Source organism: Excalfactoria chinensis, chromosome 7 (assembly GCF_039878825.1).
Source record: "Excalfactoria chinensis isolate bCotChi1 chromosome 7, bCotChi1.hap2, whole genome shotgun sequence".
In the NCBI taxonomy this organism is placed as follows: Eukaryota; Metazoa; Chordata; class Aves; order Galliformes; family Phasianidae; genus Excalfactoria; species Excalfactoria chinensis.
Window position 1 is genome coordinate 29,089,133 of NC_092831.1, and position 144,179 is coordinate 29,233,311.

At 38.9% G+C, this 144,179-nt stretch overlaps 3 protein-coding genes and 1 long non-coding RNA gene across 5 annotated transcripts in view; all 4 read left to right on the forward strand.

The window, feature by feature from the left end:
• The first annotated feature begins 15,558 nt into the window (after positions 1 to 15,558).
• On the forward strand, positions 15,559 to 26,663 carry ZC3H15 (zinc finger CCCH-type containing 15). Its single transcript, XM_072342434.1, has 10 exons — positions 15,559 to 15,793; positions 17,121 to 17,222; positions 18,795 to 18,906; positions 20,439 to 20,591; positions 21,923 to 22,014; positions 22,680 to 22,862; positions 23,409 to 23,555; positions 23,703 to 23,807; positions 24,078 to 24,204; positions 24,726 to 26,663. Exons 1-10 carry the CDS (start codon positions 15,716 to 15,718, stop codon positions 24,917 to 24,919), a joined length of 1,293 nt encoding a protein of 430 aa, XP_072198535.1. The 5' UTR covers positions 15,559 to 15,715; the 3' UTR covers positions 24,920 to 26,663.
• Positions 26,664 to 34,778: 8,115 nt separating this feature from the next.
• ITGAV (integrin subunit alpha V) lies at positions 34,779 to 76,542 on the forward strand. 2 transcript variants are annotated; one of them, XM_072341940.1, is made up of 30 exons: positions 34,779 to 35,285; positions 38,228 to 38,355; positions 50,072 to 50,163; positions 50,637 to 50,751; positions 51,997 to 52,058; positions 53,650 to 53,695; positions 55,011 to 55,136; positions 56,987 to 57,031; positions 57,201 to 57,244; positions 57,327 to 57,383; positions 58,071 to 58,123; positions 58,570 to 58,772; positions 61,077 to 61,268; positions 61,390 to 61,435; positions 62,046 to 62,147; positions 62,672 to 62,730; positions 63,269 to 63,423; positions 64,490 to 64,627; positions 65,194 to 65,261; positions 65,629 to 65,776; positions 66,498 to 66,590; positions 67,632 to 67,711; positions 69,976 to 70,056; positions 70,569 to 70,674; positions 71,549 to 71,707; positions 72,992 to 73,105; positions 73,544 to 73,657; positions 73,750 to 73,857; positions 74,863 to 74,985; positions 75,350 to 76,542. In XM_072341940.1, the coding sequence occupies exons 1-30, from the start codon at positions 35,134 to 35,136 to the stop codon at positions 75,443 to 75,445; spliced, it is 3,105 nt and encodes a 1,034-aa protein (XP_072198041.1). In that variant the 5' UTR covers positions 34,779 to 35,133; the 3' UTR covers positions 75,446 to 76,542. The 2 variants fall into 2 exon arrangements, with proteins under 2 accessions (XP_072198041.1, XP_072198042.1); XM_072341941.1 differs by lacking the exons at positions 34,779 to 35,285; positions 38,228 to 38,355 and adding an exon at positions 46,974 to 47,031.
• Positions 76,543 to 83,792: 7,250 nt separating this feature from the next.
• On the forward strand, positions 83,793 to 117,929 carry FAM171B (family with sequence similarity 171 member B). The gene is made up of 8 exons (XM_072342433.1): positions 83,793 to 84,022; positions 103,895 to 104,128; positions 104,819 to 104,911; positions 105,260 to 105,418; positions 107,285 to 107,452; positions 110,398 to 110,514; positions 111,328 to 111,451; positions 111,777 to 117,929. Exons 1-8 carry the CDS (start codon positions 83,875 to 83,877, stop codon positions 113,110 to 113,112), a joined length of 2,379 nt encoding a protein of 792 aa, XP_072198534.1. The 5' UTR covers positions 83,793 to 83,874; the 3' UTR covers positions 113,113 to 117,929.
• A 4,687-nt stretch (positions 117,930 to 122,616) lies between these two features.
• LOC140255070 (uncharacterized) overlaps positions 122,617 to 144,179 on the forward strand; it is a 23,031-nt gene continuing 1,468 nt past the window's right edge. The window contains exons 1-2 of the long non-coding RNA XR_011904375.1: positions 122,617 to 122,785; positions 142,634 to 142,729. This is a non-coding gene — a long non-coding RNA (uncharacterized lncRNA). The remainder of the gene's footprint in view (positions 122,786 to 142,633; positions 142,730 to 144,179) is intronic.

The following is a 144,179-nucleotide window of genomic DNA, read 5'->3' on the forward strand; positions in this document are numbered from 1 at the left end:
ACTAAGGAATGTCATTGCAGCTTCTAAATGTAACAGGCAAGAAATTGTCTATATACAAAAGCAGTAATTCAGAAACATATAAATCTCAAAGCAAACCTAAGACCCATACAAGGTTTTCATCACTTCAGAAACCCCGTTACATGAAAAATACTTGGTACTGTCAATAACTGCATCAGAAAAGGAAAATAAGTTGCTAAGAAATCCAAATTGTTTTGATATATATGAATATATATATCTGTGAATGCTACTGTGAAGGACTCAGTCACCTTTGCACACAAAAGCCAATTTGCAGACCTTTTGTTATTTTCAGCAGTTTGAGACTAGTTATTTTGGGAAACCATCAAATGAAACTGCAAGAACTGCACAGCAATAACTAGAAGTTGCTACAAAACAAGCAAAATCAAGTCCGAATAGATTTCGCTCTGCTTTGGATTTAACAAAACAAAAGCAGCTGTTAACCATTTAAGGCAATAGTATCACTATTCTATGATTGATTACTGAAATTGCTACAGAACTATATTAGTGTCACCCTGAAAACTGTCCTACACAAAAAAAAAAAAACAAACTAAAAGCTACATACAATACTTCTAATTAAAATTGTCAATAAAGTGACTAGCATCTGTACTTCACACATGAAATTTATGGATGACATATTCAGAAATGGTAAGTCTCCTGAAAAATACCCTAATATAACAGACCAGATTTGTGCAAATCAAACATGCAATGAAAGTATGACCTGCGTGTGAATTTACTCCTCACAGCTACATGAATTTCTGCGCTCCATTGGCAGATTAAATGAACTGCTGGCTCAACGCACCAACCAACCAATTTCTCATGAACGCATTTTCACTCTAGAGGGGCTTAGTCAGCATTGTGCCAGTTCAATAACTCGCTCATCTGCATCAAAGACCCTCCAGGATACAGACCACCTAGGATTACTGCTCACTAAGTATGTCCGCTGTTCTGGGACAACCATATTCTGTTTCACGTCCAATGAAACTGCAGTATGGAGCTGAAGTCTCAAACACTTCTCAAATTTATCCACTATTCTAATTTATTCTCATCACATCTTGTTGAGTCTACAGACAAATCAAACACGTACTTACACTTCCAGGACTAACAAGTTAGATTACATGAAATGACTTCTTCCAAAACTTACTCATTGTACTCTAAAGACTAATGCAGAAATATCCCTTATTTTCCTCAGCATTTCTGACAACTAAACATGGTCTAAGCTACGAGGCAGCAAAGCAGAAATCACTGATCTACAGAAGACATCATAAATTTAGTAACCAGCTCAGGTACAATACATTCCATCTGTGGCCCAAATACCTCAAAATCACGGTTATCTCCAAAACAAAACAGAAGCCGTACACTCAAGTATCAAGTCTCCAACATCAAGTCAGTGATCACTGTAAAACAGTCATGGAAAATATCACTGCTGGTACCATTCCTAAAAATTACTTTGAATAGACCGAAAAACAGTCCGCAAATACCTACAACTAGTTATATATATCATTTAAGTGCTACTCAAAACAAAACACATTCAATATCCACAGAACTCAACAGGAAGTTTCCAAGGCAATTCAGGATTTAAGACGCAAACTACAGCTGCGTGTTGGCAGCTTCAACACTAGAGGAGCATTCATGATACATATGATCCTCAAAATTTTGTTAGAGTTCAATTGAAGTTCCTTACAGAGACCTTAGTCACCAAGGCAATACAGTTTATGTTCAGCATTGGTTGGATAAGATAAAGCAGTTTACTTGAAGTAGTGAATGCAAATAGTGTCACTGGATACAAGACATATCAACAATACTCTTAATAGATCAAATCCGTACAATGGTATCTCTAGAAACAGGCCTAAATCTAACGTCCCGTAGCTGTGCTGACTGTCTCTCTAAAGCTAACTTTTGCACTTCAGTAACCACAACACAAAAAACTCATTCCAACTTCTCACAGAACAAGAAATACACACATCTGAAGCATACTATATACTTACTGCTACTCTTACAAATGATTTTTAACAACTTTCAGAGAAGCACAATTAGCTAGGGATAAACACTATCCTGGTTTCTGTAATATTGATACTTACACACACATCCATATACCTACCTTTTAACAGAAACTTAACTATTCCGTTGACCCTTTGCAGACAGACTCATCACAAACCGACTGGCAACAAGTCATCCCACAAATTTCAAGGCTTATTCCTCAGCAGATCATTGAAGCCAAACCATCGTTCATACACAACAGAACATTCTCTTAGGAAGTTAAATAAAAGCTGTCCATTAAAAAGCTAATTATGAATACCCTACATCTGCCTCAAAACATAGCAGCAAGCAACAGAAAAACAACCATGTTTCAAATTGAATTGAGACAGTTTGGAAAAAGTCATTTTGAGCTTAAAAGCAACCTACACAAGAACTGGACAAGTAGGAAACAGCAAGTCTGAGAGTCTTTTGAGTCTGTAAAGCCATGCTGTGATCATGATTTTTATAGGACTGTGACCGTCTCCACAATCTTAACTGTATAATTCAATGCTTCTTGCTTCAAAACCACAATGCTATCTATCAACTAAATAATTTTTACCCCAGGGAGAGAAATAACAAGATTATCACCTCTCACATGTATTAAACACTAAGCACCACAGGAGTGCTAAACAGGATTTAAGAAGCCAAGTGGGTTAATCTTATTGACTTAACAATTAGTGCAACAAAAAACAGAAGGTCTGCTGTGCTAAGCAGGTAAAATAGAGGAAAAAAAAAAAGTTCCCTGCTCAAATGACTTGAACTTACTCTGTGAAAATGCAAATGCTCAAATAACTTGATAAACCTAGAGTGTCTATTTTATTTCCATTTGTACATAACAATTCCACCTTTCTGACCATACTCCAAATTCAATTCAATGGACCTCCAACATTAACAATCAACAACTCTTCATCATAGATAGACTACTAGAAAATTGGAAGCATCTTTTAGTCTCATAATCATGGCATTTAAATATCCTTAGTACCTTTATTTATTTTCAAACTTAATTCAATACTACTCACAAAATTTTAAGTGTTTTTCCTTTCAGGTCTTAAATAACTTTCATGAATTAAAATGACAATCAACTGCTAAATCAGTATGTAATACAAGTCATGTAGCAGCAGCTGTACAGTGTTCTAGCTTATAGGCAAGAAAAAAACAAAAAGGAAACACGCAACAATAAAACAAAAGGTGCTAACACATCATTAAACAAGGAGAGCTTAAGTGCTTTAAAGCCTAACAGTTATTTCTTAAGTAAAGAAAGTGTTCCTTTGCAAAGAACAATAACTATCTAAATGGACCTGAATTATTTGTGCATCTTAAGTTTACCAATGGCAGAGCTAGCTTCAGTATGGAAAACAATCAACAGAAAAGATGACAGCAGTGATAAGTCTGTCACTGGGCATCTGCATGCAAAACTGTGCTTATTCACAGTCCATTCAGGTTCTCTGGACAGAAATATTAAAGTGAAAACCACACAATGGAAGATTCTGCGCTGTATTGGCTACACCGCTACGTCATCATCCCTAACCTATTAAAAGTGAATTTGTAAGTCACCCATAATTTAGTAAGTCATGAAAAACAGCATTAAGACAGAATATATTAGGAAGGCTTATTCCACAAGTGACACATGGTCCTGATTGTCTGCAAACAGCCTTCAAAATGATTCCTATCGCATACGATACTTCTTAATTCAAGTCAAATATAAGAACAAGTACACACAATAAAACCAAACAACTTAATATTTTTTTAATCAAGCTTTAACAGTACAGCCTCAAACAGAAAGGTAACTTGATTGTGATTATCAACTAAAATATCATTACAATGGACTCAAGCTAGCCAAGTCTCACCATTTCTACTACCTACATTGAGTAACACACTTGAAATCTAAGTGACAGAATAAGATTATAAAAATACACAGCATCTAAAAGTTCTACCATTACAGCTTTTAAAAATACTTTATCTGAGGCTGCCTGTGTTCTGTAGCTCTTCTACAAATGAGCTCATGAAACACAAATCACAACAAGCCCTTATCCCAGAAAACACGTTTATCCCAATGGAGAAATGAAACTAAGCAGACAATACTTGTTTATGCTTCTTCACTATCCTCTTCTAACATGTGCAGGAACATACTCATCTTCCAGTTTTATCTGCTATATTATAGAGAGAAAAATAAACCAGGAACCAGAAAGCAATGTTATTAGAAAAGACTAGCTCAGAGTTTACTACTTTATTAACCATCAAAAACTGCCATGATTTACAACCACAAGTTGTCACAGTCTCATACTTTTTCAGTTTTCACTATCATTAAACCTTCCTGCACACCCCCCCTCCACCACTGGCCATCATGAACTTTGTATAGTTTTACTCTATTTAATAAGTACCTACAAGAGGCAACAGCGTATCCAATACTGAGTCCTCAATGAAACCAAAGCACGTAATACAAAAGCATTTGAAGTTATAATTTTTCTGTTGCTATTTCTGCAGAATTCTAATATTATTATTTGTTTCAGTTAGTATTTTAGCAAAAGAGCTTATTTTTCAACATCCTCCCTTTTTGCTCTTAAAATTCACTTGCTTTACAGTTCATTATCCCAGCTATATTAGTACAACAAAACCAAGACATCAAGAATGTGACATAGAGTCACAGAATAACTGGGGTGTAGGGTGACCTACAAATAACTGAGCTCCAACTCCACTGCCAATGGGCAGGGCTACCAAGCACTAGATCAGGCAGCCCTGAGGCAGAACCCAAACTGCCCTTAAATGTCGCCAGAGACAGGACATCCTCAACAGCCTGTTCCAGTGCCTTACCACTCCGTGTATATGGAATCATTCGTAACAACTAATCTAAAGCTTCCCTCTTTCAGATTAAAACTATCCTCCCTTGCCTTACTGCAACCAGACCATGCAAAAAGTCCAGTTTTAAGTACTGGAAATGTACAATGAGATCTCCTAGGAGCTATCACTTCCCCAGGCTGAACAAGGTCAGTTCCCTCAGTCCATCTTCACAGCCCTCCTCTAAACCCACTCCAACAGCTCCACATACCTCCCCTACGAATGGCCCCAGACCTGAATGCAGTACTCCAGATGGGGACCCGCAAGACCAAAGAAGGGACCATCATTTGTCTCTCTTTGCTGCCAGCCTCTGCTGATGCAATGCAGGACACTTACAGCCTTCCAGGCTATAAACTCACACTACTGGCTCACATCCAGCTCGTCCACCATCATGATCCTCAAAAGCCCTGATCTGCAAGGTTACACTGAGAGACTTGAACTTTCCTATTTAAATCTGGTTTGTCCCTTCAATTTGATTATAACAATCAAGACTGTCTCTCAAGGGAAAGGGGCAATGTTACAGGATTTCATGAGACCTTAGTAGACAACCTCCTGCTTCATCAACAACTCTGCATCTAAAAGTATAGAAGTTAAAGACACTGTGAAGAACACAGCTATTGCTACCTCTTAACCTGCTATAGTAAAATTAGTTATTAAGTTGAAAGAAGAACTATCCAATAAGCAGATAATAAGTTTAAGTGACAGTAAGACACTGTACATTACCATTTAGTGGGGAAAAAAATAATTTGGGCTCATAAAAGCCTCATTTTATACTCATTAATACCACCCCATGATTTGGCCACCAGTACATTCACTTATGAGGCAAAAAACCAAAAGTTATCATCACTCCAAAGGACTTGCTGACTACATATTAGAATGACAGTGCTCCTGGGCATCTTTTAGCAGTGTACAAGGAACTAAAACCTCTTATTTCTCCCTTAACCTTTTTACAATTAATACTGGATGAAAGAAAGAGTCGCATATTTTAATAAAATACTCGTTTAATCTAAAAACATGCAGACCCATCAAGACACATAGAATACAAGCCAATTTAGAATGGTCTCATTAAAGATGCAACTATTAACTCAATATGCACTCATTAGCAACTTTTCACCTTTCCATTGATTTTATTTAAGCTCTATGAAGAAGACCGGAAGATTTTAACTGTAAGCATGACGACCTAATAAATGGAATACTCCGTACATCTATTTTTAAACTTCAGATTTAGAGTAAACACAAAACACATTTTTAATACAGCACTTTTGTTGAAAGACACCCTAAGACACCCAGTTACCAAAAAACAATACCACATTTCTAAGATAAACGTTTATCTGGAAAATTACTACCTCAACATTCACTCTGAAGTCTACATTGCACAGAAGTTTGTTACTTCACAGAGAAATATTTTCAGAGGAGGAGGAGACTGTGACACTCTCTGAGAACTGTAAGAAATTTGATTGACAGGTACCAAAAATAGGATACATAACTTATGAATAGTTTAAATTGCTATAAAAGAGGAGGATGTAATAAATCATGCCACTGCAGATTTATAGCCAAATAATTTCACCAGCAAAACAACTGTATAAGGAACAGTACAGAGACTTCCTACAAAATCAGCAATAACAAATAGCTGATCTACAGTCACTATATTGAACACCAGCAGAACTACTTGGCAGAGAAGGTTCTTCACACTCCACCATTTTACCAGGAAAAAGAATAGGCCCTTACATATCTTCATTTTAACTGCCACAAAATCTGACAGTTTCCTTGCACAAAGTTTCAGGATTTGTGGCTGAAATTAGTAGAGCACACCCATGAAGATCAGGAAGAAAGCGCACCCTCGAGAGCAAAGAGAAACTTAAACGGCTACTGGACTTAGCATCAAATTACAGGTTTCACACACAGAGACCTAACAGAGGAGTTACTATACATTAAATCCCAGGGGAAAAAACCCAAACCAAGCACATCCACAATCCAAGGATCGAAAACCATTCATTAAAACAAGACTTCTCCAAACCATGTTTGTTACTTCAGCTTTCCTTCCATTTGATCTTTATGGGAAACAATTTTTAACATCAGATTTCGCTTTAAGAATATTTTAAAAACATAATGCCAGCATTTATTACAGTTAGAATTAGCTGCTCAAACAACCCTTGAGAAGAAAAACCACATGAAAAATAATCATTAAAAAAAACACTAGAGAATTACTGTTGTGCTGGAATATCAAAGCATTCAGGATGCACTGAATATTTATTGTCATATGAAACACCCGAATCTTAAAGACACTAATCACAAATTGGGTGCTCTTCCTCTGATCAGATGCTACACATCAGTCTGACAGTCTTAATGCTTTCTACTTAAAACTGATTGTGTCTATCAGTCTAAGTTACATTAGCCCACATGCCTGCTACTTAGTTCAGATATGAAATCATTTAAAAATAAACTTGAATGTACCATCCCATGTACCGTCCCACATACCGTACACATCGGATCTAGGTTATGTGCTAATGATTTCCCTCCCAACACAAACTAATGACAGAAGTAACTCTCAGTTGAAGACCTCCAAATGTTGTAGTTGAAAGTTATCAGGACACATAATACTCATGGGACCTAACTGATTTCACTAGCAGTATCTGGATCTTCACAGACAGGATTACATACACGCATACTGGCAGACTTGCTGATTGAAAATCACAGTATTTTAGGTCCATGATCAAACCTTATTTCTGAATCCTATTCCTTTAAACTGGTTTCAGAAGCTGTTTTGAGACAGAACACACTTGATGTTTTCCTAAATGGAGATAAACATCTGAATTGGTACCAAGCAGCTGTCTTGAGTAAACAGAAGGACAAATCGTACACCAAAACACCACAAGATCAAGCTGATATTTAAACTATTATTCCTCCTTTAGAAAGGTACTTTATGTGTGCCAACAGTATGAGGCAAACCATTCTTGAACTAAATCAATTATGTATATTATTAATTGGCAGGCAAAAAGAAAAAGGTGTTAAAAAAGCAAAGTCACCTACTACCCTTTTGCCATTAGGCTCTGAAATTCCTACCCAACAGACAAATAAAATGAAAGAAGGACACACAATCCCATACTCAAAGTGGAAACAAAACACAAACAAAAGGGAAACCCAAATTTCAGACTGATAAATTGCATACAGTTCAGTTCCTGGCAAAAAACAAGCTGTTATTCAAGGTTACTGAGGTAAGAAACCTGTGTTAACTTAGTTTCCAGCAGGAACACAGGTGTTTTCCTCAGATTGTTCTTATTAAGGGGCATATTGACTAACATGGAGAAAAGGATAACAATTATGACATAAACGTATACATGCATGTAGCAAGTGATGCACATGGAATGTTTAGTGCTCCCCAGAAGATGCTCAGCTAACTCCACAGCAACAGAAAAGAGCCTGATTAACTGCCACCCCATGAGTAACTCTTTCCATTTGATGCCATACAGCATGTAATGCCCCCTTGTCTGAATTAAATCATCTGCCCTAATTCCATTCCAGCTCCTTGGGCCTTTTGCTGTGAATGGCCTCGACTCCACACAACGCTGCTTAGCAGCAACTTGAAGCACCCGTATGTCATCATTTTAGTTTTTCCTCTCAACACCAGCACACAGCACTGCATCGTACCAGACACTGAAAGAAACAACTCCTTCCCTTCTGAAAAATAACTTGAGTAGAAATTTAGCAAACAGAAGACAAATGAACAGAACACACACCCAACAACAGCTAAAAGAACAAATGATATACATTACATTGATATTAGATAAGAACATGAAAATGCATGTTAGCAAGCACCTGAAAGATCACAGGAGATGTCTTAAGCTTCCATCCATACTACAAACAACATAGACTTGTTTGAGCAGAATGACCAGAGCTGCATTCTAACCCTCCCAGCTGCAGCAAGATAACCAGGAACAAAACTCAAAATGGTACCGCAGGGAAATGACCTGCCAGCTCTGCACTGCTGCCATACAGCCATGTCACAGAACAAGGTGTTTTGATGAGATGCCATCAGAAAAGGACTGCATAGATACACTTCCACTGGAGTGACCGCAAAAGTAATTTGGATCCAGCACAATTATTAAAGAACTCCTAATCGCATTAAACTACTAATAACAGAAGAAATACTAATCACAGCAGAGAAAGGGACATGCAACGCTAAGCAAATGAGAACAAATGCCTAACTTGAATCCTGTCCTGATTCACAGGGGAAAGAAATAAGTACTTTGATTTGCTAATTCTCATAACATTACTGTACTGCTTCACTCTACTAAATACTGAACAGGTAGCCCTCTGATGTTAGTCATGAAATGCAACCCCAGAAAGCCAACTGAGCAGCCTAAATGACTGTGTACGTATAATGCTATAAAAATATCTTAAAGGAAAATATTGGTGCTTTGTGTTCTAAGGAAAAAGGAGGCAAGAATGAACAAACCCTCTCAACACTACATCTTCAGTTAACAAGTTAAAAACCCTGGCCAGGGGGCAAGTGAATAAGCATCGCTCACAGCCCAAGGGGCTTCTCCAACATATCACATTGCTTTCCACAGTTATATTGCTATAGCTGTACCCTTCAGAGTCCGTTCCTATAATCATGCATAATTGATAGCTTTTTCAGCTCACCTGACCTCTTCTGCAGATGGATATAGGTGACTGTGCTCTAACAGAGCTGCTTTAAGAGCTAAGGGATTATGTACATTTATACGCACTATTACCAACAAAATGCCCAATACCTCATCTAACTGGCAAGAACCTAATGTTCTCTTAACTTGTAGACAGCGCAGACACATTTTGCAGTCCATAAGGACACAAAAATAGACCGAAGGGAAACAAGGAGGTTAAACCAGAATAAAGGGCTGTATAATCTCAGCATCATCTGGGGGACAGTGACAGGAAAAGATTGGAACAAAAGCCATAGTGCAAAAGGTACTCAAAGTATACTTCTATTGTCACTTTCTAGAGCAGACAGTTAAGCAGCGAAGCACATATGGGACATGTGTACCTAGCCCAGCTTCAGTTTTGTCACAGATTCAACTTGAAAAACAAGGCACTCAAAATGTATTAACACTGTAACATGTTTAACAGTGATGGATACACAGTCAGCCACATTATTCTCAACAGCTTTAAACAGTTCAATGGTTGCCATATCTCAATTTTAGCTGTTCTACAATTTACCATACACCTGTTCTGTTTTGTATTATCGGTGCAATCTCTGCCCTTCTTCTAAAACAAGATTTGAAAATTTTTCCTTACCCACCAGAACTTTCTTCAAGCAATGTTCCACTTCAGCAGCTAGCTTTAAAAAAAGACAGCGGATTAATCCTCAAGGATCCTGTCTTTGCTCTAAATAAAGTGAAATTTGCTAGAAATCAGTGGTGGGTGGAGGAAACCTGTCCTTTAAACATCCAGTTAGTCACTGGCAAGCGAGGTGCCAAAAGGAGCCGTACTTCGGTACCAGCTACTTCAGAAGCAGCCCGAACCCCCTCATACACAGCTAAGATCTCCTTCTCAGTTGGAGTGCAGCGCTCTTCAGACCCCTTATAGGCTCGACTCCAAAATCCCAGGGGTCGGCCTCAGGTCTCTCCTGAGGCTCTTTGCCACAAACTCCAAGTGGGACCTTTCTCTCCAGTAGCAGTGTAAGGGATGTTCTTTACATCCTGTCCCGTCCGTACTGGCCCCAAGGCCATGGCACGGGCTATCTCATGTTTTATCTGCTCAAAAGCCTGCTGCTGTTCAGGACCCCATGAGAAATTATTCTTCTTCCATGTCACCTGATAGAGGGGGCTCACAATGTGGCTGCAGTTTGGGACACACATTCTCCAAAAGCCCAGACTCCCAGAAGAAGAGTATTTATTTTGGATTGTCCACAGCACCTATCAAAATTCTACTATTACTTTCAGGTTTTCTCTTAAAATAACTACCAAAACTCCCCTTTATGATCTCAGTAGATGGACACTCACTTATGTGATCTCTCCTTATTCAATTCTTAACACATTTAATGCAAGATTGGGTGACAATTGTTGCACATTCCTGAATCAGGAAACCACACACTATTTACACTTTAGGAAAACACATGAAGTAGATTGTTTTTTAACCATTGGTGATATCTAAATTGATTTCCTCAAGTATGTCAAGGGTGATCATTAAAAGGCCATCTTAGTAACATCAAGTGCTGTTAATACCTCTAATGTTCATTATCTTACTAAGGATAGTTCTACACAAAGCTTAAAAACACAAAAACACTGACAATGTACCACCATGAATTTCCAAGCATTTAATCTTCATATCTTCAATGACTATTCACAGAATAGTTACACCTTCAGACATTGGCATACACCACCTACAAAGCAAGAGCCTTAGAGCACAAAAATAGAAAGGGTAGTACCATTCTGTAGACAGTTTGTGACAAAACCCAAGCTACAGTAGAGTCATTCCAGATAGAGATTTAACGCTACCCTTGAGCAAATTCAGAGACAGCAGCACAGAACCAGCCACACACCTCCCCTGTCCTTCCTACCCACATCTTGATGCTCCAGGAACAACACCAAAGTGACTCTCCCCGTACAGCAGGTGGGAGACAGGTAACAACACACAAGGTTGTAACCCTTCAGATAGTTTCTACTAACTAAACCTGCCTCTAAACATTGCGGCTTACAAAATTACTTGGTTTACCTCCCACATCCTGGAATATGTAAAGTAGTTTTTCAGTCCCTCATCCTCGGTATAAAAAGATTAAGAAAGCTCCTTTTAAAATAAATAAATAAATAAATATGAAAGTACATTTTTTGGAGTAGTTATCTGTTTAAAGATAACAACTATAACTTACCACCAAGGCAACCTGCAGCTTGTGAACCCCCCACAACATTTTCATAAGAGGCATTGGAATTCCTGTATAAGACTGGACCAGCTGTGTAGTTTACTAGACGACTGTGTTGGAACACAGAGCAATACTGACACCTTATGGCTGCTGCTGTACGTGATTTATCACTTCCTTATCCCCACAGACCTCAACTCATATGATAGCTGGTTTTGTTCATTGTAACTAGTAGCCTACACACAATAGCAAGAATCAAGCATATAACACCTTCTGCTAATTCGCACCGATGTTAACGCCCTCGTTCCAAATCAAGCCAGCAGGTATAGAAAGTGCATATACAGCATTTGAGAACTAACTACATCTTTACACAAAAAACATGAAATCTCACACTAGTACTTGGAATAATCACTGAGCATATTCCACTTAATTTTCACATTGTTTTCAACATGATACTCAATTTCTGTATCTTCACCATTGCACCCTCACTATATTACCTGAGTCTGGTTAAACAACCCCCACAACTTGTTTCGTAAGTGACACAGAAATAACATTTGTTCATTATAGCACATCCTAACCGGAACCATACTACAAACCAAGGCTAAGTTTGTCTGTAACCATTATCAACCTTCTACTCACCAAAACAGTAAAACAATACTTTTGCCTCACTTCTAAAAGAAAGCTAAAACTTAAGTATTTTAATATACATACACACTACAAGAAAAGGGGCACGACTGACCAAAGTCCTTATTCACTGTATTGTAATATAACAACAGTTTATTTCTCTCCAACTATTCTTCATAGAAACACTCTCCAGTTACCTCACACAGCAACAAAAACAACACTGGCCCAGCAACAAAGGAAGGAGAATAATCCAGCACGCAAAGTTCCATGTAATAGTCCCACACTTCTGTGCAAAGACATAAGAAACACTAAGTTCTTCTAAGCCCGAAGTCCAGTTATGAAGAATTTTGTTGAGGGGAGGGGAAGGTGGGGGAAAAGGCCAGTTCTCTCTTAAGAAGGATTTAAGACTACACCTGTGAAGAGGCTACTATCCAATACTTCCTTGCAGGCCTGTAATTAAAAAATTGTCCACAGCCCCCAAAGCATATCAATATCTATAATAAAAAGATATTTAAATAGAAAATTAAAGCATCACCTAACAATGGACTGAAATAACTTGCCTTGAAAAACATCAGTTGATTGCTATCTTACTCATGGAATTTCCAGTTTTGTTTTGTTTTTAACCTAATACAAGAACTGGTGCAGCAGTAAGCCAAATAACTCACATTACCCAGGAAAAGATTCCACAGTGTTTGCCTCCAACTTAACAACAGATTTCAACCTGAATATCCAGTGACCCTATCATGGAGATAACATAACTTTACTTACCCAACAAGAAATCTAAACTCTCATAACCTAGAGACTAAATATAAAAACACTATTTCTACTCAAGGTGAAAACTGACAGTTAATAACTATGTATTATGAACTATGAATCCTGAACACAACACAAAAAAAAAGACTGAAGTTATTTTTCTGAAGTCTTTGTTAAATTAATTTCATTTGCACTGTACTTTATAACATAACAGACAGCATTTTTTATTAAGTTGAAAACAATAATATCTGCTACTTCGTGCCCCTTTCTCTTGTGAAAAAAAAAAAAAACACAGAACTTACTCAATTTGTTCCTATAATCATGTCTCATTAAAGACCCTCATAAATAGTAACTATAGAAAAAAAACTAAGTTCAACACTAGCTTCTCCAATTAAGTTTTTATAAGTAATACTGTATGACTTCCTATATTATTATGCCTTCCTTCTCTATGAGACCAAAACATACTCAGTAGTTCTCACAAACTCTTTCAAAACAAAAAGACAAAGAAACAACAAATTGATGACACATGATTCGGAAACTAAACAGAAATTGTGTTTTTCTTAAAAAAAAGCTTTTGGAAACTAGTTTTTTTTCCCTTTAAAAAAAAATTCTGTTTCTCAAGAGCTTTCTCACACCCTACAATCAACACGCACTAGAAAGAAACAATAAAACAACACAAATGCTTCAAAAAACCCATTAATATTTCATTTAAGATAACTACTTCCTGGTTACTACAGCCATTAGAATACACAAACTTCAATAATCTTTGACAAGAGTAATATAAATATACACTGTCACTTAATTAACACCAATCAACTACCCTTTACTTAACATTTGGATGCTAGCATACAAAAAAAGTCACAATCCTCAAACAAGAAAAGTAACCCATAAAGCAAAACCAATGGAAGCTTTTCCCAAATCCTTCACCCTTACTCACGTATCACAACAAAAACAACACCAAAAAAAAGTATAGAATACTCACTTTTCTGTAGCACTGTCCAAAAAAATCAAAACAAAAGCAGACAAAAACCACACACCAACCCAACAACCTTACCAACAAAACTTACATTACCACCCCCGCAACACCACCACCTTTATAAACCAATTAGGTAAATTAATTAACCAATTACCTTTCACTTTATCTTATAAAAGCCTCTGTGGGAGATCATTATCTATTAATAGAAAGCATTCTTTGTTTTTTAGGTGTTGGAGATATGCTGTAGTATTGTTTTATGATGATATATTGTAGGAGTTGGATTTAAGAAGGTAATTTAACTTTTGGTATTAGCATAAACGTACAGAGATTTGCATTTAGTTGTGAAAGAACATTATATACTACATGTTAAGAATTAACGTTCTTAAATGGCTTCACAAGAATTCTATTGCAGCTGTCCTAATATCTAAAAAGAGAAAATAATATGGTTTTTAAGCAGGTAGAATTTGTCTATGTCTTTTCTGTTATCTAAGTGTTATGATACTTACTGGAAAAAGTTTCAGTACACCATAATCTGTTGAGGGGACAACATACATTGCAGAACTGTGTGATGTTAACTTCTTGAAGTAGAAAAAGACAGATATTCTGTTTGTTTTTAAGTTTGGTGAATCTAAGATGGTTTTTGGGAATGCAAAGCTCCAAAGCAGCTTTCGTTGTAGTCCTTGTTTGCTCTCAGGCAGCTGTTGGCATGTTAAATCTGACCAATGTCTAGTACTTCAAGTGCATGATATGTTTTTTGCTTGCAGAAAAGTTTGCTTATTTCTCACAGCCAAAATAGAGTTGGTCTATTTCACACAGCTTTACTGTTATCCAAGGCTCACGTGTCTCAGAAAGCTGTGCAGCAGCACGTTCCATCCCTTACTTTTACTGAGTGTGGAAAGTAGTACCTTAGTTGTTTTTTTAGGGCAGTCTTTAAGGAATGGGTGTCTCAGGTGGTGCTGAGTGGGAATGCAGGAACACGCACGTGGTGCTTCTGTTACCGTGACCGTAGGCTGGGAGCTTTCCTTTCTGGTTATGTTGTTTAGCTTACAGGTTTGCATGCGCTCTTGTAATTGGGAAAATGGAAATATGAGGTAAAGGTTCTTTTTCTTTCAGTGATATCTCAGTTATATTTCCTGAAATAGAGCAACAGATGTATACGGCAGCAAAAATTGCAGCTGCAAACATGCACAAACGCGCTTTGTCTGTTTACTTCACGCAGCATTAGCGTGGCGGCAGGTACAACGCACAGGTGTCCCCCGCACGATGAGCGACACCGGACCAGCTGCGTCTCAACTCACAGCTGAACAGGAACGCCCTTATTCACCGTGTCCGTTATTCTACTCTACTGCCTGTGAAGCCACGCCGAAGCGAGTCCCGCAGGACGCAATGGAGGCGGAGGGAAGGAGCCCAGCCCGCCCCCTCACACGAGCTACGCCCCAACATGGCGGCGCCCGGGGCGGGGCCGTTGACGCAGCACGGCCCGCGTGACGCGCGCCCTGCCGGGAGCTGTGCAGCCCCGCGCGTCCCGCGTCGCAGTCCCGGCGTGCCCCGCGCTGCAGCTGCCTTGCGCCTCCCGGCGGCGGCGCGGAGCCGGCCCGGCAGTCCGACCGTCACCGCCAGGCCCCGAGCGGGAGCCCAAGCCGCCCCGCCTCCCCGCGATGCCCCCCAAGAAGCAGCAGCAGCCGGCGGGGGGCAGCAAGAAGGCGGACCAGAAGAAGAAGGAGAAGATCATCGAGGTGAGGCGGGCAGGCCGCGGCCTGCTATTCCACGCGGCTCCGGGCGGCCTTCCTCCGCGCGTTCTTCGGCCTCGGTGCCGGGCCCGCCGGGCGGCGCTCGTGGGGCTGGAAGCGCGGGGCAGTACGGCGGGTCTGCTGCCGAGTGGGAGCCGAGGGACGGGTGTGTGTGTGTGTGTGTGTGTGAGGATGGTGGGACTAATGCGTACGGTGCGACAAAATGAAGGAGGTGAGTAGCAAGTCCGAGGGGAGGGCGCTGCGGGAAGCCGAGCGTTCGCCTGCGGCTCACCTGCGTTAACCCTGCCCGCTGCCGGGATGAGTCTGTCTATGATGCATTGGACCAGGAACCAGCCGTGTGATTTACCTGAGCACCCACGCAGTTCCTCGCACAAAACACACACAGCCCAGCAACAAGTGGCAGAGGCCAACCTGCCCTTCTGTTGTTATGTGACACAGTGTAAATGGTAACAGGGTGACCACGGAGCTGTTCTTCCATCCATCCTCTAGGATGGGTGTTCATTTAATTGCTAGGGTGTCCAGAAGTGTGTTTGAACTGAGTTATGATGGCCAGATGAACATCTGCTATTTGTTCTTGACAGGAGGAAAGAAACCCTGCAATCCCACCCCCTGCACAGATAGCTTTTATTATGTGTGTGTTTCACTTAGAACAGATAAGTTGTTTCAGATGCGCTTGTGGAAGGCAGCCATTTTATTAATTAGCTTTCTAGAAAGGTTTGGAGTATCAGCCTGTATCTAGTAATAACACAGAAGATGTGCAGGGAGGACTGGTTCAGGTAATGCAAACAGAAACTTGTTGTTGTGTGGTTTAGGAAGTATGAACACCTGTCTGGACTTACAGAGCATGCTCAGGGGAAGTGCTGAAGTGTGTAGTGTTGGAAAATGAATTGCTTTTAATACTTAAGAATCAATACAGATGTATTACATGGCAATATTAACCTGCTTAAAGTGAAGGTAAAATGCTTAGATATGAATGTGTGTGAGCTTCGCTTATGTGGGAGGATAATAGCAGTGTTCTGTTCAGTGCATGCAGTTGGACTAGTATTTGAATGTGCTGATCTGGGTGGAAGAGGAATAGCTAGCTGTTGGCGGCTCTATTTAGTAGGGTTTTGTGCAGAGCTCACTTGGAAGTGATGAGAGGGGGTTAAACTGTCTGCCCTATCACTTGTATGGTCGTGTTGCTAGAGGCAAGAGTTCATGTTTAGCTGAAAGCCCCGGAGGAAAGGCAAGTGTTTGGTTTTGTTGTTTCTTTTTTATAGCAACTGGTTCTAATTCTTGGTTGGTTACAAAGAATTTGTTTTTCTATTTTTAGGACAAAACATTTGGACTGAAGAACAAAAAAGGTGCAAAACAACAGAAATTTATCAAAGCTGTGACTCACCAGGTTAAATTTGGCCAGCAAAATCCCCGTCAGGTAAGCTTTCGGTTGAATTATTTTCTCACCGTGTAGTGAAATCCTCTTTCAGTGTGGGGGTAGGATTGTCATGTTGAAGTTTGAAACATACTCAAGTGTTGCTCAGTTGCCAATTGTGAGAAGCAAGTTTTTGGCCTGTTGTCATTAACATGGCGTTTTTGGACAAGGTTTATTATGTACCTTGTGTAGCTGGAAGTGCCTGCATAAAGATAGCACAGTGTGGGTGTTCATTTTTCAACTGAAAAGTACAGTACACAAGTAATGAGAGCATCTGTTTACATGGTTCTGTAATTTCATTTCAAGTATCCCTACAAGTAGTTGAAACAAATCTGTTGTCCCTGACAGTGCAGCTTTGTGTTCTTTATTTTTTTTTCCCCTTTTGATTCCCATCTAATCTAAGAAATGGTGAATTCTGAGTTGTTTCTGTACTGCATTTGGGGATCAAGGAGAAGTCCAGGTGCTCATGTTCTTAATATTTTACCTATGGAAGTACTTATTGCAATTGGAAGCTCAAACAAGTCTAACAGTTGTGTGACTATTGCATACAGAGGTCAGACAAAGTGACATCTGGAGCCACTGTCACTACTATCGTTGCTTTACTTGTGCAGGCTGAATTAGAAAGTGATGTGGCTAAGGTGTAACATTTGATTGTTTAGAAGGCATGATAGATGAGAAATATTATTCTAATGGAAGTGAGCCAGGTCTTATCCCAGTGGTGCTGGAGAGGTTAGCAGCTAGGTATTCATAACATTTCTGCTCTCTGAATAAGCCTGCAGGATAATTGTTTGCATCATTTAACCTCATGATGTTGTAACTTATGCTGGATTCCTTACATAATGAGGATGAGCAAATAAATGTCGAATACGACTTTAAAAACACAGTAGATGTGCGTGTCCTTAAATTATTAACTTGTTGCAGTAATGGGGTCTGCTTTGTGTCACTCATAAACATTGATGTGACTCCCACAGTCCTTCTGAAATTTGTGTGGAGTCCCTGAATTTGAGGCATTTATAGGAATATGGCTGTGTGATACAAAGTATTTTTTTCATGTACTCTTAACCAAAGGAATGCAAAATCTCATTGCAGACCTGATGGTGCTTAACTTATGTGGTAAAAATAGTTTTCAATTAGGGTTGTCCTGGAGATCTGAAGAGCACCTAAAAAGCTAGACTGCATCTGTTGATAAAAATAAGGTCACATTTTCTTTTGATAGTTGCCGTGTTTGGGTCTGCATCCTTTGTAAAACAGAATTGGGTTATTTCTGTACTAAAGCGGACTGTTCTGTAATCAGTTCCAGTTTAGAACCGCTTGGCGTTGCGTTACCAAATCAATTGTAAGAACCGAGCTCCTTTTTAATGTTCCACTGAATGTTGCCAGTAACGTACCCGAATGGCATTTGCCATTTATGCCAGGGTAAGGATTTGGAGAAGCTTAGTAATCATAGGCTCCCAGTTCATGCCCCTCTCCCTGTACTGATTCAGTTTGATGTGATGTTTTAATGTAAGGTTCTTATGAAGTGAGGTGTGTCATGATAATTTTCTGTTATTAATGTGAAATTTGGCATCATTGTAGGTTGCTCAAGCAGAAAGTGAAAAGAAATTAAAAAAAGAAGATAAGAAAAAAGAACTTCAAGAATTAAATGAACTCTTCAAGCCTGTGGTTGCTGCGCAGAAGATTAGCAAAGGTACAAGTAACTGAAAATTCTGCTATGTTCTGCTTTTTATTTATCTGTCTTGAGTAAAACATTAAGAACTGCTTTGCTGCACTGAACTTCATTAACTGGGTGTTTTTGGGTGGGTGGCTTGTTGTTTGTTCCCATACAGATACTTGTTTAATGTGACCTATGGAAGCATGAATATCCAGGTGTTACAAGTAGTAAGTTGTGTTTGTTTAAAGCTGTTACGCGCTTCAGAAGTACCAAACTTTGTCTATTACTTCAGCCATTTTTCATAGGTAACAGTAGAACCTGGTTTCACGAATGTGGTTTGAGCTGAGAGCAGTTACGGAGCAAGCTGGTGTTGTAGTGAGTTGGAAATGGCAAATCAAGTGTCTGGTAGTGCTAGGAAATGCATCAGTTGTCTGCCGTAGGGAGGGACCAAGTACTGCTAATTCAGGAATGGACTACCTGCTAGTTACTCCTTGCTGTATTGTGTTTCTGGCATGAGGCTTAGTTACCAAAGAAGCGTAGTGTTTTGTCTGTCTTTTTTCTCGGTTTTCAAGTGAGCTTAGTTTTATCTTTGTGTCATTTAGCAACATTAAAGGCCAGGATTTATATTTTCATCTGTAGTGGTAGCTATTGAATTAAAAGTATTTCTAAACACTAGCATTATTGTAATTAAAACTTTGACGTTATACTGAGGTTGCCAGCAAATTCAATTATGTTACCTGATGATCTTGTATGGATTCAGTTGCTGATAAACTAAATATTTACTTAAGGTCTTAAACAGTTGCTGCTGAGCATAATTTAAATCCTGGAGACTTGAACCAAGCTTGAAATTAACAAATGAGAAACTGAAGTTTAACATCATATGTTAGTGCTTGAGATCTTAAGTAAATTAGTAGTACTTAATCTGTTATGTCCACTAAATAAATTTAAGCCCTTCTTCACTACTTTTGCCTCTTGATGATTGGTTTATTGCTGTGCTGTTTACTTTAAAACCATAGTTAGTGATTTGGTACTTCCCATCTTAACAGCATTGGTTTATTTTTTTAGTCTAGGAACAACTATCTTTGTATTACTTTAAAAAGGAAGTGGATTGGATGAGTACAGATTAGGTTAATTTAATTTCTACTAACGTTTTTCTGATTATACTGAAGAAAAGTTGATATTGGAAAGACGTTTTACTGCTTATTGGAACCAAAAATGGTTTTCTATATAGGAAAGTGATCTGTTGTGTTACATGAGCACACACTTCTCAGACACGTTGCTACCCATACTTCCTGTAGTCACATCATCATTGTTATACAGCACAAGTATCGTGCTATACAAACTAAATGTGATGCTTTCAGGACACTCTATATCCACTTGAAGTTAAGAAAGGGCTGCTGGAATTAACTTTCCATTCAGTAACTTCTTTATAAAGACTTACTTTGTTCTGTGTGGATCCTAAATACATTAAGATCTTAGACAAGGTTCTCTAAACTTTTCAGACGCTTCTTCTGCTCTCTTGTAATTCTTTGCTTAAAGATGTTATTAAAAACATTTTCTTCTCTCAGGTGCTGATCCCAAATCTGTAGTTTGTGCTTTCTTCAAGCAAGGGCAGTGCACTAAAGGAGACAAGTGCAAGTTTTCTCATGATTTGTCCTTGGAAAGGAAGTGTGAAAAACGTAGTGTCTACATTGATGCGAGAGATGAAGAGCTTGAAAAAGGTACGCTGCTTCTGGAAAGTGCTTGATGAATGATCTCGTGGTTTTGCAATTATATTTTTAAGGTTAAGCAAGTTGTGTTTGTGTGATCCTAAAGAATCTGGTTGGCAGTTGTAGCGACCCATACTGCTCTGTTGAAAATATCGATGAAGTTTGATTGCTGCTCTTAAAAGCTGTCTCCAAAGTGTTCTGTAGACCTTATTTTGAACAAGTTTCACTAAATATTCTTGGATGGGGGTTTTTGAGTTTTGCTATGTGTAAGGTATAGTCATACCTGTAAGAGGTCATATAGAATTTTTTCTTTCTCATCATATCTAGATTCTTATGAGTTCCAGATGCTGTATAAATAGAATCACATTTTTTTATTCTTTACCTGCAACACATTTTATGCATGCACAGATAAAAGCTTCTAAAATGTTTAAGGAAGACACCTTGTTAGCAGTATAGTGAATGATGAACACTGACATTTATCAAAGTGTAGAGTGTTGTACCTGAGGAGTAACTGCAAGTATCAGTACAGGTTGGGGTATGACGTGCTGGAGGGGAGCTTTGTGGAGGTCCAGTGGTCCTGCTGAATGGCAGGTTGTCCATGAGCCAGCAGCGTGCCGTGGTGGCCACAAAGGCCAGTGGGATCCTGGGGTCCGTTAAAAGGAGCGTGGTCAGCAGGTCAAGGAAGGTGATCCTCCTCTCTATTCCACTTTAGTCTGCTTGCACTTGGAGTGCTATATCCAATTCTGTGCTCCCTGGGAGAAAAAAGCCAGGGATCTCCTGGGAAGAGTCCAGCAGGGGTCATTGAAGATGAAAAATGGTCTGGAGCACCTCTTATGAGTTGAGGCTGGGCAACCTGGTTTTGTTCAGCCTTGAGAAAAGAAGGTCAAGGAGGGGTCTTATTATTGTTAATAACTATCAGATCTCTTTTCAGCAGTCTGTGGGGACACGACAAAGAGAAATAGCTGTAAACATGAGCTTAGGAAGTTACCCTCTAATATGCATAAGGACTTCTTCACAGTAAGGGTGACTGAGTGCTGAAACAGGCTGCCCAGGCAGGTTGTAGTCTCCTTCTCTGGAGTTACTCATGACCCAGCTGGACACCTATCTGTTCAGACTACTGTAGCAGGCCTGCTTTGCAGTGGGGTTAGACTTGATGATCTCTAGAGGTCTTTTCAACCCCTACAATTCTCTCATAAGCTACAGAAGCCTGAGCTTATTTTCCATTCTCTAGGTTAACTGAAATGTAATAATTGCTTGTTAATGTTGCTTGCTGGGGAAGAAATGGACCTTGACAGACATATTTAGTGTTTGGAATACTTGTGCAAAGTTGTGTTGTTTTCTAGACACAATGGATAACTGGGATGAGAAGAAGCTAGAAGAGGTGGTGAACAAGAAGCACGGTGAGGCGGAAAAGAAAAAACCCAAAACTCAAATAGTATGTCTGCTCTTTTTTTTGTTAAGCTTTACTGTCTGTTAATTAGCAGTGGTGAGAGGCTGTTGGAGTCAGTTTTACTTCTGGATACCTGACTCCAAGAAGTTTCGTATGCTAAATGCTGTCTTAATCCTTTGTCCTTTATCTTTTGGATTCTTCAGGACTATCTTGTCTTGGTTACAATCCTACTTAGCCTTTTGATACTTGCCATAGTTAATGTTAGGTATGACTGAGTGTTCTGAGTTGCTTGTCAGAAGTTTCATAGTGATATACTTATGTCAGGATTGTGAGCTGGAACATGTAACATCTCAAATGGGTTGCGTTTATTTTGATGAGAAGTACAGTTGATTTTCATGACCAAAAATAAACCATGAGCCTGCTTGTACATGTGCAGCTGGATTTACTGTAGTACAGTCACCAATTTTCAGTTAGCTTATCTTTCTAATTTGGGAATATATGAAGAGCAAAAGCTGTTGAGTATTTGAGGTTTAAGATTGTTAGATGCTCTTTTTATTTCTTTTTTTTTAATAGAAGCTCATGTCACATTTCTTCATTTTTGAGCTCAGCTGGCTTTCTATTACTATGCTATAGGCTTGTAGTAGCTATGCTAGTGTAAATTGCTGAAGATGAAAAGAGAATATGGTACTAACAACTGCTGTTTTGTGCAGGTCTGCAAATATTTTCTTGATGCTATTGAAAACAACAAGTATGGATGGTTTTGGGTCTGTCCAGGTGGCGGAGACAATTGCATGTATCGCCATGCTCTACCTCCAGGTTTTGTACTCAAAAAAGACAAAAAGAAGGAAGAAAAGCAAGATGAAATTTCCTTAGAAGATCTAATAGAAAAAGAGGTAAAATTTCCATTAGGTACCTCTTGGTCGTCTTTATTTTATTTATACTGAAGAGTAAAATTGTGATTAACATCCTCGGGGATTATTGGAAAGAATTGAGTGGTTATAGCTCTATATGGGCTAGAGTGAGGGATGTGTAGTAGTTTGTGTTTTTCTGTTCTGTTTAGCCTGTCTGTTTTCATCTCAATCAGCTTAATGAGTTTGTGAAGTGTAGCTGGATTCTTACTGTTAGGGTGTTAGGGTAATGCTGATAACCCTATTTTAGGAGGCTTTTATTTCTTACTGCTCTTTCTTTTATCTCTTAGAACCATTTTTTTCTCACCTCTGTTTCATCATTGCCTTAGTTCTTGAATAATTCTGTCATTAGTTACTGTACGATGATGTTAAGTTGAAATATGTTTAACAGTGATGAGAATGCAGAAGCAATTGGTAAGAAACATTTCAATTAGTTTCTAGGAAAGAGTATTTATGTATCTTTAATTTGTTATCCCTAGGGTTTGCCTTTGGAAACCATTTCTAGCATTAATCAGTCTTTCTACTTGACAGCGTGCTGCCTTAGGACCAAATGTTACCAAAATCACTTTAGAGTGTTTTATTGCATGGAAGAGAAGGAAAAGACAAGAAAAACTTGATAAGGCAGAACAAGATATGGAAAGGAGGAAAGCAGATTTCAAAGCTGGCAAGGCTTTGGTGGTAAGTTCTACGTTTCTATTCTTATTATGAAAAGAACAATTAAACTGGCTACCATTTTAGAAAGCCTGGAGTTGTTTTTCTCTTCTTCATGTAATAGCCCTGTGAATTCTACTAAATGATCAATTTTGTATCTTCATTTGCTAACAGATTAGTGGCCGTGAGGTGTTTGAGTTCCGACCAGAGCTGGTTGATGCTGATGATGAAGAAGCTGATGACACTCGCTACACTCAAGGAACGGGAGAAGATGATGAGGTATGAAAAAGAAAGCGGAACAATCAGATAACAGTAACTGAAATGTTATCATGAGTTAAATTTAAATATGAAAGCAGTGCTTTTTTGGGAGGTCTATTTGTAGTGTGAGAGCAATAGAAATTTCAAGTTCTTAATTCAACATTAATACAGAATGTTTCATCAGTTATAATGACAAGAAGACGACCAAGTTGTGTTGTTTAAGGTGTTCTACAGCCATTAGTGTCTGAATAGATGAGTGATACATATTCAAGATCTTGGTGCATTTTGCAGGTGGAAGACCCTGTGTGCGTCAATGATGTAGACCTGAGTCTGTATGTACCAAAGGCTGTTGATGAAACTGGCATTACTGTGGCTAGTCCCGAGCGATTCAGCACGTATGCTTCAATAGAAAGAGATGGTAAGTTGATTTGTTTTTAGGCATCACTTTTAAGGGAATGAACTACTAAGTCCTTCAGCAAAAAACAAGCAGAAATCAGTTCTTGATTGACCAAAAAGTATTGTTTGTGTACTTGAAAGAGAATAAGTGAAGTGCCTATCACAATCACTGTACTTACGGAAGCAATGTTGCTAGTAAATGCAATGTGCTCTTCTTAGTTTTCTTGATTATTAATTAAAAGCAGTGTTAAATATTTTTCCAGCTTGTGAAGATGTGCTTTCAATTTCTACAAGCAACACTTAATTTTGCTGCAATTGTGAAAGGCAAACCCTGCTCTTAATGGTTAGTCTGAGTCATTGAAGTGCAGATGCTGAATAAGAGCAAAACATTAAGCCCTACTCTGGTATAGAAATAGGAGTTGAGGTGTTAGGTACTTCTTATATTGGTTTTGGCCTGTTCTAGCAACTAATGATCCAGTAGGATGGTGAATTAGTTTTTAAGGAACCCGTGACACTAAAACATGTAACAAATTGTGTTTTCAGACAATAAACTCAGTGAAGCTTCTGGCGGTGAGATAAACAACAGCGAACAAAACGATTCTGACGGAGATCGTGATGGCGATGAGGAGTTAGAAAATGGAGCCATCGATGCAGTTCCAGTTGATGAAAACCTTTTTACTGGCGAGGACTTGGATGAACTAGAAGAAGAATTGAACACTCTTGATTTAGAAGAATGAATTAAAAAGCTCGAGCGGAAATTAAAATTGATGTGATAAAGTGCAAACTGACTATGCTTTTTTTCCTTTTTGAATAGGATTCTTAAACGGGATGTTTATGGTTACCTGGCTGATTCTGATGGGCATGTCGTATACAAGGATGGCTTTACTTCAGTCTCATCTCCGGTCTTGCTATGATCACACTAAAATACTCAGTATAGTTCATAATAACCTGGCAACTGAATCTACAGCGAATGGTATTATAAATTTCACTTGATATGAGGGAGTGTAACTGCTTAGCCAGTGTGCAAATGTAATGGGAATTTGATACCAGGTACAGTATGAAATAAAAAGTAAACGTTCTTGACCGGAACTGCATTTTCAATAGTGATTGTGTTGATTTAGGCACTGCCTGACTAGCTTTTTGGCTGCGCGCTCTTTAGAGGAGAGCTGATGCAGATCACTTTTCTTTATGTGTTGATTAGCTTTATTTGATCAGCTGGATACCGAGGATACAGACACTGAACTGATACATCATATGATACAATATGGTGCCCTCTGTTTAAAATGGCCTTTTGCCATCAAAACTGTAAATAAAAACTATTTACTTTCAAAGCCCCGTGTGGATTTTTCTATGCTAAATTAGGATACGACAGCAAACAGAAAATGATGTTACTGTTACAGTGATGGATTCTTTCTCTTCAGTCCTCATGAAGTGGTTGATGTTGGCTTCAATTCCGTTAGGGGTAGTGGCTATTTGATGGTTTTCTTTCCTACTCGTCGTGCAGTGTGTCAGATTCAACAGATTACTTCCTTTCCTGCTCTCATCTCCCACCCATCTGTTAACAGTTGTAATCCAAGCTATACGCTTCCAGTTTTGGATCCAGTCTCATACTTTCCCTGCTGTGTGTGTTAGTTAAGACTGACCTCTGTGGAGCAGGGGATGTTAGAGTCTAAAAAATGCCTGTAGGATGTTGGTAATGTGATGTAATACGTTGGGTACTCTTGAAGTTCTGTAGCCTTTAAGTTTGGCTGAAGACAGAGCTGTGGATGTTGCTGTGTGCCCTGCAGGGGGCAGCTGTTGTCAAGTTTCAGCCATGTCAAGGTGCCCTTTAAAACTTATCAAAACCTTACCATAATGATGTCTGCAGAGGTGCTTTTTCAAGGGGGCTGTAAGTTACGCCTCAATGCCGTACTACTAAGTATCTGTAACAGTACTGCTGTACTAAGGGATACCATTTATATGGCCATTTTTCTAAAGTTTTTAGGTTACTACTTCAGGTTTGTTAAGCTTCATGGCGTTGTTAGCGAGCTGAATCAAACCACTGTTGAGTAGGGAATATGAGCTTTAAAGGTTATTTCTGACACTGCTGAATCAACTCTTGTATCGTTAATGCTATTTCTAAAAGAGCTGACCTACACTTCTTTTTTTGTCCTTTTCGGGATCTTTGTGGAGTTTTTTTCTCTTACAGGGACAAGAAAGTATTTGGGGGGGAAGAAAGGATCTACTGCAATGGAGTCCTACATGTAAGTGTTTAAGGACAAGCTGCAATATCAGATAATAAATGTTAATTGCTGCAGATGTTTCTGTTGTGGCCATAAACAAAGCGTGTCGACTGACTGTTGTATTATACTGGCCAGAAATTGGCTGTTTGGATATCAGGTTACTTAAGAATGCAATTAAAATTTGAATGTATTATGCATAATTTTTCAAAGTTGTATATTTTCAATGGGAATAAACTAATTATTAAGGATGGAAATGGCTATATTTTGTCTGGGAGGTTCATATGGAGTGTAATACTTAGTTCTGCCATCTTATCTGGTTTGGCTGATGTCAAAATGTAAGATCTCAATTGCAACTATGTGCTTAAATCAGTTGAGTTCTACGGGTTAACTCATTTCAGTTGAGGATGCATCAAGATCAGTGAGCAGGATTTGCCCTTTTTGAGTATAAAGGGCTCAGTTGCAATGCAGACCCCTGCTATGCATGTTAAAAGTATTAGGATATAGTCACACTGGATACTATTTACGTACACAGAATAACCAGAATTTAATAGCTAAACAAATTACTTTCTATGGGCATTACATTTTGGTCTAACTGCATGTGGTTAGGAGGCTGCTCTGTTATACACTTAGCTTCTCAACTTCTTGCCTTTTCACAGACTCTACTTGCTCTTACATTGGTCTCTTGGCTGTGCTCTTTACAGATCTCTAGCCACAAAAGCAGGATGGCCACTACTAAAGATTCCTTGGGGTAGCACTCCGGCACACTTGCCAGGATTATTAGCTATATGTTGCTGCTTGTTCTTTTTGCTTGAAGATAAGCTCTAGTATTACTAGTTGAAGAAATCCTGATTTAAAACTTAAAGTAGCAGCTAATAGAGTTTCAGTCATACATGGATCAATTAGAAGTGGGTGCACAGTTCTTAATTAAGGTAAATTAAATAAGTGAACAGTTGATGGAAGTTAAGTCCACCTGAATGTTACCTGCCCATGAGCTGTCCCTGTAGGTGCAGCTGTCTTCTAATTCATTTGATGTGAGAAACCTATGCTGTTGATCCACTTAGAGAACAACCAGAAATCCAAAATTAGCTGTGTGTGTTTTCACAGGTAAAAAATAATACAGTCTGGTTAATATTGTGGGAAGTTCCTCTATCCAGAGGGTTCAAGTTAGGTTATGCAGAGGCATAAGCCAGGGAGGAAAGATCTCTGAGCAGCTTCACTCATGGTGTTGAGTTAATGCAGCCTGTTCTACTATTTGCCTTGTTTCTGCCCCCAAACAGAAGTGGGAAAAAAACGTGTGTGAGATCTGTGCTGTAGCTATAGGGCTTAAGTATTTCCTGGGGAAGTAATACTTCTGTGGTACTCTGTGCTCTTGTTTCTGTACAAGGAGCATCCAGGTGGCTGAAACTCATAGAAAAAAAACACCAGAGAGCCCATACCTTTCCAGGGTATTTCCAGTCAGCAGTTCGCTGTTAAAGGAAGTGAAATAACTAGTGTCTTGAAAGCCAGAAAGACAAAGGTCCATTCCAGATGCTTATTTAACACCTTAAATTGATTTAGTGTTTCAAGTTTCTCATGAGACTTGTGAGGGCTGTGTAATTGTTCAAGTAGCTTACCTCTTCTGTGTTACACAGAGCTTCCTGCTTAGGATACGCACAGCTGGTGAATGGCTGTACAAAACAATATGGAGTAAAATAAAGTGTGAAGATAGGCCATAACCACTACATCACAGTGCTTCAACAGCCATCAATTAGACCATGTCTGTCTACTAATGTCTGTGTTTTAGCTAGGGAAGATTTGATTAATACTTGATGGAGCACTGGTGTTTTCCTTGACAATTCTTGTTTCTCATATCCAATGGTGTTTATTTAACAGATGGGTTGTTTAGAAAGAGCTTCCACGTAGGTAATACACTTATTTCTGTATACATTCATAATTTTTAAGTCATATGTGTGAATTAAATGTTGAGCAAAATTGTATCTGATGCTCTGATGGCTGATAGCTATTTATTTTGCCAAGTGAGTGTCCCTTCAATGAGATAAGTTGTCTAAGTTCTGCAGGCGTTTATTTTTTTGCTGGCTTAGTTGTCTTGCAGGCTAATAATGCAGTATGAGCTGCTAATGTTCATGTGCTTCTTTGGGATAACTTGAACAAAGCCAAGGGTATTTTGTTGTTAAAGTCAGACATAATTACGAGGTTATATCTTTCTTTGCCTCCCTTTTTATTGCAGCCATCAGATGAGCCGTCTCATTCTCTAATGTAAGTTTATCTTGTGTGTGTGTGAGACTCTCTTGATGGCTTTATTTTTCCATCCATGTGCCCTACTTCTCTTTATTTTCATTTACGTTTATAGCACCTTTTGGAAGGTAGCAGTTCTGCAGCTTTGTCACGTTTTGTGTGCAATGTGTATCCTAAGTTCTATGTTATGATTTCCAGGTAAGATGCTTAGCAGAAGCACTTAGTTATGTCTTGCTTTGCTTTGATTTATTGCCTAGAATCGAAAGTGACGTTGGGGAAAAAAAGAGAGTAAATGAAAGTAAGTATTTCAGTTTTAAGGACATCATCTACTGCATTTCCATGCTAGAAAAACTTGTGTACCAAATTAGTAACTTCACCTTTCTGGTGGTGCGTGAGGCTCTGCTGAATGGGCATTAATCAGCAAATGCTCTTCGTTCGTGGTGCTGTACAGGATGTACTTCTTCTGGTTGTGATCCCATTAAATGCTTTTTACAGTGATATCTGTAAATCAACTTTCTGTCCCTCCCACCCCTGGTAATATTAGAGGCTTATAAGTGACCTCTGCTTATTTTCTGTCACTTCCAGTTTCTGCCTTTCAATAGCAGTTCTGTCTTTTTTTTTTTTTACAGTGAGTGGCTGTTGCTGCTGTTTGCAACAAGGCCGAGATCTTTTATTCATTTATGATGTTATAGCCCTGATATGCCAACACAATGGGCTCCTTCATAATGCGTTATTGAAATGAATGGCAAAATAATTGGTTCTTTTGATCATATATAGCAGAGTTTCATTAGTGTCAAAGAGACTTCAGACATCTGTGGCTGGGAGTACTCAAGCACAGTGTAATAGATTTCGATGTAAGTTTGCAAGAAGACTGGCATGAAACTGAAGAAATACTTCCGAACTGTACTGAATTGTACTTGAGCAATGTTAGGGTGAACTGCTCCGGTAAGGTGAGATATAATGCAAGATCGAGTATCCAACTTGTAAAACATTTCTACTTTTAAATGTAGAACACGTGGAATGAGACAGAAAGGGAAAACTACTGTGAGAAGTTCACAGTAAAAAATAATACTCTTTGCACAGGAAGGCATTAGGAAAGTGTTTTCTACCATGAATATATCCTTGGACTTGTGTTAGAATGCAACTATACTGTCAGTGTATGATATGCCTGTAGAGCATCTTCTATTTGTCTAAATCCATGTAATTCTCTGACCCATAGTGACATCCAACTGGTTTAGTGTTCCAGAGTGTTTGGTCTGGTTTGTGCTTCACTTCCATTCCTGCCTTATTCTTTGCTTAATGTCCTGACACTGACACTGTCATGTCTGTACTCTAAACATAAAGACTGAATGTAAAACACTACTGTAGTGTATCTACACAGTAATCCAAATTCCCTTCAAGCTCTCAATGAAAGATTACTGCCGACTTTGGAAACACTTAACATTTGAAATAGTTGTGTTGTTGTGGATAGGAAAGAGTAGACCTAATAAATTGGAAAAGAAGGTGAACTGACCTTTGGTGAATCACTTCATGGGTGCAACTGAATGCCTCCTTGAAACCTCAAGCATGGATTGGTTAACAGCCGAATTTCTCAGCAAGGAACCTTTGATCTTCTCTCTTTACCACCTTCTTCTGTTGTCTTCACTCCCTTCCAAGTGTAAACATGTTGTAGTAAAGGCTTTTCTGCCACCCTTTAGCTCTGTGCTGACAGGCTGAGTGGCTGTAGTGTGTTCCAGCTGCCTGCATTCTGTCTTTGGCTGCTCGTTAAGTGTCATGGAGCTCTGTGCTGCCCAGTAGCGTGCTCTAGTGGTGGGGCTCTGAGATTCTGCTTAAGAAATCAAGAGAAGGGTTAGTGAGGTTGGTCGGAAAGAATATGGCAAAGACATGATCTCTTGAGTTTTAAGTCAGATGAGTCAAAATGGGGGGGTTGAGGGGTTTATTTAACCACAGCTGCTTCATCTTTGTGAAGTTTTTCCAGGAATAAAGAGCTAGTGGGTGTCAGAACTATGTATTGTTTCACTGATATCAGCCCTATGTCAGCCTCCAGTCTTTTTCCTGCCCATGCATAAGGTCTCTGTTGTGTGAAGAGCAATTCTGTGTTACATGACCCACATAGTGTCCGCCCCACAGGAAACGTAAAGCTACAGCTTGACAGAATGTGCTATAAATAGCTGGGTGCACATTCTTGATATGTATGGGAGGCAGGAGGAAGTGGAACAAGGACCCATAGATGGTAAAAAGAGAGAAGTTTTTAATTATGCCCTTTATTTAAGGCCAAAAATTGTCTTGATTTTTATTTATTTATTTTTATCACTAGCAACTTGTCAATGTTAACTGGCAAATTTCTTTGGGTAGAAATGGGGGACAGAAGTTACATTCCAGGAATTCTTCAGCTGGTAGCGTCTAACTCGGAGCCTATAGGAAGCAACTCCTGGTCATAGGCTAAGCAAAAGCCAAGGCTGTCTTAAAAGATAACCGTAACAGTTTAAAGGAGGGGTGTAAAAGCAAGAGAGAAAACCGGAACAAACAACTACTGCTACATAGAGAATCACATCTGTCACATTTAATCTGTTTTCCTTAGGTTTTTTTTCTTCCACTTAAATATGTATTTATTTCTAATAAAACATAACTGCTGAGTACAATGTTGTGTAGATGTTGACATCCTTTGGTTTAATATAGGTCTGCATTGCTTTGGTTTAGGGGACCAAAATACAGCGTCTTTGTAAGAGAGGGTGAGCTTGGGTTGTTTTCAGAGATGGGGAGTTTGGTTTTGTGTTTGTTTGTGTGGGGGGTGGAAGGAGGAAATCTGAACCCTGTGAACTATTGGAAGATGTTAAAATACTTCCTGAATTCAAAGTGCTTCTGGATCTTGTCCATAAATGGCAATCCCAGAGACGTGACCCCTATCTTTTGTGCCCGTGGATCCGGGCTGTAGGAAGCACTCCACTTCTCCTTGCTCCAGGCAGAGCTCTATCTCAAGTTTGTTTCTGTCAGGGTGAGTTGCTTTCTAGAAACAGCTGAGTGTGGGTTGAAGTAATGCCGTCTTTGTACACATCGTAACACATTTCAGTACATGTTTTCTCAGCTTCATGTCACTGCCCTGACCTGTTGGCTGCAGGCTGCTGTGGTGGCTTACTGGGCTTTCCCCGTCTCCAAAGGAGATGAGATCATATTTACGTAGATTTATTGTATTTCTTCCTTTTGATCCTTTTCTCCAAAGGATAAATGCTGTTTGAAAAGATATTTGAGTCTTTGGGGGCTGTTACTGAGCAAGGGAAGTTTGTTAGACCTACAGATCTGTGAAACAAAAACTGAGAAGGATGGGATTTGTAACGCTGATTTTGTCAGAGGGGGGATATGAATGCCTTTGTAGGTTGTGTGGAGCTGTCTCTGATTTCAGTGATCTGAAATCCCAACTTAGAAAAACTGCTGTTGAGTAACCAGCGTTCTGCAGCACTCAGCAGGGACCAAGGAGATGCTGACTAACAGTGAGGTAATGCAGCTATCAGAACTGAGCAAACCAGAAAGCAGCCTGGATGCGACTCATTTCCTTTCCAGTCTTAAGCTTTGCACTGAGAGTGGGTCACCAGTTAGAAACCTCCTTTTAAATATGGCTACACTCTGATATTCCTAAAGGAAACCCCATAGTGCTTTTGTGGTTTGCAGTGTCAATGGAATTTCAGGAAAATAAGCATTAATTGATGAGTGTTAGACCAAAATAATACTGAAATAATACATTAAGTCGATCCTTTGTCAAGCTATTCTTGCTTTCTACTGCTCTATTAGAGACTAACTTACTTATTAAAGGTCTGCTCCATGCAGTTGAAGTCTGAATCTGGGTGCTTGGATGGCACAAGAGATGAATATGTACTGAAGTTCTCATGGGGTTGAAGGCAGCCTTCTGCCAGCCAGCAGCAGTATCAACACATGAGTCAGCGGTAATCCATTCTGTGCTCCAGATGTTAGCAGCGCTGCTGTGAAACGTTGGATCTGCTGAGAAGCTGAAGTTTCTCTCTTAGTTTAGGATGTTTTGCAGAGCCTTTTAAGTAGAACCACTGCTGAATGTGTGTTTTTTTACTCTTGGAGTGCAGGACTTCAGCTGTTTCTTGCTGATGGCTGTAATATTATGACAGAGAAAGACAGGATTGCAATTAATATATATGTACATATTCTGAAATACTCTGTTCATTCCACAGGTTGAAGACTAAGGAATGGTTAAAAAGAAAAAGCAACGAGTGCCTGTTCTGCAAATATGCCTGGCATCTTGCAAAGCCTTTTTTGACCGTGTTAATATTAGGTTGTATAAGGAAAAGCTAACAAGGTCACAGCTTGCTGTCACAGTTTTGCCCACTTCCTAGTGGCTACTTTCCACTGCTGTAGGCCTTATCAGACTGCAGACTGAAAAGTAATTGGGAGAGTAAATATAGAAGCACATAATTTATTTGTTTACATTGCGTAACATGGTTCTACTAGCTGTTAATCTATTTGTTAATCATACTGAGAGCTTAACAAGTTAGCAAGGAGAAATGACATGTACACTAGATGGATGTTTCCTGCTTTGAATTGATAGCTATGTTTGTTTGAGGACATCGTTCCTTTGCCTGAGATTCTGTCAGATGTAATAACTCAGTGCCAGTTACGTCCTCGATCGCTGTATTTGTGGCAACAGAAAGTGCTTCCTTTTAATTGATACTGAGATGTGCTTTGAATGGAAGCACCCCCCAGGCCCACATTTCTACTCCCTGTGCTGAGGTGGATGCAGGAGAGCTGTGGCCTGACTGGGCAATGCACAATGCAGCAGCCCAGACAGCGCCGTCCCTGTGAGTGACTCATTACGGTGGGAGCTGAGTCAGGGGAAGAGCAGGCGACATCTCCTGCCCCAGCCCCACTGATGGAGGGCAGATAGATGGGTGTGTGAAGCAATCATCCTCTTGTGGAAAGGAAACGGTCTGATGAAGATATCCTTGGGGATGAGCAACCTCTGATGTATGCCACATCTAAACCACTCCCCTGGCTTTTCACTTACCCAACCCACTGGCACCATGCAGCAGCCACTTCTTAGAAAGCTAAAATGTTCCACTCAGTAGGCAGCCATCGTATCTTACAAATGAGCTGGCTTCCACTGTTTGTGTGGTGTTGTGAAGGTTTGTGATCAGAGATAATAAACCCTCCTTTCACCAGCAGTAAGGACGAGTGGCTGCAACACTCTTTACCTGAGCAGACCCCGTGCTGTCCTTGTCCTGCTACTTGTCAGACTGTCCTACACCCCACAGCAATCAGGCAGGCTGTGAAACTCAGTGATTGATTACTTTAACTTGCAGGTTTTCATTAAATCTGAATGCATCAGTATAAAATGGAATACAAGTTTTTTTTTATTTAGAGCAACTTTCTCTATTAGGTGAGAAACTGAAGTTACCACCCCAAAGTTCAGTTCTTCCCCCTGAAATCCTGCAGATGTTTTTTCTTTCACATGTGTGCCACAATAAAGGGGTAGGCAGCACCAAGAGCAGCGCAGCGCTGTAGATTTGCCCTACCAGATAAACAGGAAGCTGATCCTACTTTTGAAATGTGATTCATTGTGTAGTTGGTGACAAAGCACGCTTCATTTTTAAAGGGGGGTGGGGAAGGTCCTTCGGTTCTTTATGAGGAATAAACCATTAAAAGACAAACAAAACATGCTCAGTGATTGTGAGCCAACGTTTCAATATATCGCTTCAACTGATTCCATTCCATCCAAACTCAGGACGTCTCAGTGGCTGTGAGACAGTGTTTATTTTGTTCAATGAGTTAATGGGCAGCTCCGTGACACCGCTTATGGCCGTATCAGGTTGCCAACAGGTGTTCTGTCTGCTTCCTTATTTTCCCCATCTTTCGAGGAGCGTTGCTGCCAGCGGGGCTCGCTCTGAACCGCCGGCCTCATCAGCCGCACAGCTCCTACAGCAGAGCTGCTAAGAAAGCAGAACGACCTCTAGTCAGACCGAGTCTAACAAGTCAGCAGCGATCTCCGAGCTGTCGTGGAGCTGTCGCAGCCCTTGGGAGTGCTCGAGCTGCCGCCCTCAGGAGCGATCGGCCCCCCAAAGGCCTCGGCACCGCCGTTCCGCCACCCGGCCCGCTCTCCGTGCTTGCTGTGCGCGTGGCTTTCCGCGCGGCTCTCGGCGCTTCCTCTTCCTGCGGCCCCTCGCTCCGATCGGGCCTTCGGCTCGGTTCCGGGGCACCGCACACGTGCCCGGCTCGCCCTTCCACGGCACGGCCGGCGGTGCAGGCCGCGTCCTGCCGCCCGGGACGGGCCACGGAGGGGCCGGGCGGCGGCGAGAGCAGGGCCCGCCCCCGGCACCACATGATGCCGCTCCTCCTTCCTGCCGTCCCGCCGAGAAAAGGGAACTGGGCGCGGGGCAGAGGAAGCGGCCCGTTCCTGCTCCCGATCCCGCTCTCACGCCGGCGCCGCCTTCCTCCCGTTCCATTCGCGCGGGGCCGGGCCGGGAGCGCCGCGGGCCATGGCCGGGCTGCGGGCGCTGTTGCTGCTGGGCTGCGCGCTGACCGCCGCTCGCGCCTTCAACTTGGACGCCGAGCGGCCGGCCGTGTACTCGGGCGCCGAGGGCAGCTACTTCGGCTTCGCCGTGGACTTCTTCGCTCCCGACCCCTCCTCGTAAGTAAGCGGCCCCGCGGTCTCTCGGCCCCGCAGCCTCGGAGCGGGTCTACAGCGCATCTTCGTGAGGCTCCGCTGCCCGGCAGCCGTCCTGCCTGCGCCTGGGCGTGTTGCAACATCTCCGCTGTCTTAATCCCGCCGAGTTTGTTATTAAAAGGAAATATGTTCTATTTGTGTTCCTCTTTTTATTTTAAGGCGGCATCTGCTGCCGAGCGGCCGGCAGCAGCGCGTGGGGTGGGCACGTTCTTTGCTTTCTATACTCGGTCCCGGCCCGGCTCCCGTTGGAATCGCTGCTTTGCCGTTTCACGTTCCTATGATGCTATTTGCTGAGCTCCGGGTGGGTGAGCGTAGTTCAGGGGTTTGTTTGTTTGCAACTTGAAACACGGTCTGTTCTTTAATACCACGAGAGACTTCCTCCGTATTTTTAAGAGGCTCCCCGTAACTTTAGCTGCCAGTAGAAGTTAGTTGCGGCGGTGCCTCGGGTCCCCGAGCTGCAGCAGGGGATGCTCAGGCCATGTTGAACCGGGGTGGCTGTGGTGGCTGTTTGGTGGGGGCTGAGTCCTGCATGGCTGGCAGGAGTGGGTTCTATTCCACACTGCTCTGAACTTGGCACCTTGAACTTGGCAAAGCTTGGCACCTTTTCTTTACGGGACGGAGGTAAAAAGCAGCTGAGTTCAAGTAATTTAAATTCAGTTAAAGCAGTTGGGATTGACTGGTGGCACACCAGAATTAATAGCTCTCAGAAGCTCAAGCTGCTGTTTTGTTAGCTGCTGTAAAACACGTTGAGGAAACCTGTATGTAAAACTCAGTCCGTGAGTCAGCGGTGATGTTTTATCAGCGTTTATCCTGGCTCCTGGCTCAGGGTATAATTGCAGTTCCAAGTGGCTGAAGGTGTGACTTCACAATGTAAAAGGAGCCTTTCATAGACCGAAGCACTGAGTTTGATAATCTGTTGTTCCCACGTATGAGCATATTTCCAAACCCGATTCTCTTTATCAGCACGTGGTTAAGCACTGGGAAGAGATGATTTCTGTAAGCACACCCACGGAACCCTGACTGCTGAGGCTGGGAATGCGTTCCCAGCACTGTGTGCAGTGTTTTGTTGGGATGGCTGGCCTCTTGTATAGGAGATGGGTTGAACTGGAGCACAGCTCATGTATGCTTGTGGAAATAGGGATCTCTCTCAGCTGCCCTCTTTCCTGAAGCACGTGGCTTCTTGGTAGTTAAGTCACTGGTCTTATAAACTGCCAGCAATGTTACAGATTACTCAAGTTTACTAGTTTGGCTTGTGATTATAGAAATGCGTTTTGTTTTTTGCCTTGGGAAAAAAGCTGTCTGTACCTTTATAGGGTTTCATAACAAGTCCTTAGTTGATGATGGTGGTAACTATATGTCATCACAAAGATTATGTTATGAAAGAAAGGTGAAAATGAGTATGGCTTACTTTTAAAGGTATTACTTCGTTTGGTGGGCTTCTCAATACGAGTGAAGTAAGAGTGAGGAGGGAGGCGAGTTACCACTTGTTCCACGTATTGCATTTATAATAACGTATGTCTGTCTTCACTTGGCATTATGAATGTTTATTTTTAGACCTTTCTGATATGCTCAGAGAGAACATTTAAAGTCCATTAAAGCATCTCAAGTAGTTTCTCTCTTTAGCAGGCCTGTGAATGCCATTAGGGGAAACCGATGGACTGTGAGAAGCCTGGCTTTTCTGCCGGGCCCTCACCAGGGTATTGTGAAGGTTATGCTATAAATGTAGTTGAAAAATAACCTTGCTTGTTGGTGTTTGTGAGGTGAGCTTTGGTAAGTTTCTATGTGTTTATACCTGAAATTCATGTATGAAGAAGAAAAACAACGTAGCTCTGAACTACAGTGAAGTCTGGAGGGTAAACATCACAGGCTGTTAAGTTAGGATCCATCATCTAGGGGAATTACTCTCCAACCAGCTTGTTTGGCTATGCCTGTTTGAAAACCAGCTGAGCAATCTGATATTGAGGTAGTAGTGCTTGTGAATGGGAGACTTTTCTCTTTAACAGTTTAAATGAAAGCAGCACAACAGAGCAGGTTCTGATAGAAGGAAGCATTTAGTTACTTATCTTGGTTTCTTCTGGATGTCATTGCCTGTGCTTCAAGAGGACTTCCTCAGAAAAGTGCTGATGAGTCGTGTGTCTGAGAGCTGCGGGAGTTCCTGGAAGAAGTTCACAGCCTTGTTTGGTCTGCCTTTGTGCTCCATCTGTTCCTTAGTTTGCAGCTTCTGCATTTTACCACTTACACGAGCCCGGTAGTGTAGCAGTTCCTGCTCAGTATAGACCTCACTTACATAGGCAGGCATTTACATGGTGAACCATTTTAATAAGTAAATGCTTATCATGTAATGAATTTCTCTAACACGCTGGTGTCTGCCAGTGACTTGGCTGCTTGGCACTTGCTTTTAGCTGAGGCTTGGCTGATGCTGGGCTGAGTCGCTCCTTAACGCCTTCTGAGTGTAGAAGTGCTGCTGGTCTGGATATATGTTACTGAACGCCTTCCAGTAAATTGCTCCTATGTACAATGTTAACTAGAAATGATGCCAGACAATTTCTTGCTTCAACTACAGAAATCCTCTACTTCCTCTTCTGTGGTGTAAATGCAGATTTATTATTATTATTTTGAAAGGGGTGCAAGAGGTGTTCGTTTTATTTAAATATCATCTCAAGTAAGTCAGAATACATCATTATTTGTCTTCTTTTGTGTCTTAAGTCAAAAAGGGTTTACCTGCTTTTGCTTGCAGAAAGGAGGCAGCCAAGCCCAGTATTGATTCCTTTGATACCTCAAGTAGTTTTAGCTTTAAACTTAACACAGGTGCCTTATCCATTCATATCTATGACCTGTTAGAATGTCATTAAGAGCCGTGTCTGTGCCTGAAGTTTTGAATCTTCCATTTCTTCATTTTACTGCAGGGTATTTCTCCTGGTGGGAGCTCCAAAAGCAAACACCTCCCAGCACAACGTGGTAGAAGGGGGCCAGGTACTGCGATGTAACTGGAATTCCAACAGGAACTGCCAGCCCATCATCTTTGACCCCACAGGTAATGTGCCATTTGCTGCAGGAGAAGGGGCTCTGCCACGATCCTGGGGTATTGCAGGAGGGGTTCACGCTCACATGGTGCTTCCTGATGGTGGATTTGGATGCAACAGTTTTTGGACTGACAAGAAGTCAAGACTTGGTCTCTCTATGTCGTTGTTGTTGTTTTTCCTCTTCCTTGGGAAGCGCTGTTATATTTGGTATGTGTTGAAACCCAAATTGAGTGTACCTGCTTCTGCTTTTCAACCTGATGCTTTATTATGTTTTTTGTCTGTACTTACTAGCAGTCCTAAAGTGTTTAACAATATAATTTCGGATAAACACGGAGGGACTTTAGATGCCTATTAAGAACATAGCATGTGGGGATTGGTATGATCCTTATTTCATAGCAGAGTAGGTGGTGTATGAGGAAATATTCAGAAGTTTAATATGAAACTGGGAATATAAGCTTTAAACAGTGGGGAAAGAACAATGCCTTTCCTTTCTTTTCTTCTTGGATGTACCTTTGTAATGTATGACATTCCTGGTAGGAGTTCTCAGGATGCCTCAGGTCAGAGTCTCTGTCTCTGAAGTGTATCAGAGCTGAGCAGCAGCAATGCCAACATAAAACATCACACTCAGCCTTCATGCTCCAGTACACACAGTGATTTCCACAGGCTGTGGCAGGTCATGTGAGAATGCACAACGAGTGCTTTTCTGCTTGTGCCAGTCAGTGCTGTACCCTCATTTCCACAGCATTTTGCAGGCTAGTGGAAAAACCTGTGTGTGTCCCGGGAATGCCTTAGCAAGACCTGCGTGGTATGAAGGAGGAAACACCTGTGCTTTCAAGTTTGGTAGGGTACAATTCATTTTGGCCTCTGCTGCTGTGACTTGTCAGTCTGCAAGTCCTCTGTAAATCAGGTATAAATATACTTAGGAGACTTTTCACTCAGTTCTGGAGTCAAGGTATGACACAGAATGCTGCTGGTGTTGAGTTCCTAGGTATTTTTATTTATATTTCTGGTAACTGGCATGTTATAAATTTAATGCTTGTTTAATAAATACAACCACAACTGATGCACATCATGATGGACACAAGACTTGTGTTGCTATCTGTCCGCAGCAGCCTACAGAAGTCTTTCTTTCAGACTACTTAAGAATCTAAATGTCTGTAGGTAATATTTTACAGTTACATGACAGCTGAAGAACATCTCACAAGGGAAGGTGAGTCTCCCTGTTAGGTTCCAGATGCGTCTTCAAATGAGAACTGCTGTGGACTCATCCGTAAGCCAGGCGCAGTAAATAGATACAAAGGCCTCACTGCTTTGTTTGGTGTCTGTGCTAAAGATATGTGCTATTGAATAAACAAGCAGCGTTTTGCTTGTGATCTACCATTTAAGTAATGGATGTGTTAATCATTTGAGTTTTAGCAGTAGGACTAGCAGGTCGTAGTGGCGTAAGAGGATTTATGTCAGGCGTGTTTTAACTCATTCCAGCTTTGTGTCAGTGAAGTGGGAAATAATGCATTTGTCGATTATTCTCTGGGTGAAAAGGGCCATTGTGTTTCAGTGTAATAAAATAATCAATGCTCTGAAACAAAATAAATTGTCCTTTGCTTTGTCTGTAACACAATGGTTGATTCCCTAAGTTAGAATGACCAAATCTTATGCCAGAGCAGTGCAGTTCCCCGCTCCTGCTTGCCCCTACCTCACTGCATAGCACCAGGAATCGGAGGCTTACGATGCTCCCTCCTCACAGGATAGAAGTAGTTGATGATGTGACCGTTGATGTGCAGTGCTAATGGGAAGGGTGTTTTTTATAGATAGCTAAATGCAGCCTCTGCAAGAATTTAAGCTCATCAATCACTCCTTCAACATTTGTGTGTTGTGGTTTGTAATTGCGGAGGCACTGCCTAGCTCTGGAAAGACAAAGCAGATCTATTTCAGAATATTTAGCTGTTTTGTTAATAGGGAAAGTAGCACGCCTTCTGTATAATTCATTAGCTGGGTTTCTTCAGAGTTCTCTAATTGCCTACAGTTGGTGACAAACCCACCCTTTGGAAACTATATGTCCATTTGTATACATGGCTTTCGCTGCGTCTCTGTTCTCTTGTCTGTGGCTGACAAGGTCTGCACAAGGTCTGGCATGATCAGAATTGTCTGCTTTAATGCCTGGCCCTGCTTGTGCCTCCTGGCTCTTGTGCCAGATGGCGCAGGCAGAGTGGCCGAGTCACTGCATCACACGCACAGCACAAGTGAAGAGGCTGTGTTCCTGTGCTGTGAATGCAGCACAGCAATGAGCAAGTCTTATTCCGAGTGAGGTTTACTATGCCCACTGACCTTCTGGTTGTATCACAGGAAGGGTAAGACAGAGGTAATGCAGGGGACGCACCTCTTATTATTTTTCCCCACTCATTTTCTTTTCCTCGTAAACTCGTACCTTAGTTTTATTTGTACTTTATTAATGTTTTTCTCAAGCTGTGATTCCTTATCTGCATTTGTACAAAGGCCACACTGAACTCAGTTGTATGTCAGTGCCTTAATAGAAATGGGTATTATTTTCTATCACTTGCTTTTAGCTTAAATATAGTTATTAGCACAGCAGTTCAGTCATTTACAGTTGTTACATTTGTCCCATTGTATGTAGCTGTAGCAAGAAGGTACTGCCTCATCAATATTGATTTTTGAAGGAGTTATTCAAGTGCTTTCTTCCTACTAGCCTTAGTGGTCGCTCACCCTCAGCTCCTCTGGAGAAGTGATGTAAGTAACTGAGCTGATGCTTAAGTCCCTGCTCCTACAGCCTTGCTTGTTTTCTTCCCTCCTGTTCTTAACTCCCACTCTGAGTAACTGGGTGCCTCACAAGATGAGCCCATTCACAGAGCTCTCCTATTTCTCATGCTGAAGATGAGTGAATATACATATATTCATATGTATATGAATGTTTTAATCTGAATATGTTACATAAAATTCATTGTTAAAATATATGTTACGATTTTTAAGCTGCTAGTCAGAAAATGTTCTTCTTTTGCTGTTCATATACAAGCTGTTTTCTCACTTAAAGAAGCAATAGAATTGCAAGTGGGAGGGAGGTTCTCCCTTTGCCTAGATGTCCTAAGACTCCCTGCATGGTGGGAGAGTGTTGTACACGAGTGCCTGTGTGCGTGCATGTCTGTGTGCACATTGCACTAATTGCTTTTGACATTCTGGTATACATGGTGGCTTTGGAAGGCAAAATGTTTACATCGCACATTAACACTTCCCAAATGTAAAGATGCTTCTCTGTGGGGCTTCTGAGAGTTTTAGCGCTGACATCAGTTGGCTTTGATTTAACGTCGTTATGACTATGTGAAAATTGCATGACAAATGTGTAGTAGAACGTGCCCCCAGATTCGAGGTACATATGGCTGTGCTGCATGTGTTTTTGTGCATGTAGCCACAATGATAGAATACCTTTTTAATCCCTTCAGAAGGGCTTTAAAATGTCATTGGGCAAGCATTTCAGGCAGGCTTTTTTTAAAGCTTTGAAGTAAAATTAAGAAGAGACCAACCACTCAGGCAAGCTTCCCTGCATGCACGACTTCGTTCTTCTGCTGCATAAGTGACATTGATCAGTGCCCATGTCTGTTACCAGTTATCCTGCTGCTAGAAACAGACCTTGCTTAAAGTGTCCAACAAGAACTGAACTTCATTGTGTTCCCGTTTATCTTGCTGATTCAGTGACTAAAGACGCCACTGTCACAAAACTGAAGTTCTATTGTGTTCTTCTGTATTTTGACTTCTTACTGCATTTGCCACAGCTTCACCACAAATTGAATTGAATTGTTATGTAAAATAATTGGGATTTGTTTTCCTTCTGTTTCAGTAGACTTTCAAGAGCTTCAATGTGTAGGCAGGTATATTTTTTCAGGTTTAGAAGCTGGTAGAAACTTACATTAAGATAGCACATAATTCCAAGTTGCCACAGTACTGTCCAACAAATGATGTTATCAAATCATTTTCTTTGCAAGGTGTTACATATTTTGCTTATAAATTACAAAGTATCTCAAACTTTTAGGACTCATTGAGAAAATGCTTGTCTTCATTTGTACCTGACTTAAAATGGGAAACCTACTCCTATAGTTTGCCTGTAAAAGATTGTGTGTGTATGTTTTATGTATACATATTATTTCTGTTTAACTGAGGCTTTCTTGGTATGATTAAATTAATTTTGTAGTGTCTGTTTCTCCACAGAACTGACTGGAGAAGTAGTTCCTCTGTTTTAAATTTGGCTTTGTTTGTCTTTTTATTTAGCAGCTCTTTCCAGGAAAACGCATATCCCTTGTGAGTCCACTGTAAAAGGAATGCGCTTAGTGTTCTACTGCAGATCAGTTCTGAGAGGTCCAAAAGCACTTGTTTTAAAGATGCACCTCTTTGCCCTCCTACAGTCTTGGGTGGAGCTTTCTGCAAGCTGGTCTGGCGGGAGGTGTCTGTGCTTGTGGTAGGGTATTGGAACTGGGGTCTTTAGTATCCCATTCTACCCACACCACTCTGGGATTATATCTGAAAGGGATTTAGACAGTGGGTGCACTCTGAATTTTTGTTTTGACAAACCATGAAGTTTTCCAGTGACCCATTTAACCAGTTGGAGTTAATCAAACTGTACATGTGTGAGCAATATGCAGCAAATTAATGTAAACCAAATGAGTTTCTTAAGTAATTGTTATCCAAAACGAAACGGTCTTCCTCATGACTTGATTTTAGTTTCCATCTTTGGGCCATAGCTCTATATCAATCAAGAATACTGGGAACTGAGTTGGTATAAGTAGGACCTGTTCATACTCCCATGACTTTGAATCAACTCCTAATGAAATATTTGTATGCTGTTAAGTTTTGAGTCAGAGCTGTAACTGGCAGATGCACTGGCTCTAGAGTGCTTGGAAGTGCAGCTTGTTAAGGCAGCATTAAAAAGAAAAGCAGTGTTCAGACAGTTTCAAGAGTTTCAATGCATAGAATAATCTGATGAGATGCAGAATGCAGACAGTTATACACAGTGTTACAAGGTAAAATATGCTCATCAAGCAACTTTGAACTTCTATGCTAATGAGGTGTAGATTTCTTGAACAGATTGTCTTTTTAGCACAGACAGCACTGGCTGCTCGGATAAGTGGTTTGTTGTGCTCTTCTGATATGCTTGGCGTAACAGATTGATGCAAGGCGAAATTATCATTCATTCTTTTGGTGAAAAGCTTTTCTAATTGTTGTGATAGATCTCAACACTCAAGCTTAGGGTGTCTCACAGAAATGACTAAGTGCTAAAAATGAAGAGCATCTCCAGTGCTCGAGTCCTATTCAGCTCTGTGTGTTATGCTCTTGCTCCTTTGGGGAAGTAATGGGAAGTAGCCACTGCCTGCATACAGGTTTGCCATTTGGACAGTTGTTTTGTTCATCTTTTCCCCACCTTCCCATGTTTTTCACGTACCAGAATTGTTTCAAATGAATGATGGAGTCTTAATTGTTTTTGGATTAAATTCTCTGAAGTGTGTTTGTTTTGATCAATGGTGAAAGGTGGGGAAAAAGCTTTTGAAAAGGAAAATACTAATAAAAATTCCCTCTATTCTTCTTTATGTTCCCAACTTGTGGTTTTTTGTTTTTTGTTTTTTTTTTTTTTTAATTCTTGTTTTGTTTCTTTCTGTTCCCAAGTGGGTGATTGTAGACAATAGGAGTCTTTGTGCAGAAGCTTAAACCACCAGTTTGGCATAGCTGTATCTATCTGTGACCTATTTAGTTTGAAGTGGATATTTTAACTCACTTGTGCAGCTTTATCCTGTAGCACAGCAGAGTGTAAGATCTGCTGATGTTGGGAAGTTATGACTTGCGTGGGTGTCGTGAGCTTGTATTTTGAGGCTCTGACAATCTGCACAATTGAGTGAGTTATTCATAACAACTTCTTTTCCACCTGTGGAATGAGTGGGCAAGAATAAAGAACTGGGGGATAGGTCAGTATTTTGTGGAAATAGCATGCCTTTGTGATTACTTTTCATCTGTAGGAGATTGGTTTATTAGGATTGAGGTGCACTTTGTGCGGGGTTTTCACTATTGATTTAGTCAACGGCGAACAAATAAATCTTGTGAAGACTTCATTCATTTGTTGTAGAATTAACACGACTTTATCTCATTGAATCTATGATTACCTCATTATCATTGAAGTTCGGTTGTTATCCTTATCATGTGCTGGGATGACTAAAGTCAGCCTTGGGCTTTGGGTACCCTTCTGAATACAAAAGAGGGAGGTAGAATGTATAAAACCTCCTCCACTTGTTATTACAGCTGAGGGTGGAAAAATGCTCGTGCTTTCATGATTAGGTAGGCTCCTGAAGGAATGTTTTTGGCTCTGTTTGGGTAGCTGGATCCCAACTGCATGACAAGCTGGAAAAAAAAGGCTCTTAGTTATATTAGGCAAAGGAAAAGATCCAGTTGTTCCAGCTCCACCCAGAGGGAGACAGGATTCGTAGGAGAGAGGAGAGTAGTGGGAATCTTTGTTCCTCTCTATCCTGAGCCAATATCAAAGCAATGTTGCTAAACAGTGGTGAGTCACCAGCTGCCTCACTGCACCGGGACTTTCAGGTGAAGGTAAACTTGGACTTGCTCCTTCTTGCCTGTAACTGAGGTTGAAATCTCTGAGGTTTTAGATGTCAGCTAGTTTTCTGCTATGTCAAATTCTGGCTTATGATAACAGTGCTCTGGTATATTTCATAAGGTTGTTTTGCTTCTGCCTGGCTTCATTGTGTTTCCCTTTACCTAGAAGTGGCTACATGATTGACTTTGGCTTTGTTACAGAGAGGTTTATTTTGACAGAAATATGGTGAATTGGGTGGCCATCTAAGATTTACAACTTAGTGTTTATAGCATACTGATACTGAGCCAGGCTTCTTCAGTTCACTGCCTCTTGTCTCACGGTTGTCTCAGTTCAGTCTGGTGCTCCAAAGCAAGGCTAAATGGATGAGTGCAGTTCTCTTATTATCATACAAAAACCAGACAGGTTAGAGACAGCTCCCATCATTTCATATATTTCTATAACGGATTACATTTGCACTGGGAAAAAGAAGGCAGCAGCTTCCCAAAGCTGATAGCCAAAAGAAAATCAGCGCTGAAGAACCTTTTGCTCTCCACTTTGGTTTTGTTCCTCCACTTTGGTTTTCACAAATCATAATTCGATGTGATGAAGTGGAATATTTTTTTTTATCTTATGTAGTCTAGTGAGGTGATGATCCTCTGGTCCAGGAGCAACTATGTGGGGAGTTTTCACATGCTTGTGGCCTTAACAACTGCATCACCCCCCCATAACAAAGAATGTTGTGAGACCAAGCACTGTTGGTTTGCCACGCCAGCCTTTTTTTCCATAATGAAAAAGATATGTGAAATTGTCATATGATGTTTACTACAATGGGAAGGAGCAAAGGGGAAAACCACAGCATAAGTTGTCTTCTCAGATACGACCCTACAGTCCAGTGACGCAATCCTGGATGTAATGACCCATCTAGAAGTTCCTGAAATGGCTCTTTTTAATCTGTAAAATAGCATTTGTAGCAAATAGCATTTGTAAAATAGCATAAACTCTGATTTATATATATATATATATATATATATATATAGTCAAAATCCAATTTGTATTAGTTGGCATATTTGCTTGAATGCCTGTTTACACTGTACAGCACTGGTACAAAGGCACTTAAAAGACATTCTTCAGACCCTCCAGAGGAAATTAGAAATAGGAGTAAAATATCAGTGTCTATGACAACTGTCACAGCAGTAAAGGCAACTATGTTATGTAAATATACTCGTTTGGGTTTATAAATCCCTGTATCTCTAAATCCAGTCTATATTAGTTTGCTTTGTTTAAAGTAGCTGCTGTTTTTAACAGTTAGAGGGGGAGTTTTTTTCCTTACTCTTATCTATCCCCTCTCTCCTCCCTGCTGAAAACTTATGCAATGATAAAACAATAATAAAACCAGGCCCTTGAATTCTACTAAAACTCAAACATCAAAGTCAGGCTCAATGCCAGTTCGCTTCACACAAAGTTAATATACCTTATTTAACTTTGATTTGCTCCAATGAAGGCTCACGTGTTTGTTTGGTTTTCCCAGTCAAGAACAGAAACACAAATGGCTTCCTATTTAAAGCAAGGGGATTTTTGATGGTTAAGTGTTTTCCAGGTTTCCTCATAAGATCATTATTTCCTTGGGAAAACTAAAGCTGAGGGAAAGAATCATAACCTATTTCTGTGTGTTTTCGTCCTATGGGGACTTCTGAAGGGAGGTGGGTGGACAAATAAAACCAACTTTTCCTGTGGAATGGAGAGTTAAGAGTAGGGCCTGAATTTTAATGTTTACAATGCATGTGATAAGTCTATGCTTCCAAAATATTTTTCACTTGATTTAGTTTTTTGTGTTGTAACAAACTTTGCTGAGTGTATGTGAAACTGTGGATCACAGCCTGAACCTCTGATTAACCATCTGAGGCAAGAAACGGGGTCAGCTGAGGGAGCACAGGTGAAGGTAACACAGATGTGATCCATGAAGGGGTGGAGTTTGACTTCACCTCTCCTAGATCCCACTTAAGGGCTGACCACCACTAAGGTAGCATCTCTTTTTGGAGGTAGCTCCTTCTTGGGGTTTTTGTGGCGAGTCTCAACATTCCGAGCATGACTGTGAGCCTCAACATTGGTGAGTCTTTCCTTATATACCCTCTGGCTGTACATTCACTTTGTATCACTGCAAGTATACATTTGTATCACTACAAGTATACATTTGTATCACTACAAGTATACACTGTGTCACAGCCAATCCCCAGCTGAATAGCTGCCTCTCTTTGCAAAGAACACCTTTACCTAGAGAAGCTCCCAATGCAGGATAAACTCATTTTGAGACAGATCCTTGAGGCAGACTTTTTATCTCATGTGCATGGGCATTGGCTTTAGCTTAGGTGTCTAGTAGAGCAGCATTTACTGTATGTGCTGTGGTTTTTTCTTGTTGTTAAGTATATGAATGTCCAGTTTTTTCTTTAGGCTTTCAGACAATATGCTGATGGGTTCTGGAGTCGTGACACGTGAAAGGTAATTAACCTGGGGTTGTGCCAGATTCTGGCTATATCTCAAAACCTTGTTGCTTACCTTTCAGTTTTATTTTGATAGCAGTTTTCTAATGTTATTTAATGTTGAGCAAAAGTATTGAGCTTCTTCAATATCGTGGAGAAAAATAATGTTGTCCCTGAAAGCCTGAGGAGGAAGAATTGTTTATTGCTGCTGTCCCAGATGTTGACTTTTCCTTGGTGTGGGCAGCGTTGGAGCTTCTGTAGCTCAGGAGTACAATAGGAAAAGGCAGAGAACTGTTGTTCTGTCAGCATGTGCTGGGTGAACAATTGTTTCCCCTCTTTCCAGTGCAATCACTTGAGTCTGTGGACAGCTGGCACCGCTAAGAAATAATCTGCCTTTTTTTATCTCCTCATTCTGTCTCAGCTGATGCATCTAACTGAAATTTGAGGCAAATTATTTCCTTTATGCCTACAATAAAATCAGCTTGCTGATAATGCTCTATGGCTGCTTACCCGCTATGCTGACAAGATCATTCCTTCTACTTATTGTCTAGTGGTTGAAGCTAACATTGATGGTCTCCAGATCCTCCATATGTTCTATAAGAATTAGGATAGAGTTTTGATTTACAGTTTAAAATTGTTATATTACTTTCCATTGTAGTCATAAATAGGTAGTGGTGTATGAATACCCAAGAGCAGAGTAAGACCTAAAACTCCACATGGTGACTGTTCCCAACAAGGTTTATCTTCGTTAAAGCTTACTGCTTTGTTTGACAAGTAAAGCTGAGAGGTGGCTTTGTATTTGAGAGTAGCTGGACAAACAGAGGGTAGAAACCAAATCTCTCTTTAGAATGCATAACCTTGGGTGTGGTGTTAGAATGAGAATAAATTGAGTTTAAACCTATAGTGCTGCCAGAAAGGATTTAGGTCCCAGCCCTGGCCCTGTATCTTTGCCTTCTCTCTGGGAGGTCAGCACTCCCTCCTTCTCCGTGGAGTTAGCAGGGTTGGGCCCTGATCTAACTGTTCGTGGGTGTTTTTTTTCCCCCTATAGGGTTGCTGCTGTTTTTGTGACCATTGGGGAATAGGGCTATGACAAAAGCTGGCAGCATGAATGTATGGATAGCATCACATGGAACTTTCTACTCCTCTGGAGTCCATCTGCATCTGAAACTGTCTCAAACACGCAACTGCATCCTTTAGCAAAACTACTTGTATTTTTTTCATGAGTTAAAGGCAAGCAAAGGGAAATATATAGCAAAAAAGGGACTTTCTGTGTGTCTTCAAGACATTCCCTATTTGAAATTAATTTGTGCAGTCTTTATTTAGGTGTTATTTTTTTTCTGTGAGGAGGTGGCATGCTGACCTTCAAACTATGTTTCTTCCTCAGCGTTGTGTGACACTATGCAGTGTACATGAATTTATGCAGATATGGTTAATCATCCGGTCCTCCCTGTCTAAAACACCTATTCAGTAAGAAAGTGAAGAAGTGTATGACAGAAGGAAGCGTTTTCTCTTTTTTTCCTTCGTTTTCTCTTTAACTTTGAAATTAGGAGAAAAAGATCAAAACAGATCACAATAGTTCTCTGTGATGTTGTGAGCTTGGCCTTCTGCATAGTTCTTTTACTAGAGAAAAGTCAGAGTAGTCCAGGTCTTTGCTTGTTTTGGCTGATCGAAGATAAGAGCTGCTTTTACTGTACTTTTCATGGGATTTTCCTAATGGAAGTGACACAGCCTCTCGAGACAAAGCATGCCTTTGGAGATGTCTGACTTGAAAGGAAGTTGTGATTCACGTGGTCACAGGTCTTGAGCGCTAGAACTACTGACTCATAACAAGGTTGGGTTTGGGGTTTCCCTCCAGTCTGTGGAGGTGATGTAGGGCTGCTGAACTCTTGGACTCGTTGGTTTTAGGCACTGCAAACCAGCAATTTAAGCAACATTTAATAAAATAATCATAATTCAGAGTGTTACATTCATTTTCTCACGAGGCTGGTCAAGTTTCTACTTCTCCATTAAAAGCGTGTGAGAAATATGAAATGTTTTGAGGAATTTTCATTCTCAGAACAGCATAAAATACCACTCATTATGTTGCGTTTACCAGACTTCATCACCTAACAGGGCAAACTGAAATTATTCCTCTGTATGAGTAAGTTCTTAGCCTTTTTTTATTACTGTCTGCTCTCAAAACTTGTAAGCATGCTGATTGCTGTGATTGGCATGGTGCATTCACAGAATAGAGATGTTAATGCTCACTAGAATAGTAGATGAATTTCTGTCTTGACTCCAGGCAATGGCAAAATTTGCCTAACTTGATCAGGGTAATTATTCTTCTAGAAGCACTTTCTTAACTTAGCTTTGGCACTGATTCTTGACCAGTGCTGTAATCTGACTCAAAAATGAAATATCTGAAGTATGAGATATTTACTGTGTTCCTGTCAAAGATGCTGTAAACGTTGTGTGCTTATTACACTAAAAATAGATGAATTTTGCCTGGAATGTAAAAATAAATATCATTAAATCACTTTTAAAGCTTATTTCACTGTAAGGGTGACGTCTTCCAGTGTTACTGCTTTCTGCTTTTCTCTGGGTGTGGCCTCACAATTGACTCGGGTTGCTTTTAGTTTTTATTGTAACAGTTTATCATGAAATCATGCTTCTTTCTCATTTTCTTTGCAGGCAACAGAGATTTTGCTCCTGATGATCCATTGGAATTTAAGTCTCATCAGTGGTTTGGAGCGTCTGTGAGATCCAAAAATGATAAAATTCTGGTAAGGTGGTGTTGCTTTTCAGATGCTTCAGTACTGCTGGATTGTAGTAGAAAAGATATAGAAAGATCTGGATAATTCTGAATCAGCTAATCGGCTTGGTTTGTCTTTTCCACAATTAGCTTTTTATGAATTTTAAAGTGGTCATAAACTAAGGTTGTGGCAATTGCGTCTGGCTTTGAGAAATGTACTAGAATTCGTTTTCTGAAGTTAAAATATGTTTTAAATTCTTAGCCTATTGCAAATACTCCTTTAAGAAAATATTTCTAAACATTTTGCTGTAGGTCAGCTATTTCTAATAATAGGAATATTTCCACCCAGATGAAATCTCTGGCAACCCATGGTGCATCTGTCACAACTTCCTCAGTTTCTCATCTGTAGAAAGCTGTAATTCTGTGGTATTAGTCCTCCTAGTCCACACCTCCCAGTGTTTCCAGGAGGAGTTCATTTTATCACTGTAGTATCTTCTTCCTTAGGCTTGTGCCCCATTGTATCACTGGAGAACTGAAACAAAACAAGAGCGAGAGCCTGTGGGGACTTGTTACCTGCTTGATGGATCTAAATCTGTGGAATATGCACCCTGCAGGTCTAGTAAGTGTAGAGCAATTTGTTGCATCTGCGTTAGAAATTGTTCCTCTTACATTCTTTGTAAATCTGAAGCAAGAGCTTTTAGAATTATTTCCCCATTTCATGTCCACCATTATAGCAGTTTAAAACAAATTAATCTAGATCCAGACACCTGTATTCTCCTCCAACTGATGTTCAGAGTCCAGACAATTTTCTCTACTGCAGGCCAGCGGGAAATCTTTGATCCAAATATAATTCGAACTTGAAGATGTCAGACTTTTTATTGTCCACTTCAGTTGTAATGGCTCTTGTACTGAAAAGAAGTCCTTCTTTAGCCCTCTCTTGAGATGTGAGTGTTGCTCTGTAGCCAGTGCAGTAAGCAGAAGTATTAATATTTGAGTTTATGCTTTTCATAGCTGTCTGAATAGCATAACATTGGAATGACACATCTGGCACTTGAAGACCAACTCGAGACATCTCTGAAGGTTAATTATTTGTGTATCACAAAGAAAAAGCTCATTTGCACAACACTGTGCAGAGGAAGCTTCTGATTTCCATGAACGCATATAGACTTGATGATGTATTTTTAATTACATTTGTTGTTCAGTTCTGAGCCTTACCCTCCAAATGCTTTGAACCCATACCATGTAGTTGAATTGGTATACAGTTTCAAAGCTTATAAGCCCTTTTTCCTGTATTTTTTGAATACGCAGGCTGAACACTTGCATAAAGTTTTGTTGCAGTTTTAATTTTTTTCCATGTTATTGGTGAGCAGCAGGATAGAAATCCATTGTGGTCCAACAGAAAAAGAAGTTAAATAAGAATGTATTGAAGTGAGTTAGTCACACTTCTAGGTACATGTCTCCCCGTGTTTCTGTTCTGGAGCCATATGGTCATAAGATTAAGCTAGCTGTAGATGAGTCTCAGTATGTGGGGATTTTTTCAGCCAGGGATGTGTTTTTTCTTTTAAGACCATACTTCAAATATCCTATGGTTATTTATGTTTCAGATTATTTTTCCTTAAAAGAAGCAAACCTTATTCCATATTTTCCATGATTTGTTGAGTAAAACTAGGACTGTTTCTTCCAAATAATTGAAGATTAACTAAGTTAAATTATGTTAAGCTAATTTAAGCTTAGTTAAATTAAGACTAAACTAAGATTAATTAGCTAGAAAAATAAACCGGAGAGAATACACAAAACAACCTGATTTACTACTCATTATTTTTACTATTAATTTTTCTTTTTTCCTTTTGTGTCTATTCCTTAGCCACCATTGATGCAGATGGGCAAGGATTTTGTCAAGGTGGATTTAGTATTGACTTTACAAAGGTATGTGATTGTTACTTAGTTCCTGTTAGTCAGCAGACGCTTCCAATTTAACAACTGCTGTGGTTAAGTACGCATGCAAGCACAGACATTATGAAACTTCACGTTAACCACCATTCCTGGTCAGGAGGGGGAGAGAAAGAAAACAATGAACTCCTTGTAAACTAAGAACAATCCCTTTAAACAATTCCAGCAGCACTAACATGTTTCTCCCTATGCCTTCCTGTACACTTAACACTTCTAGGAGTCATGTCAGAAATAAACAACCCAATTTTCCAGTTTAAGGCCCTGCTGCAGCTAGTATTCAGGTAAAATGCAGTTATACACAATTTTACTGCAAGGACTAGTGCATGGCTAATGCTACTTGTTGAGAAAAAGTAAATTACTGCTGAAGGGAACTGGTAGACAGTGCTCTTAGAGTGGAGCTTTGTTTGTCTCAGTGACTAGGAGAAATGGGCTTCTTTTTGTTGCCTTTTTTCTTATATTTTTTTCTATGGCGTAATATATCTATATTTTAATTAGCAATAACTTTTCAAGTCCACTCACAATAACACTGTGCATGAATCTCAGAACTAACTATAGCTGTATTTTTATCGTCTTGGTTTTATCAGTCAAGTTGTTTAGTATTACTTGGGCTTTGTAAGACCCATTTGTGATGTGGTGATCTTCTGGGTTTTTCACACCTTACAGCTGCATAGTATCCCTTTGTACTTTGCCTGAGCACACCCTTATTATTCTTCCACAGACTGTAGAAAGAGTAACATTGGCACAGGAGTGTTTCAGTTATTTGGCCTGTACCCTTCAGGACTACTGTGCAGACTCTAGCCATTGTTAAAACAAATGCTGGGCTCCGGTCCACCTCCCTAGCTGAGTTGGCAAGACTGGTATCTCCAAATCTCTGACCTATTTTGTACTGAGTGGTGAATATGGGAGTTTTTTGAGTAAAATGAGAATAAGTGGCTTAGTTATGCAGCGAAGCAAACTGCTCAATTAAGAGAAGTACTTAGGGAGCTAATTCTGGGGTAGCTAACAAGGTTCAAGTTGCATGAAATGGTTTGTGGATTGCAGTTCTCCAAAGGATTATGGAGTAGGGCAATTACATCATAGCTTTTCTGAATTGCCTTTTGCTAACAAGAAGTTGTAGAAAGAGGAGGGGTAGAAGATGAGTCTAGTTTTGTGTAGTGGCCAGAAAATATATTATTGGTTTATAGCAGTCTTTATACTCTCTCCTACGTGTATTTCTGTTCCCTTATGTGCATATGAAGTTTTACTACAGCAAAAAGCTAAGTTATGCTGTTAATTTTAGATGGATGATATAAAGAAGCAAGTAACTGAAGTGACATTGTGGTTTATCTTAGTCTTCTACAGTACATGCATTTTAAATTAGGGTTAATCAGTCACTCCTTCAAAAAATATAAGGGGAGGGGCCAGTCAATCTACTGTTTATTTACACATGGTTTACTTACAGTTTATTTGCATGTGGTTATTTGGTTTCCATGAATACAGGATATGTTCATGCAGTCTTAAGAAATGATTAATTTGAATATTATCCTCCCCCCACTTCCCTTTCTCTTTCCCCCCCCCCCCCCCCAAGGGAGACAGAGTCTTGCTCGGAGGACCTGGCAGTTTTTACTGGCAAGGTAAGATACATTATTGAAGTTATGGAATAGGATGACCTTTTTTATTTTCTCTGTATCTTTTTATTCCTCTGTATCCACCCTCCTGCAACTGCTGTCCAAGTCTTTGTCATTAAGAAAGCTAACAGAAACAGTTTAATGGAATCTTTCTGAATATTTCCTGAGTTATCAAGGCAACAGATTAAAGCTGAAATAATAATTGAGTAGATGAGTTTTGTTTTTTAAATAGCCGTGTGATAACTTCAAATGCTTTTTCATAGGAACATGTCAATAGTGTTCCCAGGAGGAGGAGTTTTCTTTGGTATTTTGCTGCTTCTTTCAAAATTTACATACATATTTTTTTTATCTCACACAAACATCAAGCATGCATTTTCCACGAGTAATGTACTTAACAAAGAACTATCATTATTTTCTCTTGAGGGCAAAGATATAATGTATTTATTTGCAGTAGTCTGTTTGTACTGTGGTACAAGTTGTAACTGTGGTGTTATGTTTCCAGGGAACGCCTCATATTTATTTTGTTAATGTGGGCTTCAGTGAGTACTTGTTTGCAGGATCATGCGGCATTTACCTATAGCCCTCAGTTCAGAAGATGGTTGTTAGAATCAGAACAGAGTTACCTACATCTGTTTCCTTTATTTTAATGTACATAACAGCATTTATTAAAAACTTTCTATGTAATGCCAGGCTATGTGTAGACTAGGCATCATAGGAGGCTTCCTTCTAGATCTGTGTTCAAAAGTCTAAACAAAATGAGATGATTGGCATTCAGCTGTGGACAGAATACAGTATAGATTATGTACCAATATTCACCTTATTGCTTTCTGGTAAAGCTGCTAATTCATCTGTTAAAACTATTTAACCTCTTCTGTTACTACCAAATAAAAATCTCAGCTCTGAATAGGATAGCAATAGCATACTTGAATAAAATGTTTTTTTTTTTTCCTCAGTATTCTGAGTTGCAAGAAGAGGAGTTGTCCATACTCTGTATGCACACCTGGGGGATGTGTATGTGAAGTCAGTGCTGTCCTGGAATAAAATGTTTTGCAATATAGTGTATTTTTTCACTCAAAGAAAGCAACGTGATCAAGTCACCATCTAGTGGCTAGTGGAATGAGAACAGGAAGAAGGCAGTAAAGCACTAGCTTGTTAGTAGCTTGTTTACTGCTATGCTAAGCTCTCCTTTCTAGTGATGCTGTTGGCTGTACTATGATTAGTATTGAGGAAGAACTGTTGCTTCATAAGCAAGTTTCTCATAAATCTGTCTTGTTTCCTGATGGTATGCACTTGTGTTTTAAGTTGTTTTCTTTGTCTTTAGGCCAGCTCATTTCTGATCGAGTGACTGAGATTGTGGCTAAATATGACTCCAAAGTCTACAGTACAAAATATGATGACCAGTTAGCAACCCGACCTGCTAGCGCTGCTTTTGATGACAGCTACTTGGGTATGTAGCTGGAATGGGAAGTAAACCTTGTTGTACTTAAACCAACACAAAACCTCTTTTGCTATTTGTATTCTTTCTATTCCAGTATAGACCATGCTATTAATTTAAAGTTTGGCAGATAGAAAAAGAGTTGAAAATGCTGTCATTCATATATGAAAGAAGCTTGGTTACCTTGCCACTATCTTGACTCAGAAACCAGCAGATGACAAAATGAATGGGTCTATTTCCATATATTTTGGTGCATTCAAACTTAGGCCTAAGATAACCTATCAGGGATGATCGTCACCTGACAAGTTACTCACATAACTGTTTATTTTAGAAAAGCAGTTGTTTCTAAATAACATATCAAAACAAAACTAAAATGGGACAGAATCGTGTGTGGTAAGAAAGCTAAGTGAAAGATGGCCTTCGACAAGTAAAAAAATATATTTTAGCTTTACCTTTGTCTAACTGGATTCAGAAAAATAGTAACGGTGCATGTGGACAGTGTCTAGGAACTGGTTCTAAATTCCCCAGTTACTTTTAGAATGCTCATCTTCATTGAATGTAATTTCTTTCGATAACTATTTAAGGTATGTAGATTAAGATTTCCAAGAATAGGACTAACCATATGGAAAACTGCAGTATCTAGGGTTCGTGCATTTTCTTGCTCATTAAGTTTTAAGCTTGTTTGAGCTTTCAGCTAACTGTTGCTTGTGACTGCATCTGGTATGGGTTTAGTGATGAGCAAGCCCTCACCTTTTTTTGATTCCTTCAAAAAATCTCTATAAATACATTTGTATTTGTGATACATTTGCAGAGAGAAAGGGATTAAAACTGATATTCTTGTTTCTGCATGCAGAAGTGAATATGATTTACATTGTGGTTAGAAAGTAGGAAAGATATTGAAATGGAGAATACTTCATTATGCTTCTAATGAAGATCTGCATGGACGTATGTAGATGGGTGTGTTGTCGCACAATTTCCAGTTGCAAATGGCCAGTTGTTTGTGTAATCTCTAGGTTACCTGTTACAAAATCTCTTAGTTGGAGAGGAGATCAGTATTGGCAAATACACTGTTTTTCTGTGAGTAACATTGCTAGTACTTTGAATCTGAACCGAACCAGCAACTCAGAGTGTGGTAGGTGGAGAATAAGGAATGTGACATTCTAAGAGAAGCTTTGTGTTAATCAGAGTGGTATTTAAAGTCTCTCAAGGTTCTTTCCATTTAAAGTAAAACGGCATAGTCATGTGGCTGAAGTCTTTGGCTAAAGGGCCAAAAGACCCTTGCTTCAAATCCTGTCCTTTATATTGTTACTATTGTAAACTGACCACAGTTTTTATTCTTTCCTACACTAAGTCAGTGCCACAATTGGCACTGTTTTACAAATGAACATTTGACAAGATGTCTAGCAAATATTTGCTGAGCTTCAGAGATACCAAGTAGTATGTTTGTGAAGTCTTTGAGGATTTTAGTTTGAAAACTACTGTTGTGATGACAGATTATACATTGCTGGGTTTTTTGTTGTTGGTTTGTTTGTCAGTTAGTGACAAATCAAACTGAAACATTATTGTTCTGAACCATCTTTAAGTCTGTCTGAAACAGGCTTCTGATCATAAATGACCCGGGATGCTCAGTTTCTTAAATTATCCCAGTGAATTTATCTAGTCACTGTACTTAACAGAAGCTGAAGAATTACGGTCTACTTGTGTAGCTGTTCATTGTCTAATCTACTCTGAGGCAAAAAATTGTTTCATTGTATTTTATCATGAAGCAAGAGGGTTGTGCACCGAGACTTGTGAAGAGTTTAGAGAAGTGAGAGGCTTAAAAAGGTTCCTCAAGTGATTTACTAATTTTGTCTCTTAATCAGGTTATTCTGTGGCTGTTGGAGACTTCAGTGGTGATGGCATAGAAGGTAAGATTCTTCTTTCTGTTAAAGAAAAATATAGCGATACACCGGGCAGAACTTGAAAAAAGTGGTGTAGAACAAATTCTAAAGTGCAAAGGAATGAGCTTCCCCGTTGAAGCGAAGGCATTCTGCTTTGGAACTGAATGTTATATGGGTGTCTTGTTTTGTGTTTCAGACTTTGTGTCAGGAGTCCCAAGAGCAGCAAGAACCCTAGGCATGGTAGGCTATTTTAAACATTTACGTAGCAAATGAGGAGATTATACTTGTTGCTTTGCCATAATGTGTATTTTCTTATATGCAGGTGTCTATCTACAATGGAAAAAACATGTCTTCCATGTACAACTTCACTGGAGAGCAGGTATGCGTGGAAGATGACGAGGAGGCTGTTTTTAATATGAAGTGTTGATAAACTATTTTGAGTACTGGATAATGTAAAACTTGCTGTGTTATTAGCTTCAGTGCCAAAAAACATGTTTATAAAGCCTGTAGGAATCCTAAGTTCTGCCTCTTACTGTTTCATGGTACCGTTCTTGTTGTTTCATGGAATGGGCTCCCAAGGGGAGTGGTGGAGTAACTGTCTCTGGAGTTTTTCAAGGAAAGGGTACATGTGACACTTAGGCACGTGGTTTAATAGGCATGATGGTGACAGGCTGACGGTTGGATTAGATGATCTTAGCCTTTTCTAGACTTAATTGTTCCACGTTTATTAGACACTTAGTGATACTTAGAGCAAATGCTGTGTACTGTGGTAACTGAGAAAGAGTACTGGGTCATGAAAGGCAGAATGGAGAAGGTAACTGCTAAGTTTACCTTCTAACAGAGTCCAAAAGAGAAATAAATAATGAGAAGTGGTGTGGTTTGTTTTTTTGTTTTTTGTTTTTTTGTTTGTTTTTTTTTTGTTTGTTTGTTTGTTTTTTTGTTTTGGTTTTTTTTTTCAGTTTATATCATAATCTCCCTAATATCGCTACTAAAAACCTTTGCACTAACTTTCTTGTGTGTTTATATCATAACAGCTCAGAAATTCATTCGAATTTTGTTTTTCTAGATGGCTGCCTATTTTGGCTATTCAGTGGCTGCCACAGATATCAATGGGGATGAGTAAGTGGGCTCTTTCTCTTCTACCCCTTGCACCCAATGTGTTTCTGGACAGACCAAAAAAGCTTTTCTTTAATAAACAAAAAAGAACAGAAAAATCTACCTACACTATACATTTTTGTCTTGTTAAACTGTATCCATACAGTAGACTTTTTCACTAGACTTAAACGTTTTATCAAATGTAGATTGATTTTTATATTCTCAAAAAAAAACCAAAAACCAAAAAACCAACCATGTGTATTCAAATGCTTTAAATGGATTAAATAGTTTTGTTAGTTGTATGGCTTTCTTTGCCATAAATATTTGCCTTCTGTTGCAATTGAAAAGATAAGAAACTTTCATGTTAACATTGGCTTGAGTGCTGTACTATTCCTGCTAATAGATGCTTGAGACAATAAAACTGGATTTTCATGCCGTTATTAAAATAACCTTATCCTTCTTTGGTCCAGTTACACAGATTTGTTTATTGGAGCCCCCCTTTTTATGGATCGGGGTTCTGATGGTAAACTTCAAGAAGTTGGCCAGGTTTCCATTTGTCTGCAAAGAGCCTCTGGAGGGTTTCAGATCACAAAACTGAACGGCTTTGAGATATTTGCAAGATTTGGCAGTGCTATTGCACCTCTGGGTGACCTAGACCAGGATGGATTTAATGGTAGGATATGATTTTTATTTTTTTTTATCAGAATTTTAAAGTTATAGATTAAATATAGACAACATAAATTTTGATTCTGCAAACATTAAGTATTTTAACCATGAGTGAATGTTGGACGCTAAGGTCTAGACTCCTTTCGATGCTTGTATGCTACTCCCAAGAATGCTAACAGGAGTTACATGTATGCATCGAGCAGAGACTATACCATTTAAACTACAGCATGGATTATTTTAGTTGTTATTCTGGTAGCATAATTCTTTCTTGGTGATAAGTATGGTAGGCAGTTCGGTTAATTATCTTATTCTCCTCTATAATTTGTTAGGACATCCTCAACACAATTGACCTGTTTCCATTGCTTAAAGCCAACCTTTCTCTCCAGAAACATGCAGATGACCAGGAAATTTGTTTCCAAGGGTTGGTTAAAAGTATTTTAATAGAAAAGTTTTTCCTGAGAAAAGTCTAGGTTTAAAAAAATGTATAATAATAATAATAAAAAACTTTAATTGAAAACCCTGCTGAAAATGTTTACTGTGAATTACAGCCAACTATACCAAGAGCTGGGTTTCCTGAGTAAGTATTTGGATGCAAACTTATGCAGCCACAAATGTGGAATCCCAAGCCTTGGGCCAGTAGTTCTTGTAGCTTTCACTTGAGAATGGACAACAAACAAACAGCTCATAGACACAATTTTGGGTCAGAGACTCTCACAAATCGTAGGAGAGCACGTTACACAAATAAATATTCATGTTTTAGCATTTTACTTTCTGCTGGCAATTATTTTCTCAAAGACCGTAATGACATTGGACTCTTATTTTTAATTCCCTGGCAGCTCCAGTTTTTTTAATGAAATCAGTGGCATTTTATCTTAATCTTTACTTTTCTTTTGTTATCTTAGAAACATCTCTTAACTGTTAAATACACTCTGAAACCTTGTAAGAAATGCAGATGAGTGATATCTATAAAGCGATATAATCTATTTCAGTGACTTATCTATGGAATGATAAGTGGGTAATTAACTTAGCCACTAATTAATAAAAGTTTGATTTTTGGGACAACTACGAATATGCTTTTTGCTTTGTGCCAGTTAGGTACCACATGTACGGCTGCTCAAAATACTTTATGCCATTTAATACAATGAAGTTAATACTTAGATTTCTTTTAGTCATTGGTAGTATAAAGAGGTAGTGTCAAGTTGTAACATGGCTGCATCTATTCATGGAAGGCATTAGAAAGGTTACAGCTGAGAGCCAAAAATCTGTTGACTTGATTAGATGATCCAGACAGTGTTTTCATTCCATCGTATTTCAGTCTGAAATACGTATAGGTGAGAAATCGTAGCAAACATCTTCCTTAAGTGTAATTATTAAGGCATTAATAGATCTGTTTTATTTATTTATTGTCCTGTTTAATTTCGGGAGTGCTAATTACAGTATTTTTGATCCCAGTATGGTTCCAGATTGAGATTTTTTTGTGTGAAGTTTGTGAATGTGAGTTTTAAAATACAAAATGGTACATTTGAGTGTTTGTTCCTTTATTAAACGTTTACAAAATCAAGATTAGGTTGGTAAATCATGTAATGACTTGCTTTGTATCTTGTTATGTATTTAAACACTTGCGTGTTAAGCAAGTCTTTGAACCTACTGGGGAAACATGGATGGTAGATCATCAGTACACTTCCAACTTCAACAGCTTCTAGAGGTATTATTTCCTGTAGAGTCTGATTAGAGTCTGATTATTATTTAATACTGTTTATTGTTCACCGTTAAGTGTTCAGTTAATGAGATAATGTAATTGCTGTAACTGAATTTTCTCCATAAAGTACATTGCCAAGCCCTGATCACGGTAGACTGGAATTCAATATTTAACATTTGTTTAGGCTGATTTCAGAATCTTCCGCAGCTCTTAAAATGTCACACCCTTTGGAGGAACATGAGTGTGTTAATGAAATGGACAAACAGTTCCACTCAAGTTTTTGATTTGTTTCCAGCGGTGACTAATTCTGGGTGTTAAACAGACTCAAAACTATCCCGATTCCATACGATCCATCTGTGAGTTAGTGAAGTGCTTAAGTAATTGCAGAACTGTTCCTTTCTCTCTCCACGCCCAAATACAAGGTCGTTATATGTTCTTGCTGAGTTTCTAGGATATCCTAGTGTACAGTTAAAAAAAAAAGAGTATGATTTTTTTTCAACACTTGTTACATTTTGTTTCTGTTGACATAGATGAAAATTAAAACGTGAGTTATTTTAGATCAACATCAGCACAAATATTGAAGATGTTCATGATTGTTCTTCTGGTTTACAGATATTGCTGTAGCTGCACCGTACGGTGGAGAGGACAAGAGAGGACTTGTCTATATCTACAATGGAAGAGCAACTGGTTTGAACGCAGTCCCATCTCAAATTCTGGAAGGGCAGTGGGCTGCTCGTACTATGCCACCCAGCTTTGGGTACTCGCTGAAAGGAGCCACAGATGTGGACAGAAATGGATATCCAGGTCCTTGGCTCTAAATGTCACTTTAGATTAATAGCAGCCCTACCTCTAACAAACAGCCTTTTTAAAAAAAAATGAAACAATTTATAATGTGTGTTATTTTCTCTTTCTTTTTTTTTCTCAGACTTGATTGTTGGAGCTTTTGGTGTTGACACAGCTGTATTGTATAGGTATGTGTTACTCTATGCTTTTACAAAAGTAAATGAAGAAGAAAAGCTCACTGGCATTTGTTAGTTACAAAAGAAAGCAAAATTATTCAAGTATGAAATTCTGCCTTTCTGTCTTAGAGACTTCTGGAGGTAAGAGAGGAGGAAAAGGTTATACTGCTGTTTTTACTGGAGAAATTTGCAATCTGCAGTTTATTATTTAACCTTTTTCAGTATATCTGTTGCTAAGAAAAAAATCTGTTATTGTCTTTAATACTCTCTTATTAACAGTTTTCTGGATTCTGGTACACAGGTTGCTGCTAGCTGTTATGCTGTGCAGTTCCACTATTCTCAACAAGATTAGTTCTTTTGGGGAAGCTTTTGGTGAAGTTACCTTATTTATTTACATTGTAAATAGGAAGAACTTTTCTTTAACACAACTGTTCCTGTCACAACTCTGATGGTAGTAAAAGAATGCAGAGAAGCTTTCTCATTTTCCTAAATCAACTCCAAGATTATATGTTATTCTTGCAGTTTCGTTAATCATTTTTCAAGTGTGTATTTTGCAGTGTAGTGGGAAGGGCATTGTATACCATGGTGCTGAATGATGTTTAAAAGGATGTCTTCATTGTAGGGCCAGACCAGTTATTAGAGTGAATGCTGCCCTGGAAGTTAATCCAACCATTCTAAACCCAGAAAACAAAGCCTGTTCACTGTCGGATGTTAAAGTTTCGTGGTAAGTAGGATATCTCTATTTTCCTTTGAATAGAAGAAACTTTTTTATTTGTATTTTCATAAACCTGAAGTTTTGAAAGGATTCACCTAGTTTAATCAGGCAGTTGAACAAAAATAAATAAATCACAGATTTTTCTCAAAGAACAGGCAATACCAACTAAGAGTCTTTGAAAACAGTGGAGTGAGACAGACTGCCTTCAATAGATTCTATGCTGCCTGCTCATATAAACTGTTCTTGTGGATATTGTGAATTGTATGTGTTGAGTAGATTGAGATCTTTCCAACATGGTAATGGATTAAAGGGTTTATGAAAGAAATGGTCTGTTGTGTTAACTGTTTTTGGTTCAACTGCAGTATCTTGTTTTTATATTATCTGAACCAACTTTGTATTTCTAGTGCTAACTTCCTTACAAACTCGGAGCATCAGTTCCCTTAAGATTTTAGGATGAAGAACCCACCTTGTTTTTCAGTAATAAACACTACGCTACTCAGATAATAACAATTCATTCTTTTCTTCCAAAACAGCTTCAAAGTGAAGTTCTGCTTAAAAGCAGATGGCAAAGGAAAGCTCCCTAATTCACTCAGTAAGTTTTATTATGTGTTTTTGTTCTGTCTTTTTTTATCCTGCTTGCAGACACAAATACTAGTCATAACTCTTTTTCATTATAACTTAATTTTGCCAGTTGAGTATCTTTATAGATCTATGAGATCTTCATTAGGGTTTAGTGTTGTTTTTTCTTCTTCATTTATTTTCTTTAACTTGTGTCAGTTAAGATCAGTGTGGTTATTAGAACGATTGGGACTTGAAGCATGTGTGTCACCATTTTGTGGGTTTATCATTGTTCAAACAGTAATATAGTTTCTGTTTTGAAAGAACAGAGCTCTATTTTGGATAATTGTGGCACTTCTTACTTGTTGTACTGACAATGATGTACTAACAGATTTTATACGTAGATAAATCGAAGTTTTACAAGTTCCAAGTATTAAGTATCTATTACTGTATTTATAACATTACATATTATTTAAAAGGTAAAATCAACTTTTAAACTCACTTCTGATGTAAATCTACTTTGTGTTTAATTAGGTAAAGTATTGCTAATCCAATTGATTTGTATTGGACAGATTTCCAAGTGGAGCTGCTGTTGGATAAACTGAAGCAAAAAGGAGCTATAAGGAGAGCTCTCTTTCTCCACAGCAAACAGCCTAGCCACTCCAAGAACATGACTATTACAAAAGGAGGCAAAATGAATTGCGAAGAACTTGATGCTTTCCTGAGGGTGAGCATCTATTTATGTTTTAGGGAAATCAATATTGGGGTCATGTAACGCCTAATGGAGAATTCTAGTACTATTAAACTGGTCTATCTTTCCTGGGTTAATGTTGCTGCCAGCGGATGAAGATGAGTAGTATTTCTATTAAGATCCTGGTCACTAAATGGGCTGGAGATTGCATTATAAATCCATGAATGCACCACTTGGACAAGTCACCTAGTCCCAAAATTAGTCATATTTTACAACTTACTTTAAACTCAATAAGAAGGGGTAGTGTTTCTGCATTGGAGGTAAGAGACATAAATAACAGATTTTCAACCAAAAAGCCCAAATAATCAAATTGGAGGAGACAGAAATAGCTGAGATGCTCCATTTGCTTTTTATCAGTCTATCAATCCCTACAAATGTATACAAGTGTCCACAAATACAATGTCTGACTGAGGAAAAGAAACTAAGGCTGGAAAAACATTATCATATTGTAGTTAACAATTATGATCTGTATGAGATGATGTGAAAGTGAACACAAAAATAGTTGAAAACTGTCGGGGGAAGAGCTTTTAATAGGTTTCTGTCCATAGAAGATAGCTTCTGAAGTAAGGTCCTGTAATGAACTCGACAATGATTTGAAATGAATTGTGTGAAAGCCAGTACATCCATTGTAATTTAATGTTTTCAGCAAGTCTGAAAATGAGTATCTATGAGAGATGTTAGAAGCATTCAGAATTTATTATTATAGTAAGGAGTTGTTCAGACTCGAAGGCTTCTTGATACTTAAGTTCTATGACTTAATCCTTCTGTATTCACTTACTTTACATTTGTAAATCATACTTTATAAAACCAAAATTGTGTTTAGTGGAAGTTGACAATGCACTCTCTTTGAGAAGAGGCTTTTTTGTTTGAAAAGAGCTCAGATAATTGAATGCTCTTTTGGCCTCCAAGTTCCTACTACCATTTGATTAATTAATAAAAACACAGCTCAGTGTTGCTGTAGGGTTGGCTGTTAACTAGAGAAATTTAGGTTTTATTTATGTGTTCTAATTGTAATTATTTTTTTGTTTGTTTGTTTCCTTAGGATGAATCTGAATTTAGAGACAAATTAACTCCCATTACAATTTTTATGGAATATCGTCTTGATTACAAAACAGCTGCAGATGCAACAGGGTTGCATCCTATCCTCAACCAGTTCACTCCTGCTAATATGAGCAGACAGGTATATTTCTTAGAAAATCTGATGACAGAACATAGAACATATTTTAAGCTTTCAACACATATGTTCATCTAATCACTTCTGAAAAGCTGCAATACAAATACATGTATCTAGGCCTTAGCCTTTGAGTTATGGAACTCTGGATTGGACCTGAATGCTTTTTTTTATGCGACTTTTATTCTGTCTCTCTGTGACATATTCACATAATTATGTATTTCACTAGTACTGGACTACTTTTTAATTGTACAGTGTAACATTTTTCTGGAGAAAAGAAGGTATTAGTACTGAAGATGTTATTCTTGAACAATTGGAGTGTCTCTACAGATTTCATAACGGTTTCTCTGTTACTGCTCTGTTGTATACAGTTGCCTGTTTACAATTTAGAGCAGAAAGTTTTAACTTGCTAGCAAAAAAACCCTTAAAGTAAGGCAAGAGGATCAAGGCCATGTAGGCATTAGTCCCAGAGCTGAAAAGTGTGGCAGGTACTTTGATTCACTGATGCAACAGTGTTATAGGAAATGCAGAAATGTAGAAATCATGATATTGGTATGCTTTTGATTTTTGCATAGGCACACATTCTTCTGGATTGTGGCGAGGATAATATCTGCAAACCAAAGCTGGAGGTTTCAGTGAGGAGGTAATTATATGACAAAAATGTCTTAAGAAATGGTAACATCCCTACTTGAATTCAAGAGCTTTGTAATACTTTTTGTTAACTTTTGGTTAGTAACATGAAAATACTAAAAATAGATTTCTTTTCTTAAGAAAGATATCCTATTTGTATTTGGAACAGACATATTAGTGAGGTGTTAGCTGTGTTCTGTAGTTGAGCTTTCCTTCCATCAGCTTTTGTTATATGTGTGCTTGTACTTCTGTAAAGTAGGCACGTAACGCACATGTGCGCAGGGATTTAGTTGTTAAGAATCATTTGCTCTGTTAAAAAGTAAGTGTTGGGCTTTGTGATTTATTTTTATATTAATTGTTTTACCCTTGTTTTACTTCAGTGATCAGAAGAAGATCTACATTGGTGACGACAACCCCTTAACGCTAATTGTCAGTGCTGAAAATCAAGGGGAAGGAGCTTATGAAGCAGAACTCTTTGTCGTTGTTCCACCTCAAGCAGATTTCATTGGCGTTGTTCGGAATAATGAGGTAAGAGCTGCAAATACTGTTCTTCTTTGAGTACTTGTTGCTATTGAAGCTTGCAGGAGAGAGTTCATCAGTGATACTGTTTAAAGTAAAGCCTTATAGAAAAGCAACAAAGAAATGCAGTAAGATTCTTCCGAGTCCTGTGTGCTTACTTGGTACCTTGGCAAATGTTTCCAGTTTGAGTCTGCTGGTAGTAGCAGGCAAAGCAAGGTCTATGTGATGGGTTCTTGACACACAGATTGTATCTGCTTCAGTCTTTGTATAAATGGTAGTCACTTTAATTTAAATATTTCCAAAATCTGCTTGCTCCTTGAACACCTCTCATTGATTAAGCTAGTGAGTATTCTTTTTATTTTGCCTTTTAATCTGTATTTTCTGCTGTGGGTTTTAATGTTTCCCTGATTGTATAAGTTTATTCACACAGATTTTAAAGAACCTTAAGGAAAAACGGTTTAGATAGTGGAAATCATCAGGTATATCCAAAGTAAAAGTAATGAGTTTATCCTTTGATAACCTTGAAAAGAAGATCTTTCTCACTTCAGTAATATTCATTTCCTTGCCAACTTGAATATTCTGATTTCATTCAATTTATAGTGCTTGATTATGTTATGACTGAGAAATCATGTTAAAATTCATGCAGCATAACTAGCACTCCTCTGGTCATTTAAAGAGATGTCAAGAGGTAAAGAATGATGTTCCTTAATTTTTTTCTGTTTTATTGTAGGCTCTAGCAAGATTGTCATGTGCTTTTAAAACTGAGAATCAAACACGCATGGTGGTTTGTGATCTGGGAAATCCCATGAAAGCGGGAACTAAGGTGAGGTTTGGTCCCACAGGTGTTTGGTAGTTTAGGCAGGAGGGCAGCCAGTGCTTTTTTTAATATCATGTAGTGTCTGAACAGGATGTTTAATGACAGATAGTTGAGATTATATCTAGCTGATATCTGGCTACCCATGTTTGGTTAGTTCAGTGGAAACTGTTTTTCGTGTCATAAGTAAATTCAAGTCTACAAGGGCTGTCTGTGTTTGTGAGTTCTATGTTGCAATAAAGAATGTGTAGCTCAGCGGACAGAGGATTTAATTCATTTTGGTCCCTTATGAGTTTTGTCTTTATATTTATCATATGCTAACTATTTATGTAATTCATAGCTAGCTCGTAATGCGTTTTTCTCTTTGTTATGGAAAATGAATATTGCTTCTGTATTGTTTTGTGAAGTCTGAGATAGTATTTTTTCCAAGCTGAGAACTGTACACTTCAATCAAATGTAGCCAAAACTATGAAAATTCACTAACTACTAGTGATACCTGGCAGATTTTAAAAAACTGACTTAGGAGGTCCTAGTTTTCTGAGGAAATAAAGTGAAAATCAGTTTCAATTATAAACACTTCTACAGTGTTTTTTTCCAAGAGACATTTTGTACAGATGAATAAATGTTATTTCCAAAGTATTCCATGTATACCAGCCTGAACTGCACAGGTACTGAAGCAACTGTTATGCACTGATCTTGTGAACGGTGAGTTTGGAACTGTCAAAACTGTGCCCTGCTCTTCAGATGAGAGCTATTTTTGTAACACTTAAATGGATACTCAGTTTTGTGCAAAAATAGCTGAAGCAAGGTGGGTGAGCATAATGCACTCCACATATATCTGTTTTAAGGGATTGATGTGTTGACAGAGATCTACAGAGACAAGGGTGTGTTTAATGCTGTGATGAACTGGACAAGTTTAATTTGCTGATTCGCTGTGTTCTCCTTATGAGCCCGTGCTCAAGCACTTTCATTATAATATGATAGTATTAAGAAACTTTTGTGTTTTATTCTGCTGAACCACAGTGATTTATTTTTTTTTCTTTTCTAAAGCTATTAGCTGGCTTGCGTTTCAGTGTGCACCAGCAGTCTGAAATGGATACCTCTGTGAAGTTTGACTTGCAAATACGAAGGTATGGAGATCTGTGAATATGCATGTTACTTAGTAGATAATGTGCTGTCTACCCAGGTAATGAACTGATTGATTGTAGTTTCATGATGGGACAGTGCTCTGGTGTTTGCTTGGTAGTATTTTTAAAATGACTCATTCTTCTATGAGTTAAGGTTTTTAAATAACAGGAAAGATACAGTTTTCTATTTGAATGTAGCTTCTTTCCCTTACAACTTTTACACAGGCCAAGGCACGATTTGCCACTTAAATACTGCTGTTTTAATAATAGGACTAAAACTAATTCAAGTCTTTCAAGACCAACTGCATCTTTTGTACTTGCCCTGATCTCCTGATGCTTTTGTAGTGCCATGGTATAATTTTTGTCTTTGGGTTTGTAAACGTGTTTTAAAACTGGAGTTTGAATGTGTAATTGATTCTGATCTAAAGCCACTATTTCACGTTATGCATTTTGAGGATGTCTTTTTGAAGAGGGGTAATGCGTATGAAGGCTTAAGCAGATGCAATGTGCAGTGAAACCATTTTATGTGCTATAGAGTAATCAGTATGAAAGAATAGAAGAATTAATTTGAAGAAGTATTTAGCGCTATTGTTAATCACAGGATATGCACAGCACTTGAATATGTGATATACAAGCATGTATTTGTATCTACTGATAATATTCAGTATTTGGTTATGTGATTAATGGGAATCTTTATACTCAAACAGTTTTCTATTGCTTAACTGACCACACAAATGCATAGAATTAGTTTTTCCCTAGAGTGGAGCAGACCCCTTTTCTTCCTCTCTCACTTAAGTGTTTCATTTTTCATACGCTGTAAATAAATAATTCTCTCATATGTTCATTTTTCAGCTGCAAGACTTAAGTAGCTTTCAGCCTGGAATTCTGTTTTAATGATACAGTGGTTTGCCATACTGATCAAAGTTCGTGGCAGCATTAATCATGTCTTTGATCTCACATTGCTGTCTATTCAATTTTCTCCTTCTTTTCCAGCAGATAGTAAGCTGTGACACTGAAACCTGACTTTTTCTTTGCATAAAGCAATCTTGTTTGGGGCATCTGTCGTCTCCTTTACACTACCAGCTGTCGCTATGTACCTTTCTCTAGCAGAGTAAAAAGTCAGTAAAGAATCTCTGTGTGAGATTGCTCAAGTCATGCTCCTCTTCTGATTGAGAAGAAAGAAGGTTCTTATCACGTTTTCTACCTTTTCTGGAAGCAGTTTCCTTAAATAACCTCTGACTACCACTGACTATCATCCCTCCATACATAGCAATGAGATCTGACCCATTCCCACTCTAACTGTAATGTATTAACTAAGGAACTTTTGGGAAAAGTGGCAGTCTTAATATCATAAAGTTGTAGAACAATGCATGTAACAAGATGTCGTGGAAGAGAAATACCCTCTTATCCTTTATAAAATTTATGTCTTTGAGTACACCTGACTGGATGAATTCCTGTTTTGTTTAGTTTTTTGTTTTTTTTTTTAATATTTAATTGAAATTACAGCAGAAGTACAAAGTAATACTGAGGACTTCAGATCTTTTTAAAGGAAGTATTTTGCTTTCACAGACAGAAGAATAAGAAGTTTCTAAGGAGACCAGGATTATATTCTCAGCCCCACTTTAAGGGGAACTGGAGTGTTCTTTCTACTTGTCTTTCTCTGTTTATAAACTAAGTCCAAAGGAACTCTGTGTTACAATGACTCTGCGTGTTGTAATATGTTGCAATTTATGTAGATCTGAGGTGTGGGAATCAGATGTTGATTACTCTGATCTGCTTTTTCAAATAGCCATGGAGATGGCAGGTGAAAGTAGCCCTAGCATAATTTTCTGCCTTGTGACTAGTTCAAGGGCAAGTCTGCAGGCAAAACAGATGTTTTGAAGGGGACTTTTGGTCCTTATCGGTTGTACAGTTAATGTTATTCAGCAGTTTTGTAGATGCAGCAGCTGAGGAGCAGAGTCAGCACTAGTTTTGTTCCCTCAATTCACTTCTCTTTACAGAGAGAACTCAAGCTGCATGGAAGGCGGATGCACTTAAATAAGAACTTCGTGGACAGTGCTTTTAGTTTAACCTATCTACTGTTCTACAGTGGCTCAGGGATCGTGCTCGGATGTTACATCCAATTACTTGAAGCTTTTTTTTTTTTTTTTTTTTCATTTTTATTTGTCATTTAAATACAAATTTTTACAATATTTTTACAGTATTTTTATATTTTATTTCATTTTTATATTTGTCATTTAACATATTCACTTTAATTTTCTTTGCAGTTCCAATCTGTTCGACAACCTAAGTCCTGTAGCATCCTATCAGGTTGACCTCGCCATTTCAGCAGCTGTTGAAATTAGAGGGTAAGGGTTGATACTATTACTATGTATACAAATATTTTCCCTTCAAGTGAGCATTTTTTGTTAATAATTCTTTCAGGTCTGTGCTATTTTTCATAAAGTCATAAGGAGTTTTTATTCTTAAAGAATGTATCATTGTCCAGCCACAAACCATTCCTAAATTTCAAAGTCTCATTAGATTTGCTGTGGTTACACCATATTCAATATTAAGGATGGTATTAGTATTATCATGACTCCATTAATGTTTTTTGCTTCTACTTACCAAACATACTCTAAAGCTAAAAGCTGTAAAATCCTGTTGCTTAGTTAACTCCAATTCCCAACTTGTCCTGCTAATAGATTTCTATTACTCTCTATTTCCTATCTTAATTTAAGAGTCTTTGGTAGATAAGCAGTACAGTTTATTAACTTAGAGGCTGAAAAAATTGCAGATTGTATATTTTTTGAGATGTTCTAGAGAACTGCTTTTTATGTTTCATAACTGATTATAACTAACTGTTTGCTCCACTGTTTAGCGTGTCATCTCCTGATCACATATTCCTTCCCATTGCAAATTGGCAGCCCAAGGAGAATCCAGAAACAGAAGATGATATAGGGCCTTTAGTTCAGCATATCTATGAGGTAAGCAGTTACTACTAATTTCAATTACATAGTTATCTGATAAGAACAAGAAATAAATTGTAGCTTTCTGCTAAAGTGGATTATCTTATTCTTCTGTAGAAACAAAGACTTCATTATACTGAGTCAATAACTAGTATCTCGAAGAAGGGTTGGAATGCCTGAAGTTACTGTAATGGAAGTGACCAAATATAAGAGAATATATATATATTTAATTACTTCATTGCACATAATTTATTGTTTGTGAGATGTTTCTAGCCCTTTGAAGTCTAGTTAAAATATTTGAAGAGTTGAAGTACTTTGAACTCAGAAAATAACTCATGCTTGCAAATTATGTAGTATTCTCATTAGTTTTTCAGCTGTTCTGACTCATTCTTTTAAGAGTCTTGAACAATTTTAAGTATTTAAAATTTCCTTAAAAGAGTCATCACAGCCTTAATCTAGACTGTTTAATTAATGAAAACTGAGAGAGCTGTGTGAATATGAATAGTTCCAAGTTCTTTAGATAGACTATATCTAGTATAAGTTAAAGAAACATAGGGGCGTATGTTATCTGTGCTCAGAGCATCGTGGCTTTGGTTCATCATGACTCTACAAGAACTTGAATACCTGAAGGCTAAAAAATTAATGCTATAAAGCTTTTCTTGGAAGTCTTTTTTTCCCATAGTATTACAGAAATAATTTCAAGCTTAGAGTTCTGTGGGACTCTACTTCAATTAGCATTTTTAAGTGAAGTTGTTTATGTCATTGCCTTAACTTGCTGGGGGTAGCCAACTTTAAGTCAGTATCATTTGTGGCTGAAATATAAGCTAACCGTTTTATGTGCATTAACAGAAAAGGATTTTTTTACATCTGTTGTTCTTATTTTCATGATCAGCTGAGAAACAACGGCCCGAGTGCTTTCAGCAAGGTGATGATGACTCTGCAGTGGCCATACAAATACAAGAACTATACACTGTTGTATATTGTTCAGTATGACATTGATGGTCCCATGAACTGCACTTCTGATATGGAGATCAATCCATTGAAAATTAAGGTATATGGTACTATGCTTTTTCTTTGAGTGAAGTTAGATATGTTTGTTTATTTGGAAAGATAGTAAGAAAATAGGAATCCCTCAAAGTATTTAACACAATGAGGTGTGCTTTCCTCTATTGTTGAAGAGCAAAACCACAGCATTTGATGGTACCTGTTTATGTACACAGCAGGTGAAATAAAAGGTAGATAACAGATTACCAAACAGAAGTTAAGTTTGTGTCTGACTATTTTTTGCTTTTTTCTTGAAAGCTGTACTATCTGACTTGAAAGTCTAAAGCAATTGAGTTATGTTGAATGCAGCTTTAAAAATATTCCAAGTAATTCAGGGCAATTCATTTAAAATTTCTAGGTTTTATTTATTGATAGAATTGCTTTAATTTTATTACTAGTAGCTCTTGCTTAGCCTCTCCCAAAGATACCACCTTGGTCGATAACTGTGTTTAATAGGGCTTAAGTAAATATTATTTTCTCCAGCAAAACAAGTGGCTTGTAAAGAACAGAACAGAAGAAACTACTTGTTCCTAAGACTGAAGTGACAAAGAAATGTCAGACTAAAAAGCAGTAAATTCAGATTGAAAGTACAGTTGAATCTTTAACTCACTTAGAAGTAGTAGTAGAAATAAGGTTTAGAAGAATTTAAGCCAGTGTATGTATAAAAAGATTTAGGGAAGGTATTCATTGTGTAGAAATACTTGGGTATCCTTAATAATCAGAAGATAATCCTATCAGATTCTTTCTTAGTAGACTATTACCATGGCTCTGCTTTGTCCCATACACATATTTCAATTCTACATTTGGAATTCATAAGAAAATAGGGAAATAATTACTGAAACTTATTGTACACTTTGTAAGTTCTCTGTTGTATGTCTGTGTACACAAGTACAGTGATGTGGTAAATCAATATCACACTAGTGCTGTCCTTTCTGCAATAAGAAATCTTAAATGAGGGAAAATACTTATTAGAACTTAACGAAATGAGGTTTGGACTGCAATATAAGTATTTTTTGTGTTTATTTAGCACTTTAAAATGCTTTGAGTTGAAGAATTAAGTTATTCAAGGCTTTTTGTTAGATCTTAGTAAAAATTTAGCAGTGGCGTAGAAATGGCATGACTAATGTTTTAATCACAGCTGTAGCTGAAAGCAGACTCTGAAGTAATGCAAAGGTTCCGTAAGACAAAAAGAGGAGGAAAACTGATGAGTTCTATTGTTTTCATGAACTTTGAACTGAACTTTCACACTTACAATTTTCTAACAGTAGGAATTATTTAATGTGTGTCCTAGATTTCTGCTTCCAAAGAGGATGAAAAGAATGAAACATTTAGCAGGGAAGATAATCGCAATCATCGTATCAGTCGGAGAGATTTAACTGCTATTGAAGGAGACGTGCAAACCTTGGTAAGCTTTCAACATTGATATATCCTCAGTATGTTGATTTTTAATGGAGAAATGAAAGCTCTATGTGACGAAGTACTGACCTGAGTTTTCCTACCAAAACAAATGTGGAGGATGGTAATGTAAAAAGATGAGAAATGCCTTCCAGCCTGTAGAAATTTTTTCATGGGTAGGTAGATAAAGAAAATGCCTTAAACCTACTGTCAGAAGTTTCAGCTTTGGGATCCAAAAATGCAGAATCGGCTTCAGTAGCATTTTTGTAGATGCGATTTTATTGAGTGCTGTCGGTAATCATTTAAAATTGGCCTTTATTTAATGTACTTAAATGGCTAACGGTGCACTGCTTAGAAAATAGAATAAAACATTATGTATAAAAAACGTCATGAACAAGTTTTCGAATGATTCCATCTTTCTTGTATCATTACTATTTTACACATGCAGGGCTGTGGAAATGCTGATTGTTTAAAGATAGTCTGCCAAGTTGGCCACCTGGAGAGGGGAAAGAGTGCAATATTGTATTTAAAGTCACGACTCTGGACCCAAACTTTCATGAATGTAAGTAAACAGGTACACTATGTCCATTCTTCTGAAACACAGTAAGTTGTTTTATATACATATAAATTACTAATATTGTTTTTCTTGGACAGAAAGAAAATCAGAATCACTCCTATTCCCTCAAGTCATCTGCTTCATTCAGTGTTATAGAGTTCCCTTATAAGAACCTTTCTTTTGAAGATATTCACAATTCTACAGTGGTAAGTGAATGAATCCATCCAGAGTTAACAAAAAGAATCCTTTCAGAAATGATACGAAAAGAATGATTGTTCAGTAGCTGTTTGTGGCTTGGTTTAATTAATTTTATCAAATACTTGATCTATACATAAATTTCAGTGGCATACAGTTGAGAATGACAAAAACATTTTGCGCTTAAAATACAGTTGACGCTATTTGTAGCTTAAAAGAATTAATTGGAAAATGTAAACTAGAAAGTGGTGGTGAACAGTTCTAAGTATTCTTATTCACATCAATTCTGCTAATGAATTATTTGGTTTTGAATATTGCTTTGCTGTAGTATCACTTTGAAGTCTGAGTATTGGGCTTTGATTATATTATAATGTGTGAAACTGAAGACCATCTGTGCCCTAGAGGGGTCTAAAGAAAAAGGACACAAGGTGCTAACAGGAAGAAAGATATGGGTCACTCAATTTTGCTGCCAGAATAAGGTTTTGGTTGGCATTATAGTGCTCAAGATCTAAAAAGGGTCTGAAAAAGGATCCTGATGGTTTATTTTGGAGTGTATTTGCTAATGACTTAGATTAACTGCTTTTGTAGCTCCTAGAACTTCTAGAGTTGAATCCCCCCCTGCCAAGGAATTTTAAGGCATTTTACCTTGGAAGGGGAAGAAAAGCACTGAAGAATTTTTCTTTAATTTTCCAAGTATTTCCAAAACCCTGCAGTTGTGCTGAGAATTGCCAAGCTTTATGGAACACACGTTGCCATGGTATCACTGACTGAAGGGGGAAAAAAAAAAACAAAAAACAACCCAAACGGTTCTTGAAAATCCTATTTAATTTGGGTCACAGAAGCCTTTTTGTGACAATTCTATGGCTGCTTACTCACATCGGATTGAAAAGTTAACTTGTGCTGGATTAAGATTACTTTAATTACAATAGAAACCAGATAAACAGTACTTAAAATGCTTGAATGAATTCACAATTCAACTGTTGTGCAAAATGTCTTTTATTGTGTTTTTCTATTAGGTTACTACTAATATTACATGGGGCATTCAACCACAGCCTATGCCCGTGCCAGTGTGGGTTATCATTTTAGCTGTCCTAGCAGGATTATTGCTCTTGGCTGTTCTAGTGCTTGTTATGTACAGGGTAAGTACAGTATTGTTTATTTGGGGTTGTTTTCAGTGCTAGTGGTGTATTACTTAAAATAGTAGCAGCAACTTTCAGAAATAGTTTGCTTTCCAGTGGCCTCAGTGTGTTAATTTGTTAGTTAGCCATGAAGTCTGCTTTGTCAAGAAGTTGAATAATAAAAAGATAATGTCTGTGGTTGAGCATAAGTGATCAGTTTGATGTCTGTATCTGGTATTTATTGGCCTCAAAAAATCAAGTGAAAGTGAGTGGTGGGAAATAACTATAATTGATTAGCTAAAATCTGTTAAAGAAGCAGAATGAAAAAAGTCTGTGTATTTGAAAATCACACCATCCAATTTCTTGATTGTTTTCTGAATTACAGATGGGCTTTTTCAAACGTGTTAGACCACCTCAAGAAGAACAAGAAAGAGAACAGCTGCAACCACATGAGAATGGGGAAGGAACATCAGAAGCTTAAGCAGAGTTTTATCTGTAAGACTTTATGAAACTTTAAAATGCCTACATCTTAGTTTCAAATACAAGTTTCCCCCCTAAGGAGAAAAACACTCGTGACTGCAAGGATGACGGTGTAAGGAGATATCAGCACACACAAAAATAAGAGCAATATATTTAAATTCTTCTTGTTCTATTAATCATGCTCATACATGTGACTAACGTTGCTGCACTGATTTGCGTGTGAAAACCCTTAAGTAAAATACAGTGCTATGAGATTGCTTATTGGGATGTAGGAGACATGTTTTTAGCAGACCGACTGGGTATGAACTACTACACAGACTCCTCTTATACAGCTGAAGCCTTCTGTAGATACTTGAAAGTATCTACTTGTAGATACTTCTGAAGGCTTCTGTAGATACTTGAAAGATTACATTTCATTTCAATAGATACTTGTTTTTGTACACTACAGTTGATTTACCAGCTCTTGAAAGCTAGTTGCACAAAAATGACCACGGCTTGTTTCACAAAAACTCAACAATATTCGTTGACTCATTAACTCTGCTGGGGACTCCCCTCTTGCTCAAAAAGTATGAAAAAGATTATTCAGAGTAATCACATGCGTGTGATACCTGCTGTACACTCTGGTCTGTTCTCCTGTCTCAAGTCTTCGCTCTAGATATTAAAGATTCTGTTCTCCAGGTCCAAGGTCCCTTAAGAAAGAGGTTGAGCCTTCATAACGGGAGGGGCAGAGGGCTGGAGATGATGAACTTCCTATCTGGGACCTAGCAAAAATATTCAGGGCAAGATCCAAAGACTTTGTTATGAATTTCTATGCAGCGAGGTCCATGTGTCCCATAGTGTCGTGGCAGTATGGTGTGTTTTAATAATGACAAGGGACAAGATCTTGGACCATGCCTACCCACAGACATGTCTGATGAGAAAACCTTTCTGCAAAGATCAAACCTCTGCGGGGTTTGAAGTCTGCATCTGTACGGTACTTGGGCTGAGTTATAGTTTCTGGCAAAGCAATGGAGAGTGGTTACCTGTTTAACAGTTTAACTGATGTGCCCCAGAGAAGATGTTATTAATTCTCACATTCCATTGTTGTCTACATATATATATGTATATATATATATATATATATATAGTGATAACAGGGATGGCTTATACTATACTATGTGCCATGCAAATATATTTAGATTACATCAGTACTTTAGCCTCACTTTAACCTACCCTAAGAGAGTAGTGAGCTTGTCAGACAAAGCACAGTATAGCTGGCAAAGTGAATGGTTTTTAAAAGAGAACGTTGAGTTGGCTTGTTCCAATTCATTTGTTCATCGTACAGTTGATTGTACAAGAGATTTTTCTCTTAAGTTTGATACTTTTCATTGCTAGAAGATAGACTATTTCATATCACTACTGGTTTATACGCATACAAAAATGAGTGGGTTCAAGCTGCTGTTCACTGTTTTTCTTAGCTCAGTTCTCTCATTATTGGTCCAGTAAAGTGATGCCTCACATACTTATAAGAGCACGCAAAACATCTGTATGCATTTTATTAAGTACAAATTAAGCAGGAATTTGGCTCACGTATGTAGCCGTGTTGCCCAAATCTTAGAGTAGACGTACTTAGACTGGTATAAAGATGCCTTATGAGATTTGTTTTTTCTTTGCTCTGAAAAAGAATGCAGCCACATAAAGAAAGAAACATTCCTACTCTAGTTACTCTGATGTCATTTCTGTGTGAAAAGTTCTTAGAGAGACAAAAACTCGTGTTGTAATTTGTGGTTTTCATTCACCTCTGCATCTCACCAATAAAAGCAGCAATGCCCAGTAAACGCAGAAATACCTGAAATGTCAGGTTTGAATTGACTCTCATGTCTGCCTCCTTTCTGAGATATGAAATCCACAAAGGACTTTCATTGTTAAGTCCATTTGTAGTCTGTAGATCGTGATGGCATTTGAGTCATTAAGAAAGATGGCAAAAAGGTTGTGAGGGCCAGCTTGTGTATCATGTCTTGTGTAATTTTCCATGTATGTGTTTTCATTTTTAAACTAGTTATTTAGATCTAATTAGGTTTTTTTGAGTGAATATAGGGTGAAATCCTGTTTTTGCTGAATTTTCAAGGTCTTTCTTGTGAACAAGGTCTTTGTTTTGCATTTGTTTCTAGTATTGTTACTAGTAATATAGTAAGGTATTAGGAGTCAGGCTTGATTCTGGCCTCAAAATGTGACTTTTATAAAACACGACTGTAGTAATTTAGAGGCTTGTATTTCTCACACCTCATCAATTTATTATCTACATGCAACAAGATTGTCGTTCCCAGTCTTAATGTTAGTAGGTTAAGAAGTCTGTAGGACTGCCAGACAGATCAATAGCTCTAATTCTTGTGTATTTCTTTCTTACATATACATATCAGGTTGACTTGAAATTTATTAGACCACTTGCATGTCTAGGCACTATTAACAGATAAGGATTAAAAAAAAAAAATGCCAACAACACAAAAGAAAACCTGGTCTCTGCAGCTTACATGGAAGGGATTTTGTAGCCCTGTTAACATCAGTGCTTAAGTATGTCTTCATTATACTGTGGCAACTGGAAGATTTGCTGTTCTTCAAGATAATGAGGTACATTGTGTTGGTACATCTACTGTATGGAGTTTCTTCCATGTACTGAAGTTACGTAGAATTATTTATGTGATTTTTATTTCCTGACATTCTGTTTGAGAGTAAATGCGTTTAGTTACTTTTCCCACATCCTCTTAATTCCAGTATGATTGGTTAAAGAAAGAAAAACAGCATACATGAATAGAGCATACATGTAACTTGTTGAACATAAGTAGGGATAGGTATAACATCCTGAAATCACTTCCAAGTGATGTCATTCTTTCAGGAGGGTTCTGAACAGATCACTTTTCTGAAGGATTGTACAAGCGGTCTTTGATTTTTGCATTTTAGTTTTGGTAGCGTAATTAAAGAAAATACAGATGCACTTGCGTTGCTTAAAGCTTAACAGTGGTGTACAGGCATCAATGCATTCTTATAGCACATAATTTTGAGAGATGATTAAAACTTGAAATAAACTTATAAACTGTATTTTGGAATGAAATGAATGCCCCCTAGTCAAAACCAATGCAAATAAGATGCGGATACACGCATTTAAAAACAAGAAAGCCAACACAAAGACAACATCAGGTAACTGACTTAGCCTTTTGGCAGAGTTACATTTTATAAGCATCATTTTTATGTATGTATTATCAGCAATTATGTAATTATTTCACCAATGAGAACATTTTCAAGTGCTCTATCTGTCACAATGAAAGAAGAATATCTGTAACTGCTCCAGTTTACAATTAGTGCAGCATCTCATGATGCTTAACGGAAGGTGACTTAGATTTAAAAATGCATATTGTCTGGTATAAGATTTGACTATGTTTAGAAAATGGTAAGAAAAGATGGTAACTCATAGGTCGTTTCTTTCAAGAAATGCTACCAAGTGGAGGTAGCTTCTGTTTAAGCATGACTGCAAAGGTAGACATTTATTAACCGAAGATGAAATATTTGAGAGATGCTGACAGGTGTTAGTACCAAGTTTATCATTTCACTTGTCCCATTGTTCCAAATTGATTGACATACGGATCTCAGATTCATATAACACTCACCAAACTTTAACACGTTTATTCCAAGCAAAGGCTTGTTTATTTGTTTTTAAATGTGTGTCTATGCTTGAGTAGTAATTTAGCTAGAGTCTGATGGGTATTTAAAAAACATTTTAGCTGTAATCAGCGTGTTCTTGGTCCTCCTAAGGATTCCTGTTGCACTTAAATTTTCTGCGACACTGAACTTTGCTGATGGTTATCCATAGGCCCTGCAGTATTTATCCCATACCGTCCCAGTCAACAATGGAGCAACGTCACACTGGTGAAAATCCAGTTAGGTTTTTTTATTTAGGTAAGGCCTGACATTGACTGCAACTGCCTTTTGATTACACTCATTGTGTTCCATGCTGTTGACAGTTAATGAGGAAGAAAAAATAAAGGAATTTTTGAAATGAAAATGGAAGTTCAGAATAAAAAGTAATTGGCAGACCACAGATGAGCATTATGGCATAGGGAGAGTTTTTTTGCTTACTTGAGGGATGGGATGAACCCTTAAGTAGTGAGAGTGGCCTCCTATTAAAACAAATGGCACATATGGGAGCATGATTCCATGCTGACCTTTAGTGATTTGCAGTGATGTGAGTGGGATCTGAGCTCTTGGGTACCAAATCTCTAGCTTCTAATTCCTAAGTGCAATATACCATGATCAGAACTCTGCCAAGTTGTTGGGTTTTATTTGTCTAGGATGGGATGTAGCATTGGATGGCTTGCAGTGGTCAGTATTTGTAGAAACTTCAACAAAACTAGTGTGATGAAATGACATGGTTAATGAGTGGTGCAAAAAGATGTTGATCACCCACATTGGGTGAAACGCAATCTATATTGTAATATGTATCTATTGCTGATTGTTGAATTATTGCAAATTGGTACAATATTATCTAAATCCACTGTTGAAAACATGACTAGAGACTGTACAATAATGGATTTGAGTCTGTAGCGCTACTGCTGTTTCATAGAACGTTGGTCTCTTTATTTCCATTGTGTAAAAGTTTGGAGTAATAACCCAAGGAACTTAGCATTACATGCAGTGACCTCTCCAGATACGCTTCATTAAGATTGAGTAACTTTGACCCTTGGCTTTTTTAAATTAAAAGAAGAACTGATGTAGCATTTCAGAAGCTTCAAAAACATCTTCAAAAGATGTTTTCATGTTTAGGTGGCCCTTTCTAGTCCAGGAAGGCAACTGGTATTTGCTATGATATAAATATGTTGAAAATGTAACGTTATATTTCTTGGTAATAGAATTTGTGCGTTGAGTTTTTGCTCGTGCAGTAAATCATTATAGCATTGTTTGCACAGGCAGAAAATTAACATACTAATGAGACTGCTGCGTTTTGGGTTTCTTACTTTTGTAGTAAATGTTTGTAACGAATGGGAATATTTTCAGTAACTATGAACTTGTTTCCAAGGTGTTCGGTACATTTAAAGAGAGCAATAAACATTTGAAGTCACCTTATTTTTATTAAATTATGAACCTTGCAAAAAACGTGGGTATTATGGCACAGTAATTTTGTACTGATAACAAAAATAGCTATTAAGCTATGGTTTACTTTTCAATGCATTCTTTTCATCTTAATTGAAATTTGATTTTATTGGGTTGTATTTTTCTATACGTGTACTCAATGTCAAAATATTGTTGGATAACCTGTTTGAAAAAATGTATTTTTAATTGATTTTGATGTTAAGAATTTTTGGAATAAAATACCTCTCAAATAACACTGCTTCCTTCATTTGTCTTTCCTAGATTTCAAAAAATAATCTAATTTACCTTGAATTATTTAATAGTATATGTATTAGTATATAGTATACTGTATTGTATAGTATACAAACACAGTTATGTACTAACCATGAAATGGTCATTCTTACACAATGTCTCTGTTTTCAGCTAAAACAGTGTAGATTAACCTCTAGTTAAAAGAATTCATCACCGCAACCAAAAAGGAGGATCTGTTCAGGAAGAATTTTCTCATCACAATAAAAAACCCCAACTTTCTCAAAGGCATTTCTGTGTACTGAAAGCAACTTAGATTTTGTAGCCATCGCATCCTTATAGAAAAGAGGAAAAATCTCTTAAGTATTGTTTTTTGTTGTCGCTGTTGTTGTGTTCTTATGTTAATCTTATTTTAGGATTGCAGTCTAATAAACAATCCTCCTTGTGAGTGGGGAGATGGTAAATGCTTTGTGTCACGATAAAGATATGCACTTTGATTTTTCCATTGATTGCACGTTTGTTTTTTAGAAACAAACATTGAAATTTGCCAATACTTGAGGAAAACATCCAAATCTGTGTTATCTGGGTTGTTAGTAAAAAATTTGTGAGTGTAAGAGAGCACTGAAATAATGAAGAACTAGTAGTTATGTTTTAATTAACAGCATTCTGGCCATTTACAGTAGCTACACTTGAAGCTTGTACTAAACATTATGACAATAATCAAAACATGCTTCTGAATGTTCTTTCAATACAAGGTGCAGTCGATGCAGGCCTAGTTTTGGATAGCTTCAGTTATCAGCACAGTGACTGCTGTCAGAAGGCCATAGTCAGTCAAGGTATTTCAGAAACCACTTGTTTTATTGTATCTTTCAGATAAACCATCTATATGTTGGTTGCTGAGCCATTATCTCATTTCTTAGGCATGTAGGACTATCCAAGACCAACGTCATAGGGCCCAAATGTCTAACATAAACTTTAAAATGTAAGAAGCTAAAAAGACACACCTAGTTTTTACAATTTCACATGCAGTCCATGCCTACTTGTTATTTCCATTACATATCCACATTCACACTTTGTGTTCCTTTGTACCGGCTTATCAGTCTCTGACAAAATATTACCAGATGCCACTTTACATCCCTTCGGTGGTCAATGATGTGTTTATATTTTCTCATCTATTCCTATTTTGTTAAGTAGATCAACCTTAGCAGAGTGCAGAAGTTTCTGCAGGACATATTACCTCAAATAAATACTCAGGAAGGTGAGTGAAAGACATGACTTACCAGTTTTTAACTTGGTTTCTTAGCCGCATTTTCTTTAATAAAAAGTAAACTTGATTGTGTTTTTTCCCATATTCTAAACTTCTTGTTGTTTGCACTCTCCAGGGTGTGCAAGTGCCTTTTCAGCATTTTATCTAAGAGCAGTAACAATGCCAAATTTCGCCATGATACTTGCTTTTGTGAACTGTTTTTCAACTATATCATCTCTTAACATGTGCTGAATGGATTTGTTTGAGAACTTCGTAAGGATTAATTATGCATATTCACACCATCAACATCATTTCAAAATGCTGCAGCTGCAAATAGGTTAAACCATCCATCATAAACTAAACATGATCTATCTTTTTCTAAGAGCCCGGACACTTAGAAATGAACAATTACTCAGTCCATGCTCACCTAATAACACACCCTTCATCAGATGTTAATTAACAAAGGAAACAAACTGCTTACAGCATTTACAGAATCACAGAATTTAGTTAGCTTTCTGTTCATCACCTTCCTCTCTCTGAACATAGAGTGGAATTTATCTATAACAAAGGCTGTGCGGAATCAGGCCCCTTTTCTTTGGCCGGATAGGAAGTTGAATAGGAAGCTTGCCAGAGGATTTTACCTAGGCAAATGGGCACTAAGCAAGTGAAAATCTCTCCTCCTTGTGAGCTGCTATAGGAGAGCTCCAAACCAGCGAATGATGGCTGCATTCTATGCCCTTCTGCCAAGTTCAAGTTAGGATCCCTTCAGAAGGGTTTCCTTTCAATGTATTTTTCCTTGTTGATGAAGAGAAAGACCAACATGCTTTAATATAAAGAAAATACGATTCTTACCTAATGAGGCGGCTGTAAGCTTCCCATCGCAGCACAGTTTGCCTGTAAAGCACGAGTGGCTGAAGTCATATTTTCCAGCAAACACTCAGCAACTGAAACAAAATTGAATTTTTAGTGACATGACAGGAATCTGTATGACGTCTTTGTTAATGCTAATTAAACAGCCATGTTGTACTGTACAGTGTGACAATAAATTAAAGAAAAACGTATTACTTTTCGTTAGAGTTACTAAAAAATCCCCAGAAAACACACACCTATGGGAAAAGTTATATATTCTTCCACAGCTTCTAATTCTGTTGTATTCCTTTTCCTCTACATAGGAGAAATCTTCTGAGGTCTGAACACTGCAGTTTGGCTTGGCATCTCACCATCCTTAAAATAAAAACCACTGCTTGTCTATTTGTTAATTTAATTAAAAGGAAGTTAATTTCCAAGCAGTTTTGTACCTTTTGAAGAAACTTGTTTACTACTGAAGCAACACATGGAAAAACTTCTGCACCTGCCTCTCTGAAATCAAGGCACAGCCACGTTGGAGCTGGCATGAAATTGACTTTGGATGTTCTCAGCACTTAATGCAGCAGATGACTGACACTGCTCGCCCAGAGGGCGGCGAGGCCCTGGCGATGCTGCTCGGAAAGGTATTTCATCTCGTTCTCACTGCGGGCTCTACAGCCGGGCAACATCGATGGGACAGTGGAACGGCCTCGAGTTGGACCGAATGAGGCTGGGGTCGGATGTTAGCAAAACCTCTGAAAGAGCCCAAGGAGGTACCGAACTCACCGTCCCGCGCAGCCGGCACAGAGCTACAGAGCGCTGACAGAGCTACAGAGCGCTGACAGAACCCCGCAGCCCCATCACCGCCCCTCCGGGCGGCCCCGCCCCGACACGTAGCGGAGGGGGCGGGCTCAGAGGCCGCTCGTTGCCGGTGCTCCCGGTGCGGTGTTCGCCCGCGATGCTCCTCCGCTGCCCGCGGGCTGCCCGCCATGCCGGGGACCCGCGGGCCGCTCTCCTTTCTGCCCCTGGCGTTGTTGATGCTGCTGCTAAGGGGTCGGCCGACGACCGCCGCCGCCACCCGCCCGCAACCGGAGCGAGCGGCGCTACCAGGGGGAGCCCCCGCCGCGGCGGCCTCAGGTAACGGCCTCGGACCTGTCGTCGCTTCCCGCCCTCTTCCTCCGCGGGGGACGCGACCCCGAGGAGCCCCGTTTTTACGAGAGGTTAAAATGAAGGCGGGGAGGGAAGCGGCTGTGGCGCAGGGTCGGGCGGAGCGGGGTTGTGTCGGTGCGGCTCTACCGTACCTGCGCGGAGGATGCGAGAACGGAGCGGAGCGGGATCCATCTTTGATAACGCGGCTGCCCCGCGGCGTGAAGGGAGGAGAGGGAGGTCCGCGGGGCGCCGTCCTCAGCCGGTGCCGGGTCCCGTTTCACCGTCGGCTGCCGCCGTATCCGCGCGCAGAGCCGCACTACGGCGAGGCGTTCATCGTCGCGGTTATGGGTACGTTCTGAAGCCATAACGGCTCGAGTTAGGAGGAGGCTAAGGTTTGTCGGGCCATATTGCTTTTCGGCGGAGGATTCCCGAGTGGTTTCAAGCATTAATTATTGAAGCTCTTTTAGCACCCGGGCTCCGTTTGGGGGTTTTAGTGAAGCATATGCTTGGCTCTGCCATGTGTGCGTTTCTATTTCCAGCTGACTCTGAGAAAGAAGGTGGAGAGTGTGCTTAGCTTCGGGCATGTGGTTGGTTAGCATTCCTGCTGAACTGCAGCGCATACATACCAAAGTATGCGTGTTAATTGGGAAACACGCGAAAAGGAAGGGTGGGAAAAGGATCCCAAATCATGGTCTTGTAACTTCTAAAGTGTGGGAAGCAAGAAGCTACATTGGGTAAAATCTGAACGCACGCTTGAATGTTCATGATACGTGCTTAAAAATGCCTTCGTTTGATTTGGTGGTTTCTTTTTGTTTCCTTAATCGCTTTAAGTCTAAAGACCTGACCCGTAGGACTGTGAGGAAGGCTGTGCTGGGCAGCGTGGTTCTGCCTTCTCCCTTTTAACCAATTCTTTTCTCGTTATTTGGGCGCTCTCCTTGTTCTCAGAGAAATCTAATGTGCCTCAGCCCTGTAGAAAGGCACCGTCAGCACTCCTACCTTGTGCAGCCAACGTTTTGCTTATCAAAACTAGCAAAAAAGACTGTTTTTTTTGAAAATTTCTGCCTCTCTCTGCTCTTGTGTATTGATTTTGCTTTGAAAAGCTCTAGGACCTTACTGCTGTCGGTCCTGTCAAAATCCCCTTGGAACCCAGGCTGACCCTAGAGCCGTTTGTTCACAGTGGTGGGCGTTACGGGGCTGTGTGCCCGGTGGGATGGCTGTTGCTTTCCTTTATTCCCGTGTCTCGTGGTTTTGCAAGTCCTGAAATAGTGGTCACGGATGGAGCTTTCATAAGGAATCCCACCTTACAAGTGTTAGAAGCAATCGTCTATGCTGTCCCTTGGCAGTCGGCATGTGGCATTCCCTCTCGGTCAAGAACTAAAGGTAATCTATGTGATCTCCATGCATCTGAAATTTTAAAAAGCAGTGGCTTGGCTCTGGACCTGGTTTTATCCGATATTCTTGTTCCTCCCCTACTCAAATGAGCTCTCCTTGTGACGGGTTACTGCTGAAAAGCAGGAAGGATAAATGGCTGTTGCTCTGCCTGCAGGAGCCTGGCAGCAGAGAGTTCCCTAAGGGCAGTGCTCTGAAAGGCCGCTCCTGCAGCAGCTGCAGGCAGGCGGAAGAGGAGAAGCCTGAGTTTAAGTCGATGCTGGTTGTTTGTGATAGCAGTGTTGAAAGGGAAAAGGAGAAATAACCTCCTAGAACAGAGAAGGCATAGAACTGAGGTTGGAGTTCACAACCTTTTCTCGTTTGATGCTCCGGTATCCATGTCCCTGCTCAGTTCGGGCTAATTATGCCTTTTTACAGATCAATGCCTTCCTGGCTTAACAAACTTCTGCTAGTGTAATTAACATGTTGCATGGGAAGGAATGCTCACATCTGCACAGCTGTGTATGAAGGTGATGGTGTGCACGCTGTACTGCTAACATGGAGGTGGAGCAACAAGGAGACTGCTGCACGTGATTGAATAGTTGTTCTGTTCTCCTCCTCTTTCTTCGCCCTTAAAAACAACAACAAACCCACTGCTGCCAGAAGAAATAATGAAGTACTAAAGGCCAGGCATTGAAAACATGCAGAAGAGAGGTTTGGTTCAAGAAGTTAGTCCGACTTGTGCTATGTAATGAATGTAGCTATTCTTCTAAAATATAGAAGAAAGTATTCTGGCAGAGAAAGCCAGCCTTTGTGGTGAAGTTGCTGATTGCCAAAGTGGAGAGACTGTCTTAATTCCTTGTTATTCATAGGGAGTTTTTCCATTTTCTGTGTGTCAGTTCAGACATCTGGGCTCTGGCGCGCAGCGGTGATCAAAGCGAAGTCAGTGCAAGCTTCAGATACCGAGCACTGGGGTCTGTGGGTTTGAGTGCAGGATTCAGGAGGCGGTAAATTGTAGTGGTGGCTTTGATCCTGGCAAATGTTATTTATTTTTCTTTGTTCATGTTTTTCTATGCACATCCTTTGCAGGTGCTGTGGGGTTGCAGTTGTCAGTGTTTAAGAAGCATGGATATTCTGGATGTGGTGTGTTTTTATTCTCTTTATAATGCAGATTCTATGCAATGAACTGAGCGGAGACCCCCTAATTGCCTTCACTGCCTCGGTTCTGTGGCATATCTGGTGTGCACTGAATGAACAATGCCAGGGAAAAAGCAGAAGCAGCTGTTGTGCAAGTAGGGCTTATCACATTGTGTGTAAATAAATACACCATATTAAGGTCTAAAACAAAACAACAACAACAAAAAACAAATCCAGCATTAAGTTAGATTTGAGCTGTGTTGAAGAATAATAATTATCATGTCTGTCAGTATATGTCATATCAATGCATGTTCTGCTCTGTGGGTATTTGCCATGCTCTTTGAGATCCCAGTATTCACAAGGAAAGATTTGCCTTGCCTTCTGTCTTCATATAAATCATCTACATTATGTTACATAATTCAGGGAAAAGGAATGTATTTATTCTGCTGTTCCTTTGTTGGTTTTAGTTTTTAATGGTATGTGGCCTTGAAAGTGACAGAAGATCAGCTTGGTTTTTTGCCCCCCTGGATGGTGGATACTATGTCTGCATGCTGCCTGTGCAATTGGGTTCACGGTATTGCCCATTTCTCAAGTATTATCTATTTGGCTCTGATAAGTCACTATCTAATTTGAAGCCATGTTTTAGATGTGGGATTTCTCACTAAAATTTTTCTGAAGTTCTTTGTCTTACTTGTTCTGATATTCCAAGGAGGAGGAAGCTTGTTTGTGTGTCCTTTCTTTCAGGTTGCCATAACAGAGATATTTCTGATGTTGCCTAGTGCGACTGGCTGCTTTTCTTATGTTTGCTTTGGGTATTTGCTGTCAGTTGTGAAATATTTTTCCTTTTGATGTGTCGCTGTATGGATGGTAGTGAGGAATTCAGAACAGCGTTTGGTTTTGACAGCTTGTTCTGTCAGTCTGGTTTGAGTTAGTGATAATAAATTGTCATCCATGTTTGTTTTTTTGTTGATAATACAGTGCTTTGTGAATGGTTGGTTTGTTGCTTGGTGGAGTAAAGCTGGGGTGTCTTGCCCCTCTCGGCACTGGACAGGGGATTAATAGGAATAAATGCAGCTCTGCTAAAGGGCTTTTTTTGCAGGCAGAGACCCTGAGAACGTGAGCGAGGGGCTAAAAACTGTATAGGAAATGGTGTAGTGTTCTTAATAAGAAGAAAATTGAGCAGTTTTAACATGTAGCTTAACAAGAGAGTTTGTGCTCTGAAAGTCAGGGCTCTGTAATTAGAGAGCTCTGATCAGCTCTGGGGTTAATGGTTTTAGACAACCAGGATAATGTTTTTCTTACCCAGTCTGTCTTGGCATGCAACTGGTGTCAGGGGAGATATATATATATTAAGTTATCGGAGCTTATGATTTAAGTTATACTCATTGTTTTTTATTTGGATGTGGAGGACATGGTTGAGGATTTTGGACATAGGAGATTTTTTTTTAGTCGTTTATATTATTTCAGATGTAAATGTTTGTTGGGAATCCATATGTTCCTTATACCAAGTACCTCCCTGCAACGTAGGAGAGAGTAAGTTCCGAAATGGTGCAAAGTAATTATGCACAAGTACTATAGGCACACACCAACAAAATGGCTTTGTGCAAACAGCAATAAGAATTCAATCAACCGACGGCACCTCCTTGATAGAAGCTTGGAGAAGGGCTTTTTAGTTGCTGCTGAGTTTTCATAGCCTTTAAAATGTGTGCTGAAAGGAGAGAACGTGCAGGAAGAGTGCAAGACTTAAACTTGTTCTGATTTATTAGGCCTGATGGTCTTAATTGACTTAGCTTTCTGTGCTGCTCTAAAGCTTAGTAATAGGACAGAACACAAGGAAGGGCATTAGGACACAGAGAGGTGATAAAGCATCTGTAGTTTGGGTCAGAAGGGAGTCATGAAAAAAAAAAAGGTAATTTCATTTATTTGTCCGTGTGTTTTGCAGTTTGAGCCATTCGGTCCATAACAGAGGGAAGAGTTTGCAGCTTTCTCTGGTTGAGCACAAAGGAGGAAAATGGTGCTTTGCTAACTTAGGGGAAATGTGTAGGTAAAAATGGGAAAGCACTGGAGAGTTGTGAACAGGTAGGTAGCTCTTCTGTGTTTTTAGTGAAACCTGTTATATATTACACAGCATCACGTTCTGGAGCTCAGAAAATTTGCTTTCAAGGCTCTTGAGTTGATTAAGAAAAAAATAAAAAAGACGCAGGAGAAGGAAGGGCAGGACTGAGCATTCATGGAAATGGATCCGTGGTTCCACCTGACAGACATGGCAGGAAATGGGAGCCATCAGTGATGGCAGGAAGTTACGGATTGCAAGTGGCAGTTTTTGCAGTTCTTTGTTTTGTTTAAGTTTCTTTGCTTCTCTTAGTCTATTGGCAGGACACGCACCATCGAAGACCGATTGATATGTAAAAAGCATTCACCCGGTTGCTGTCTGCTGAAAATAAGGCAGTTAAAGGATTTGGAATACAACCCCTATGTGTGTCACTGGGGATCTGTCCTACGTTTCATCTGTGGGCTAGCTCAGTGGATGAAGCCTCTGAAGGCAGAGGCAACGATCTGAGAGGAAAGCTTATTCAAGGAGAACCTCATTTTTGGCATTTAAAGAGGGAATTACTATGTTGTCTAGAAAGCTGCAGGTTTTTTATCGTCACTGAACCTTGCTGTAATGATTGAGGATTTGAGGTGTGATGAGATAGAACAAGTGAGTCCTCTGAATTACTGCTGGTTTAATTCCAGATTAAGAGGTCGAGAGCAATCCCGTGTGTCATCAGAGCACCCAGATCCATTGGTTAGGAATGACCTTTGCACTGTAGAGGTTAGTGAACTTTTGAGTTATCCTACTGTGTTCTGTTGGATGAAACCATCACCAGTTCTAGCTTGTTCTATGTAATGTGGTTTGACAGGGCATAGCCAGCAGTATTTCAGCACACCTTATGCGTGCTTCTAAACAACGTCTTCCACGCATCTGCAGGTAACCTTGTCTATCAGGCTGCAGAAGGGTTATTGCTCTTCCTGCTTTGCACTTGTTACTGGAGAGGAAACATGAGGCTTGAAATTCTGGTGATAGCATGTTTGAAGTGAGCAAATGAATGTGCACAGCTACACAATCAGCAACATGGTAGAGACCTTAGGGGTGAAAATCTCAAGGGAATGAATTAATTTTAGCCATACCTTCTGTCTGTAAGTCAAGTGTTTAGTAAGGGAGACTTCACTCAGTCTGTGCCTCATCATTTTGGTTGCATGCTGAGTCTGCTCTGGATCTCTGGCCAAATGCAGTTCATCAAAGCTGTATCGGAGACTGTGGCACAATTGAAGGTAATGCCTGTATGGGCATCACCACATTCACTTCACCTATGAAGAACAGATGATCTGACTGATGCTGCCCTGTTTGGGAGAGAGGTTGATTGAGATGTGATACTGTTCCCCTGTGAGAGGGCACCCTCCAACTTTTACACGAGCCTGCTCTTGTGACCAGGAGTGGGTAGCAGCAGACAGCCTGTTCTGTGAAAGACTCTCCTATTGCCTTAAACACCACTTCCTTGATAGAACCCAGGATTCTGTGCCACACCAGTGGTTCTGTCAAGCAACGAACTAACACATGCTATGAAATGCATAAGCAGTTGTCATACCTGGAGATGATATGACAAGACTTTCCTTCTTCCTGCTCAGTTCGACCAGCTGCTCAGACTGGTAGTTTCCAAATGATTCTGCTGTCCTTTGGTTGGTAGCACATACTGTATTCATATAAACAGATTACTTGCAGCTCTGCAGGTTACTTTGTTCATGCATGCCATGACCACAGTAATGTGTGTTCCTGTCTGATGTTAACCCTGGGGCCATCCTGCATTGCCTGCTATGGCTGGCAGGGCTAGGGAGTCAATTTCCTTACTGTCTGTGCATGCCTATGCCCCCCTAAGGCACACCAAGTGCAGACCTGAATCCTGTCAGGTCCCCTGTCTGTTCTTACTCCTTCCCCTTCAGTGTCTGGTGTTTCTTTCTTTTTCTTCCAGGCGATAATTAAGCTTTACAGTGTGGGCCTAGGCATTCTCCCTTGCCTGAAAGGCAGAAATGGTCAGAATACAGGGCACAATTCTTACCCTTAACAATGTGAGAATGAGACCTTAGGATATAGGGTCAGATCCCCCTGCTGGGCCTTCCACGGGATCCTCCTCACTTAAGCATTCTACATCTACTCTTGATAGTGCTGGCTAAGAAGGTGCTGTCAAACCAGTGTGAGAGGCTAGAGCTAGCCTTTACTGAAATGACATGGGAATACATTGTAGCTCTGGGTAGGTTAGAAAGCAGGAAAAACGTTTTAGACCCTCTGTCTTCAGATTTTTCCCATTTTGACAGATTTAGATGCTTTGATATGAGTCTCGTGTGAACTCCTGCCTGCCGTGGTAGATTTCCCTGCAAATGGTGGATTAATAGCTGTGGTGCCTTTTATATTGAACGTGGTGAGTGTGAGGCAGATATTGAGCCATGTCCATTAGGATGTGGAACAGTGTACTCAAATTGAAGTGCGCTATCGACACGAGCAGTGCGCCCCAAAAGAGCTATGAGGTCTGTACAGTGTGGTCTGATTAGTGTGTGCTTCAGCTCATGGGTCTGAGCGTTTGCTTGAGTGCTTTGGCTGAGAGCAGTGGAGTCGTAGCCAGATAAATTGGTGCGCTGACCTGTAGGCACACAGCCTGTTCTACAGGCAAGAATTAGATCTAGCTTTTTAATCTTCAGCATGGTCAGTCTGCTGTGCGGTTTGTCTGCTTCTTTTGTGGTCAACCTGTCTTTCATATCTATTTGTCACCAGTTTTGTGTTGGCTTCTTTTAACCTACATTCTGTTGTTGAGCTTTCCCAATGGAGTGTGCATGCAGCTGCATGTTACTTTGTCTGTAGGTCCAATCAGTCCTTACGCTAGTCACGCTGAAGGCTTTTCCTTTCTAAATCTCCAGTGTCTGTTTTCACTGACAGCGAGTTACAGTAAGATCATGCAAAGCATATTTTATCTTTTCGTCCCATTTCCTTGTTTGTACAACTTGCATCAAGCTCTGAGCTGACAAACTAAAACAAGCAGTCAGGCCTGGTAAGTGTTTTTAAATAGCAGCTGAACCACCTTAGCTCTTTGTTGGAGTTTCTTTGTTTTTCCCTTTGCAGTGTTTTCTGTGATTTCTGAAGTATCTAACTGTGAGGACTTGCAGGCATGAAGTGTTCGGGTAAAGCACAAGGAGCTCTTCTGTGTCCAGCCTCCTGCTTAAAGCAGGGTTGTTGCTGAGTTCAGAGCAGGGGTTCGGGGCATTTTCCTGTCTGGCCTTGCAATAGTAGGGATTCTGAAACCTCTAAGGAAAAGTTATTGCAAAGATTTCTTATTCTCAGAGAGCCGAAGAGTTGCCTCATATCCAGTGAGATCCTTTCCTTTGGCCTCTGACTGTTTGCGTCTCATAATCCTGCCACACACCGCAACCATAATATGGCTGTCATCTTGGTAAATCCTTAGCTATAGGGAGGCTTGTTTAGGTGCCCTCAAGCCTTTTCTTTGTGAGGGTCAAGCCAGATTCCCATAATCTCTCCTTGCTGACCCGTGCTCCTGCCTCCTGACCATCTTGGTTTTGCTTCTCCTAAACTGAATAGCTTTTTTAGGTTTGTTTGTTTGTTAGACATTTGGGGGTTGCTTTAACAAACGCTGTTTTTAGGTGCAGTAGAAGGACTTAACTACTTCGCTTGCTATGCTGCTGTTGATGCAGTGCAGTATGCCTTGAGTGTTCTTCCATATATTTCACTTTTGGTGTAGATTTTTCTAATGTGATTAAATTCAAAGGTGGGTTTACATCCTTGGCTGCAGGAATTGGGGCTTTTTTCTTGCATGCAGTTGGCTATTGAAATCCATAGCAGAGCACAGTATGGCCTTCCTACCTCCTCAGAAGTGTTTTTTGGGATGTGAAGTGTGGCGAGGCACTGAATTTATTTATTATTAATTATTATTATAGCCTTATATGGGCAGTGTTCACAAATGCAGCTAAATGGAATGTTCTCCTGTAAGTAATTTTTGATGATGTTGTAAAGCTGGTTGAGAATTTGCCTTTGATTCTTTGCCTGCAGTAATGTGAGCTGAGCTGGGAAAAACGTCAGAGGCGTTAAGGCATCGGAAGACCCAGGGCACTGTGCTGTAATGAATGAGGTGATGCTTGCTCCTTTGAACTGTTATAGGCGTTAATGGAATTAAGAAAAGCTGTTTAAATGCATTCTGGAAAATATTTTTTCTTTTCTGACATCTTTCATGAAGTGGCTGGCCAGGAGTAATGAGTATTTTTATGTTGGGTGAATGCAGAACATCATTTGAGCGCGTTAGGAACAGTAGAAGCTGTTAATAACCAATTACGCTCTGTAATAAATATAGCAGGAGCTTAATTCATTGTTTGTGGAAGTAAGGGAGAAAATGTATACTCTCACTGGAGAGATTTTCTTTGGATTATATACCACAAACACTGAGAACATTCTGTAATTACTTTTTGTGAAATAGAGACCCAGACAGAATATTGGTGAGAATATCACATGTTTTTTTGTAGTTGGGCAAAAGATCATTGTGTGTGTTTGCTTTTCGTTAGTTGTCAGATTCTTTCTCATTTCTTTTTTTTCTAAGCACAACATGGGTAATGTATCCTTGTGCTGTAGTGACTCTGATTCATTGATCATGGGACAGATAGTCTCAGAAAGGACTAAGTGGATCCATTTCTCCCCGTGAAGTTGGAGCTTTATCAGCCTTGCAAAAGCTGGCCCTGTGTCACAGATGCTGGATGGATCTGAGTGTTTGGGGGAGAACGCGGTACTTGATGTCCCATTTTTAGTGTAGGTGTCGACAAAACCCTTTTCATCATCTTGGAGCGGTTTCCATGGTGCTAAGTTGTTTTCCAGTTACTCCCTACAGGAATTCGGCTGCTTGCTGTGCAGGGAAAGCTTGTTTGTCTCTGGGTGTTTGTGCTGGGGACTCAGCTGGGGGGCAGATAATTGCATGTCCATCTCAAACAGCTGTCCCTAAGCTGGACCCTGGAGCGCTTTATCCTGTGCTGAGCTGCGGTGAGGCAATAATGATTCCAAGTAGTGATGGTGGCATTGTTCGTGCACTCAGGATCACCCCTTAGCTGAGTGGCATCACTGTGTGTGGATGCAATGTGTTATTGTGGGGACTTGTTTATAGCTTTCCAGATATATTGTGAAGGCTGTTGCGGCTTTATAGGTGGTCTGATTTTGGAGCTATTGCATCTTGAAAGTTCACTTCATGAAAGTAATAATAATAAACCATTAATCATCGGCATCATTAGCAATTGTATTTCTGTAAGTATCATATTTATTGCTGTGGTACTTAATAATTCAGTTTGTGAATTATTATTATTCAGCTTTATTAGAACTTGTGTTTGAAGAGAGAGTAGGTTATTGGGTGCTTGTTTTGTTGCTGCCATATATATATTTTCTATCTACTGCCTTAAACTCGTCTCCTGTGTGGACTGGTCTTCAGCAAGGAAACATTGGCTTGTGAAGCTGGTGCTTTCTCCTTATGCATCTCTGCAGTGGGGCATTCTGCTTACTGAGGGGCTAGGAGACCTGTTCCCCTAAGAAAAGATGAACAGTACAAATATCTTTCTCCAAGGAGATGAAGATCTCTGTGTGAATTTGCAGCTTTCAGGGAAGAGCAGTGTTTTGAGCCAAGGGAGGTGACTGGTGCGTTATTGAATGCTGTCATTAAAAGCATCAGTAATTTTCCCTTGCAATTTCTGAGTGAAATGGTGTTTGAGTTAGTGGCTTGTAGGCTATGCTGTTCCGCTGTGAGTTTGTACAGACATATCTGTCTTAAGTTCAAACCTTTAGGGCATTAAATGTCATGTTTGAAGAGGGTATTGCTTTGTTTTTCTGTGCATTTTTTTTTCAATTCTCTGTCCAATTAAGGGGATGCTTGAACTTGTACAGGTCTTTTACCAGCTAGTTCTTACTAGCCACAGCTAATAAATACTTGAGATAAATCTGGCCCCTAACTTACAAGGTTCAAATAAGGCGATGCCTTGAGGATACCAGAATATCCTCTGTCTGTCCATGTATGTGGACCATTAAGGGGCAGGATGAACCAATGACTGGAATTTTTCTGTAGGAAATGATATTATTTCATCAAAGAGATGGTGCTGAATGAATTTTTATCTAACAGTGGTTTGATTGTCCATCTCAGGAGTGGGAAATACATGGTGTTCGCTTATCACCCAGTAGCCATCTGCTGGTGGATTTTAGTTTTTTTTATTTCTGGGTATAAAATGTAGCGTGGGCATTTTAGGCATCATAGTTGAAAGAAGCTTTTATGTGGTATTTCATGTTTTCTTCTGTGGTTTCTGCTCAATACCATGAAAGGAATTGCAACTGTAATATTCTGTCTTTGTCATTCCCTTAATTCTGATGCAAGATAAATGGTACAGGCAGCCATTCAAGAAATAAGAGAAGAGCATTGCAGATTTACTGTCAGCAACTGAGTTAACTGAGAGTGGAAACCCAACAGTAGCTTCTGATCTGTATGTGATGCTGCGCTCTGTTCCAAAGGTGTTGGGAGTTATTACTGGCATTTGCTCGTTCATTTAAATCTCTTCCATTCACGGTCTTTTCTTTATTTGATGTGTGTTTGAAGATTTTTAAGTTGCATATTCATCATATATCTTCCCTAGGTAAGATTACAGAATGAGTTACTTAAAATGAAGAAATTAATCCTAAGCAAGTGAAGCTCTGCAGACCGCAGCAATTTGTCGCGTCTGCCCATCTGCTTTGCTCCAGGAGGTGAATTCCCAGCTTCCATAGTAACCATCCTCCTGACGGCCAGACTGGCTGATGCAACTAAATAGCAGCCAATAAAAATGCTAAGTTGCTATGGTAATTGTGATCGTGGCAGCATCACTAGTGTGCGTTTATTTTGAATGTTACTGAAATTATTAGTTGTGCAAGTATACCAATGCAGCAGATTGGATGAAGTACAATTTGATATGAGAATTCTGCCTTATTCCTGTGAGCTAACATGTTAAGTCTTGAGTGGTGAAACATCCTGATTACAGTATGTAGGTTGAATGGAGAAGGCATCTGGCAGCAGGGAGGAAGGAACATTCAGCTACTTTGCAAATGAGTGCAGTGCATTTTTTTTATTGAGCTCCCCGTGCAGTAGAAGTGTTAAAATCATACACAGATCAACCAATTGCATACAAATTGTGTAGATGTTTTTATTGCTGAATTTCTTAGCTCAGATAGCCAGTAAAAATATTTGAAGTGCTTGTTTTCTTTTACTTTTTGTTCATTAATATTTGTGATTGGAAGTGTTTGGGGATATACTCCCATTAGATAGATCAGTGATTTGTTAGCAGCTTTATGGATTAGCCTGATGACATTCTTGCATGGTTTTAACAACTGTGATCATTCCTGGAAGGTGTTTATTGATTGTGCATTAGTAATTGTGGAAGATGCAGCCTGTAATAATCTGGTTTACATTATAGATCTTTGGGGGGCTTAGTTTCGTCAATATTTGGTTCTTGTCAACAACTATGGAATGTGTATTGTGCTCTTGATCAGTATAGTGATGTGTTTGGTCTGAGATCTTGGTTGGAAGTGTAACCACTTACAGTGGTATTACTCATATCAACCCTCACAACTGGTATCTACTTCTTCAAGTAATTAATAAGGCCTCTCTTGTGTACAACAGATGAAAATGGAAGCAGACAACATGTTAATTTACCTATGCAGTAGCACAGATTTCTCACTCTGTGTCCAGATGATGGCATTGAAGTAGATAACCTTTATTAACGCTTAAAGTTTTTTGATAGGTCTGCTTTGGTGTTAGTCCTGTAAGCCATATTTTTGTATCTACAAGTTGCTGCTTGCCTTCTCTTGGGTGCTGAAATACATACAGTAAAATGCCATATTGCATAACATGTAATATATTTCATGTGTTACTAAGTTTTATATAAACTACCAAATCGTATGTAAAATCCAGTGCAGTGATAACAAGCACCAAAAGCCTTTGTGTTTGATACGTGGTAGATTTTCTTTTGATGTGAACTCGAGGTAAGCCTGCAATCTATGTTTGTTTAGGTGCGTATCATGCAAGAAAATAGCTGGATTGATGCAGCATGTCTGTGTGATAAATACTGGGGTTTCTCAAAAGTCTTTAAATTCTCTGCAGGTTCCCCACATTAGGCAGTTATATTGTCTATCAAAATATGATAGCTCGAGTGTGCCAGTGTAGGATGTTGGCTCTACTTAGTGCTGGATAAATGACATTTTCTTTCAAGTTCCTTCTGAATTTGGAGTCACCAGTTCCAGAAGCTGTAGGGAGAGGAGTTCACTGATTGATGCTGACCTAATGACTGCTCAGTATTTTGGGAACTGCATCAGGGTCTGAGCACTGACGAGGCATAATTTGAAATCCATTTGAGGGCAACATTTCCATTCAGGAAGCCATGTCATCCTCTTGACCTCCTGCTTGAATAACAAAGCATGCAAGCAGAAGCGCACACACAGGATCTCTGCCCCAAGCTGCAATAAATGCTCCTTTCATCTTTTTGGCTGAAGATTTCTGTTTGTGTATGCACATGCTTACCATAAAATACTAAAACAAAAAATAATAAAAAGATGTTGGTGTAAAGGGAGAATAAAGGATTATTCTGTTTTTAAGTGAAACCAAATTTGTTGTTGGTAAATTCTTCCACTGGAGAACGTTTTTTTTTTTTTGTGTAAAAGCATCAGTAGGTATTCAGTGCTCATTGATATGTGAAGATATGGTGCTAACTCTTCAAGTAACTCTGCTGTAAAGAAGTTAGGATGTATGACTGAGAACCAGGTCTATTCCTTAAGTGGTGCAATGACTTTATTCTTTTCAGCTAAAATCTCTTTTAGAAGCAAAGTAGACCCTATTTCTATCTGTAAAATACCTTGCTTTAAAAAAGAATCTTTTTTATTTCAGTAGATCATCAGATTTTCCATCCTATCTGGTATAGTTTTATTCTAAGTTAAAACTGAGTTTTGGGTCAGTTTTGAGCCAAATGACTAATTAGTCTCTGACCTACCAGTTCACCTTGGACCTTGATGCTTGTTTTGGACGTGTGCTAATTTGCCATGGGCAACACCATGTAGCTGTTCAGTCTGCTAGATTTGTGCTCTCCATTTAAAGTGCACATTGTGGCAGGCTTCAATCAATGCATGTGATGTTCTTTAATTGTCACTTCTTTTAAAGCTGATGGAACTTGTACAGAGCCATCTTAGAAGAAGTAATGGTCTTTCTCCATAGTCTCACAGACTGAAATACGATGCGGAGTCATCCCACAAACAGCCCAGGATGGAATGAAGGAGACTGACCAGATGTCCTCAAAGAAAAGTGGGCAGCATTGCAAGCGGAGAATTAATAAGTCTAATTTTCAGAGTAATGAATGAGCAGGCAGAGATGAGATGTTGTTGTTAGAGATAACAGTAGGTACATTCATCACTATCCCACATTGCTGCTTTGTTCAGCTCTTCAAGGCAAACATGCAGTTGTTTCAAAAGGTGTCATCTGGTCTTCATGTGGGAAATCAAGGTGATGAGAAAAACGCTTCCTGAGCTTCTGTTTGTGTTTTGCCCAGTTAAGGTAGAAAAAAGGGCTGCGTAAACCCTGCATCTTGTGATGGAAGAATGCACTTGTCGACATGAATGAACTTGCAGTAAATAACTGCCGGTTTCTTTGTAGGAATTTGCAGATGCTTAAAGACTCCAGCACTGTGGTCTGTACGTGCTTAGCATAGCATGTTACAGAAGCAGGGAAATGTATCTATCTGAAATCATGCTGCCTTTGAAGTCACTGTAAAATTCAGCGTTTGAAAGTCTTAAGGACGACAGCAGCAATCACGTTTTTCAGACTAGTAATAGCTCACTAAAGTAGTGGAAGGGATTTCAAATCCATGCTTAAGCAACAGTGAGTTGAGTTTTTTTCCTATTTTAACTGCCTCAGTTTTTCTTGAATGTGAAGTGTATGTCAGAGATAAGTAGATCTGACTAGAATGGGTTAAAGTACATCTGCCATAAAAATGAATGCGAATGCCTTTCTGCGTGAAAGGCACCGCTGTTCCCCTCAGGATCTGGCCTTAGCTCCTTCATAATTAGGATTTTGTTGATGGCTTCTGTGGAAATTGGTTGACCAGAAATAGGGCAATGTGAATACTGCTGTGTCCTACTTTTCCCCTGCGCTCCCCTGCTTTGTCCTTGGAAGTCGGTAATGTGTTCTGCTCCACTGCATACATTTTTTGCTCTTTTCATTGTGCACCTTCATGTCCAATTTTGCATTAAAATATATTTTTATGGTAGCGCTACACTATGGAACTGCACCGTATTATGGTCCTGCCTTCATGGAATTAGCTGTTTGCGCTCAAGTGGAGCAGATGTTGATTAGCTCTGGGCTCTGATTTACTTTGCACTTCATTTTTAATAAGGCCTTTACATTGCCTGAAAGCAGTTCTCTGTATGTCTCTATTTATAGTTGAATGCCGCTGAGCAGCACCACTGATAAATAAAACTGAAATGCCAATAGGTTCTTTTTCCAAGCAGTGTTTCAAGGAGCAGTCCACGCTTGCTTTAAAATTAGAGTAACCACGCTGCTGCTTTGCTTGAAGATCAGATTAAGCATGGGCAGCTCTTAGCTGTGGCTGTAACCCAGATCTATCCTTATGGTTATGCTTCTTTTCCCACCTGCCCCCTGGTCGTTCCCAGCCCGTCTGCTGGCTGGAGGTTGTAATGCTTGGAGTGGTCCTGCAGAGACATGCTCCAGCCTGTGTTCTAGGGCTAGAATGAAACCCTGTCAGCTAGTTGTCAATTGTTGGTCCTTCCCGGTCAGGTAGAATGTCTGTTTGTTTTGAGTATCTAAATGCACAAAAGCAAAGCCAAGTGGTTATATTTATTTTGTGCTAGAAACAGAGGAGTACCGTGTAATTATCTGACACAGATCTTTTATAAAGAACCCCATAATTAGTTTCTGATTGTGATGTTCTGTTACCAGTTGGGATGAGGTAGAATTGCTCGTGAAGAGTTAGGAATGCCTTTTTATGTGTACAGAGCCATCTGTATACTGAGTCTATAGAAGGCTGTGTGGGAGCAGGAAAGCCCTGACAGCAGAAGTAGTCTATGTTAGAATGCAGCGGTTATTAATCAGACATGCAGGTTACTTGATAGCTGTGAAGCATAATAGCATGAGTCATAATGGGTCTGACAGTAATCAGCGGAATATTACCATGAAATAGTTAGGAGAGGTTAGGGGCCACTAGTAAGCTCATGGTAATGCACTGTGCAGGGTGCTAACATTTGCACTCGCAGTGCATTGCACCATAGTGCAGAACAAAAGGTTTCTGCATAACCTTTTTACTTAAGCTGGGTATGTCTGGGTTGCATTTCCTTAACTTTTTTTCTCTGGTGCTATGCATGAAGTGTTCCAATGGGTAGCACAGGCTGATTGTCTTAGAACATGGGATTGCTTCTTCACAGGCCAGTGCACCTTTCATATCCTTAATTATCTTTAGCCAAAAAATATGGTGGTAGACGAATATAAGAGAGAGGAGAAATAACTGTTCAATAAGTTAAGGTCAAGCAAATTGCACGCCAAGTGTTTTATCTCTCTCGTTAGCTGAGAGCCAGGGAGTGCTGGCAGTTTCGATAAAACACATTTAAGTCCATGAGTTCTTAGGACTTTTCTGGCATTGGATTAAACATTTTCTAGGCAAGGAGAAAAGTCACTCCTTAAGAAAGGAACTGATCAATAATTTAACAGTAATTCCCGTTCCTTCCACTCTATTAAGTAATTTCTTGATTACATAGTTGACAGTGTGCTTGAGAAGGGTGACAGCCAGGCAAGAGGCCTGGAACCTTTCTCACTGTGGGAAATGGGTGAGATATAGGGAAGGGGAATGGGGCTGGGACTCACAATGTGTAGGGGTTCTTTCCGGGTAGTTCTCTGTCCCAGGGTGTGGGAGCATTTTAGTTCCAGCATTTTTGGCTTTGGGCATCGGAACTAGGGCTGTGATGGGACAGCCAGACCCACAGGTAAATACAGCAACCAGGTAACACGTTTATCTGCAGGTGAAGGATTAACTTATTACATGAGGCTATTGCAAAGACAGATTTTTCTTTACGTTGTTATGCTTGGAATTGGTAGCTGCGTACTAAGTATTCCTTGGGCTTAACACTGTGATATGATTTATGGATTAGGATTGTGAAGGGAAGCCAAATCTCAGGCACTAAGTGCTGTTGCTCAGTGTGAGGTGTCACTTATTGACTGTGGCGCTTCTGAAGCGTACTAAATGTGGTAGAAGGCATTGTTTCCCTTTTTCTAATTAACTCCTACATTTGTATGAACATTTATCAGCAAATGTTTAAATGTCTTAAAGCTGGCATTTTTCACTGGGCTTGCCAAGAGACAAATCTCTATTCCTCAGAGGCAGCGCAAATCAAATTAGCGCAGACTGAGTTCTTTTTTCTAACTGTGGGAGTTCTGTCAAATCTATTTAATACTGAAACAAAGCTGACCCACTTGTGTTTGGCAAGCGGTAGTGACCAGAAGACTGCAGGAGTTCAGGAAGTTCTTAGACGTATGAGCTTTGGTTGTGTGAAATAGTTAACCAGCATTCTCTTTTGTTGTCCACAGTACTTTGTTCAGTATGCATTATGGTGATGCTAAAAAATAGAAAAATCCTACCATATTCTCCATTGTATTTGAGACCTGAGCATTCTTGAGGACTTGGACATTAAGATCTGTGATAGTGGAGAAGGTCCTCAAAACTGAGTTATTGAGAATGGTAAAATAATGTAGTTAATAACTCAGTGCTGTTAAATACGCTGATAAATTTGCACACTAAATGTATGTGAGGCATTTGAAAAGGCTGATTTTAGAAGAGTTGGGCCAGGGATGAATGTCAGGTTTGGGAAGGAATGGATCACTTAGGGACGCTGCAGCACTGATGCACACACAGTCTGAGCTCTGAGAACCAAAGCACTGTTTTGCTTGTAACTAGGCTGCTTTTAAGTAGGTTGTTCTTGCTGCCCTGCTGCAGGATGCTCTGGTAGGGCCAACTGCATCAGTGCAACAGTGAAACGTGGCAGAGGGAGCAAGAAACATCTAGTTTTTCCTGAGGGATTCTGCAGTCTGTTGTTTCAGTCAAAGCTTTCTAGAGAACTAGCTTTGAGCATGGCTGCAACTGAAGGCAACGAGAGCAAGACCTATTCCTGCATAATTGTATGTTTGAGTGTATGAATTGCTGGTGGAGGGATGTAGTGATTCCCTTTAGTTTAATTGGATTTATTTGTAGGAAATGAGAGCGCACACACAAAAACTGTGATACAATTAGATAATGTCATAAGTTTGAACATTGTGGGTTTCGATTTTTTTGGCTGCATCGAGCTGTTAATGGTGGGATCCTTTCTCTAATGGCGGGATCCTTTCTCTAATGGCTTGATTCCAGCTGTTAAAATGCTGTTTTGTTCCTGGTAAACAAAATTCATTTCTACTGGCACAAGCCTCAGTCCTATGCTAGTGATTTTATTTTATTTCTCGATACTGTTTAGCCAAAGTTTCTGGCAACAGGTTCAGAATGTTTGGCGCGACCCGTTTGCCCTGTTTTAGTGGCTGCTTCAACAGTCATTGCTCAGGGCAAACTGCCTGTTTTCCAAGTTTCAGGAGCCTGAAATGAAGCTGGGTTGTTTGGACCAGTGTTGAGGGATCTGCTGAGTTGTCATAATTTGGTTAGTTGACACGAGTGTGTCTAATAGTTAGAGGATTTAGAAATCCTTTCTCAACAACAAGTGTAATGCAATTATATTTGAGAAAAGCTTTGAATAAGAAATGACAGCAACATTCTAAGTTAATTGCTTTTTAATTCTGTGTGTTTGAGTACCATTTTGTCTTTCCTTTAAGTAGTTACTAATTTTATGAGGACGATGTGGATAACTCTGTCCTGTTGGATCAGTCTGACAAAACTCTTAAGGTTTTTGCTACATGTGATAGTAGTAAACTGAGTAATCAAGTATAGCTTCTGTGCATGGATATGTAGTGTGCTCCATGCATAAAATAGACACTAGCCTATGTTTATTTCACAGAGACCTCAGTTACATATTTTCTGTGCATACTCTCTTGTCGCATAGATAGCAGTTGGCCTCCCGAGGCCTTTTGATTTAAATCAAGGTCAGTGATAGTAATCTTGTGGTGCTGCGTCAATCTTGATTACAGGGGAGCTAACGTAATGAAATTGAGTCTATTTTTGTGTAGAGAAATTTCCAGGAAACTTAGCTTGACAAATGACTTGAGCAGGAATGCATATTTATAATTAATCTATTTGGTAATACTTGTGTAGTGGGAGTGCCCTGTTGTTGAATAGTAATAATTCTGTAATGAAAATATTAGGAAGTGGATGTCTTTTGGTGGCACAACCTGCTTTACCAGTGGTTTGTTGGCACTTAGATTTATGCTGAGCACTGCATTTCATTCTGGAAGTAACATGAATTTCTTTCTTCTGGTTCACTTTCACGTACCAGTTGTCTGTGGGAAGGTTCTCTGGTAGCTTTGTTACAGCCAAGGTGGCAGATTAAATAGAGTGTAATTCAAGTGGACTTAAGTGTTTTTAGTATATTGCTTAGTCATTATGATCATCATCTTTGCATGACACCGGGTATCCTGGTATGAGTGCTGGACTGAGTAATGAGCACTAGACAAATGCCATTTAGTAAGCGTGATGCTGAAAGGTGAAAGCCAGACCAGGAGGGTAAGTCTAATGAGAGAGATTAATCAGTTGAAATGCGTTTGTTTACTGGTCAAGAAATTCATACATGTATGGAAAAATGTTGGCCCACAGTATGTAGGTTTTAATTTCTCTGTTTTAAAAAAATATATGTTAACTGCATCTCTAGAAGTGAGAGCCAAGTTGATGGTTACACCAGGCTAACAAGAGCAGCTACAACTGTCAGTGTGATATCACAGGGTTCTTACAGGGCACGCTGAGTCTCGTTGTCCCTGCATTGGTCAAGCATAAGAGAGAGCAGGAATAATTTCTTCTTAATTTGGGTAAGTGTTGTTGTTCTTTGTTGGTAAATGATGGTCCTTTTTAATTTTGGTAACCTCTAGGAGCTCTATCTCATTCCCTAGGTTTTTTGCTCACTCGGGGAATGTCTTTTCCTCCTTTCTGCAGTACTTTAGCTGTGGTGGGACAGGAATGGACCATACACTGCATAAATATGTTAGGCATGAACTGTAGGACCTATTGAAATGCTTAAGTTAGAGTCTTCAGCTACATTATTATCTGCCAGTATTATCATCTCTTTTGTTTTTCTCTTTATAGGATCGGTGTTTATGCTAAAGGTTCAAGTAAATGACATCATCAGTCATCAGTACCTGGCACAAGCAGTAGTGGAAGTGTTCGTTAACTACAGCAAGACAAATTCTACTCTCACTGGAAGCAACGGCGCAGTATTAATAAAAGTTCCCTATAAATTAGGATTAAGCTTAACTATTGTGTCATACAAAGATGGCTACATGTTAACACCTTTGCCTTGGAAGACTGGGAGAATGCCAAGTATGTAAGCCTCTTACTGTCCTATTATTAAACTGCGTCTATTGGTAATTAAAGTACCTTTTCTCAGCTGTCGATGTAGTTACTGTCAAGTGTAAATGACTGCAGTCAGTTGAGGGAGGTGGTGCCTGTCGGTGCTGATGTTAAGGGTGAATGGCCTGTTAGATCTGTCACACATTCTAATTACTGTAAAAGTGAAAAGAGCTCTTGTTAACATAAAGTAGGTTGTACTTCGATATGGAGTGTGCTCAGAAATCATTCACTTAAGCGTAGCAAAGGACTTTTTATGTGTTCTGTATTTTTGATAAAAATCACACTTTCTCTGGTGTTTCCTGTTGTGCCATTGCTTCGAGTGTAGTATAACAGGTGTAGCCTTTTGTTACACCTTCTTTACAGCAGTATTTCTTCCTAAGTAGTCCTTTTCTTAAAGAGGCAAGGAAGAAGTTACTATTTAAGGAACATCAATAACAGGATGCTTCTAATATCCCTAGACCTTTTTATACTATAGTAAACATAGAACAGTAGGACACATATAGCGTGTATCATTCTGTGTAACCAACGTAATTCCTCTTCTGTCCTTGATTTATCTAGTCTTCGTATGCTCCTTTTTCAACTCCTCTATGCTTTCAGAGATCTTGTGAGATGGTTATTTTTTCAGTTGTGTAATATAACAGATGTTATCACTTTCTGCAGTATACTCGTCAGTGACGCTCTCGTTATTCCCACAAAGTCAAGCCAATGTATGGCTGTTTGAAGATAGTCTTCTAATCACTGGAAAACTGTCTGGTAAGTTCTCTGTGTATGTACTACAGGCTAAACTTTTTGTGATCCGTTGAAAAAAGAATTAAGTTCATGCTCATTTAGCAATATGTGCTGATCTTCTGTGGAAATAGAAGCCACTTAAGCAGGAGCTACGTAAGCACTGCTTTTCACAAGAAGAGATAGCTATTACCTATACCAAGGCTAGAGATCTGGTTAATTGTTTAACCATTTGTGACAGATACAAGTCTAGAAATATACAAGCCTTGGAGAGAGTAGTTAAAAAAAGACAGTTGTGCTGAGAGGATTTCTGAGCAGTAATGACAAGAAATGTTTTTTTTGCCATTGCTAAGACAAAATTGTACTCTTTTACAGATGCCAAATCTCAACCAAGCGTCCAGTTTCAGAAATCTTTAATAAAACTTCCAACAGATCAGCACATTACAAATGTTACAGCTTATTTGACGGTGCCAGAGCAATTCTTGAAAGTGGACAGTTTTCTTTATACGACAGGAATTCTTCTAAATAAATCAGGTATGGTAGAGATGTATTATTGATGTTTTTAAAGAGGGATTTTTCAAATGTAATGCTTTTGAGCAGACACTGTTTAATAAAAATACACTTAAATTAAAAGTGCCTGAACCTGCTTCCAATGCTTTAAATTGGGTTTACTCTTGTTCCTATGGAGAAATGCTATGAACACGGCTGGTAAGTAATGTTGCTCTCGGATTTGTTCGGTTTATGTTCATTGTAGCGAGCCAGAGCTCATAACAGTGAATTTGTCCTTATAGATATGTAAAGATAGTTCTTCATGCTGAAGCACAGTTGTAGGGTTCTAATGCACAGTAAGTAACCTTTTAAATGACTTTCAATTGTAGATATGTGAGATACCATGAGGCTGGAGAGCTAGTCAAATAAACACCTTAAGATGCAGTTGTGGACAGTGTGAATTCTGGGAATCAAAAGCAGCCAGTGGGATTGCAGCAGTTAATTCTAACGACAGGCTTGTTTGCTTTTTCACTAGATTTCAGTGGCCTGTTTGTAAGAGCTTTACACTTATCATCAAGGTTTTGTGCAAGGTATAATTTGGATCACTGTTAATTCATGTGAGCTTGTTTGTGACCAAGTAGTCTGTAATGTATACAGAGCACAGTTGTAATGTTTTCTTTTATTCTGTTTCGCTGGAGTAGCACTAAATGATTTCAGTAGGCATTAGATCCTACTGCATATTGGCATAAGTACTTGAGGGTTTGTCATCATATCAGAGATTTATTTTTACATTTATTTCTGGCAGATTGTGCAGTTCCATCTCTTTTGTTCTTTTCTTTCAATTCCCAGGGAGCTCGAAGCCTTGTGACTCCTAACTTGATTACAGTGCACGTGGTGGCTACTAGCTGTTTTCTTTCCATGAACTGTTCTTTAATTTTCATTGAATATCACATGTAATTGATATATTGACTGATGTATTTTACTATTTTAGTTCTCATCTGTGTCGCACCTTGTTAAATTTAAAGCATAAGAGAATAAACAGTGTTTCTCCCCTTAGTTTGTTTTTTTTTTTTTCCAATCTTTCTGGCATGTGTTTTAAATTATTCATATGCTCCTGTAGGAATAAGCTTCCCTTTAGGGTGGGTGGAAGCTAATTGATATCTGATGCACCAGGAGTTTTGTCACAGCCGGCTTTTAAAAGCCTGCGTGGATTTAATATTATTCCAGTACTTCTTAATTCTGTTTCATTATTTTCCAGTAGCCTGTCATATCGTGGACTCTGAAGCATTTGCTAATTAGTGCGAAGGAAAACAAAGGAAACAAAATGACAAGCTGCACTGTAAAAATTTTGTATGTGGTGTTTGCTTTGAATGCCTTGATGTGCTTCAAGCTGAACTATTCAGTTAATTGTCCATGCCAAATTAGAAAATAAATTGGTACAGAAAAGTTTATTTAGAGGGTTTGACTACAAGGAGATTTGTGGCAGTTGTATATTTGCATTAAGTCTTCAGTTGGTTGCAAAGTTGTGTATATTGCAGAATTAAAGAAATTTCATCTAGTGGCTTATTCTTTGGGAATCAAATTGTATGTTGATGAAGGGTTTCTCCATCTCCAACCCATCTTTTGCTTAGTCATTGATTCTACAGCCAGTGATGGATCTTTATGTCAAGAGTATGTTTCTCTTTTTCTGGTCTGATATACCAATGACTGCTTTGGGGTTAGAACACAAAGTTTACAAGTCTGGAAATGTTTGTTTTATTTGACCAAGTTAGCAATGTATTACTGTGTAGCTGAATGCAGATAAGGGTTTAACTTTGTTTGCAAGGATACATTGTTAATTCTAAATATTTATTTTTTTCAACGTGTTCTATGAGTGAAGAATTACAGACACGGTATTTCTCTATAATTCAGGTTTCAAAAGCATTGAATTGACTCCTCTTGCCGCAATATGTGTGAATGTTCTTTTGGCTGGGAAAGAGCTGAAAGTAAACGGCCCTATTCAGATTACGCTTCCTCTTCCTATAAGTACTGTGAAATCTGGAGATGCTGTACCTGCGTGGACATTTGATATGAAATCTGGTAAGCAGGCTAATTTGTTTATCACCATTTTAACACATTTTTACAGTTCTGAGTATGTGCCATTTCATCATCAAGTTGTAATAGTACTGATAAACTGTTGTTAAACAGCCATTGGTTTGGCTAGAGGTTTTGTGTTGGTTTTTGGTTGACTGGTGTGAATTGTTCCGAGTCATTTCTTTGCTTTCTCTAGTAACAACATAAAAACAACATAATTGATTTAAACTAAGAGTGTGCTAATTAAAAATTGGCGTATAGAAAAATTTATGATGTCAAGTTTAAATGTGTCTGCGTACCTAGGAGGCTTTCAGAAAGTAAAGTGGTGAAGCATTTTTCATCTACTTAAGAGTCTTCACCTGTGATGGCAAAATAGTGTGAGGGGGTTTAATTTTTTGTTGCCATAGCCATCTTTGTCATCTCCTGTGCTCATCTGTACCTATGCTGAGCTGTTTTGACTTGGTAAATGAACAAAACTAGGTCAGCAGTGCTGTAAAAACGATGAACTGACAGAAATAGAGCAGATCAGCATAGGGGCAACTTAGAAAGAAACCAGTGTAAGATGCGTATCTGGGTGCTGAGGAGCCTACCCAACATGCCTGAGAAGGTGTGTTTGTCTTGAGTGTAGAATAAGAACACGATGTGCTAACCTAACAACTGCAGCAACGAACGAGTAGTTGATTTTTTGCCTCTGGGGTTGTTTGCTATTAGAGGATCTGTCGAGGTAAATTGTTTGTGATGATCATCATTGAAGTGCAGTACTGAGGTGTAGCCTGGAGCGTGGTGAGGGAAGAATAAGGAGAACGGGAAACAAGGAGAAAGTTTTTTTTCAGGTGTAACATTAAGTAACATTTTTTTGAATTCTTCTTCTTCAGCTGTCCTGTAGAATAGATACTTGCAAGTTTATTTACAGTTCTGTATGTTTGTTCTTATATACCTTTCTTTATTTTACTTTTACTCTGAGCTTTGGAAATTGTGACTCATTTCTAAGGTAACTGAGGAATAGCGAAGTAATAAAAGTGCTGGTGAGTGAGACCGGGTCTCAGCTCTAGCACACATTCAAGAGTATCCATAGGTAGCAGCACGACTCCCCCACAGGGGCTGAGCAGAGAGCTATCACCACATTGTGTTAGGCTGTGTTGTGATAAGTCTCCTGTGCAGCATGGCCCAAAAAAGATGTTGAAGTGTACTTTTATATTCTCAAGTCCTTTGGTAGTTTGTCACATATAATCAGCACTTCCATGTTAGTGCTGATAGAGGTAAGTGAAAAGCCTGTATTGTTGTGTGAACGGATCCACAGGCACCAGAAATGAAAATACAGAAACTGTTATTGTGTCCGCTCATGAAGTGCTCCTTGGGATTGCTCAGTGTACTGGTACTGACATTTCATGAAGTTAAGTTGCTGTTCTTCCAGCTGTTGTAAATGCATAGTCTGTTCACATATGCTGAGTGTGACCTTACTGTTGCTAAGTGCTTTGTTTCAACTGACAGCAGAATCATAGAATCCTTAGAGTTGGAAGGGAACTGTGGTGTCTATCGAGTCCAACTCCCCTACGATGAACAGGAGTACTACAGCTAGATCAGGCTCCACATGCAGTGTGCACTCAGAAATATTCTCATTTTTTTCTTAATGTGTGATTTTTATTCTATGGAGTATATTGTAGGCAAGGTGAAACTATAGTGGTTAGTAGAGATTATACTGCTTCTTATAGATAACTTAATTCAAATAGAGCTTTTGGAGACTTAGAATCTTTTAAGTGTGGTGTTGTGTTAATAATTTATTTCTTTAAAAGCCTGTAAGCAGCTCACCCTCTACAAGGTAAAACTGTAGTTTTGCAGCATAGGGACATCTGTTCTTTAAGCTGAAAACAAATAGAATTTGAGGTTCTGTTGTTGCCTCTGTGTGAGAATTAGGTGTGGAAGACACCTATAGGTGCTGCTGCTTCTGGGTCTGGACAAGAGGTTCTCGAGGTAATTAAGAAACCACATCTTTTACAGTTCTAGGCTGTGGCTGTTTGCTCTCTGCTAGCCACCATAAGTACCAAAAATAAACTTGTACATTTTAGTGCCAAATTATTTGGAGAGGTGAAGGAGCGTTGTGGACACTTGTGGCACAGGAGATCAGATTATGTGACAGGCTTTATGTAAATCGCAGTTTTTATGTAATTTGGTTCTTACTTTTGTGTGTGTGTGTGTTAACATTTTTCTTTCTTGGTATTTGTCATTTGAAAATGTAAGGTTGTTTATAGGAGACAGTTTTTGTTTTTCAGGATTTCCCAGATGGTATGCAATTAATGTATTCAAATAACGTGCTGTTTAATTCCATCTCTTCTACTGCATGCTTTATTAGCTGTAGAAATTGGCATACCATGAAACTCATCCTTTGGATTGTCTACCAGATGGTGTGGAGTCTGTGTCCTAACATGTGACCTTCCTCGGTCTAATTCAGCTGTTAATGTCTTGGAGGAGAGAACAAGAAAGGAACGTTCCTGACAAGCATGTTTATCCTATTGTATCTTATTAGATTATGTTGCTTTCCCACTGAGTGGTGTGAGCTGATGGAAAACTTCCATTCATAGCCTTAAATTACCCGCTCCTTGATTTTTTTTCAGTTTCATACCTGTTTAAGTTCATAAAATGAGGTGGGTTTTCTTTTAGTTGAAGTAACTTGCAGAGTGTATCCATTTAAGATACCTAATAGTCAGAAATGAATGCTGAAAATAATTCAAGTAATGACTGATGATATTTTATTTCAAAGTCTATGTACACAAGGATGTTTGTATTGTAATTGTCAAGTGAAAACTTGCATTTGTAACTCAAAATGGGTATACCCTCATATAGGGTATAGGACAGAAGTTCCGTTTTTCTTATATTTTTGGTAGTGTTTCAGTGATAGTGCTTTATATGGAGAGGAACGTGGCATGGTATTTGCACTATCTTATCTTTTTCAGGTGCTTGGGTAAGCCGTGGCCTAGGAATGGTAAAGGAAGCAAATGGTCAATTAGTGTGGACGTACACTGCTCAACACTTAGGTTACTGGATGGTAGCTCCACTGCCTGGAACGAGAGGTATTGCAACTGTGGTAAAAGGAAGTAGTGAATAACTCAAGTACAAATTTGTCATCGGGCTTAGTTTGATTGTTTTGAATAACAAAAGGAAGGGAAAACAATATGAGTTTTCAACAGTTAGATCACTTCTGCTTGTTTGAGTTCTGATAACACGTGCCTTTCTGCATGTGGTTGTTTCCTACAACTTGCAATGCAGCCTGGATTTCCCTCCAGCAGCATTGAAAGTGATACGTTTATATTATTGCCATCTTCTGGAAGGACCCTGCAAGGAAACTGTAGGTTTGGAGATTTAAACTCAGCAATACTGTGTCCCTTATAGCTCAGGATAGTCTAAAACAGGAAGAAAAGCAAGGAGAGGCTAGGCTTAGGTGTATGGTCTCAGTGGATCCTTTTGTATGTACATGTGTTGCGCACTTGGATTTTGCAGATTCACATTTGGGGATTTTTCCAGGAGAAATGTGATGTCTAACTGTAAGTGTTATAAAAGCACTTTTTGACGGAAGCACTAACCTGTATATAGATTATGTTTCTAACTCCATTTGGATACCCTAGACAAATGTCATTTGGCTGGAGCTGAGTAGATGTCACGGTCTTGCTGTAGTATCTAAGGTGAACTTTGAGAATTCCATTATACTGTGATCGCTGCACATCTTCTCATCTGCTGAAATAGCAAAGTGATAAGGGATAGATAACCGCAGGTACACAATTATGGGACAAGTTCAGTGTGCTGTATTAGCTACAGATCTGCGTATCAAGGACAGTTACTTGATTGTGAAATCTAATTCTTGCCTGCTTTTGTGTTTGAAAATCTAGAATCGATAATTAGTGCAGTTTCCAAGGACATAACGACCTATCACACGGTGTTCCTTACAGCCATATTGGGAGGTACTGTTATCATTATAATTGGATTTTTCGCTGTTCTTCTTTGTTATTGCAGGTAAGCAAAAAGAGGGGCTGTAATGAGCTCAGCATTAATGTAATTTAAGATTGATAGATGTTCACTTGGACTTGTCAGGTTTCTGAACCCTATTGAAAAGTCATTAAGATATTAAGACTTTAAAACATTTGGTTTGCTTTGTACGCCTGACTCCAGTATCTAAAGATTTCTTTAATTTTGGTGCTTATGGACGTTCCTTTTAAAGTTTTTGTCGTTCTATTATACTAGTAACTTACTAAACAACATATGATTTTCAGCTATGGCAATGAGCAGTTGTTGTATTTCCTAGCATGCTCTGCAGTCATTCTTCATTTCTTTTCCTCAGGGACAGATGTGGTCGGACGCAAAAGAAGGAAAAAAATACAACTAAGCTGGATGTCATAAAGAAGGACCAGACAACATCAACAACTCACATAAATCACATCAATGCTGTCAAGGGATCTTTAAAGTTAGAGGATAAGTCGCAGTTATATACACCCAAGATGTCTTCATACAGTCCTCAAAGAAGGGTGTCCACAGACACAGAAGATGGAAAATCACGAGACAATTTTAAAATCTACTCGGAAGATGCTTCTTATCAGTCATCCTATCGGACTGGTCAGTCAATAAATTCACCTCATTCGTTGGAGCCCAGTTCTGGACTCAGACACTTACAGCCACCAAAGCATACTAACAGTGCTACTTCGCAGGCTCCTAGGGAGATTCAAGAGCAAAACAGATACCTTACACTGCAAGAGGAGATATATGGGCTTTCCCATATCCCAGAACATCTAATGCATATTTATAATCAACCTATTGCTATTCTTCAAACGTCAGATCTGTTCCATTCCCCAGAACAATTGCACGCCGCTAAATCAGCAACTCTGCCAAGGAAAGGACAGTTAGTGTATAGCCCCATGATGGAGCCTGTGAATCGAGATGGTTACATACAAACGCTACCTAAAATGCCAGCGCACTCTCATCCGCAGCCTTCTGTCTGCAGAGATGAAAAAAGCACGTTGGATGGCGAACAAGGCTTGCCTTCTCAGACATCAAACTGGGGTCGGTACACTAACAGCTTACTGGAATCCGTCTCTGTCCCTGGAACGTTGAATGAGGCAGTTGTAATGACTCCATTTTCATCTGAGCTTCAAGGCATTTCAGAACAAACGTTATTGGAACTCTCGAAGGGAAAGCCATCTCCACATCCCCGAGCGTGGTTCGTGTCCCTGGATGGAAAGCCAATAGCTCAAGTGAGGCATTCTTTTATAGATATAAAAAAGGGCAGGAAAACAGAGAGTAATGATACCAGTCTGGACTCTGGCGTGGACATGAATGAGCATCACCCTGGTAGGAAACTGGAGCGAGAGAAAACCTTCATAAAAAATATGCCGCATTCAAAGATCCTTTACTTGGAAGATCTGGATCTGAGTAGTAGCGAAAGCGGGACCACTGTGTGTACTCCAGAGGACCAGGCTGTGAGGCACATTCTGGACGGAGGGAATGGGCCAGCCATAGAACAGCGTGACGAAGAGGGTCTAAGAAGAAAAACTGTGTCAGGAAATCAGGAATCCGGTATCCCTTCTCCTAAAAAAAGGGATAGGCCGTCTCTCACAAAGAGAGATAGCAAAAGTAATATCTGGAAGAAAAGAGAGGAGAGGCCGCTTATTCCTATAAATTAAAACACAGTGTGCTTTGTGCTGTTGCTCTCCCTGCTGGTTGTTGACCTCTTGGCTGCTTGTGTAATTCTGCAGTGTAGGGTTTACAAGGAAAATATTGTTTTCTAGTATCAAGAAAAATTAACGTTTTTTAATGTACAGATTGAGTTACGATAACTTCAACTGGGCAATTGATATTCAATATGAATTGATAACGGGAATATGCAAATATAAGTTTTCTGATTCCTAATTTTGCTGGCAGTGTAGAGAGATGGTCCACATTTTAATCAGCCAGTCATTTCTTTTCTTGACGCAACTCTTGAAATGCACAGTGAGAAATGTAGGCACATCTTTCATTTGTTGAATCTTTTATTAATTTTTGTTAGAAGTGTCGCTGTAGTGGCTCAAGCCGTTTCTCAGTCTTGGTCCTACTAAATGTGATTATTTGTACAGTATTTTATATGTGAATTTTTATGGAGATTTGTTGCTACCACTTTGTATAATTCCTCTTCATTTAGTCCTGTGGCACCAGAAGAAGAGCTCTATTGGGTTTATCAGAAGGGTCCTGAAGCGCTGCTGTCCTCTCCATGTCCATTGATGTGAAAGAGGTAACTGTTTTGTATAGCAGCGGCAGCAGGGGGACCTGTGACCATGCTTTGTGGTTACTGGAGTTCTAAGATGATCTAAGATGATCTCTGCTGTCGTAAGATGTCACCCATCTTTTGTAGTCCGCTTTCTTCTGATCTGAGGATGTTGATGACTGGCATCAGCTTGGAAGCATCCATCTCCTTCAGAAAAAGACTGGTTCTGGTCACATTTAAAGCTGCCGTTACTAAGCCTCAGTGGCTTCTTCTAGGCTTTGTTACTAGTTAAAATCTTCTTTTCTGCATACTGTTGAAACAGTTGTGCTCCAAAATGTTGTCTTGAATTCCTGCGGATTTATAAGTTTGACTTTGGCCTGTGATGAAGAAGTATGCAAGTTTAGACGAGTTACGTTGTAGTATGTAATAGTGCCCTTTGATGGGGAAGCTGTTGCTTTTTATTTTATGATTTGGAGTTTTATGTGCCTACATTTTACTAATCCAAGCTACTTTTATTCCAGATTGTGCATCGCAGCGGGGTTAAGCAGGCTTTAAAAAGTGGGGTTTTTTATAAGCATGAGAGCAGATTGCAAAATTTGGTCTGTAATGCAATATAAATACTACTTATGACTCAACTCAGAGTTAAACTTAACCAAAAGTCATGGATGCATGAAATGTAACTAAGATATGTATAGAGGAAAGGAAAGGCCATCAAAATGTTCTTTATTTTTAATGTTCATCTTGTTAAAGTGATAGATTTAACTTTGGCTAACAGAAAAATAATCGTACCCCATGAATGTGCTTTGTACCGTATATATAATGTCTCACTGTGGCTTTGAAGATGCTTCCCCGATTAAGTAAGTTCCAGCATCTTGGCCTTGGCAGTTTGATTACAAATCAACCTAAAAAGATATTGTAAATATGTCCCTTAGTCTGTAGTAGTTTCGGTTCAACACTGAGGCCCAAGCATGAAATGCACGCAGGTAACCTGTGTGATACACTTAGTTGTCTGTCTTATTCTGCCATCCTGCTGCATTTTTGCCGCCGTTTTTGAAGAAGCACACCTTCCTGCCTTCAGGAATTCTTTCTTTTGAGGAACTGGAGGGGGGGGGAGAGTAAAGTATGGTGGTGGTGTTCATTAATGTCTGTCCCACATGTGCACTCAGAGCTGGGAAATACTTTATATGACGGCCTTCTGGGAGTGTTCGCTCAGGAAATGGTTCTGTGAAGTGTGTTTGTTCTGCTGGGGTTGTCAAGTGTCTGACATATTCTAGGAGAATTACCTAATATTCTAGGAGAATACATGACATAATTGGGATGGTTCTAGCAGTCCATTAGTCCAAGTTTTTCTTATGTCTCTAATTGTCTTTCACTGAAAGACTCTGATTTAATTATGCAGTTCATTTGTTTTAGAGATTAAGATGGCTTTCCAAATTAGCATCGCTTTGATGCTTTTTCTTGGTAACTAATTTAACTTCTGTGTATGAAATACAGTACCTATCTTCCTGTCTTCGATCCATAGCCCAAAGTGGTGATGTTTTCATCTTTTCCTTAATTTCCTTTATTACTTACCCATTGTATATTTTGAAGTTTATATTCATATGAACACACAATTCATTTGAAAGTTACTTATGAGGTTCAGCATTGTCCTGCTTAGAGTCGCATCAGTTGCGGTGAGTCCCTTTTTGAAAAGAGATTTTCATATATTCTGTTGAAAACAGTAGTAAATCCCTGACAGTGGATTCATCTAAATCTCGTTTTGTTTACCTACAGTCACTTAAATACACAGCAGATTGTTTATCTTGTTTAAAGCATATTTTAATTTCTAGGTACCGAGACCACCTAATTCCTTAAACTCTGTTTTATCATGGAAAGGTGAAGCAAATGGCTTAATTCACGTGAGATCAGGTGAATGAAGTTTTGCACCTTGGTGTTCCTGTTCTGCACCAGAGTAGGTATCTGGTGGTCAGCAAAGAGAAAGGATTAGAAATTTTGAGAAGATCTGTTTAGTATTTCAGAAAAACAGTTGGCAAAGATGCACTGAGTTTGTTGTGATCCTTTTTTGCTATCCTGGTGATTCACAAGCAAGGAGTGGAGATATTTTCTGAGCCTTCAGTCTAAATGAGCTTTTGGTGGCCTGGATTAAGTTGCTGTTTTGCCCTGGTAGTTCAAAATGGCATCTTGGGAGGCCATGTGTAAGTGCATCAGCTCCTAGGCAGCCAAGGAAGTTGGAGGGCTTAGTATTTTTGTTAATTTCTTGCTGCTGAGTTTCTCGGTGGTAGAAATGAAAATGAATTTCTTTCTGAAAATGTTCTTTAGGTTTTCATTATTGTTAGGGGTGATTTATCTGTGTGTTAAGTACATGTCCTTAGTAGCCCTGATTAGCTGTAGCTGAGGAAGGACATCTCCTATCTGCACCATCTTTGTGAACAGGTGTTTTTACCTCGGTTCTCTCTTGCCTAGTGAGGATGTGAGCATTTGTTATTGTGGAGTATTTCAGTTCTGCTCTAGAGTGCACAAGCAGCAGTAAAGGTGTGATACAGGTTCCAAGGCTGTCTTTAACTGCTGGTTCCACCCATGCTTTGCTTGCTGTGTAGGTCCCCTATGCCAACTTGTCTGATTTTGACTTGCTGGCATTTATCACGTTGTCATATGCTGCTGGTAACACTTAAGTAGAAGTCTTTTTCCCACATGCAGCTAGAGAAATAGATGTATGAAAGAAAACAGGAGATGCCCCTAAGTGCAGTGAGAGGGTATTCTTCCCTGACCCTATCGTAAGCATTATATGTTGGATTTAAAAATCTGCATGCAGCTCTAAAATAATGAAAATCCTTGACATCCATATGCATTCTTTACAGGATCTATTTTGTAAATACAGTCATTGTTTTCCATTCATGTGCTGGAACTTGGTGCACTAGAAACCCATATTACTTCTTAGTGACTGCAATTCTTTATTTTGCTCATTACTTCCAGAGAAGAAGTAATGCTAAGTAGAGTTCTTTTATTTTAATTGCTTTGTGCTGTGTGTATGTAGATGGAGAAGATAAAAAGTTATCATGGTGCTGAGTTTCTTGCGGCTGGGTTTATCTTTTCTAGGTGTTAGCAAGATTCAATGAGGTGGTTGATGGAGTTAGCTGAGGCCTTGCTTCTGCACATGAATCTGTGTGGCTCACATCGATCCTTAGATGCACTGTAATCATTTTCAGGATCTAAAGGGGGGCTGTAAGAAGGGAATAGGTTCTTTTAGCAGGGTCTGTTGTGACAGTACAAGGGGAAATCATTTCAAAATAAAAGAGGGAAGACTGGGTGTAAGCCCGAGGTCAGGCTGGACGGGGCTCTGAGCACCTGATGGAGCTGTAGATATCCCTGTTCATTGCAGGGGAGTTGGACTAGATGATCTTTAGGAGTCCCTGCAAATTCAAATGATCTTATGATAATATAAATGATCAGGTTAAATACTACTTAGCTGTATGTACCTTAATATGTGTATGTTAACCAGAATACAGATGAGGTAATAAAAATTAATTTTCTGGTGATTATAAAAAGCCAGGTACTTCAGAAATTTAAAAAAGGAAATTATACATATACATATACATATACAAATATGACAATTATATTGAATTAGCAAGAAAACATTTTCTAATACTCTCAGAATTAGGAGAACTTGGCTATCTTATAAACCAGAATGCACAGCTGATTTGATAATTAGGGACATTATTTACCACTGCAGAGCTGGAGATGATGCACAGGAGGTAATCCGGAATGTAGGACTGCACTTTTTTTTTAGTTCTCTGCAATTTCTGTGCAGTCATTTGTACCAAAGAGGGTGTGATGATTGGACAGCACTTCAAATTCTTCTTGTAAGCTAAAATAAGAAGCATATGAACAATATTACTGTTGTAATGGGGTACAAATGAAAATGCAGTGAGCTGCAACCATTGTCCACTACTGCACGTGAAACATGGCATACTAGGAATACCCCAAGACCTGAATTAGCCTGCTGAAGTGCCTTTCTCTTTCATCAGAGTTATCAGTGAGACTCCTGACTAAGTGAGAAGCACAGGTATGTGGGGTTTTTTTCTGTTAGCCAAAAGCCCCGATTCAAACTTTGAGTTGTGTAGCTTTTGTAATGTTTTCAGAGGCAGATCTAGTGTTTTTATGTTGGAATACTGACTTCTGCATGTTGATAATGATGACTGTTGTACACCCTGTCTTTTTTGTATTTTATGTTTGAAAAGAAATTAAAGGAGTATATCTTTAGCAATCTGAACAGTAGTATCTTTTACAAGCCGTGTACGTAATCCATTTGACCTTAGTAAGTCAGAATGAAGCATCTTGGAAGTCAGTGGGCTTACGGGTCTGAAACTGGGATTTTTTAACTTCTGGACTGAAATCATTTTGTTTTTAACACACAAGTTGTGATGATCATAAAAAGCCATTGCCAGTTGCTAATTCTTATCGACAGCAGGTGTATTGAGTTAGGTGTGTTGAGCATTTCTTGTGCTATAAAACCTGTTTGTATCTCATTTTGAGGCCTAACCTGCATTGTTTACAGTTCTAACAGAGGATGGGTACATTTCTCTGACAGAACTCATACTAGAAGTGGGTTAAGAGATTTTAATCCAAACTTCATTTTCTTTTAAAAGCAGTATTCAGTGTGTTCTGCTGATTAAAAGGCTAAAAGTGCTTAAGATAGTTTTCCAGCCTGGCAGAAGAAATCTGTTTTGAGTCTTTACTATTGACTTTCAGCCTGATGATTATTTTACAGAATGATGCCACAGAACGGTGTTGAAGTACCAAGACAAGGCAAGCTGATTGTTGTTGTCATCACTTCGCATGTTGGAGCTTAACACTCAGCAGGCACTTCGTTACCTTGGCAATCGTTGTCAGAAACGTTCAAGAACAGATGAGGTGTTCATTTACAATATGGCTCATGTTCAGCATCCAGGTTTTAAGTGTTTTTACCTTTCTGTATTTTAACAGAGGTGACTTTTAATCTCTATTTATTACAGTATCGGTGAATATGTTGTTCCAAATGTAACTAAGACTTGTAAGATGTTAGAGCTTATGCAATATAATAAAAGAGTTACAAGTCGCCGGTGCCATACCTTTAATTTTTGTTCTTTCTGAAATCGTATGTTGTCCAGGGACATGTCTCACTTCACACTTTTTGCTTTGTTAAATAATGGTTAAAAAAAATCTGTATTTGTTCCATGGCCATAATTCCAGTGTTTGGACGATGTTATCCACCTTCAAAGTTTACCGGTTTTAATTCAGTCATATTCTGTTCCATTCCTAGTGAGGAAAGCCTTTTATCTCCCCATCGCATCTCATTCTTGTTTGCTGGTGCAGCTGAGAGTATTACTTGTGTAAATGGTTTTCGTTGAATTGAAATGGAAGACCCAGAGAACAAGAATACTATTTCAGGTTTTGTTCATGCTCATAATCGTTTTCCTCCATTCTTTCATTTGGATACTTTCTGTGACTCCAAGAACATATAAGATATCTGCATATTGGGATGCACAGGCATGCAGAAACATCTGTTCCATCTGTCGATCATCTCAAAATATCAATAAGAACAGAATACTTCTCTGATCTAGGAAAGCTTGAACTGAACTTTGGGGTATGAAGGATTGATTTAATGACATACAGTGCAATATTCCTCGAGCCTTTTTCTCTTTTTACAGAAGCCATTTGTCAATTATTTCATGTTTGTTCAGAAACACTGCAAGACTACAGGCAAGCACACAAAAAGGTTCTCTTATCATAGCGGACATTTGCATGTGCTCTGTAATCTAATGTCATCTTCCAGGAAAGTACTGTAATTGCAAATAATTATGTGGCAAATGAGCTGAAGTTAAACTTGAGCTATAAATTCCCCCACCCTAAAACTTAAACTCTGTGTATTACTTACTTCAATAATAATTTAAGTCTGTGAGTAGATGACCCTGATGAGTTTGTTCTAAAGAAACTGCTACAAAATTGGTTTTCTATTAAAACATAAGGAAAGACGAATGGGAAGAGTTATATCTGGAATTTGGCCAAGCTTGTGGTAAGAAATGAACTATTGTAGGCATTTGGATTTCAATTTTCATTATCGTTATTAGGAACCTAGATATATACTGTATTCTGTGTCAAGGTTTAGTTCTTCTTCTGAGCTTAAGTTATCAGTGAACTATAGCAGACCTTACGGAAACTAACCTGACACTATAAATACGTTCTTGTCCATCTCCTTTTCATTATTGTGCACTGTAAATAGCTGGCTTGTTTTTGTTTGTTTGTTTGTTTTTTCCAGTAACTGTTAAAATCAGTCTAGTTTTATTTATTACAGCTGTGGATAAGAACTTTGCTGTAATTGGTCTTCCAAGAGCTGTACTCACGTTACATTTCTTGGAACAATACTGCTGTGTTGTGTAAAACAAGAAAATCATGAGCTGGTATGCAGAGGAAATCCTTGCAGTAATAAATCTATTTTGGTTGGTTTAAATTTGAGATGATTCAGGAGTCCATCGTCTCAAGAGCCTCTGCTGATGGCTGGTCTTTCCCACTTGTTTTCTGTCCGTTTATGAAGAATGGCTTGCTACACAGATGGATGTGAAACATCAGCACTCTTGGGATATCTTCAAATTGAGGAATTGCACTGAGGAATTGTCTCAGACACCTGCTTTAAAAACAAATGCTTTCTTTGTACGTTTATCTGTCAAAATGTTGTGGGCTTCTCCAAGCTTTATTAATGTCATCCTTTTGGAACGCTATCGGAGTTCTGAGAAAATGCTGCCTCAGAAGAGTTTAGAGAAGTATCCTCATCACTCAGAGTTCTGCTGTTGCAGTCAGAATCTCCTCCTAGATAGTAGTCAATAGAACTTCAATATTAAATCCTTTCATATATACAACATTCAGCAATAGGACATGACTTTTTTGGTGCGCTTGCCAACTGTCAGTAGGTTCCCTGTGAAGCTTAGAAGACGTAGGTCAGTTGTTAGCATATTTCTTAGTTGAGTATGGGCTAATCAATTGTTTTACCATATAGCAGTAATACAGTTTTGTCCAATATTCTGAGTACAAATTGAGAGTAACTTCACTGAGCACAGCGGGGCTATGCTGCTGATGTATGGAGTGAATACATCTCAGGTTATGGGCACTGTCAGGCTATAAAAAAAAGAACAAGTACTGCTGCAAAGGTAAGCTAGATTGAGTTACATTTGGAAAGCAGCTACATGATAGGGATGTGCTTCAGGGTGCTTGCACAAACAAAGGTGATCTTAACTGGTTGCCTAGTTAATATGTATTTCCATGTACTTAATCAGTTGAAAGGTCTGAGGTGGTGCAAGTTAACAGGTTTTGTGAAGATTTGGCTCTTTTGTATAGGAATCTTAGTGTTGACCAAGATGCAAGGTGTTCAAACAGAATCTACACAGAATACCTAGGGCAAATAAGTTAGCTTGCTACCTAAAATTCTAGGTACAGAGTTGGAAATGCTCTCTGGTGTACAACTAGTCCTACAACTAAACAAACAAAAGAGAGTGCATTAAGTGGAACAGAAACTGAAGCTGGATGCTTGAATGAGAATGAGAAGTTGGCCTTGAACAGAAATGTTATATTTGATAGATGAGCCAGTGTGCTGAACCAGAGCTGTTGTGCGAGTTGTTTCTGTGCTGTTGATCTTGGAAACCCTTACACCTTCTAGAAAACAAACTAATGTGTTTTTTTAGCCTCAACAATTGCATAATGGGAGCTATTGAGTTTTTTGCGGTAGTCTGAGTTTTTCTGATCTCCGTTAAGATGACTTGTTGCTTTACTAGAAATATTGCTTTATGTTCTTACTAAGATGCCTATCCTTTTTGTACAGTATTTACTATTTCTTCAAGTGGTGTTATAGGAAGTGTTGTGAGAACATTTCATGTTGGTTGTAGTAGATGGTGCAGAAAAAGAACTCTTTTTTTTCTCTTGAAGATGTAATAATTCTTAGGAATGGTTTGCTAGGTTAAAGCTGTTCTGTGTTCCTCTTTGATGGTTCTGAAATAGTTTAGGTAAATGCAACCCAAGATTAAGTGTCCTTGTAAATGATTAACTCCCCCCTGCAATACGAAGCTGCCTCTGCTTTGGTTTTCCTCCTTCTCATCCACTCAGTGTAACTCGGATTCAACAAGACCAAACTTAGAAGCATCTCATAGAAGTCAACACAAACAATTTGGGCACAGCTCTGCATGTATCTCATTGACAGTAACTCCGTATCTCTGACTGCAGAAGGAACCATCTTTGTCAAATATTGTTATGTATGTTATGTGATGAGGAAGCAGCGTTGGACTGGTGCTTTTGAGGGACATTAAAGTTACTGGTGTTCATGAAATTTTAGGAAAGAAAGACAAAGAGGAGAAGAGAATCAAACTAGTGGTAGCCTTATAACCTGACTGAATCAGTCATGCTATGAATTGGAAAGCGTTGTGGTTTTGGTGGCATAAGGTCACAAATGTCACAACCCGGAGTTGGAGTTCATCATGGCTTCCTCACACGCCTGTAGGGTAGAGGGGAAATCCTCGTGATGTTGGCAGTGTTCATGCGATACTATGGTTTAGGTGCTGCAGAACTCATAATGGGATGCTGAGTTAGTGCATGCAGTTGATCATTTGAGCTCAACTTCAGCATGGAAGCAGCGTGGCCCTGTCAGAATCTTCTGGCCCCTCCCAGCAGGCGCTGCGCTGAGAGAAGCCGAGTTACCTTGCAGCGTTACCGCTTCTCTTCAAAAGCCTATATAGAAACAACAGAGCTGATCCAAATGAGTTTTTAAAACGAGTTTAAATACAAGACTCTGGTCCCCCTCCTGCCACATTTCTCCCTATCCAGCCGCTTTAGGCCGCGGGATCAGCGGGCTGTTATGGGCCGCAGCGCCACCTGCCGGCACCACCTCGTCCCCGCAGCGACCGCTCCGGCTCCTCAGGCAGAGCTCGTCCGCCGGAGCGTTTGTGCCTTTGGGCTCCAGAGGAATCTCTGCAGATAACGGAAGGTCGTCGCCCCATCTTAGGTTCTCGCTGCTGCTTTTCTTCAACCGCTCCTGTTTTGCGTTGTTCTGCTGATTGCGGCCCTGCAGTCGTTCGGAGCTATTCGTGTGGAAGAAGGTAGTGGACGGGGCGGGGGTGGGCCGCTGCTGCCAGGTAACGGCAATAGGATCAGAGGGAAGGGTCTCAGGAGAGATGATGCACCGGAACGAGCTGCCTGGGGATGAGCAGGGGGCTGTTTTCTGTCTCTGGGGGTGGTCAAGGGGTTTTAATGAGGGATACAATTTAATGGGTAAATAGACTTCTGCTTTCACCTGTAGTTCCTGCTGGCGCTTTTGCCTGTGTGGGGTGTGTTGGTCCCTGCGACTCACTTATAGGTCTGTGTGAGTTTATAGCTATGACCCCGTGTCAGGGTTGTGTGAACTTGTTTAATGAGCAGGCTTCAGGAAGAATCCGCTTCAGTGCATGTTGTGGATCAGCAGCCTTCTTGCACATAGTTTAAACACACATCTTTCACAAGTCACGATATGGAGAGTACTTGTAGCCAAATGACGAGCGTTATAATTGGTTATTACGTATCCCATATAACAGACCCTTCCCTTCTGCAGATATGAGCCAGTCCATTAAGAGACATACTGAATATCATTTGGCTCTTACGAGGTGATGGTTCACTTTTCTACAGCTCCTGTCCCACAGCCAGTCTAATACTGATTTGCCTTTTGGTTTGCACAAGTGCTTTCAGTTCTCCTCCTCTGTTAACAAAGGGCAAAGTGTATCTGTTTTCAAGGTGTTTACAGTTGCTTTGTCCCAGGAGCCTTTAAATACTGTGAGTAACATGAATTTTTATTTTGAAGAAGATCCTTTAAAAAAATAAAAGAAAACCTGACTGAAAAATAGGATCAAAGATTCTCAGAATCAAAGAGAATTATTGGATCTAGGAAAATCTCCTGCAAATCCTGCAAGCTGAAGATGTTTCCTCTCAGAGATGCTGAATTAGAGGTAAGAAATCTGTTGTAAGGCTTAAAAAGCAAGGTGACCTTGCGGTGCAGTGATGGACTTCTAGAGATTCTAATAATCCTGGCTTTTCTAAAAACTTCCTGAGTGGCCTTGAGCACAATTGCTCAGAGCCTCAGTTTTCTAACAATAGTATTTCCTTTCTCCTCTTCCCTGCCTCATCTGTTTAGACTGACTCTGCCCCTAAGGAGGGGGATTTCAGTTATATCACTGTATACTAAAATATCTCGCTAAATAATGGCAATGACAGATTTCTTCAGTTCTGTCAGTATGTTTTGATAGTGACTCAGGGTTTGCTATCCTGTATCTGTTTATAATTTGGTCCAGCTTTGCCATAATTACTAGTTGACTGGTGGTTGATTTCTTCCAATGATCATATAAGAATTAATCACAGGGCAAAGAAGTCCCTTGTGCTGCTGGGTTTGGATTATCTTTGGGGATGGAGATCCCACAGTCTCTCTGGAAAGCATCTTTTACTGCTCTCAGAGTAAAATAATATATATACATATATATATAAAAATATATATATGTGTGTGTGTATATATATATGTGTGTGTATATATATATATATATATGTCTAATTATTAGAGAGAATTTCCTATATTTCAGTCTGTGCCTATTGCCTTTTGTTATTTCATTGTGCACCACCGAGGGATGTCTGGCACTGTTTTATTTACTCACCCTCCATGAGATATTTATAGAAATGAGTAGGTGAAGCTAGTCATTTCCGGCTTTTTTAGCCTCTCCTTGTGTGACATGTGCTCTAATCCACTGATTATCATTGTGGTACTTTTCTGGACCGACATGAGCATGTTTGTGTCTGGAAAGCCCAAAACTGAACACAGCACTCCAGCTGTATTTAGTCAGGTTTAAGGTGTGGCAAATACTTTTAACTTGCTTGATCTGTTGGTAGTGCTCATCCTAAAGCAGCAGAGGACGCTGTTGATCACCTTTGCTGCAAGGCCCACCCGCTGTCCCGTGTTCTGCCTGTTCACCAGGACACTCGGTGTTTCACACAGTCAGCATCTTCTGGTGGTTCGTGCGATTGTTCTTCCTCAGCTGCAGGAGTCTGCATTTCCCTTTGTTCAACTTGACATTCCTGTCTGCCTTTCTTCAGCCATCAGCAGTACAACCAGCTGATCCATCAACCACCCCTTCTGGTTTTGTATCATATGCTACTGTGCTGAGGTTGTGTTTTTGTCCTGCCTCTTGTGTTATTCATGATCACCTTCACTGGGATTTCCAGTATTAGTTTGATAAATTAGGTGTGGTGTTTGGAATGTTTTCTTCCGGTCTTATTTTCTTCTGATGTATTTCTGTCATTTAGTTTATGATGTGACCTGTAATATTTCCCAACTTGTGATCATTACTTCTATTCTATGGTTAATAGTTATGCTCTTGGCATCCTTAGATAGAAGCATTCTCATTTTTCATGACTTTAATTTCAAGTACTTGATGACCTATTGTGCTTGTACAAGGGCTTTTTTTTCATCTTGAAGGGAAGCAAATTTCAATCTATAGTTCAACCAAAGTGATTAAAGTTCTTACATTGAAATAACACATAATGAAATCTATTAACTTATGCTGAGTTTCTTTGGTATTATACAAGTGCAACAGCGAGCTTGAAGGTAGATGATTTCCAAAGGGGTTCATTTCATCCTGTTAGTCACCACAAGGATTTTCATAGTTTACTTGTAGACAGTTCTCAGGAGTCTCAGTTCTTTTATTTGATAATTGTGCCGAAGCCACAAAACAGCAAATCTTTCCTTTGTTTAATTTCCATGTGTTTGTTACCATGATTAAATTATTCCTGTGTATGATGCAGGCAGGTGAGCGTTGAGACGAACCAGTACAGTAATTCGCACATGTGCTATAAGACTACCTTCTGTCAAGTCTGAGGCTGTCAGCATGGTAGCAACCTGTCTGCAAACTCAAGTGGTTAATCATATGTACTTTTTTGATTTAATTACAGAAACAGGACAATCTGCTCTGTTTCAGCAAATGATATTTTGCGAAGACGTGGTTATTCTCCTCTGACTCTTAATATCGTTTGTATTTACACTATAAGAACATACTCATCACAGGGCAATGTGTCTCTTTTTGCGTTATTGGTATGAGAATATCTTAAAAAGCAGATGTATGCCATCAAGTATGCTTTTTGCTAACATCTAAACTGTTGGACTGCAGTGTCATTCTGTCCACTTGGCCTTGGTGTAGAATATCGATACAATCTTAGCAGCTCTAACATTGCAAATCAAAGAAATCACTTTGCTGGTCAGATGATGTTGCTTGCTACGTGTATAGAAGGATATTACAGTAAGGATAAGGAGCTCTAATCGCAGTAAAACCTTGTTCAGGTGTCTTGGCTGTTTGTATTGTACAATAGGCTGTGTATTGTTGAGAGCATTTGCTAGAAAAATGCACAATTGCATACATGATAACATCCTTTCCAAGACATCAAAAGTAATAAATCTTTCCCATCAGAGGCCTTATAATATTCTACAGATCTGAAGATTTATCAGCTTATCCTTTCAATTTAACTATGCATTTAATGCAGAATAGCATGAAGTAATACTTGAATCTAAGGAATTTCATTCTGAGCTATAATCTTTCTAAGGAAAGTTCTTTGGACTGAAGTGCTGCTCAATCTGAAGCAACTTCCATCGTGAAGCTGTTTTCTGACCATCTGTCACAGGAGGGAGCTCAAGTTCTTTTCGGTTTTAAAAGCTGATATTCCAGTTTTGGGAGGGGAGGGATTTTGTATACGCGTGTGTGACGACAAAAGAAGTCCTCCTTTGGGGCTTCTTATTTGATTGTGTTGTTTTTAAGTAAGTCTACAAAAATATTGGAATATTTGGATCAAAACGCTGGGCAGTTACTCAGAAAACTATTTTCGTATCGTTTCTTGTTCTGTGCTTTGATGGCACATACGTAATTGTAAAAGCCATGATGTTAAACTTTGTATAGGTAGATAGATTCTTGGATATGGTCAAGTTGTTAAGCACTGAAATTCCTAGAATATGAGACAGGTTTCTGCAGGAGACATTTTGTATCTTTTAGAGAACCACGGGAAAGTGAATCTAAGGCATCAACTAACCAGGCTAAAGTAAATGAAACGCTGCTATTAAAAGCTGAGGCATTAACCCTACTTGCAACTTGTATTTTTAGGTTGTCAGCGTTCTGTATAAATGCTGTTCTCTAAATTTGTGGTGGAGAGACAAATATCACTGCCCTTTTTCAGAATACTCATTTGGAAAAAGCCTTGGGAAACGGTAGTAGTACAACAATAGGGGCATTTTTTCTCAATAATCTCTAAGAACTTGACAGGTTCGGGGATTCTGTACATTCTTGGCTCATTTATTCACTTCTGAGCGCACAGATCCAGGATGAGGAGTGCATTTTTGGCAATGCTTGTGGAAAAAAAAGCCACCACAGACAGGGTTACTGAAATGGCTAAGCCTCCCCTTCTTATGGCAGAAGAGGATGTGACTAAAAAGATTATGTGTTTCATGTTTGGTGATAAAATAGATTCAGGAAGGCCTTTCCAGATTTAGAGAGGTTCATAAATGTTAGATGACTGGAAAGGCTTTGTTTCAATTACTGGTAAGTTATTGTGATGCAAGAAAGATAATAGAAATACCTGCATTCAATTTCTCACAGAAACCTCAACCACCTTGCTCCTTCTTATTCTGGGAGAACTGTTTTTAAGGTATTTGTTTGTAAACCATTAACTCTTAAAAAATACACACCCTTTCATGCATGTTTGCATTAACATTCTGTACTTTTAGTGTGTTATATGGTCAATGTTATCTGTCTGTAGGCATCCATGAGTCTCGGATCTTCTTGAAAATCTCATCATGCAGCAATAAGTGGATTTGAAATCTTGAACACTTAAAAATGCAGCATATTTTGAGGAAGAATTGATTTTGAAGGCAGCAGCCTTCAATGTGTACACTGAGAAATACGGCTTCAATTAATGCAACCACAGGAAAAAAATATGGACACATTGCTGATATGTGTACAAATATCAGAAAACTATATGCAGTCCTTATGATGAACAATATTATGGCAGCCCAGTTTCTCCGTTTCCCTGAAAAAGAATACAGCTTTTTTTCTCTCAGGTTTGTTTCCTTCATTCTTACATTTAAAATCCTGACCAAAAGAAAGGGAAAAGACAGAGAAGGAGAGAAAATCAATGACAGAAATAACCTCTCACTGCACTGCTGGAATAAAATGCCTTACACATAAGTAGGTTTTGTTTTGTAGTTACTGAATATTTAAGGAAAGATTGTACCCTTTGTTTTTTAATGTTGTTACTGAGTACAACAGAGTTCACACATCACATGTGGAGTATCATAACAACTTGACACAATGTAAGCTATAGTTCACTTTGTATTTACTCTTGGGATGTTTGAATAAAGGTCAGCACAAGCTTCATTATACCTCCCCTTGGGTTTTCCCACACTTCTCTTTTTCCCACACTTCAATGAATCAACCTAGTACTTGCTGATGACAGTCATAGTGTTTTATATTTAAGATATTACATGTTTTTCTTTTAACCTAAATGCGATGCAGACCCATAGCTGGTATTCTACAAGATACTGTAGTTAATTAGGCCCTATTTCTCTCAATGAACTGAGGATTTGTTCTCTCTTTCCTCCTCTCGTTTGGAAATACTTTTCCTTACATTTGTACTTTGTTTGCCACTGAGAAATGTCTCAACAGTGGTTTTTCTTAAGATAGCAGCCCAAATGTGCAGTTTAATCAGAACATCTTTCTTGTGTCCAAGACTCTCAAAATATGAGAACAGGCACAACCTTTTCCCTGTGAACTGTAAACTGCAGCCTCATTTACTTCCACTTAACTTAATTGTTCTGGTCTCGGTCCCTAGCTGAAAGATATGACTACAAAACCTTATTTTGACAGGGGTTACAAACAGGACTCAGACAGAAGGAAACATTTCTGATTTTAAACTTTTGTTTACAGCATCGAGCATGATATTTTGTATCTTTTGCTTTACCAAGCAGGGAAATCCTAGTCCATTATTGCATGTGTGAGAATTTAGAATTGTCTGTCATATTTATACAGATCTTAAAAACAGATGGTAGTAATAAAAACTTCTTCTAGGTCACAGTCTTCATGTTGTGAACTCTGCACTGTTCTTCAGCTGTCCCAGTGACGGACCTTTTCCTGCTGAGGAGTTAGTTCATAAGCTCAGAGGAGCAGGTGTCATAATACACTGGGTAGCCTGAGCAGAAAATAATTATCTTAGGAACATCTTTTAAATGTATCTGCTAGTTTTACTTACCGTCTTACATACTTCATCTGTTAAGAGATGAACAACTCTGAAAGTTAACTAGGAATTTACTTTGTATACCTTTTAAGGTGAATGTGTGTTTCAGTTGGAAGTGGGCCTAAATGACATCTGCAAGTCTTGAAGAATGACTTAGTCGCTCTCTGTTGGAGACTGTTACCCTGTGATATGAACAGTGCATTTATCCTAGACAGGTAGGTCTGGTAAGAGACCAGATGGAGGCCATCAGCTGTTGCTTTTCTTTTGTAGCTATTGTTTTCTAGTTGCCTTTTGGTGGTTTGTGTACAGGCAGAGTTTGTCTTGCATCATGGAGTCTTGTTAATCTCAGGCGAGATATGTTTGCGATATAATTTGACCAATGAACAAAATAGCCTGATACTATCACAATTAAATATCTACCTTGGAATACAGGTACCCATTGATTTTGTATCGCTATGAAAGCCGTGTTATCCTCTGGTTAAATCAACCAAAACTGGTTTAGAATATATTATTAATAAAACCGATTAAAAGTATAAAAGTAAAACAGGCTATTTCTACTGCTATTATTGTAAGTAAAAATGTATAACAGTGAATGCACATCGTTCTCTTGAGGCCAGAAATGCTGGTTTAGTTCTTTTTAGAGAAGGTTGCTGCTGAAGACGTTGCACTTTCCCTATGTTCTAGCTGCTGTGCTTTTGAAGAGTTTATCTTCATTGCTCAGGTGAAACAGTTCAATTTTTGGTAAATTTTTCTGAGTTGAGAGTTAACTCCCCATCTCACTTTTAAGTGGGTTCTCATGAGAGGTAGATCCTGCAGGACGTAGCTGACACTGAGTAATACCTGGTCAGCTTTGTACAACTTCAACATTCTCTTTTCTGAACTGTGACCAATACTACCTTTTTCTTAGTTGTAGCCTTATTCTATAGAACTCATTTTATATTTGTAAACATTTTCTGAACGCATTTGTGGCTTTTGTGTAAAAGATAAAGCACAAAAGAATGCAAGCAAATGGAAAGTAAAAGAATTCTATAGGTTGTCTTTGCCAAGAAAGGCCCAAGAGAGTCTGTGTTTGTACTTAAGACTTGTTTTGCTTTAGCCTCTCAAATCATATGTTTCAGAACCATTCCTCAGCTGCATTCCTTAGACCAGATGCTAAAGGATAGAAACTGTTTTACTTCATCATCTGTTCATTCTAGCTGGTCTTTCCCAGCTATGGCTTGTTGTGTGTGTAATAATATACCTTGACTCCTTGCTACTGAAATACGCCAGTTTGTTTTTTCCTCTAAAGCTTTCTGATCTCACAATTAATCTTTCTGTTAGGTCTTCACAAGACCTTTGATAACTTAGACTTAGTAATCATTTTTGAATTCTTTATTTCCTCCTCTGTGTTCTTGTCTTGAGGATTTCCCCTCATCTTGAGCAAACATTTAGGTTCAAAATATCTTCATAAGGTATTATAAAAAATCATTAAGATTTAAGATCCTGCCTATCTTAGTGTAGATATGATTCACCTTTGCCAGATTATGACAGATACTTAGAAACAAAGGTACTTCCCAATGTGATTTATTTGATGAACTTTTTGTTGCTAACCCAATCTGGTGTGGTGCACAGATTTTTTGAAGAGATAGCGTCCAATGAGGTACAGTTCAGTGTGCCAGTAAATACACAATGCTTTAATTTCTTTCCTAGGGAACATTAACAGTAGCTGGGGTGTTATGGAATAAGCTGGGTTCAGAACGCACTGAGTTTACTGAGGGTATATCTGACCTGAAGGTCTACTGTTTTCAAGTATTTAGGTGTATATATATATAAATATACATATATATATATGCCTGTATGTGTATATATGTATATATATATATACACACACACATATATATGCCTGTGTGTGTATATGTGTATATATATATATATAGGTATACACACATATATATATAATATATAATTAGGTTTAATTTTGTTGTAGGCTGAAATACTTTATAACAATAGACAGTTGAGCATGCAGGATATCCCCTTTCAAAAAGATGTTTGTAAGACAGTGTTAGAAAAATTAACAACTGCTAATAGTTACTGTAAATCAGAAATTTCATATAGTAATAGAACAGCTTGGGTTGGATGGAGCATTCAAGCCCATAGAGTTCTACCCCGCCTGAAGTGGGCAGGGTTGCCACCCACCAGCTCAGGCTGCCCAGAGCACCATCCAACCTGGCCTCAAACACCTCCAGGGATGGAGCATCCACAGTTTCTATGGGCAGCAGTGCCAGTGCCTTACCACCCCTAAGTTAAACAGTTTCTTTTTAGTCCCTAATTTAAATCTCCCTTCATTTAGGTTAAAACAGCTCCTCCTTGTCTTATCACTATCAGACTGTGAAACAAGTCAGTGCCTCTTCTGTTTATAAGCTTCTTTTAAACACTTCCTGAGGCCTTCTCTTCTCTAAGCTGGACAAACCCAACTCCCCCAGCCTTTCTCAGTAGGAGAGACACTTCAGCTGTCTGTTTATTAAATATCATTGCAATTATTTGTAACTAAAATTTACAAGTGAATAAAGCACAGCCTGACTCAAATGAAATCTATGCAACATTTGAAAAACTCCATTTGAAAAGTGCACAAAAGCTTTTGGAGATGTGCAGACTTAGATGCCTCTATGTACAGCTGAACTCATTGTTGAGAACTTAGTCAAAAATGGGTCTCAACATATTATACAAAACATAGGACAAAACAAGTTTTGCTGTAGCCTGGCGTGTCATGTTCAGTACAGCTCAGGCAGCAATACAGTAGCTGCAGTACGATAGTTTTGGTAGAATGATTTTTTACATTTAAACTGGGGAAAAAAAACACCAAACAGCACACTATTGTTAGGCCAGAAATTTTGAATCAAGTATCACCATCTGTGCTTCTATCTGACACAGATACAGATAAGCAAGGTAAAGTTGTGTTAACACCTGTGTGAGTTTAGAGTTCAGATGTTAGATACACAAGCCTAAGCCGGATCTTCCTTTCTAGCATAGAATTTGAGTGAGAAAAGGACTAGAGCTGCTGCTTCTGTTTCTTGTTTCTGTTCACTGTAAAGGTGCACTGTTCAAATGTGGGAAGTGAGTGTTTTCCTTGTGAAAGCAGGCTTGAATGCTGTGATGACCTTAATTTTGCCCGTAGAACAGTTTAATTTTTAATTGATTTTTTTTGCAGATGTTTGCTACACGAACGCTGTAGGCCATAGTGAAAATGGAGTTAAAATCTCCAAGAGGAACCTTTGGTACTTGCATGATTCCGTTTTGTTGGCTGCTGAGCTTTGGCCGGTGCCATAAATCAAGTAGCTACGCAAAGAAAAATCCCTACACAATTCAGAGGGAAGTGGGATATGATAAGCTCCTGTTTACAGTCAGAACGATTTCCTTTCAATCCTCCTTCTTTTGCTAACAGAAATGTTATCCTAAGGTATTTGACAAATTAGTGAGTATTGAATGTATTTTATATATATTAGTTCCTTTTGTGATGAAGCATAGGCACTTTTACTGGAGACTGGGGCGCTTGTTGTGCTAGGCAGAATTCAAAACAAGTTGAAAAAGCTGGGCTGGCTTTGAAGACTCAGTTTTAATTACCAGACAGAGAAAGGAAAGAGCTTTTCCTTCCTGTCTAAAGCTCCAATTGTGAGATACTTCATGCTAGTCTGTAAATCTGCCTAAAGGATGCAAATGAAAGAACTGCTTGTTTATGAGGAACAACGAAATATGATACAGATACTAAGTGTGAAAATAGATTTTCAGAAAAAGTAAAGCTGCTGTAGGGTTGTATGTAGTTATTTTGCTACATTAAAACATGGAACTCATTACAGCTTTTATATCAAAGCTCAAAGTATTAAACTGGAGAGAAAGGATATCTGGCATATGAACTGATAAGGAAGGAATTAAGTGGCTAAGATGGCAAATTAAAGAACGCTGTACATGTACAAAGGAGGAAGCCTCTTTATCCTTAGATTGCCAGTTAGCCCATTTGTTCCAGGAACAGAATACAGAAGATTTTTAAGCTTTTGCACTGTGTAGAAACTAACGTCTTCCTTTAAAATCTAACCACTTCAGATTTGGTCATTGCCAGCTATAGGTAAGCTCAGCGACTTTGCTGGGTCTCTTACCATTTTAGTGTTCTCTGTTTAAACGCAAGTTTGGGAAATGAAAGGAACGGGCAGAGTTAATAGGCTTGCTGCTTAGTCTTCAAAGCACAAAGTCAGAGCCCTGCATAAAGGCACGAAAAGTTGCGAGAAGCTTCTGTACACTTTCTGCAGAGCTTTCATTGTTTTTCAGCCCACCAAAACTGCCCGCCTTTGTAATTTATGTGATTCTGACTAACACGAGCACATCAAATTTTCCTTCAAATTACCATTGCCCAGTGTTAGATGCAATCATAAAATAGATGTCTTCATTTGTAGCCTGGATTTTAGAAATCCCCACAGACCAATTGAGGAAGTGTAAAGAGACAAACCCGAAATGTCCTGGGAGAATTTCCAAAAAAAGCAAAGAAGCAATAAATGGAAATCAAAATAAGATCTTTAAAAGTCTCTGCCCTCAATTCTTACAACAGAACTTCCTTTTCAACTATCTCACAAAAACATACCGTTGTCATTTTGGTAGTTTGCAGCTACTGTAGATTGAAAAGCATTTACGACCATAGAGACTCAGTCCAGCCCTTCTTCCAACTCTTTTGTTGCTTATTATTGTTAAGTGCCTATGTTCAGCTTCCCTAGTGAACATAGGACTTACACAAGAGAAAGAAAGTTAAGCATTTAGTGGGAGTAGTCAAGCTATTTGCATTTAGCTATTCTTCTAACTGGTTTAACTAAGTAGTAGTCTATATATTCTATAATTGCTCTTAATGTGTCTCTCTTGTAGTGCTGTTGCAGGCGAATGTTTGCATATACAGAATTAGAGTGCTGCAGCGTGACTACTTAGAAGATCGACCTCAGTAATTTCACTCTTTAACAACAAACTTGAGAACATTAAGTCCTTTCCTATTCTTAAACACTATTTTTACCTTATGATGCATATTAGCACTAAGGACACAGTGCTACATTTTGGCCTGATGGTGATGGTCCCCAACTTTTTGGCCTGATGGCTCAACAGTATTGGAGAATACCTTCCTACAGCTGTTGTTTACACTGTTTTAATTTACTGATATTTGGATACAAGGCTAGTGAATATTAATTGTATCATGATAAGTACGGTTACGCTTTCTGTTTTTAAAGCCCTCACTTGCATACAGTGGAAATTCAAGCAGATTGGTAATAACTCTGTAAACAGAAAGCATAGTGTAAATTTCTGATGGATTTATATAGCAGATGAGACCCATATGAATCTTCTTTTATTAGATTTAGATTAGTCTTAGTCCTGCAAATCTGAAATAAAGAGTATTATGGAATCATTTTCAGAAATCATTTTCAGAAATTGGCGCACTTATTAGTTCTCATTTTTCTGCAAGGTTGCAATGCCTGTCACAATGTATGACACAAAATTGGAATCTCAATTACAGCCATGAGAGACACTTCAGTGAGTTCTTTTCAGACTCAACATGGATATGATTAAGCCCCAAAACCATTTAAATGAAGATGATTGAATCTCACACACTGAATGGTTAACCTAGATATTGCTTCCATCCCCCTGGCTCAGGGACACATTTTGTTTCCCTCTATGCATCCTTCTGAAGAAGGAATCAATGTTACAGTTATATCAACACCTGCTTCTCTCAGTGACTTTGTCTTCTTTCTTCTTCCCCACTCTAATACAGCTGCCAACAACTGTTTGTGTCAGGACAGAATAGAGATGAGGAGGCTTTTTTCTGTTGGAAGCTTTTGGCTGTCGGTAGAGCTTTCATTGCTTGAGCAGCTGTTCTTTATAATCCCTGGGGTAAAGACAGAAATATGGAAGGAAGCCAGCTGGACTGCATGAATTTGGGTGTCTTTCACTTAAACTTATTGCATTATACTTCATAAGAGGTCAAAGCAGTTTTTAAGAATAAGCTATTGATTGCCAACACATGACCAGAATGTAATTTCTAAACTGCCAATTTTCATTATTTCTTCACATATATCTTTTTTTCCCAAATGAGGTTTTAAACACAACTGCAAGTAGTACGTTTTAATATTTATTTTGCTTTTTCTCTACCAACGTAAAGTTCATATGTTAGTATCACTAAGTATCTTAAAGTGTCCCTTTAATTTCCCGATGGTGTCCAATTAAAATGTGCTTCTGGATTACTGTGAAGGAGAGAATGTCTGTACCATTTAGTGAATTTAAGGTTGTACCCCTTCTCCCTCTTTACTCCTTTTTCTTAAGCTATGGAGCAAATAAGAACCTCGTGCCTTTTCCAGCAAACTAATAACAACTGATATCAAGATACTGTTTACTTTATATGATAAGCATTAACTATCAACTACAGCTATTTTAAGATAAGACATAGGGAATAATTTATGTCTTTATTCTAATGTATGAGATTGATGAATAGAATGAAAATATAGTTTTCCTTATGGGTTGCTTTATCTGCTAAAGCTTCGGTTAATTTTTCAAGGGAAAATACAACTTGAAAACACAAATGAGATTCAAAATTGGCTAATTGCATTTTGAAACAGCCCACACACAAAAACTGTTTACTTAATATTCTTTCGTATAGTGATTTTTCAGGATCAAAAACAGGCATGAATGGCATTTGCCCCTGTTTTCTTCCCTGCAGACATGAGCACATCTGGAGTGTCTTAGAAAAAAAAAAAGCCACTGCTAAATGCTAAAGTCAAGAGATTTTGTCTTAAGTTAGTGCTGGAAATCGTTGCTGTGTGATTTGTCTTTGAGACTGCATTTATTAAGAACCTTGAAATATTTGTACCAAATATACAAACAAAGAACAAGCGTTGTTATGGCTCATTATGGTTATTTTCTAAGCATTGTGGAACACAGTGCAGTCGATTTTCCATGTTTTGGAACTGTTGTTCAGCAAAACGCAATTTGCAGCACATTAGAAGTACAACAAATGTGTTTTTCATGTTTATTTTGAGAATTTGTAGTGCAGTTCTGCAAGCTGAAAATGCCCTTCTTTGAAGAGCTTGAGTCTCCTACAGCAGCAGACTAAGTGCACATAATGTTTTTTAGTTCCATGTATTCAATTCTGTATGGCTGTCTGCTTCAGAATGGGATTCTTCATACGTGTTTTCTCCATACACCCCTCATGACCTGTCTGAGAACTTTGTGTCTATGTTCTCAGCACTGTGCAGGTTTGCCGCCTATTTCTATTTTCACTAAGACATTAATGAGGGCTAACAACAAGTAGATGATTTACAGTAATAAGCCAAGAATATACATCTTTTCTTTGCACTCTGCTGAGAACAAGTAAGAACAATATGAGCGCTCCTGAAGGGACTTAGGGGCAGAGAAAGGAGAAAGGTGAGATCTGACTGTCAGCTGACCTGAAGCACATACCCACAGTTGTATCTGAAGCAATTGCAGATAGAGGTTACGATCTTCCTCAGGTACTACGCTCTGCTTGTTCTGTGACCAAAATCATTTTACTGCATTTGTGCTGTTTATTGAAATGATATGTTCTGGTACGAATGAAGTCGCATAGTTTTCCCATGTCCTCCCTGGCCTTTTTTGAGGAAATTTTGTATTCTAAATTAAGAAGTAAAGGTGATTGCTAAGGATAGTGGGATTATATGTGCTTTTTAGCATCTTTATCAGTGATACTGGAATGGAGTGCACCTCTACCAAGTTTAGAGATGATGTCAAGCTGAATGATAGAGCAGAAGAAAACCATGCCAAAGGGCCCTGAACAAGCTAGAGTAGTGGAACCATGTGAACCTCATGATATTCAACAAGGCCAAATGAGATATGCTGAACTTGAGTTGGTACAATCCCAACTATATGTACAAACTGGAGAAGAGCTTAGGAGCATCCCTGCAGAGAAAAACTTGTGGGTCCTTGAGGATGAAAACAGTGAACATGAGCGAGAATTGTGCTTGCAGCCTTAAAGGCCAACAGTGTTCTGCACTGCATCAATCAAGGGATGGCCAGCCGGGAGAGTAAAGTGGGTTCCCTCGCTTGCTCTGTCCCTGTGAGGCTCCACCTGAATTATTTCATTCAGGCCTTGGGCTCCCAACACAGAAAAGATAGCAACCGTGCCCAAGGCTGGGGGTTGTGATTGTCCGATCTTAAAGGTCTCTCCCTACCTAAGTCATTCTGAGTTTCCATGATACACTTTAATCAAACCAGCCAGTTTTAAATGGCATTTGTACTGAACTCTGTAGTGTTATTTAGCTTTTTGGATTTACACTCCCTGTAAAAGCCAATTCATGGAAAACTGGCTTAAAATGCCAGCCATCTTTATTTTGCTCTTACAGCAGTAATTGTCAACTGACTTCTCTTTTGTTTATTGCATGGAATTGCATATTCCTAATGATTAATGGAATCATATTTCTTTCCATTTTTTTTTTTTAACATTTTGTCTTAATAATGTCTATCATTTTTGTTATAATATGTCTTAGTTTTTTTTTCAAAGCAGATTTTATCCCTGAGACCAATGCTATAGACCTAGCACAGGCTGTTCTTCATAACTTCAGTATTTTCAAACTACTTTTATGTTTAAGCTTAGCATAGCAAGGGTGAATCTTTAAATGCAGAAAACTCACAGGGTGTACCACTTATTGCACAAGATATCAAGTCACACAGTGTCTTTCTGGTTTGATTTCCTAACTAAATAATGCAACTTCACATTTGCAACCACAAGCGAGGTTGTCTTGGCTTGGGAATTTTTATACATACAAGATTCAAGAGCAAATATCTTGTCATGTGAGGAAGACCTTTTAAGTAAGCCATGAGTAAATTAGGATTCTGCATCTAACTCCAGGGAAAAAGAAGGTTATAAAATAAGGGAACACAGTAGAGATATTACTTTGACCAACTAACCAGAGAACGAAGTCACCAAAAATCAGTCTGTCACAGCACATGTTAAGTAACATTTTGCTTGACCTGCTTCTTCAACTGCCAGAGTGACTGCTTAAACAATTGAAATTCAGAAAAATATAAACTAAAGAAAAGAGAGGACTTACTTCCATTTTACATTTAATTATTTAAAGAGAGATCTGTTACTTAAATGAGAAACACAGTTGTGAAAAAATGGGCACAGATATTGAAGTCATGAGAAAAAATACTTAAACCGACATCTCTCTTAGCTATATTTTTTAATTTAGATGTATGGGTTTGGATTGTATTTTTGTTTAAGTACACATATTTAAGTGCCAGCCTTTGTTTTTTTCTGTTTAAGTGACTTAAGATTTGTATAAATGTCAGGAAAAGTAAACTTTCCTTTAGTTAAGTCATTTATGATTTTAATAATTATGGGCCCACATAATCTGCAATTGTTTGAGTAGGTGTTTTATATGCTGTAGAGCTGTTCTCAAAGGGAAACACTTTAAAATGAATCATATCTCATCAAACCCCACCCAGTTTTGCGAAGGTGTTACAGAGTTGTCTTGTAAGAGGAAGTATTAATTAAAGCTATACCCTAGGATGTAAAATGATCTCCTAACCCTGAAGGAATGAAAGGATGAGTGACAGGAAAGAAGCTTCTTTATTTTCTTGTGAGGGATTCCTGCACAGAGAAAGGAAAAACCTCATCAGGAGACTTTCCATGTGCTTCAGGATGAAAAGAAACAGAAAGGATTCCATGTAGAAAAGATAAAATTGCATATGTAACTGAGCTGCTTGAAGGGGCTTTTTTCCTCCATGTTACTAAGCAGAGACTTCTGTACATCTACTAATGTCAAAAAACACTAGGATTTCTGTTTATGATTACTTTATGATTAAGGTGCAACCAGCCTGCAGTGATTTCTATGTAATCCAGATTCTCTGTAGCTTTTATTCCTTCACTAACTAATGTGGTAAATGGAATGAAATATTAACTATCCTGGTGTGAAAAACAATAAATTAAAACCACTAAGAGTACATTAATTCTTGTCTGGAAATGGGTCATTGTAGCCTATATCTGCAATTCACTCTTTAAGTGGGTGGAATGCATACTGTTTTATCACTTGCTTTAAGCAATTAAAAGCTACTATTTGGTAGAAATAATACACATACAGTATTGTATGGTTAAAGTAATATAAGTATAATATATAGTTGCATGAGTACATTCATATTCAGAAATAGATAGTCAGAGATTAAGTTAAAAAAAAACAGTACTCACCAACTCTGAAGCCTTCAAGATAAACACTCACCATAAGAACAATGTAAAGAGGCAACATCCAGAGATAAAAGCCACCTTAGTGGTGGTCAGCCCTTAAATGGGATCTGGGAGAGGTGGAGTCCAGCTCCACCCCTTCTGGGAGTACAGTTAAATTACCTTCACTTGTGCTTTTGCAGCTGACTCATTTGTTGTGTCTGATGGTTAGTCTAAGGTTCATGCTGTGATTGGCCAATTTTTTTTTTTTTTTATAAGTATATAGTTTAGTAAGATTGGAAGTTGTTTCTTTTGGCTTTGTGGGTATATTTTAATCAAAACTCAGGTAAATTTTTAGATATATATGTATATATAAGTAAACTGTGGATTGCTTTATTGGTGTTTTCTTTTTTTGTAGATGTTCTGAAAGACTGGGAGTTACAATTTATCAAGAGGAGTTTGCTAGTAGTGTCAAAGAAACTCAACGGCAACAGAAAAAACAGTTTTTATGGTAAATAAAATGTGTTTGGTGTTGTTTTCTCAGCATAAGGATTTTCTACTTTCACAACTGTTTTGCTTTTTCCTTACACACTTAAGGCTGGAAAAAATGTAAGCATCTTGTAGTTAAAAGCAAACTGAATTACCATGGAATCAAAAATTAGAAGTGCTTACTGTGGACTAGTTAAGAAATAATTTATGGTGGGAATGTTAAGGTAATTTTTCTGGCAAGTTTATGTGTATAGACACAATAATATTCAGTTTTAATTGTCAAACTGTTATTCTTTTAAAGTAACCTTGGAGAGATTGAGTATCGTTGTAAGTTCTATTGCTGGCCTTTTTTTTTACCTATTTGTTAAAATTTGATATGTCTTTCCTTTTCTATCATTTTAGGTACGATATTAAAATGAATCTCAGAATCATTAAATCTGAAGACTGTGTCACTGTGCAGGAAGGATACCTTGACTGAACGCATGCCTGTTCACCTAGGTTTGTTAGTCCTTGTTGCTGTAAACCAGCTGTTAATTGGTCTGGGCAGGGCCTAAAGAAGTTCAGTGGTTATTTCAATCCAATGAGAATCATTAGAATGATCGTTTTAGTAATAGTTGTAGAACATGGACAAATTTATCTTATCTGGAAGGTGCTTAATAGGTTACTTTGATCCAAGTACTGCGAAATATGCTTATAAGCTGAAGTTTAGATTATCAGTGGATTTGGCATTTCTGTTCACGATTTTTTAGCCGAAAATTTATGGTGGCACTCAATTAAAAAAAAATTTAACTAACAAATACAAAGAACAGTAATGCAGCTTGTTAAAATCTTATGTCTTTTTTAATTAGGAAATTGTGGTGGGAATCTCATACTAAGAAATATTAGAAACGAATGCTGGTGCCTGTATTTGATACTATCAGAGCTGCGTGTTTTGAATATACCAGATCTATTCATGCTCAGATATAATACACATTCAAAGTGAAAAGGCTGTAATGTGTATAAATGCTTTTTCCTTAGTATGTAATTTTAGTGGCCAGCTATATCTTTGTGTTGTATTGCATTGAGGGGCGACAAACAGGGATGCGTGTGAATGGATGGGATGGACTGGAAATAAAAAATAAAAACTTGGGAATCATGACTAATCATGTATATTGTTTTACTTTCTTTTAAGGGTATGATTATTACATCTAAATGGAATGCTTTGGCATTCCACGTGTGTTTTTTTTAACATTCTACATATTTTCTTCAGATTAGTATCAACTCCTTTTGAATATTAAGAAAAAAAAGTTTATTGTTTTATAGGATGTTTTCTGTTAATTCCAGTGGAATTATTTAAACGGAACTGGATTAACTACAGATTTATAGAAGACTTAATCGTAAGACTTCTCATTAAAAAGGAATTTAGTTGCACAAGTATCTTGATTGCCTATTAGTCAACCTGACCACACTTCTTGTGTGGTTACACTGTCTCACATGAAGTAAAGAGAAGCAAAATTGTATCAGAAAATTCAGGACTTCATTGTAAGACTGTCTTGCTTTTGGCCTTGTCTTAGGGAGATGCTGTCAGTGACATCAGTTTCACATTTCCAGTATCACGTCTGGCTTTTCCTTAGTTGAAGTAACTAGTCCTTATCTCCTTTCTCACTCTCTCTACTTTTTTAACCTTCCCTGCATTTCTTATTTTGTTGTTTATGTTTTTTCTGTGCAACCTCTGACCTTTCTTTAAGCTTCTCGTTTTCTTTGCAGAATCACTATGAAATTCTGGACTCATCATTAGTATATGAACCAGTGTATCTATTTCTGAATCTAGTACTGGATTGTGGGACCAGTGAGGTCTGTGCCTTTTGAAGTTCAGCTTTACTTACAATTAATTTTTGTAACAATTCACTGGCTGTTGATTTCCAATGAGGAATTATTAGTTCATTATGGGATGTACAGTGCAAATGAAAAAGTAACTTGATATCTGAAGATATAGTCATAAGAAATGGATACATTACCATCTGAGGACCGAGAAGGACAAAGAAGTAAACTGGCTTCCTACTAGAAGGAAAAATAATTTCAGTACTTACAGACATAAACCTCATTACACCTAATAGCTTCTACACAGTTGTAAAATCTTTCTTTGCCACAGTAGGAGACTTGCCAGCTTTGCGGACAATACCTTCTGTGACCTCAAGTACTACTCCAGAAAATAAATTTTTACTTCTTGGATGTTCTCTTCAGAGCTGTAGTGGTTTACCAAGAACTTATACCGAGGATTTGTGTCCTTTGGGGAAGAAATGTTGTCTTTCAGAAATTTGAGTTATGTTGTGCAGACAATAGTAATGATGTTATAAAACATAATTGCTCATGCAGAACTTGATTGATGCAGTATGTTCTGAAAGTTCACATCGTATTAATCATAACTATTTTCTTTCAAAAAGCAATGAAATGTTCTGACTGTTCCTTTCTGGGAAGAAGGTTTTTGTTTGTTTGTTTGTTTGTTTTTTGTCTTGCAACTGTGTTGTTAAAAGACTCTTTATATATTTAACAATAGCACAAAAGCAATATGTTGTGACTGAGTATTTTTTGAAGCATGCCAGTGATGCTGTCTGCATTATGGAAAGAGGCATGATGAACTACAAGGAGGTTGTGATATTCTTCTTTGTGTCTATACAGTGTAATAAATCCTGGCAGATTTGTACACAACTCTTTAGTGTTGATATCACATAAGGAATTCTTGGTAAACAGAAATGGCTGTTATATCTTATGCCAGAGGTATATAGGTTATTATGAAGTCCTGTAATTTTATTTTCTTTCATTACCACTTTCTCTCTTTGCTCTTGGAGTTGTGAAATTTATATGGCTTTAGTAACAGTTAAAGGGACTCTGGTTAGATCCACATGTTTTAATTTCTGGATTTTAGTTGGAAACTTTTCGGAGTTTGTCTTTTGCCTGGAGATTATTCATTGATTCATTCATTTGGTTGGTTGTTTTTCAGAAACTGAGAGGCAGAAGGTAGTTCAAGATCAGCTTTAACCATAAACATACTGTACAGGGTACCAAAGGAACAAAGTCTGGCTAACTCAAGGCTATGGTGAGTGATTTGCTTTGATGTTACAATGTCGGTCTCTCAGGAATGATTGTTTGTTTTCTGTTGATGAAGGAGTTTTTCATGCATTTGTAGAAAGCTATCTATCTTGTTTAGTACTGCGGATTTTCTGTATTCGTTGGGTGCCAGCTTATTTTGTAGAAAACCATCAGAATGGCTACCGTTATCACATTCAAAACAACAGTGTATTTTCTGAATGACTCCATGCCAGTTATCTCTTCCTTGGTTATCTGTCTTCACTCATTGTGTACTAATATCTAAGTGCTGTAGTGTTTTAGTTAATGTTGCATGAGGTTTCAGTTTAACAATGTAGTCAATATTACCATGTCTGATGAAGCCCTAGTCTATTAATCATATATCTAACACAGTATTGAACCATCCTGAGATCCCTGGGCAGCACTGCTAAGTATTCTTATGTAAAGAAATAGTGTTGTTTAAACTAACTATCCCAAGTACTGAAAATGGCTCAATTGTGTTGTCACAGCAATGCCATGTGAGTAATGAGCACTATTTCTCAAATTAAGATGAGTATTCTACCTCTTAGTTAGAATTTCTAGATGGTGCTGTTCTGAAAATATGATCAGTGATGCTTCTCCTAGCTGTGGTTTCATAAAAGTTCAAGACAACGAGGGGATGAAATTCACTTTAATGTGGATTTGAACTTTGCAGAAGGGAAGCATATTGACCAAGAGCACAGAAGCATCCTGAAATAATAAAATTGATATTCTAGGTCTTGCTGGACTGACCCGGGTATCCGATCAGTAAGTTCAGTATTGCTCTCTGTGCGTGCCTAAGGAGTTATATAAAAGGACGTCCGTGTGTCCTGCTTGTTCTCTTTAGTCACTGTGTGTTGTGAAAAATATACTGCAGATCATATTACTATGTGGTTCTTGGGGCTTTTGTGGTTTCCTAGTACTAAATGGCTTGTCTGTAAAAGAAAACAATGCCAGGATTTTCAAGAATTCCAGCTTAAACACATGGGAGTTGGGTGGAACATTTCCTCTGTTGTATGTCAAGTAGTTTAATGGTCAGCTTTGATGGTGATCAGGCTCCATTTTTGCTAATAAAGTAATGAAGCAATGCGCTGGTTCATTTTCCAGCTACAGAAAACGTCTATTTAAACTTGTATGAGCATAGAGAAATAGGAAGGGAAGGGCCGAAGAAATAATTTAGGTTATCCTCCTGATGAAATCTGCTTGCTCTGCAGTCTTTCTGACAGCAGTAGTAATTATTAAATCTGAAGCAGTTTGCCATATGAAAATGTGATGTATTTTCTGGGTGAAATTCAGCCTTATGCAGAAACAAGCATAAAGCACCTGATAATCTATTAGAAACTTACATAAAGAAGATGACTACACAATTGTTTGATCATCTGGGTGGAGGTAACTGCTGTTGAGAAAGGTTCCATGCAGAGAGGAAAGCAAGTACAGTGGGA

Coding starts and splice junctions, on each gene's coding strand:
- ZC3H15 (XM_072342434.1), top strand. CDS start 15,716: ATGCCCCCCAAGAAGCAGCAGCAGCCGGCGGGGGGCAGCAAGAAGGCG. Junction 17,223..18,794: donor GCCAGCAAAATCCCCGTCAG/GTAAGCTTTCGG, acceptor GCATCATTGTAG/GTTGCTCAAGCAGAAAGTGA. Junction 23,556..23,702: donor AAGCTGGCAAGGCTTTGGTG/GTAAGTTCTACG, acceptor ATTTGCTAACAG/ATTAGTGGCCGTGAGGTGTT.
- ITGAV (XM_072341940.1), top strand. CDS start 35,134: ATGGCCGGGCTGCGGGCGCTGTTGCTGCTGGGCTGCGCGCTGACCGCC. Junction 50,752..51,996: donor ATATGCACCCTGCAGGTCTA/GTAAGTGTAGAG, acceptor TCTATTCCTTAG/CCACCATTGATGCAGATGGG. Junction 61,269..61,389: donor GGACAGAAATGGATATCCAG/GTCCTTGGCTCT, acceptor TTTTTTTCTCAG/ACTTGATTGTTGGAGCTTTT.
- FAM171B (XM_072342433.1), top strand. CDS start 83,875: ATGCCGGGGACCCGCGGGCCGCTCTCCTTTCTGCCCCTGGCGTTGTTG. Junction 104,129..104,818: donor GAAGACTGGGAGAATGCCAA/GTATGTAAGCCT, acceptor CACTTTCTGCAG/TATACTCGTCAGTGACGCTC. Junction 104,912..105,259: donor AATCACTGGAAAACTGTCTG/GTAAGTTCTCTG, acceptor ACTCTTTTACAG/ATGCCAAATCTCAACCAAGC.